This window comes from Hetaerina americana, unplaced genomic scaffold (genome assembly GCF_022747635.1).
Source record: "Hetaerina americana unplaced genomic scaffold, ioHetAmer1.1.p SCAF_5, whole genome shotgun sequence".
Lineage (NCBI taxonomy): Eukaryota > Metazoa > Arthropoda > Insecta > Odonata > Calopterygidae > Hetaerina > Hetaerina americana.
This window is the reverse complement of record NW_027287095.1, coordinates 64,265,287-64,389,681: the sequence shown is the minus strand read 5'-3', so window position 1 is coordinate 64,389,681 and position 124,395 is coordinate 64,265,287. Positions and strand designations below refer to the sequence as shown.

Genomic DNA, 124,395 nt, shown 5'->3' with positions numbered 1-124,395 from the left:
CCTGATAATCTACATCCACCTGATGAAAAGTCAAACATTCGAAAATAAATCCCGCACCTTCACGTCAAATGAATTTATAGACAGGAGATCAAACAAAGGATGAAAAATAGATTGTGGACGGATGGAAAACACGACTTGACCTGAACATGTCATATCTCCATATAGAAATAATTTGCGTAAAACGTTGCAAACGTTGACGTTGTCGTCACCGCTGCTCTAATTTACTAACCCTTTCTATGCGTCGAAAACGGGGGCGAATGTTTCTCAAAGGATTATTCGGCACATTGGAGGATTTAAAAAAAAACCTGATGGTCCTCTCGGGGTAGAATGGAGGGTGAAGGCTGAGGTTTGATGACGGGAAGGAAAAAGGGAGGCAGGGATTTGCCCGTCGAAAACAATCGAGTCTGACATCCCACCATTTTTTTCCAACCTCCGTATTGTTCTTCCCTTATGCCTCGGCGGAGGCGACTCGCTCTGCGCGACAGCATTACCCTCTCGCGGGGCGTCTTTTAATTGAATTCCCACGCTGACATATCCCAAAGGTGAAGGGTGCATTTTCCAGACCGCCAATGTCCACATTTTCACGAGGGGGATCATGGGGATTTGTGTCAATCTGCACGATACAATCCTCTCCCGGATTCGACGTTCACACCAAAATATTTGGGTCGGCGAATGAAAGAGAAACTCTTAATTTTATAGTACTCCTGCCAGTCGTAACTGTTTCTTACGGGATAATTTTTAATTCAAATGTTGCAATAGAATACTGCTTGTGTGTCAGGGGGTCAAATGTGATATGGTGGAATTAGTCCATAATGAAGAAGAGCAAACCTGCTATATTTAATACAAAAATTTCAGAGCATAAAAATCAATCGCCTTGACCGGGATTCGAACCCGGATCCCTCGATGCACGGCCGAGTGGTTTAGCCAGTTAAGCTACCGAAACGCCCTCTTAAACTCTGAAATTTTGGCCTGACTGTGGCGCGTCGCGCACGACAACGGATGCCTGTGATATTTTATGTACGGTATTTCGTCACAACATCTTGTTCCTTTAAAGGCCCCAAAATTTCAGAGTTTAGGAGGACGCCTCGATAGCTTAACTGGCTAAACCACTCGGCCCTGCATTGAGGGATACGGGTCCCAGTCCCGTCAAGGTGAATGATTTTTACACCCTGCCATTGTTGCATTGAAATGCATATTAGCGGATGACTCCATTAAAAGTTACTGCTGCGGCATCTCCCGCAGTTTTTTGGAATCTGCAATATTTAGCTTAATAACTTAATTACAAACAGTTTCAATGCTTCTGTCGCTTTCAAGTGAATCCTTAACATAATTTACAAGGAAATTATGTAAAAGTATCTAAAATAGTCGTTGTGAAATATAATTAAGCCGAAAATTTAAGCTTGTTTAATGCCATTTAGATTATACTTTGGAAAAAAATTTGAATCGGCAACTTATAAAGCATTCTATCTTCATTAGGTGACGGAGAATTCATCGAATTGAATGACTTGGGGTTAATTCGGTAAAATAATACATGGAAATGGCTACCATACTTTTATTTAGCACGCAGCAGGTCAGACGCAATGATCTCTACTAACAACTATTAGCGACAACATTCACAATTTATAGGCAAAAAATTCTTAAATACTAAGCGCTGATAAAAATAGGAAATATTGAAATAAAATATTTGACCTTGTAATTCCTTTTTGATGTCATTTCCATATGTTATATAAATTCCACAAAGTTACGCCGGAGGCAACAAAAATAGGGAAATATTAGGCAAAAATTGCAGCTATATCTTATTGCAAGCATTTTTTCTAGTTCGCCTTTTTACAATGCAAACTATCAAAAGCATAAAGATATCCCAAAAAAGTAAAAGTCGAATAAGCAACTCGAATAAATCATTAAAAATAAAAGAATTCTAAAACATTCGGTATCTTCGTTTCCTTGATGACGTTAGAGCTGTATTTCGGCTGACAAATCTTTTCATTGCTTTGGTTGCAGTATCTCCTGGTTGTACGTATCGAGGTAACAATAGTAAATATAAAATTCCAGACACACTTGATGGCGTGTTTCAGGAACGACATATTTCGTTTTCCACATCTAAAGGCCCCCGCAGCAAAATGAAATTGAAAATGCATGTAATACAATGCACTGTGCTGCAATACACATTTTACATTCAAGATTTTTCTCAACGTTTTCAGTGTTTCAAGTATTGCGGCACTTATATCACTTCAAACTGATAAGCACTTTAATTTTTTCGAACTTTAAACTATTTATGGTAATGCCGTCACGTGAGTAGTAGCCAGAGGTACTAGATGCCGAAATATAATGGCAAAATCACCTGCAACTGATTTTCTATCACGGAATAATAAATAATATGTACTTTTTTCTACATAAACAAGGAACACAACATCCAGAGGAGCGGTGGAAGTGTAGAAGAAACGTTACGGGCCAACCCTCCCTCTGACCTTCCAACCCCCCTGCCACTCACCTTAGCACGAGCATCGCCTCCGCTGCCGGCGCCGGAGTGGGCGGAGGCTGACCCGGCGTCTCCGCCGTGGGGGGGCGGACGAGAGCCGCAGCAGCCGCCGCCGCCGCCACCGGCGGTGTCCTCCCACATGACGCGGCCCACCGCTCCGCCCCCGTCGCCCCTGCCCGGCAGGCGGACCTGTAGGACGGGGACAGCGCCGGGAACGGAAGAAAGAGAAAAGAAGCAAGGTGGGGGGGGGGAGAGAGAGAGAAAAGGAAGGGTGGATGGGGGAGGGTAGGAGGAAGGAAAGAGAGAGGGGGAGGGAGGTGAAAGGAAGAAGGCGGACGGAGAGAGAGGAGGGGGTGTTGTTCGACGGAAGGGGAAGGTCAAGTGGAAAGAAAAGAGGTGCGAGGTCATGAAGGAAATGGACGGAAGTTGAAGGGATTTCATCAGTGGAGGATGGGGAGATATTTTTGAGGGCACGGAGGAACGGGACAAGAAGGGAGCGAGGAAGGCGATGCGTGGAAGCGTGTGCGACGGAATGAATTGATGGGAGAGAGAAATTTGGGAGGTGGTGAGCGATGGAAAACGCGGTTCAGGAGATAGGAGGAAAAATGATGGGACATGGAAAAATTATAGCAGAATCAAACGAAAGTGAAATGATGGCGGAATAGTGAGATGGAATTGAAAGAAATAGAGATTTGAGTGCAAGAGTGGGCGATAAAGCAGGATAAATTGGGAGAGGAACGGAAGAAATAAAACATACAATAACATTATTAAATCAAACGGACACAGTTTTTTTTTGGTTCACCGAGGGGAAATAAAAGCGGGACGGGGGAATGTGTCACGGGTCGGAAAGGAGGGCGTTCGAGAGGAGGAGGGACGTCGATTTAAGGTGAGGCGGGAAGCGGGTCGAGAAAGCAAAGTGAAAATGGACGAGCACCGGAGGGAATTGGGGACGTTAAGAGAGAAATGAATGAAAATGGGATGAAATATACAAAGGAGCGACGAGAGATGAAACGAGCGGCCAAAACAAATGCGAGAAGAATAGAATACAATAGAGGCGAGGATGGGAGAAAGAGCGAGCGCAGTGTGCAAGAAAAAACGCCGAAATCAGACGACCCAGAGAGAATTGGACGGAGAAACATAAAAACAAAAGACGAGGATGAGCGCAGGAAATAAATGAGTATCAAGAATTTTTGAGGGAAAATTAGAGTGGGGTTGTGGGAAGTAGAAGGAAATTTGAGGAAAAGAAAATGTGACGGCGGAGAAGCGTGTGCGGGAATACGGAAGAGTTGTTGAGGAAGGGTTTTGGTAGTCGAAAGTTGTTGTTTTCGGGGGACGGCGTCAGAGGGTGCGAAGAGAAAGAGTGATGGGGTTGTAGAGAAGGTTGGGAGGGTGGCAAGATATAGGCCACGCGGGGGGTGATGATGGGTGTGTGTGAAAGGAGGGGGGAGTTGAATGAATGTGAGTTTGCAGGGAAGGGGATATAGAACAGGACGGAAAGAGGGAGGGCAGGGAGAAGTTTAATTGGATGTGTGTGTGTGTGTGTTTGGAGAGGATCGAGTGGAGTTGCGAGTGGGTGTGGGAAGGGAAAAGGCGAGGTGAGGAAGAGGAAATTTGTGTGCGGAGAGGTTTTTACGGGAGGAGTTGGAGGGAGTGGGAAAATTCGGGAGTGGGTGAGGAGAGCGTGGTCGGAAGTCGTAGGGAGGTAGAGGATTTTGGGGAGAGGATTTTGGGGAGGAATGGTAGAGGAAGGGAGGGATGGGCATCAGGAAGTGTGGGAAGGGTGGGGGAAGGAGGTGCGGGTGGAAATATCACAAAAAACGGAGGCCCTTTTGAAGTAGCGTGGTTGGGTCGTACAGTTATCTGGGAATTTCTATACAGATATGTATGTATTCATTATGTAGGAGGGTGGATTAATATGTAAACATATATATTGTATACATATGTATATGTTTTTATAAACAATATAGTGCATATAATTATATATATATATATATATATATATATATATATATATATATATATATATATATATATATATATATATATATATATATAACCATCCTCCTTCTTTCCGACGAAAAAGACAGCCGCAAAAGACTGGCCGAGGCCGCCCCGGGCAGAATGAGACGGGCGAATTCAAGTGAGCGGAACGGAAAGGAGAGGGTGCTAGGTAGTGTGTGGGGACTTCTATAAGACAAAAAAATGAAGAGGCCTTCTATAAGACAAAAAAAATAACCTTCATAAAAATCAGATCCTTATTTTAAAGGATGGAGTGCAGGAAAAATAATTAATTTCAATCTTTGGGGCAAACGATATTTCGGCTTACGGAAAGTTTGGTAATTTGCCATGACAATGAATTGGGGGTTGGGCAAATATTAGAATAATTTTCGTGAGGTGAAGGACAAATAACTATTGGAGCTCCTGGGTTAAAGAAGATTTGAAAACTCTTGTTCTGGTAAATCATGCCCCAACTCACTTTCAAGCACCATTGCTCTCTGTTTTTCCACAGCTCCTATGTGGAGTTAATTAATCGTTAAGAAAGGTAAATTATTCAACATTCTATCTCCACTAATCTCACGACTATGCCAAAGGATTAAAATATTGATTGATTTTTGCGTTTATTAATTTCTTGGATTGGTTATCCGCATCCCTGTACTAGAATTTCGTGGTTATCTGTATTCAATCATACAGATTGGTGCATAGAATATTTATGTAAAGTCAGGACATCTTAAGGACAAGAACATTTAGAACTATAGACACGGTGAGTCTCTAAATTCATTTGCTGCTTGTCATCTTGTTCATGGAGTTCATGCATTATTCCTATGAATCTTGCATTAAAAACAATTAATATATTTTCATTCCGAAACACACATGATTCGTTGTTCGTTATATATACGCAGTAATATTTCATTAAGATAGCCAAATGAGAAACCACAGCCGAAATTCTAAATGCTTACATCTTAAATTCAACCTCCTATGTTGCACTCTTTCATGCTAAAAACTATTATGCTTTTACCAATTTCCAATTGGTAAATCAATCACATCTGTTCGAATTTATACACATAGGTTTTGGATAATATCCATTGGTATGGGTTGGAAGACGAATTAGATCTGCATATTGAATTTAAGAAAACCAAGTACAAAAAGAGTTAAATTCACAAAAGAGTACGGAATACCCTTGGAAAAAGGAACAAAGTTCAGGAATCGGCACTTTATAAGTGCCAAATGAACAGTCTAACGACGCTTGCAAACTCAATCATATTTTACTATATAGTTCCGTCATATTTTTAAGTGTAAGCACTGCCATGTTGAACATTGCCCGGAAAACCTGGAAATTCTGCTGTGAAATCATTTCAAGGCCACAATGTTATAAAAAAATATTGGAATCACTACGATGGGACTTTTGATATGATTTCTTAAGAATAATTATTCGGAGAAAATGATGCCTAAACTCTAAATCTGTGGATACATTTTTTTAACCAGGCGTTCGTAGTTTCCCAGGGGAACAAGCACAAGTGGTAAATTTAAACAGGGAGCTAGCGGGTTGTTTAGATTTTTAAATGTTTACTGCCATAGAATTTGCTATAATTGACTCCAAAATAAATAATATATATTCACGACGCAGTATTATGTACATTATAATCCTCATATTCACGCTTTGGGAGATGTTAATTGAAGGCCAGAATAGGCAGGCGACCTATCAAAGACTTCATAACACACAGACAACTGTCGAAAAGTTTACCGGCTAGCATGATTTTTAAGCTGCACTCAACGATTAGAATTAGCTCTATAAGACAAAGAAAGCTCTTTTAGTTAACTTAATTAAAGTAGGGTCAACTAAATTAGCTCCATAAGAAAACGTGTTTTTATTTAGCCTAATGTAATCCCGGAATCCTTCTCTGAAGAACAGGTATCTAGTAGCGGTCATCATGATTCATTAAAGTAATATAAAAATATAAATTAATTTTATATACATTGTTTTAATGGTACTTCGATGCATTGAGAATTCCAATAAAATCTAAAAAGAGGGTAAAACTCGAGCTCTAATAATCTTCCGTGAGGAGAGGCCGGAAAGAGTTATTTGTTAAAAAATAATCTTGTTATAGAAAGTGTATTTTAGGGACAATGCTGTCGACAAAAGATAAAAATCGACATGCCCTCTAATGATACCATTTCATTGAATCTGCGAGTGATCCTTTTGGGAGATGTTAATATTCATCAGTTAATCCTTCAGCTTAAAAAAGTTAGTTTCAATAAATTTAACCATCAAACTGACCTCTGAAGTCAAATGTGTCGTATGAAACGGACATCATTCCCGTAATTAAAGGACGTCTTTCCCGAGAGTTGACATCACAATCAAGACAACATGGAAGGGGACTATTCACGAAAACCTTTCTTTGTTTCATCAATTTAGTTCGATCGAAATAGTGTGTTCAAAAGAGAATGTTTCAGAAAAATTCGTGGAGATTGGTGCGAGATGAAGAAAAGAGAAAGAGACATATCGTTTTGAGAAACAATCAAGAGAGGAGGAAGACGTTGTTCTAGCCGTCGTCGGACACGTTAAGGCAACTCACCTTGCGTTTCCCGCCCATGGCCAACTTGGCGCCCTCTGTCGTGGTGTCCGGGCCCCTTCTCCCCATCGGAAGGCCACGGCTTCGGTTCCTCGACGTCACCGACCCTCCAGTGCATGGGGATCGCAGTACGGCCTTCACCGTACGCCGAAAGTTGTTGGTCATGAAGCAGTAGAGCACGGGGTTGATGGCGGAATTGGCATGGCCCAGGAGCAGGGTGAAGGGAAAGGCCTTCATGATCAGCTCCTCGGAGGGCGACGGGGCAGCGGGGGCCTCGCCTCCGTTCACCTCTGGCGGCGGGTGCGGCCTCAGGTCGAGCAGCAGCGAGAGGACGTTGTAAGGGAGCCAGCAGGCGGCAAACAACAGTGCCAGAAGCAGAAGAATGCGGGCCGCGCGACGCCTCTCTCTCGCTACCCTGTGTTCGTTCATTAGTTTTTTAGTTCGTGGGAGACAGAGAGAGAGAGAGACTTTAGCATGACGAGGGACGCCTGTTCGAGCTTCACCATATCACCTAATTATTCCTTGTGGCAAAGAGGAACTAGGATGGGAGTCACAAAGTCACAAATAGAGCAAGTAACACTAAGACCATGAGATAGGCACAGAACAGCCGATTTTATTGGCGACACAGGGAATTATCATGTTCCCACATTAAACATGCATATTGGACCACCAGGATGAGATAATAGAGATAGATACCGGTGCTTTTAGGTACTCGATTTTCTATCGTACGATACATAATCATTAAAAATATAGGGCACCGATTTATTTTTTATCATGGCTGTTTATAATATTAGAATTACTCTCTAAATTCAAAAAGAAAAATTTAAAACTTTACTCGAACACACCCACCATAGCAGGTTGGAGGTACGAATGTGTGTAGATGTACGCGTGTTTACGGGTGTGCAAACATGTATCCATATCAATTTATTTTTGAATATTTATTCATGAAAAGCTACTGTCCCGACACCCCCCCGCCACATGCCCTAGCGGGAGCTTGCGGGGCAATGTGTAGATCCAGTTGAATACGGAGCCGGGCTCATGGAAGCTAACCCTAAACGCCTACTGAAAAGAAGGCGAAGAAAAATCAATAACATGAAAGAGTATTCTTGATCAATGGAATAGAAGAAATGATGCCAGCAGGATTTCGTTCAAAAAACTGCAGTGCAGCTGGCAAAATTAAGCTCTCTTACGTACATGGGTGTTCCGCAGTTAACCATTACATGAAGTAACTTCTGCTATTTTACTTAAAATTGTGACCCCCAACGCTAATTTTATTAACTTGTTTCTCGTTAAAATGCTCACTTAATATGTATAATTTTATTCCTTCATTAGTACAAATATTGTTTGTAGATGCATATGTTCATTTGTGACTGCATAAATAAATAAAATTCAAATTTTCTGAAAATATTTTAATACTACATAATAGTGCTCGTACTTTTTCCTTGCGAGTAAACGCGACAATGTAATCGATGACATCAATTTATTAGATGATGGGAAACTTTTGCTTAAGCTCCGAACACAGAAGAGTGTCGATTTTCACGAAAATTTAGTTCCTGGTGAATATTCATGAAAACCGTGGCATGAACGTGAAAATATTACTTTGGGTGTGAATATAGATCTCGATTAGTTCTCCATATTGGGAAACCCGAGGCATCGCCGTTCTCATCTCTTCAAATGTAAATTTACGATTGAGCGAGAACACTCGTAGTTTGACCCCGCACAGAAACTTAATTACGGTTTGCGGCTGACTCAAGAGGCGTTCTAGAACTACTCAGTAAGCAAAGTAATGTTAAACATTAGAGGACTGAGTTGCGGCAGTTCACAACAGTCCTGAGAACTAATATACTGAGATTCTCCGCAATTTCAAACCTAACTACTCATAAGAGGACCAAAAGTACCATCGCAAAACAGCAAGGGAATCAAGTAAAAGGAGTATTGGTACTTTGCCGAGAGGGTATATTTTCATAGGCGAGAATGAAAGTTTGAAACCGGGAAATTAGAAGCTCATTCAAACGGAGACCCGCCGCACCTCTTCTCTGGGCCATGGACTATATTATTAATCCCTGCAATCGCCAAGTGCTCCCACATCAATTTCTATAGACGAAGGATTAGAGAACTGGGTTCTCGCATCCAGTTCGGCACTTAAGTGATCCCCAGGAAGGAATACACCTCCTTTCGGGGAGTCACGCTCGACAAAGGACTCCGATGGGCCCGCCATATCAGCAAAGCCTCAGGTAAAGCTCTGGGGGCAACTAGGGCACTACAACCCATCTTAAGACCCTCCGAACCGGTATCACTAAAAACTAAGAGGCTGCTCTACCTAAGTCGTTAAGACCGCTCCCCTGCTACGGGGCTCCGGCGTGGCTCCAAGCGACTCCATCCCACCTCAAAAAGATTCAAGTTACTGAAATGCAAATCCTCAGAAGGCTAGTCGGCGCCTTGGATGATCCGAAACAGCGACATAAGAAAATATCTAAAGATCCCTCCAATCCTCCAGTTTCTCAAAGAGCAGGCAGACAACATGACATCATCCCTTGCCCACGCGGGAATTCCTCTCCTTGAGTCCATCTGGGACTACGACCCTGAAGCCCACATTGCCCACTGGAGACCCAAAGCAGCAACAACTCAAGAGCATATACCTATTACAGGTAAGCACTCCGGACTCACTACCCCGAAACAGGAAACATAAAACGCCAGTGCTCATTAAAAATTAAATAAGAATAAAACACTACAAGACATGCTGTAGGCAGCTGGAAGCAGCTTCTTTCAGGAGCCGTAAAAACGCCTTGAAACATTGTTGGTCGGTCGGTCCCTGCAATCGCACGGTCACACGACCCAAGGAGCAGTTCAATTTCTTTATTTTTCGGCATGAGGAAAGAATACCAGCGCATTTCGCAGTGCCTCACACATTTTTTCGATGAGTAGGTCACTCGGGGGAAGGCACGACGTTCCCTTCTGCAAATCGATCCTCAAAAGGGTCCACGTCAGGTCCCAGTGAAGCTATCACAGAAATAATCTTAAAGGTCTGTAGAAATTTCCGAATTGACCTGTTTTTTCGTTGTTAGTGGTGCTGAGGCAACAAAGAGAGCGCCGTAATATTACCCCATGGAACTGTGGGAGCCGCTGGGGTGAAACAGTCGCCGCCCTCGACTCCAGAGGGAAATAAAGAGGAAATGAGAGAGTAAAGTGATTCCGTGTCTTGACGGCGGCGTAGGAGTGTTTACAAAATTTCAGGGCCCGGTCAGGGCGAGCAGAGGTGGAAGGACAAAGGTTGAAAAAGGGGAGGAGCCAGCGTCTTAATAATGTAGATCCTAAGATTGCAGAGCACAAGGAAATAGGACTGCAGGGTCATCTATATTTCGACACAATTAGAAAAAATTCCACCTGCACTCCGGCTCCGCAACCTCTATACGGCTGCACATTTGAAAAAGGAGGAATCAAGCGGTTTGAGGACGGTCCCATCTCGCAGTCGAATGGTTTACTCCGTGAGTGGGGTACATTAAAGTTGTCTTCTATCTCTTAGAAAAATAAAGAGGATTAAAGTATTAAACTATGTAATGGGAGCAGATTTTTTTCGTCAAAGTGGATTAAAAAACTAAAAACCTTTGTGACCAAATAACGAGGCTCGAGACTTCTTGATGAATATCACAATGTAATTCAATTTCAGATGGTCGATGCTGATGTGAAAAGAGTCGATGCCTTCCGTCAAAAATTGTTTATGAATGTCTCATGCTGCAAAATGACATCCGACAAAAGAATATGTCGAACCTTGAACATATACTTGTATGGTAAGAAGCACGATGCATTTCAAATGTTATGTGCAAAATCGAAAGTGTTTCATGAGCAAAAAGTTCGAATTCTTCTCTAAGAATTAATGATAGAAAACATTGGTCCAGTCCACAAAAAAAACTATTATCTGCACCGAACGGGAGTTTTGATTGGATAAGTCAGGTATTTCCAGAGTCGGTAAGGTATTTATGGATTGGCGATACAAAACTTTTACTTTAGATTTTAAAGTATCTCTCCCTCCCAAAACATTCAATATCGCAAAAACATGGCGGAAACCTTCAAGTTAAGTAAAGGATCTTCGTTAATTATTGATGGTGATCCAGGGTTCAAATCCCGGCGGTGTTGAATATTTTTCAATGGTATCTCGATCCCTACTTGAGGTGCTTTGTGGAGGGCACTTTGAGTGAGTGCGCCGTCCGTCGGATGGGACGTTAAGCTGCGGACCCCTTGGCGCCTTTCGTAAAGAGTAGGCTAATGCCGACTCCGGGTTTCTCTCCACCCTTCATCCTTTCCTGTCCATCCCTAATGGCGCAAATAACCTCAGCTGTCGGTTGCCTCCCCTAAATACTACTACTACTACTGGATGATGATGCCTGCTATTCAATATAATAAATCAACTAGATCAGTTTCACCGTGTTAGTCTTGAATTCCTGTTATTTCTCCACTTGGTAAAACTACTTTTAACAATTAAAATCTTTCATTGCACGATGTTGGTTTCAACATCTCATGTCATGTCACCTGAAGGATTTCTCATATTATGATCACCTGAAAGTGACCTATGAGATTGAAATCCGGATCGTACAATAAAAAATGTTCATGGAGGCACACTCTTGAGGTGTGGGTGTGGAGAAGAATGGAAAAGGTAAAACAGATGGAAAGGAAAAAAGTGAAGAACTACGTTGAGAAAAATGTTTTCTGGGAGAAATTCGGAGGAATTTGGGAGGCAGGTAAGTTGGATGTAGAGTATTTTAACTGGCGAAGGAATATTGAAGACTTTGATAGAGGGGAGAACTTAATGCGGGGGAAGTAGGATGAGGAAAAGGCATGCTATGCATATAAGGCATGTAGGCATGTTAAATTGAATGGAGGGAGTTGGATAGTATATAGAATTAAAGAGCAGTTTAATAGAGTTTCGGGTGTAAGTTAAAGCTTCGTCTTGTCATACGAAGCTAAAATGTAACGATCTTCTGTCTGTCAATTCAAAACCTACTTAAAACGCTAGATAACGAATAGAAATAATAATTATTTAATAGTAGATTTACAAAACGAAATAAAAAGCTTTTCTCTCAACTCCCCAAATCAAATCCCCTCCCGGCTCCCTTAGGAGTACAGCGTAACTCACCGTGAGGAGCACGAGGCGGACCCCTGCGTCCTGCCCGTCCCGTTCTGACCCGCGTGGAAGAAAGGCGGGTGTCTCCCGGAGGCGGCTGCGTTGGCCGCCGCACACAGGCTCCGCCCCATGAGGGCGTATGCCAGAATGACGACGGTGCCGGGTGCGGCGTAGACCAGCACGAAGCAGAAAACGCCGTAGAGTCTCCGCTCAGAGCCGGACGGCGGCCAGTCCTCGAGGCAGAAAGCAAAGTGGTGAGTGCGGGCAAGGGGTGGCAGCTCCCCCTCGCCACCCAGCACCACCCGGTCCGTCCGTCGCACCCACAGGAGGGGCACGAATATTGCCAGTGACACGCACCACAGCACCACGATAACCTGGGAGGAGGGTAAAAATATTAGTTCTACTCATCATTGACTCAAAATAGTAAAATAGTTTTATTTGTAGGTGGCAGGTTTGGTAGTCTAGTGGGTAGAGCGTTCGGATACTTATCCAAGGGGCTGCGGGTCAAGCCCAAGGTTCGCGCGCTTCTTCTTTGCACGCTTCGAGACAACCCCCACAGCCGAGTGATGTTATTGCCACTGATAATAGGGCAGGAAGGGAACTGGTTGCCTTCAATAGCCTGTTAATGTGTGAATTTCACGTAGCATGAGAGGGTGGGGAGCTTGTTAGTCCACCCTAACCTGTCGCGACCATCCTTCGGGTTGATTACTGTAGACACGTTGTTAATTAGGCGGTGGTCATGTCTATGCGATGCTCGTTAATGAATATTGCGGGGTGCCATGTAAGTTTGAATGGAAAATGTAACAATACAATGCCGGTGTGGTGCACTAAATGGACGTTATCATATTTACCTTAGGCCCTCTGATTAGACAACGCTTCTCTGGTGCGTCGATTTGTATATACTTTAGGTTCCACAGGTAAGACATTGATAGAGGGTACTACGTATAAAACTGATGACATGTACAAAACTTAAGGTCTGCTGTCATCACCTCCTTATATTTTATACTCATTTCGGGAAACATATGCATATAACAACAAATAGCTACTTAGCTATTACGACCATAGACACTTAAGTGATCGTACACATACTATTTAGGACGGGTAGTGTAGGGATAAAAAATAATAACCAACATGATATTTCGGGGTCTAAAGGTGGTCCCTTTGCCAACAGAAGACTGAGTCATGAGTATATCTACATGCATATGTGTGGATGTATACACATATTTCAATACCTCAATATCCAACGCGGCATTACATAGTATTCAATGGCTCGATGAAATGTGATATTGCACGTTCATCGCGGTCGATAAATTGTAAGGTGATGGACACCCCTATTGGCAAACTCATTGTGCGTGGCCAAGTGAGGGTCCTTCGGATATAACTAACCGCGTGGGGCCACGCACATTTTTCGTAGACCATGAATTTTCCACATTTCAACGCCTTTAAAATAAATTAAATACCTTTACGGACAAACGCTCGTTCATAATATTTCATAGCTGACATGCGACCGGGAAGTTACAATTTTCATTACAAATATGTTTGAACTCGTATATTACAGCCAAATTCAATTGTATTGTATTGTATGATACGAATATTTATAATAATTGAATGACAAGTCTCAATATCAACTCCCAGGGGACAACATTTTCAAAACGAAAATATTTCCTAAAATATATTTCTCATAAGACCTACCAAATAACAATTTTTATACGCTATATTTCTAAGGCATTCGAAGTCACAACTATAATTTAAAATACTGGTTAGGTATTTCAGAATTTCCATTCTATCAGAAAAATTAGTTAGTCAAATATTTTCATAAGTTCTATTTCATACCTATTAACATAGTGTTTTGTATTATAAGCTGCAACTGGAATGCCATGGATATTTGACAAGATTTGAATAGTTATGGTAATATGGGGTTCAATGTGGAGGGTGAGTGGTATTGAAATATTTGAATGCTCCTTCACTAGTCATACTACAAAACCTATTTGATAAAGGCTGTTACTCTCATGTACAAAAATATATTTTTCCAATCTAAGCAGCTGTCTGATTCTTATATTTGAAGATAGCAGGAATGTGAATTCACTTACGCAAATTTCAAGTAACATCCAATTTTTTTTATGCACATTGCATCATGATTGAGATTGGTGCACAGACAGAAACCCACATATATAAAGTTATAATGAAAGAGGACATTTAGAGTGCGTCTACTCAGGATGTTATCACTCAATACACAACATATGATGCTAGCTTTTTGCAATCAAATTCAGTTTTATTTCTGAATATGGAATCGTCTTTAGCTGCCTATATCCATGATTCTTGCCTTTATCAATTGATATTTCATGCTATTGAAGATCTAGTCTATGTCTTCAATAGCGTAAAGCCTAGGTTACTCGTATAAAAAGTTTCATTTAAGAATCCGAGTTCATTCAATTACACCAGGATTAATTGAGAAAAGTTGGCAGAATATTTGCGTAATTTCTAAGGATGGTACGGAAATGAATGAACATAAAACTTAATTCTTTTCAATTATACTCAAAACTCACTTGTGATTTTTTAATTAATGTTACAATGAAGAATTATTGAAACTAAATATATTCCATATTTCTTTTAGGTTCAGTTCTAACTCGCTCTGATTCGGTGGTAATATCGTACTTTGTATACCCAAGATTTCACCTTAACATGAATGGAAACTCTAATTATTAAACGTCGGCTGCACAAAATTGATTATTTTGGGGTCATAATCATTCATTTGCATGTAAGTCGGTATTCTATTCAGTTACCAACAGCTTTTAAGCTTCTCTGGGGCACACAACTAAGTTTTTATTTTCACCGAGCTGAGGCAGTTTGCCCCCTTACTCATTCAGATTCAAATTTCCTCTCCAAGCTCCACGTCAAGCAGACCTCGAAAAGTTTTGATTCAGTTTGATCCCTGACCCAAATCTCTATCCTTACCGTCATTTCGTCTCACCGCTGTGTTTCCATTAAAGCAGCCCTCTGTTCTCTTTCACGGGTGGAGGCGAAGATGGACGCAGGGAACGATTTCGGGTGAGATAGGTGGAGGGCAGAGCGAGGGTAGAGTGAGGGCAGGACTTCACATTCCAGAGTAAATTTGGAAAAGAATCGCTCAAAATTTCCTTGTCAAAGAGTTACCAATAGTAATATAAATAATTCCGCACCAAGCAGCATTCTCATTACTCACTGGTATATGTATATTAACCCATGCAAAAATCATCTGAGAACATTCCGTGGCAAAGCATATCCTATTTTCCCATTTCCCGTGATTGTGGATGGTCACTGGAACGACTCTCTTAAATTTTCATGTGAATTACAATTGGAAGATTTCCAGGAGCAACTAATGCTTTCGAACAATGTAAGAATTATAAAAAAACACATGGCTATTATGAATAAAGAAGGACGCAATGGAATTGCCTAAAAATATACAAATATTGTAATTGATTCATCATGATGTAATGCTTTGTAATAGGAATCTAAGAATATACGTAAACTAGTTACTAGAAGAGACTTTCAAAATCTAAAATTGCAAAATACACCTTTCACATTTGGAAATAAGCCCGTTTCATCTATCAAAGGAAACTAATGGTGCGCATCATGAAGCCAGATAATTTAGCGAAGACCACAATTGAAAAATTCAGGGCCGAGGACGAAGTAAGAGAAGCCGGTGATGGAAGGAGACCAAGAAGAGATGAATAGATTGAAATGGAATAAAATAGTTTTTAGAGCTCCTGCCAACAAATATCTCGATTAAAAACTTGTGAAAGTGATGGTACCGATAAACTAAGCCTGCTAAATATATAATATCCGAGTGAATGAAACATTCACTTCTGACATCGAAAGTAAAGTTGAAGAAACTTTGGTGTTAAAGAGTTTTTCGTGCGGAGTTCACCGGAAATCAAAAAGCTATAAAATTTAATAGTCTGGCAACCGCATTTCCACACAATCGTCGAACATTGAGATGAGATTTATTGTAATTTCATGCACGGCAGTGTAATAATTCACAAAATAATTCTACACTTCTTGTTTGCTACCGCGAACGGTACTTTTCTTTTACATTGAATTTTAGGGTAAACATTTGCAGATAACTCGACCCCGTTATTTTTCCCACGTGATTAATTTTTCACTTAAAAAAATGCGAGCTCCACCGAAAGCTCACAAACGACAGGACGCTACAAAATTCGTAAGGATATATAGATCTGGGATTCCCGCAATAAGCTAAAATTTTTTAAACTTAATGTTGACGAGAGTGATGAAATATGCTACTTTAATCTTCTTTAAATTCCTAATTTTCGAACAATTCTAGTCCATCCAACATTTTGGTTGATTCGCGGAATAAGCCCAAGCACAAGCCTGGATGGCTATATAAAATGAAAAATAAATACTCTTAAATAAAGAATGCAAGGTGGACATCAAGCTGTGTCCCTGAATGTAAAAAAGTAGGATGGGAAACGTTTTAGGGAAAATGAATCCAAGCTAGGCTTAAATGCTTACGGAAATTTTCGGCGTGTTTTATCGATTTGGAATGACACCAATGATCATGGCTGGGCGAGGATTATGGTTCGCATACACATAGTTGGGGATGATGATAAAGAAAAATGAAATAATTCGCTAGTATACGGAAATTGATTAAATAATTTTTTCTTACAGTGGGCTTAACTGAAAAGATGCAAAAATTAACATATTTTACCACAATCGCGTCTTCTTTGACCTTGGTCATTTCCCATTTAAAATTAATTCATCGCCTTCCTTTCGAGGACTTGGTGGTTCAATGGTAAGAGTTTTGGACTACTAACCGAAGGGCCTCACGGCACCCTCAGCTTCACCCAAACGGTGCGATTTGTTAGATACTAGATCTTCTTGGGAAACCACAGGCTGCACAGGGAAAGGATCTGCCCCACCCCTAACCTGAGACAAACATGCACCGTTAAGAAAAATCCGACTGTCAAAACCACGCTCCCCATGGACAGATGAAATAAAAGCCTTGATTCGCAGGCGTGACGCAGCGTATAACCTATTTAAAAAACAAAAACGAAAATATATTCAATATGTACAAAAAACTGCGTAACAAAACTAAGCAAGTCATCAGGAATTCCAAAGTCAGATATACTTTCCAAATATCTAAAGAGCCCTAGTCACAAATTTGGAAAAGCTTGAAGCACCTTGGGGTCGGTAAAACTAAAAATCAACACTCAAAACCTGCTGACATTTCTCCAGCTGATCTAAACCGCTTATTCACAACCCCACCGACGGAAATTGACCTTGATGCAACAAATGAAATCTTATACAATTTGTATAATTCTGGGCCAACTCCAGTATCTCCAGCAAGCTCATTCAAAATTTCTTTCGTTAGACAAATGCAAGTCCTGCATGCCCTAAAAAAATAAGTCCTATACAGATGGAGCTGGCAGAATTTCAATCATTCTAATACACAAATTACTTACCAATGTGCTTCCTGTTATGACTCATATCTTTAATTAGTCCACCTTAACTGGACCATATCTCTTGCTATGGAAAAGTGCCCTCGTCCGTCCAATCTCAAAAAATCCACACCTACTAACATTGCCGAATATAGGCCAATCACCATTTTGCCTTCTTCATCAAAAGCATTCAAGAGACTATGTATGAACAAATCTCAAAGTCTCTCAATGAAAATGACTTCTTGATCCTCTACAACCAGGCTTTCCGCCCTCTCACAGAACAGCTATCACTCTCTTAAAAATAACAGATGACATCCAACTATCCATGGCTCGGAAAGAGTTGACAATAATTACTCTCCTAGACTTACGAAAGCCTTCTTCTCTATTGAGAAAGATATTCTCTCAGCAAAATTTCAAATCCTGAATTTCTCTTCCTCGTCTTTGCAATGGATTCCTGCATACTTAAGTTACCGAATTCAAAGAGCTATCACACCTGATTCATCCTCTAGTTGGCTTAAAATGCACAGGGGTGTTCCATAAAGATCCATTCTTAGACCCTTGTTTTTTCCACGCATAGAAATGATATTAGTAGAGGTATTTCTAATTGCAATCATCATCTTTACGCCGATGATTTACAAATATATCACCATTCCCGCCTTCACGACCTACCTAGAATTATCAACGAAATTAATTCAGATCTTGCTGCTTTGTCACAATGGGGTATTAAAAATTTACTGATAAATAGACCCAATCAAAAGTCAGTCCATTATAATCGGATACCATAAAATACATTCTAAAATAAGTATGGATTAACTTCCAACACTGACATTGCAAGTATCTATCATACCATACTTAAGGATAGTAAATAATTTAGGCGCAACCATTGAGGAAACGTCAAACAAAGGCCTTTCAGGTGAACTGAAAACCTAGCCCCTGAGGACCCATAATTCCTGTGTGCGGTTCTTATGTGATCTTAGAAAATTACGATCATATCTCCGACTAATTTACAAGAATATCCTGGTTAAAGCTAGAAGGCCTTGGACATTTACATATTCTTTCAATTTTCTGCAGGATACTTTCAGACCACACACCTAAATATTTACACAAAAATTTCCTTCCCATCAGCTCAATCCACAACAGAAATACTAGGGGTAATAATAAACTTCTTGTCCCACACCATCACACGGAAATCTATCACAAGTCTTTTCCCGTTACAGCATGCCGTCTGTGGAACTCTCTCCCAGATGACATAAAAACCCTCCATCCACAACAAATTTAAGAGAGCACTTCACAAGGTCGTTTTCCTCATGTACAAAACCTAGCCAATACACCCTCCCTCATTTTACTCAGCCGCTATACAGATCACTGTTTCTACTTATCTCTTGTCATCTCAAGCACTAGAATTTTGCATAATCATTTTGAGTTAATGTTATGTTTCTCATTACTCCTAATACGTTCGTTTATTATCAAATTCCTCCTTGGGCTGATAGTAGACCTAGATTTTGGAAGCATTTGTGTTTGAAATTCTCGGTTAATTACGGCGAACGCTGAAAAAATACATAATTCGTGCCGAAGTATTACATTTATTACACACATTAAACACTTCAATTGAAATCAGAATTTTGACAGCACAGCGACTATGTTTTTTAACAGACCATTTTCCTGCTGGAATTACCTTTCTCAATGACCAATACCAAACGATAGTAATTTTTGAATCATAACAGTAATATATTATTGTAGAATTCATAGAGAATATTTATTCTGTGGAAACCAGCAAAAACTGTTTGTTAATAATTCAAGGCCGCGGGCAGGCTTTATGATCAGGCTGTTGGAACGCAGGCCAGTAAAAACGAGAACGATTAACCATTCCATCCTCTTTTTACCGTGGGGCGCAATAATAACTTTCCATCCCCTAAAAGTTAACTCTGATTCCAGTTTCACTGCCCTCAACAAGAAAAATACGAATGCCCGGTCTGCTGGTGAGCATTTTAACGTTCATTCTCTTAGATACCTATCGAATTTAGTAATTGCAACAACTCTAATGATTGTCAGCGTATACGCACTCCTAAATACTGCAATGTTTTATACCTTTAAAGCTTTTAAATTGAGTTGAACGAAAACACACAATATTATTATAATTTTATCGTCGTTGTATACCCACGACAATCAAAGTCCATCGCCCACGGCGTCTGTTAACAGGCACAACAAATTTAGTCCAGAGCTACCTGAAACGGAGGATAATAACGGACCAACCCGGAGGGGCATTGTCTCCCTCTCTCTCCGTTTGCGCCAGATGACCGTCGGACCATAATATTTTCCCAATTTTTCATCCCATTCATTTCCACTCGGAAATTAATTGGCTTCGGTGGACGCTTTTAGTCGGAGGTTTAGGAACTCTCGCCTCTCTTCACCGTGCCGTGTGCCCTGGGATTGTGGGGATGGAAAAAGTGTGGGAAATAAAAAAGTAAAGGAGAGAGAGAGAAGTTCACGCTTACAAAAGGTAGCGTATCGCACTCGCTTGCATCGATCGCTCGATTTCAAGCGCTCCATTGGAGTGGCTCAACGCATCTCCCTTAAGCGGTTCGAGACCACATTTTGAAGACGTGTCCAGTGTGGATCTCTTACCTCGAGCTATTAATTAGTTAACGCTCTGTCAGGAGCGTCAAAGAATATGATCCAGGGAGCAATATTCTTTTCTTTTGATCTAAGCGGTAAACATTAAGATCTCTTAAAAATAAAAAATAATTGATATCCTCAATGGTATAATTCTTTCTTAGAGCGGAAAATATGAGGCGAAAGTATATTCGCTTGTGAGTGAAATATCTTTTGAGCTTTGCGATAGACATTGGAGAGGTGAAAAAAACCATTAAAACAAGAATGATTTGTCTCAAGATATCGAGAGAGAAATATGAAAGACGAAAATTTCTTATTTTTTCTTCATGAGAAACTTGAAATCACATGTTTCGAGACCTTGTGATGCTTTCTTGAATGAATTGTGACGTGTAGAAATATTTTATACGTGCACATATTCCAAAAGGATGTGAAGTAATAGTGAATAATGTTTGTTAAGTACAAAACATAGAAAATATTCTTTTAACCTAAATACCATTTCAATTTTTAAAATTTCAAGCAACATTTTTCAAATCAATTCGATACGTGTTGAGGAATTTCCGTGAAATATTTTAGATCAAATTTCTCACTGAGTAAAGAATAATTATGAATAGGTCGGGCACCACTATTCAAAGGTCAGCTCTTCGACCAGATCAAACTCCGATGAGTTAATCATCAGTTGAGGTCAAATAATTGTACTCACAGGCAATCAGTAATGGAATACATGACTGAACTTTCAATAAAATATGATTGGCTTTAAATGAAATAATGACAGCTCAAATTTTGCATGTTGATATTAGGCAATTAGCAGGATGAGCTTAAGCCAAGCGTTTAGAGATACATTTTACATTACATATATTTTTGCCACAGAATATTCCGCTTGCAAAACTGGATCACTGCGAGAAAATATAAGTACTGCGGCCATTAACTACAATTGCGAACTCACTGATGCGTTTCCAGGAACTGCACCTACGCAAAAAAACCGTATTTTTCCCCATGGCAGTAGAATAACTAGGAATAAAATGGAAATAAAAATATTCAAAGTGGAGTCGTAGAGGAGTGAAAAGCTCACGAGTCGGAAAAATGTGTATGCCAGAAATAGGGTAAAAGTGAGCAGTCACTGGTGGCGAAAATGAATCACAACTTGATAAACAAAAAGTATGACACAGCGCACGGGCACATGTCCAAAGCGGCCCTGTCCGAACAAGATGGGTCTTATGCGAGGAACTCGGGTACTACATGCATGAATAAAAGGCGGGAGGGACAAAAATCTTTACGCTAGTGTCCCTTCGTATTTATACGCCACGAGCTTCTCACCTATAGGGTCCGGGTTCAAATCCCGGCGGTGTTGAATATTTTTGTGGTATCTCCATCCCTACTTGAGGTGCTTTGTGGAGGGCACTTGGAGTGAGTACGCCGTCTGTCGGATGGGACGTTAAGCTGTGGACCCCTTGGCGCCTTTCGTAAAGAGTAGGCTAATGCCGATGCCGGGTTTCTCTCCACCCTTCATCCTTTCCTGTCCATCCCTAATGTTGCAAATGACCTAAGCTGTTGGTCGCCTCCCTTAAATACTACTACTACACCACGAAGTGGATACGATCATAAACTTGCCAACGACACTGCTGACCTTCCGGATAGCAGCTGGAGAGCAAGGAGGAATTTCAAGAGACTACTTCGCACTGCGTATCGTTACTTGGAGAAATAAAATCAAAAAGCTTTACATAATAAAATCAAAAAGTACAAATGTGCGTATTTTTTGCGATAACTTCCGACTATTTCCTTTGCAATGGAATAATATGAATACAGTAGCAACCAAAAGAGATGCATTTTGCTGAAATTAGCAATCTATGGAAACAGCATAAAAAACCACACCCAACCGAACGATCTGAGAGGGTTTATCACCTGTTAGCTCTGTCCTGATTTAATAAATAATCTTATATTTCACAATGCGTGACCCTGTCGAAAGACTAAATTACCAAATCCAAATGGTGTACGACTGTCAATATTTTCAACTGTAACCGAAACGACGGAAAATATTTTAGCTCTACCTGTATACGATTCGTTGAGGTATGGAAAATTTAGGAAATGTTAAATTTCGAGAGTTTTAATGGATACAGGCGAAATTCTATGATTTGATGTCAGAGCCCTTTTTAGAAGATGTATCACTATTTGCAATAGCAGTATAAATTGGGGTTTTATTGCTTTTCGACGGATAAAGTTTATTTCATGATTGAAAATTGGATTATATATTAACAACATAAATTCCGAAAAAGGGCTTCATTACGGTGGGAATGTGTTCCCTCTTATTAATTTTTGATGTTGATTAATTTTATAACTTATTCTTTTTATTAATATAAATCAACTTTGAGACGAATATTTAGAGCGTTGAAATATCGTTTTCATGAAAAATGAATTATTTAAATTAAATTCAAAGATGAAAATTTTAATTGATTATTTGTTTTCTAATAGTTGCTAGTTAGGATTATTTCGGATTTAACAAGTATTGAATTTTCGCATCATTCGTTGTCAGAACACTATTATTTGTACAATAGACATCTAAAAATGAGTATTCATAAGGTTGGTCGGAAACACTTTAAATATCGCCGAAAGACTCAATAATAGTCAAAACCTTAAGTTTTGGGTAACATGGGAAAGAAAAATAAGATTTAATTCATCAATTTTTCATCAAAAATGACTTTCCCTAAACCGGAATATTTTTCAATTCGTTCTGGGGAATAGGGGACAATAACCCTAGATAAAATTCTTAGTATTTTATTTTCTGCAGCATATTCAGTCATCAAATAATACGGAATGTCAATCAATAATCAGATCTTGCCATTGATACTGATTTGCTTCCGTTTGAACAAGTACAGTCACCTAACAATCCTATTATCATGATTCTCGCTGCATGGCACATTCAAATGGAAGGGAAGGAAATACTCGTATACATGGCCCACATGACTGGTGCAAACGTTGGGTCGACAATACACCAGCAAAAAATGAAATATAATGAGACCCAGCTGCCAGGAGTATGATACAACATATTTAAATGGAAATGCAGGATTATTTGTTTAAGAAAATACACCCTCCATATACTGATTAATGGCCGATTTCCTCCCGTTTTATTTTACAAAACAATAGCTTCATCATGCGTTCGGAATGATATTTGCTCGTGATCATAGGGTGAGTACATTTCCTTCTTATATTAACTCTACTTTTAGCTATTATTAGACATCCGTCAGGATCTCCTGGCGGTTATTTTCCTATCTATCGCTATTGAACGAAATAGTTCAAAAATACAGTTTTGAAATTAATTACCTCGAAATTTGATTTATACAAAGTGTGTTAAAAAAATGAGACTGCTAGAATAAATACTTGATTTTCTTAGTCTCCCTTCAATCATGCTATTCACCTTAAAAATATAGCCCTTGGCTGCAAATACTATAATGTTCCCTACGTTTTTTTCGAGTTTTCGAATTCGAACGCTCTTTTAGGATAGCCTTTAAGTCTGCTGTGCACTTTTGTAGATGTCTTCAATAGTTAGTTTCAGGTCGGTGTCCTTTCAAGGTACAAAACGCTCTAAAACGGGAAATTCTAGCTTCACCATAATTTAACCTCTTTCACTTTATTTTTACTTAGCAATCATTTATTTTATGAAAAATAAGTGGATACGTTGGACCAGAGAAGCTACCTCACTCAATTGAAACGCGCTCCATGGCTCAACGCAACCCGAAATTCGGATTACAAGCAAGATAATGGTAAATATGTTTTTGTTTAGTGGTCTCTAAAAGGCATCCATTTAAGAGTAGAGCGAGTAGAGTTTTGTCGTAGAGTGAGAGCATAAATCTTAAAAATTTGAAATTTTTTGAATGTTAACGAAGGGGATAAAACTTAGAAAGATAATTATTGTGCATAGATATTACATATTACTTCAATAAAAAAGTAAGTAAATAGGCAAATAAACAAGTAAATAAATGAACAAATCTTTAAAAATAATAAAATGAATGGATGTACACTAATTGAAGATACTATTAATGGGATTGGGATAATTATAATTTGGATTCATATTTAAATATTATCCATGATTTCAATGCAATGGATCCTTTTCCGCAGATTCACAGACGAATAATTCAACGAGTTTTATGGCATCATCAGGCAAATTGTCAAGTGGTGCACAACAAGATAGGTATACAGAAGAGCTATAGGGAATAAATTAAGTCGCGACTGATATGCAACATAGCCGTCGTGATCACAAAACAATCCAAGGTCATAGGGCAAAGATGGCTAAAGGGTTTCGCTTAAGTTTGGGTTTGGAAGACAAAGTGCGCTCAAGATTGATGAGTGGTTAGCAGATATGGGGCTAGAGGGCCCTCAATTTCTAGATTCGGCACCGGGAATATGTTCTCATTAGATGGGTGGACGTTTTTTCTACGTTTGGACTCGAATCCCTTAAAAATTGCACCTGATGCTACCTTAAGCGATGAAGCGAGCCTTACCATTAATTTGGAATTTTGTCGTAAAAAAAGTTACATTCAGAATTATATGAATATTCAACGCTCCCAAGAAGTTGACATTGAAGCAGATTATTCCATCAACTTGTTATATGCATCGAAAAAGGAATATAAGTATTTTTTTAAATTCCGAAATATTTTCAAGGCAAGCTTAAATAGTCTTGGATTCTATATTGACAACGTGGACGTCGAATCTATTAAAAATTCATCCATAAAACAAGTAGTACAGCAACCATGCTTCATTAATGTGGCCTTCGTGATTCAGGCTGTAGTTCCTCGGCTTATTTCGTCTCAGCGGCCGAAAGTCCTCCAGATTCCTCATGAATATGAATTGCATACGGAATACGGTTATGTTCAGCCAATGCATTAGGCTGTGCGTAGTAAAATGGAATATATTCAGAGAAAGAGATGAACATAAGTAATGCATTCAGCTGTCGGTCGCCTCCCCTAAATACTACTACTACTACGAAATTAGGAACACCATGCAGAAGAAGATGAAACCGGCATAAAAAAGAATGGAGAGGCAGGAGGTAAGGATTGTATAGAGAAGATTCTAAGGAGGCTGAAGACAACAAGCAAAGAATAAGAAACTGACCTTATACTCAAAACTCATCTTTTGGAGGAAAAACGTAAGCAAATGGAAATACAAGGTATGATCAAAAAAAGATCGGACTGATTTTATTCTGTGCAAACCGTTCATCGGATCGAAACGAGACATAGTGCACCATCTAGTGACACATCTGACGACTAATACGAGAGGTGTTGCGTTAGTTTACGTCGAGTCGTTACGCAGCAGCAGCGGTACGTGTCTTAACCTGTTCGTCGCCGCGTGCAACGACATCATTGAAGGAGCTAGAGGAACAGCGTATGTGCGTGAAATTTTGTTTCAAACTTGGCAAAAGTGCTACAGAGACATTTGGAATGATCCAGCAAGCCTTTCTTAATGAAGCTATGAGTCGAAGCCAATGTTTTGAGTGGTATAGTCGTTTTAAATCGGGCAGAACCTCGACAGATGAATATTCCCGAACGCGGCAGCCTTCTACAACCTTGAAAGGTCGCCGAGTCGACTCTATTGCGGACATTAAAACTAATTGTACGGTGGACCTGAAGAGGATCCCTAAGGCGGCTTACCAGGCAGGTGACACACGTTTGCCAACGTTTCTTCCAAGGCAAAGCATGTGCTTTTTTTGATCACGCCTTGCATTCCGACAGAGTAAGTATTAAATATTCAGATTAACTACAGTTTCTAATTTTCTTCTCAATCATTGATCCATTTTATTACTATGTTCACTTTTTTAATGCAGTATTTCTATTGATATGAAAATAACATTTATATTGTATAAACTGTCATAGTTATTAATTACTCCACACGCTGCTTCACCAAGTACAATAAATGTATAATCAAACCTCAAGGAACAACCAAAATGCAGAAACAAAGAGGAGTTAAATTGCTTATTTAATAATTCAACGATCGATTTCCTCTTCTTCTCTATACAAGCAACGACCTGCAACGGAAAACTGTTGTTCTTTCTGAGCAAATATCTCCAAATTCTTCCTAATGTTTAATTCTTTCTATTTACATATCAAATAAAAAAGGATTGAGCATAATGACTACTAACTCGACATCATACTTCTCTTTTGATGTGAGGGAAGTTGAAAGAAACCAAATAATCAAAAATTTTATCCCTATTTTTTTATGAACTCAGGGAATAAGAGAATGCTATATTATTTGAGAATTTCTCCCTTTTAATCAGATTACAAAAGTGATTTCCAACGGAAGGTCGTTCCGAAGGATTAATTAGGAGCACCAACCTCCCTCCGTTGGACATTCCCTCTAAAGAAGTCCGGGTTTCTTCATCGGTCTCGTGACTAGAGGAGCCCATACCCATTTCGACAAGAGACTTTGAGCCGCCTTTGAAGGAAGTTAATGAGCTTTAGGAGGAGGGCAGGGTGTATTCACAGCGTCGGAGTATTTGCTGGGAGGGAGGTGGCCGATCCATCCGTCCCTTAGGGAGAGCGCGTGTCGGCGAGTGTCCATAGGGAACGCTCGCATGAGAGATTTTTGGCAGACGGAATGGGAGCACGCTTTGAAGCACAGTCTCCATGGAGCGGATCTTATTGAAATCTGACGACTGCTACAAAGGCGACGTGACTCACGTTAATTTGGAAAGTAAGCATCTCATTTTACAAATGTAGAATACAATATTTTCAACGTCACACGAAAATAAAAGGAATGATTATAAATCATATATTTTCACGTATCGGAAACAGTACATCATGAATAAAGTTCAATGAATCAGAAATACAAGAAAATCAGAAAAAAGAGACTAATGTTTTTCACGGATTTGTAAATTATTTTTCCTTCCTCCATTAAATTTCGCTACGAGCTCATTAGTATCAGTAATCTAACTATTTACGACAGTAATCGATATTTATACGACGATTCGGCGGCTGGGATAATTTAAATGTGCCAAAAGATAGAAAAATGCCTACCTCAACGACGCGGGTGTTGAGGAGTCACCACGCGCACACCTTAAGGGTAGTTCTCATCATAACCTAAATTATTACGCAAGAGTAACGAGCTAATATATTGCCAAAAAATCAATAACAGGGATCTCTCCTACCTTCGGAAAACTAAAAATCGGAGCGATAGAGAAATTTAGAAACCATTAGACAAACAGTAATGGTAAAATTCTGCTATCAGTGTGTGAGCATTTTCGCGTAAACGCACATGTTAATTTTATGACAAAATAAACGGTGGCGAGAAGATCTGTAAACGGTGGGTCTAAATTCTACTATATATTACTTTTGCTATACAACACAGTTCATTTTAAATCATTAATTTATCTTTCACAAATTATTGCAGCAACACCACATACGACAGTTGGCTTGATATAATCTATGCTAATATTGCTGATAGCTCTTCCATCAAAGCTCTCCACCGCAAAATGGGGATGAATGGGAAGATGAGAATGGCATAAGGCAAGAATAACCCTTTATTGTATAATATGGTTTGGAGGACAGAACTGTAATATTTTCCTTTCCGTTTGCAGTAAACACGACTTCATCCTTCACCCACGTGCACTTTCTCTCTCATCATGGACCACAAGTTACACGTAATCGAACGACATCAAATTAGAGGGAGGGTGGGAATAGAAGAGCATCGTTATTAGGAGGCTGAAGACGTGACGATCAATGAGTTCTATCCGTCAGTATGTCCTAAGGCATATATTCTTCTATCGCGGGTCCCCGATAGCTACGGGCTTATCCGCCTCCATTCACCGTCAATTTTGGCACCTTTCGTCTTGGCAAGAGATCAAACACCCTTTCCACCCTACGCTCGTCATTCTTCAATGAGTCCCGAAAAGACCAGAAACGTTTATTCTTTTAACCATTACTTCAACGCCAAGGACTCCTCCCTCGACTCGATCACCCATCGGGTGAAAGAAGGGATACTCGGAGGGACCTCCCTTTCCCACCCGTCACGGTAAGCGTCAATTCTGAGGTCGGATATCCCTCCCATGAAGCCTCGCTTCTATCATTCAAAGCCTTCTGCAATTCCATTGCTAATTGCTTTAAATTTTGAACAAACCTCACCAATTTGACTTTTTGATTAGCGTTCGACCCCAACCTCGTGTCGAGTTCCACTTCAGTAGTCGCGAATAAAAGTATCATGATCGACCGATCGATTTATGTGAGTTGCACCGCGGCACGCGACGGAAGATGGGGCTTGCATAGTTCTGCCGAATTAAATCACAGCGGAGCTCCACCGAGTGGAAATCAAATGGCGGGACTTGATCGAAGCATGCACAAAGAAAAAGAGCTGGGTGAGAGAAGGAAATATGATAAATAAAAAAAATGATAAATATGATAAATGAAAAAATAATATTAACGTTTTAATCGATATTGCATGAAGTCACTGAGTAACAATCAAAATCATCGCATATCGCATTAGTGTGTAAGATATATGACGGAATTACTTCATGACAACTGACTTGCAACTCAGGTACACTAAAAATGACAAGTGAATAATTTATAATTCTCTTTTATTGTTTTATTGAATGAATACGTAAACAATTTTAAAGAAGAATTATTGAAGGTAAATATATGAGAAAAATTATCAAATTCTGTTCCAAAATATCATGGTGATAAACGTACTTTCATTGCGTCGAATAGCAGCTCACTTCGCACATTTCTTTTGTATTAATTTACCTAGAAGTCGAGATAATATTTCTTCATATTTTTCCAATCCCTTGGATTGCCTTTTGTTATGAAAATGTTTTCTTTTTTGTTCTTATTTAATGACCCAGTGAAAGTCTGATTATTCGTTTTTATACTCCACTCCCAACGCTGCGTCAAGCTCTAATCTTTGTTAGGACGTAAACATAATGTGGACAGTTACAAATATTTAGAGAATGATCAATGGCCATTATGATTCCTAAAACCATCAGATACCTCATCCTTGACGTTATGGCGATGGATTTCAATGATTATATCGGGTTTAAATCTGTGATTATGTTTTGACTACAGTGGCGGACTTCATAGCTATCTTAGTTATCCACTGTTCATAAAGGCCCACAAAAGATGAAACTGATAAACGTCAAGTAAAAGATAATGAATTCCTGAGACCACCGTCATCACCTGTTAATTAGTATTAGTGTGTCCTAACGATGCTTAATATCGAGGATATTAAAATGTTGCTCACATGTACGCACCAAATCCCAATACTTGCAATAACCATGATGCCCTGAGCAAAGTTTTATCATTGCAACGATTAATATACTCCAACGGTCATAATGGTAACTTAAAGCTTCGGTGATGCATTTAAAAGGTTATATTTTAGTCTTAGACCCTCATATTTATTTAACGATTGCACTTCTCAAATCATCTACGCTGTCTAAATCGTGGCAATGTTTCCCAGGTACGATCATGCGAAGATGTTATTTATATTTACAGAGGGACATCCTCATATCATATAAATATAATTTAAATTTCGTAATTTGTATTACCGTTCATTCAAAGGATAACAAGTGTGGTCATTTAGCTTAAAGGTTGAGATATCATTGTTTATCGTGCTAGTCCTTAATTCTTAATCATTTCATCATGCTCTCAGGTCACTATTCTATGCGTGAGAATATTTAGTCCCATATACCATTCCTATTCTTGAAAAGAAAGCTACAGTCCCGGCACCGTATTTCTTTACCTACTTCTCTTCTATTTCATTGCAGCCATATACACATTGTTTTTTCTCTCTACCGTTATATTGCAAAACGCTATTCTATTCTTCGACCATTGGTATTCAACAGGCTGTTTTTGTTTCACGAGCTAGCATTTCAGAAGCTAGGGAAGACATTTTTTTACCTATACATCTGGTGTAAGTACCTTTCCTTAGTCGTGTCTAAAATACTATCAACTACAATCTATTATAAACGGTCATGATATCAATCATAGCAATTATAAAATATGCGGTATGTAATAAATTGGATTATTTTATGTCTCTTTATTTTTACTATAGGATGATCGATGATGTTCGATCTATAGGCTGTTTAGAATAGCAGCACCAAATAAATTTTTCTATGAGGAACGATATAAAATACCTTAATTCATAAAACTGATTTTTTATTTTAATTTTATAAGTTATAGAAATAGCGACTTTATTGAGTTTAAGGTTTACAGTTTTAAAATATTTTAAATTTATTTTAAACATTAAGCTGTCAATAAATAATACCTGATTATGGGTTGTTCCAAATACAGTTTTCATTGTCATGATTGCTCAGTTATGTTCTTTTTATTTTTAAAATCAACTAACTCGGTCCAAAAACTGAACTAAATACAAACCTGAGATCAAAAATTCTCTCCCTAAATATCTCTCTGCATAATTCAATTGCTCAAAGGTACGCAATTATTGCGCAGGATACGTGATCAAACTGCAATTATTCCCTGAGGATATCGAAAGTATAATAAACATAAACTAATCGCCCTTGTTAATTATCACGTAAGTGCTGAAAAATAAAATGAAAAAATTATAATGATTTCATCGGAGAGCTTGATTTTGAGTCGATACTTGAGTGTCCTTTTTCACACCTGATATTTGAAGGCCATTATTTTTGTGTTTTAAGTTTGACTGTTTCATGTTCGCATTAGTAATGGGTTATTTTTAGCTTCTCTTACATTTTCGTAATTGGCAAAATTCTAGTGCTGTACAATTTATTCTTAAAGTATTTATCATTAATAAAAGGATACTTTCAATTACTGACAAGTATTTTTCATTGCAAATTTTAATCGGATGAATTGATAGGTGAAAAGTTATTTTTGGGGAAGCTTATCTCCAGAATACACTAAGTATAAGGTTGCCAATTGGTACAAACGAATAACATTTTATGTTAGAGAAGGGGTAAAAAATCAAATAAAATTAAGGAATGAAACAAAAGAGAGTTACCACTCGAAAAGTCATATAAGGAGACGAGGAGATGAGGATAGGAACAGTTTATCGACAAATAACATTTAAGTTTAGACTTCCGGTGGTTTTTAGAAAACAATCTTTTAGTAAGTTAAATGTAAAAAAAATTCTTTTCACTGCCTTTTAATTATCTTTATACTGGGACTCAAACATCTAACCTCCAAAACTGAGAAATGTGAAAGCTTAAACTCAAATGTTCGTCAATGGTGTGATTCACCTTGAGCGTATTTTTTTATCCTCTTGATCTTTCTTCTATTTTAAATGTACATTTATGTCTCCACGATAGGTATACGGCCCCCTTGGCTCCCGGTTTTGATAAGATTACTTAGAAGGCAAACAGATGAAAAATCCATTAAAAAACCTTTCCATATTACACAGTAAGACAGATAATTGGATTTTTACCTTTTTTTATCACTAGATAATAACTTCCACGTCGCCCCGAAACACAGGACGCATTGGGAAACCAATCGACGTTTTTCAAAATAACTTCGATTATAAGTTATTTTCACCTCTGATGGCAATTTTGCTGGGTCACACTACGCTCTTTTTCGCTCACCCATATTTTTATTGTTTTTTTCATTTTCGAGATTATCCAAAAGTTCTGGAGCAAAACACGTCGAAGTCAATTTTAGCGTGTTTTTCGGTCACGGTTCTACGATTTTCATTGGCGCCTGCCAAACATGCTACGAAATCTCTCCACCCTCCCCTCATCTCTCCTCAACCCCTCTGCCCGTCCCTTCGGACAATCTCCCACTCATCACTCATCCCCTGCCGCCGAGGAATGGCGGGAGAGAGAGGGAGAAAGTTTTTGGATGTCCCTCCCTGTGCTCAAGCTAAGCGTTCGTTCTTTGTCCAAGGCAATCCCAGATTTATTGTCGCGTCGCGCCAATGACAAGCAATAATTTTATCCGAAAAACGAGCTCCGGGAATTCCATGAGGATGATTTCTGAACCTCTGGGAGCATTGTCCGAAGGTGGGGTTATCACCGGACGGCATGGGTCTCTTCCGCGGGATAGCAATATCTACGCCTGCATTGTACAAACATACCCGGAGACCTATTGAATGGGAAGTTGGTAGTGGTTTTCCATGGAAATCAGTGACCGAAGGGACAGAATATCAAATATCCATTAATAATCATACAGAAGAAATTGTGGAATGGCTCACTAAAATTACGAAATTCCAGCTTCAATATCGGAAGGAAGATGGGTGAAGGAGAGTCAAAACGTTGCTGTTAATTGAAAGATTGCTGAATTGAATCCATCTGTGCCGTCAAGTCAATGGGGATCTCCTCCCTTTCTGGATTGAATAACATATTTGTATAGCCACCGAAAATTAATTATTGCAGTAGATTCGGTTTCATCACAGGGGTTACATATCCAGATACTCCTATGTCAAGTATGTGATGAAACTGGCTTTTAGCTGTTTGTCGTACAAAAATATACTTTTTTATTATTTTCCTGAAATCATAAAAGATTTAATTTAATTAAAAAATGAGATTTCCCCAAGTTGAGTATCTAAAGCGTTAGTTTCCTCACTGCTGTTAAAAATCATTATTAAATTTAACGTTAGTGGGCATTGTACGATTCTCTGCGCAATAAATATTATTTTTATTAATCATCAAAATATGAAATTCTAATAAGTGGCATTATTGAAAGAGAGCGGTGCAATAAAACCCACAAATCAACGGAATTGGATTCATACCACTTCATATCATGGCAGGGAAAACGGTGATATTCCTAATAATCACTACACACATTGTAACTCTTTTTATCTATTCTGTTTCTAACATTTATATGATTTTGGACGAGAAACGGGCGAGAAATAAATCTCGTTTTGATTGAATCTTAGAGTTATTTTTTGTGCTATGTCACACTGATTTTGCTCACAAAATATAAATATAGAAGTAAGTTATAAATGAGTAAAAGATAATTGTAGAAGAAGTTAGTGAATAATTTGGGCCCGAGTGATATTTTAAGGAACTGAGAAAGGATGGAAAGGAGCCGGCCGTTGTTATTATCACTATCATTAGTATTCTGCCATTAAACGTAGTTTTGGGTGGACACAGATTCTAAAACGGCAGAGCGATACTTTTCTTTGCCTCTCGTAACGAAGCACAAACTGATGTTTGACCCTAAAATAAACCCCTCTTCAACTCTGATTATTTCCTTCCTCCCTTCATTCCGTCCAATATTCCTGTCTTGATCCTGCCCCTTCCTCATTTGCCTACCATTCTCTCCTCTACTATATTCTTCAACTTTCCATTGTCAATCTGAACGCTTTGTATCCATTTTTCCTGCTTCCTTTGGATTTCTCCCAACAACCCCATCTCTTTCACGACCATGCCTCATTTGTTTCATCATATCACTTCCTCATTTGTCTTCCTTTCCATTCATTTCTTATTTTCCGTACATTTTCACATTTCACCTCACATTTTATTCTACGCTAAATACCTTCCATACGCTACGCTAAATATTTCCAAGCCATGTAAAATCACTTTCCATACCGAAGTTTTCACTCATCTATTTCTAAGATCCTTACTCAACGCCCATGCCGATTTCAATATCCCACTGATGAAAGATTCTTTGCGGAGGGTTATTATTCTTCTTAAGCCCTAACTACTTTGATAATTTTTGTGCTAAAAACTGCCAAGATGGGTAAACAGTTCCACATTCTCTAGTTTTTGTCCTTCTATTTTAGCGTTTAATTGAGCCTACCTCTCTCTCGAATATCTCATAAACTTTGTTTCGTTTAAATTGAATTGAATTCCATAGCTATTCCACTAGCTTTCTAATGGACGAGCAATAAGTCATGATTGTGACCCTTTGGCTGACTGGCTAACTTTAGCGTTTTAATCTGTAAACCTGATTTTATGAATTATCTCCGTCCTATCAACAGTTCTTTGCATGCTTATTTTACCAATTTTTTGCGTCTCCGTTGAAAATGGTGAGAAAATGCACATCTCTATCTTACCCCCCTTTATTAAACTGCTCGTCTTTACTCTCCATCCTCCAATCGCACCTGAGAAGTCGGTGATATCCTCAGTTTACCATTAACTCTCGTATTCCTCCAATCCACTCCTGTCTTCCGTATATTTTCCATTAATTGAGCTTGATTTTTTCTATTAAATCCTTCTCGAAATGTACGAAACCAGTGATTGATAACGTAACTAGAAACTCCAAAGGCAATCAAACTCTAACCTTACGATGAGAATATTGTATTATCCCTTCTCTGCCAAATCAACTCCTATTTGAACATTTCGTTCTCTTTAAATAGACCATGTCTTAAACAATTTACCAATAGCTAGAAAATCACATCAAACATATTAATTTTAACAGAATTATTTTTTGAATTTTAAAAGTGAAAGTAAAACTTGAAGGATTTGCTCGGCCAATTTTATGAAATGGTTGATGGTGAACTGCGAAAAGAATTACTAGAGGAATTAACACTATCAGAACGTACTTTCACTAAGTACAATTTCAATATGTTTGACATAATTAATCACCGTTTAGTTTTTGATCATTGAAAAGATCTTAGTAGAATCCCTGGAAGAAGTTCCTTTACACTTTTGTGAACATATCTAACTTTTAAAATACCTAAATAAAATATTATGGAACGAAATACAAGTATAGTTGGAGATAGATAACTTCATTTGATGACTATGAATATGAACATTACAAACTTAAAAAAATAGCTTTGCCTAAAGTTCTGAAATGTAAGATCTAACTTAGTGCAATATAACATCTAACAAAGCTTATAAAATTTTGGAATTGTGAAATTTGGAATGACGTTGAAATAAAATTCTGAAAGATTAAATGAATATACTCGTACTTTGTAACTTCCACACAATTTTTTATTCGTACTACCGGTTTCAACGCAACGGCGTCATCATCAGGTACCTGATGATGACGCCGTTGCGTTGAAACCGGTAGTACGAATAAAAAATTGTGTGGAAGTTACAAAGTATATTCATTTAATCGAACATGAACCTCCACAAAGTTGAGCCCGAGACCAAAGAATTCAAAATTCTGAAACTCTAACAACTGAAATTCTGTACCACAGTGAGTTAAAGAAAATTTTGATTATAGACACCTGCAGATGTTACCCGCGCAGTTTGAACCAAAAGTGACATTCTGTAGTAAATTTAGTGTTCGTGTTGATAAAATAAAATAAATATTATGCACAGGAATCCGAAACCATTGATACTTAAGTAAAACAAAGGTATTGCATAAACCCTTATGGATAGTTTTATTCAACTAGAAAGGAACTTTACTTTCATGTGTAAATATTTATTTCACCAGATGATAATAATAGTACATTTATGCCATTATGGGTGATGGTGTCACGTTAAAAACACTTTTGAGGAAGGCAACGGGAAACCATCTCAATTATAATTCCCAATTTTTCATGATAATCAATTTATTTATTTGGTGTTTGTATCTATCCAAAATCAACCTTAACCGGTAGTTTAACTATAATATACCATTAATATAAGTCGCGAATGACTAAATATTGCTTGGTACGATATAAAACTCTCAACAAGTGAAATAATTAGGATTATGTCTTGTACTTTGAAATTTCAGGGGCAAATTTAATTCTTTCATTGCCAATTGAATACGTCCACAAAAAACTGAAATTTTCTTCTTGGCGGTCTCTAAACGGAGCGGGTTATTTCTATCGGTATTTTGTATTTTTTAAATGATTTTACACTGTGGTGACTCCAAATGTATCCAAGGGGCGTTTAAAATACTGGAATTCATGAAAATCGTGTTGAGTGGAGGTTTGCCGAAAACCATGAATAAAGTTCTTATCCTGCCTCGCGTCGAACGGTTGAAACGATCCAGGCGAAAAGGTTGGTCGAGATATAATCTTTTGGTAAACCGTTTTAATCAAAGATGGCAAACATGTACAGTCTATTAATGCTGGGTGGTAAATAAATTTACAATCCAGAATTTGCGCCGAGTGTCAAAATTTATCGTCGTCACACATACAGAGCCAAATATCGTTTTATGCTCCTGTACATTATTTTTTCGTGTATGTTCGTGTAATCTCTAGTATTTCAGAAGATTGGAATGAAATTTTCTGCTGAGATATGTTTGATTTCATAAAATAACACTAGCTTGAATTCGTGGTCAAACTAAAATCGATAGAAAAGTTATGATATAACGTATCATCTTCAGGATACCTATGGCTTATTTTTTCGGCAGAGCACGTCTCACAATTTCCTATCATGGGTTTACGTTTTGTAGGAATCGAGTCAGCGACCTCTAGGTTAAACGGTGGAGAAGTCAGCTGCCACTGTGACTGTTTGCGAAATACACTGTACGTTGGACGTGTGCCTTAACTCAAGACGTCACCCGCACATGGTGTTGCTGGTATCTATGATGAGGGAGTTTATAGTTCACTTGTGTTTTCTAACATTAGGGTCTGACGTTGATGTCTTACATCGATGCCAATTGCAAAAAAGATTTAAGATTGCTATAATGTTACATCAAAAGTAGTGACATTGAATATGTGCCGCTACAACATAACAATAACGTCTAGCTAGGAATATCTATACATTTCCTTCGTAACTAGGGAGCTTCTGCACTACAGCATATAAGCGTTAGAATGCAAATAAATTTATTATCACCTTCGAGCATTGCCACCCGCAACTCCAGATTTTTCTCAACTCATTTCGTCTAGGATATTTCCCAGAACTTAATTCTCCACTCTATTTTTTCATAAGTGCCTGCTTTTATTTCTTGATAAAACGTACACTTTGAGATTAAAGAATATCCCAATTGGTCGAGAATATTCCAACTCCCCTGGGTTTGTTAATGTAAAATACATGTCAAGGGCCGTAAGCGGATTATATTATTTGGCTTAGAAAGGTATTGCAGGAGAATTCATTGCAACGGGTATCTGCGTAGAATCCGTATCTGTCCCAGATACCTAAACCAACTCCGCTTGCTAAGATTATCTGAGAAGAGTCCACTCTGGTAACGCATCAAATCGAATCACATATGATGCAAAATAAAATGAATAAATCAATTTGACGCATATGATTATTAGTTTTAAAGGTATAATTCTTCAACAATAAAAGGAATTAATATTTTAGGAGTATTGATTTCTATAAACACTTATCATGGTATATCGCTCAAGGTGATAGAACAGAAATTTAACTCATTATGCATAAAGTTCTTACCGTGCGATGTCATTCTATGCCTATCGTAAGGGTATTAACATCAGCACATTCAATTAGAGTATTGTGAGATTCCTCCAAATGGCACGCTCAATTTTTATGTAGCATTAAAGTATATCAGAAGTAGTATTTTCCTTCAGGGAATTACATCCTTCTTACGTCAGGGACATGACGCCGATTCCAAAGTGGAAATAATAATCTTCCAAGCGCAATTATTATTCGCAAGATGAAAAAATAGCCAGACTTACTTCGCTGTGGTACCATTTTTTAAAAGTTTAAAAAAATTTTCTCCTCACGTAACTATTATAGTTATAAGTAATGATATTATTTATTTATAGAACACCGTGTTTAATTTGATCTTTAGCTGATTTAAATATAAATGTTTACATAATTTTGACTTAATTTTGTGACTGCTATACGGATGGAGGAGGGAGAGAAACCCTTTCAAGGTGATTGTGACTACAAATACGATCTAGATTTCACTCCAAGTATAAATACTGGCAAGTCGTCATTTTGCTCGAAGTAGTAAAGAAATAGAGAATTAAATTAAGGAATCTTAATTACTTCCGTAGAAAACAATTATTCCATCCTTGAGCGTATGTGGGCACAGGCTGTTATTCTTCTTCATTTAAATAAGAGCGAAACGGTCCATATTAATAAGAAAAACAATCATGAAATATGAACTGAATGGATGAATAAATTCCTTGTATGTAAATTAATTCCTGATGTTTTTGTATTCCTTCTATGCAAATATAATTCAGCGTAGATGAGAGAAAGACATGAAATAACTAAGCGGAATGATTAATTAATAAAAGAATTTCTGTATAGTTCCAATTATGGATAGAACTTAATTTTTGCCGATATAAAATGTCAAAAACAATACCGTTTAGATGCAACGAGTAAAATCATAACTTCCAGAACAAGGTGCTTCGTTTCCCTGAGGATATCGTATTGTTATTTGATCTGATTTCGTGGACGCCATCTGGATTTCGAGAGTTATTAGTTACCTACATCAGCATGCCAATTGTTTTCGTATTCACGAGTGCTTCTGGATGTTGTATTTAATGATATTCTTAGCTACGGACTGACTGGATATTGCGTAAAACATGGACAGTGAGGAACAGAGAGAGAACCAAACCGCATATTTTTTAAAATAAGTTCCAATTTAGTATGATGACGGTCTTTTCAAACAGATTTCATTCAAGTTTATTCAAAATCTACATTGCCCATGACAAAACGAACAAAATTTTAAATCATAATTTCAAAGACAAGCCAAATTAAATGTCCTGGTGATAATTGTGTTTTTAAATGCGAATGAAGAATGAGTAATTTTTTGCCACGCACACGTTTCATCAGCATGGTAACCTTTAATGGTGTCTCAAAAAGATAACCGATTAAGACGGAACGGTCATAAATGTTTTATTTCGCCCCGTTCACTCAAGCTAGAAAAACTTGAAAGAGTTTGTTTTTTCTTCTTCCCAAATAAATTTTTAGAAGGTGTTCCGCAGAGACAGCAAGAGACTCCTTCACGAGGACAATTTTAATCATTTATATTTTGCATGCTTTTATGCATCGTTATAACAAAATAATGTAAATAAATAATAAATAATAATTCATCTAACCAATGGAAGTATGAAATTATCTAGTGATTGATAGCAAAGCTACGTTCTCCATGTTTTAGCTATCCATTAAACTTAATCGCATGCTAATATTAGCAAGATACCCTACATTCAAAGAGAGGCTGAGTAACTATATGACCGATCGAAAAATGAAGGCAGTAAATTTGCCTACATTCGTTTGTATTATAAATACTAATATATTAATATGAAATTATGTTTTACAAGAAAATTAAATTTTGCTGGTTAAGTGAAAAACGGAAATGTTGATAACCATTTCATTTAATGGGCACCTACCAACGGTACGTTTTTGGACGGTGTGAGAGAATATCACCGTCTAAACATTGTGAAACCTTCCTTTTGCCAACCACATATTATTTCCTCCTTTATTTCTTCATAATCACTACCTGCCTTGTGCTGTCTGAAAAGCCTATCCTCTCCCTTCCTCTACCTTACTTACCCAACGTTCTCCCATCTATCACACCATTCAACATCCCGCTGCACATTTCAGTATTTCCCCCACTCACTTTGTTTGACATTTCCCGATTTATGCTAGTAACTTGTCTTATCTCCATCCGATTTATTTTACCCATTCCTATCCACGCTTAGAAATCAAAAGCCTACTTCATAACATAGAATTAAAAATTAATATCCATTGAACCAATAGAATAATTTCTCGTCATTTTATTGTTTCATACGTAACAGTTATGCAATGCAATATAACTCAATTAAACGTCAACAGGTTTTCTCATCACGCCAACAACTAAATCAAACAGAAGACTAGGTTATTCACTTCTGACCAAGAGTAAAAAACGTTTGGATAGGTAAATAGATACGTTATGAAGGCAGGAACTAAAACAATATATCTGAAAGATTTTTTTCATTTATTACGATGTTGTAAATTTAAATGCTTCTGTTGTAATTTAAAAACTCACTTTTTCGTTATGTTCTAATTAGCCTAAAGGCGTGCTTTAATTGTCCTCCACAACAGTATGTGTAAAGTTAATATTCCTTCTATTAGATTCAATCGCGTTCCGAAACGGATCAAAATTGATGTCATTGCTACATTAAATTTGTTCGACGGATAATGTAATGCACGTATAATAATTAAACTTTCGTGTTTCCTTCAGAACCATTGAATCGAGCACTCGTCCTGGAAGGAAAACTCAAGTTTCCCTGGGAAAATAAAAAGTACCCGTTATTTCGGTAGCCTAATTGGCATAGAGTTTACTGAGAGCATAGGGGTACTCCAAGGAAAGAGGGTTGGAATCCAATTCCACGCTTTAATTAATTCGATTATATCGGACCTTCTCAGGCACGTATTCCTACTCACCCAGCCCCTCCCTTATTTCCCCCTTCAATCGACCACGGCTCCATTTCACGCAATAGTGCCCATGACCCCTGCACCATTTCTCCCTTCGCCGCTTCACTCTTGTTTTGGGCTGTTTTACGTTAGATTTGAGAATAGTAGTTGTGAGAAATATATGTAATAATACTAAAGCGCCGACACGTAATATATTTTCACTAAAGGCCCCAGATATACACTACGAATTTTACTCGTAACAGAATCGATTTATATCGATTCAAAAATCAAATCGATGCGATAAAAAAACACTTATTTTTATTTAGAAAATTGTCCGCATGCAGTATTGTTGTCAATTGAGGGTGACAAATGTAAAAGAGCATAAAATAGGGGACGCAAACATACGAGTTGAAACAGAATGAAGAACATGGCTGATAAAACATCAGCAGCATGGACAGAGATGCAGAGAGTACTAGTCATTTTCAGATAGCTGAAATTGGTAAGTGAATTTGAGGATAGTTAAAAAGGATCAAAATTTGTGCTTGGCAGTGGAATTCATTCAAAAACACCGGTGGAGAGGATGGCGAAGAACGTCTACGAGTTTTAAAGCAAATGAAATGGAAATGAGTCCCCTCGGATGGAGACTATGTGCGCCTACTCCACCCAATATCGAAATCCATCGTGATCGATGGTGATATTCGTATTCTATTGAGGGAGGACGATTTATATAAAAAAGACTTTCCAAGTGTACCCCGATACCAATCAACTTTCGAGTATTTACACGGTTTTATAAAAGAGCGATTTCAATCCCCTTTTGGCACAATATGGTGGGTAAAAATATTGTTTTTGGAGAATTGTCGAATCATGGGTAAACAGTGCAAACAGACCCAGAATTTCAATTCCTCTGAGTTATTTAAAAAAAATTAGTCTTAATTTTCATTCAAAAATACCAGATCATCACCAGAAAATTAATTAATTTACATTTAAAATTATAATTGCAAATGTTGGTATATCGGTCATGGACAATACAAGTTGAAAATTGCCTTAAATAAAGTCTATTTTAAAAGAAAATCATCATTCAAAGTTGAAACATTTTCACAAACATGAGTAGTGGATCTCTTTCTATTCTTTCTAAGGTGTGTCACACAAAATACATTCCGTAATTAGAATCATCATAAAATACAACGTCCAGAATCTATCTCAAACATTAAAGTAATATACCGGGTCTTATGAAGAGGTCAAAATTGGATATTTCAATGTCCATATGGAATACATTTTCTTCCAAGACCTGAATTAAAGCTTTTTGAGAAATTGAAAATGTTAAACTTGCTAATCGAGAAAGGGAACGACGGAGGGTCGGAATGGTAAGGTGGCTAACTGGTCCGAATTCAAATCCTGGAGGTCGCAAGTGTTTTCAGTGATACTCTGATCCTTATTTGGGGTGCTACTTGGAGAAGCACCTCAATTGCAGTATGACTTCTGCCAGTTGGGACGTTAAATTGTGGATACCCCAGAGTCTGTCGTTAAGAGTTGGCTAATGCGGACGCCGGGTTTCCTTCCACTCTTCCTCCTCATTACTTGAATATCCTATCCCTACCGAATTACCCACCATTATTCAATGGCGCAAATTACCTTAGCTGTTGGTAACCTCTCCTCATAACTACAACTATTACTACCGTTCCATAGCCCGAATTTAGAACATTTTATTCAATTAATTTTTTACACCATATCTCAGTTGGGGATGGAGATGCGATTTTATACATTCTTTTCATATCACATTCAATGGATCGCAACATCGCACAGAGCTGATTTAAATCCGTTGTATACCATTCCTTCCAAAAACTGTCGGTTTTTCGGAATTCTCCAAAGAAAATTGCTCTCACGTTGACATCCATTCCATCATCCTGTCATCGCGCTGACTGTTTCGTTTTTCGAAAAAGAAAAATAATTTTATTTCACAATGACAGGCCTGACAATATTTCTGCTCCGTCATTTTTGGTTTTTCCTCGAAGTGTCACATCCTTGTGCATATGTATTTAAAATAATATCAGATCCAGAATGATTTTTCTTAAAACGATACATGCTATTTTTCCGTGAATATCATACAAAAAACCTATACAACATATCAGAAAAGGCAGTCAAGTGGAATATCCGGAAACAATGATAAATGTTGCTGTAAAATCGACAAACGAATAAAAATATGAATTGGGTGGTCGGGTTGGTGACCAATTGCAATGAAGACAGCTAAATAATGGTTTCCGCCGAAGGCCAAAACATTTTCGAGGTTTGGGTTATTTCCAATAGTATAAAAGTAAACTTATATAAATGAAATCTCTGTTATAACCTTTATTACATATTTTATATAGGCAAGTCTACAATGCCTTTCGATAATGAGAAAATTGAGTGACACTAGGTGATTCATCGTAACGCAATTTTTCCAAAAATTGAAAACTTGAATCAGTTTATTTCGGATGGGCTCTATATAGCAGCTGCACGCCCTTGATAAGGTGTATTTATCAGGAAACAAAATTTTACTTCCCTTGATAAAATTCGCCGGTGCAGATAGGACTTTGTGGCATCGGTGTGTACGTACACGGAACGGTACGGAACAACAGTTCATGAAAATTGGTACGTATTCCAAAGAAATTTATTTAATGAGAAATTCAACGAAGTTTATAATGAACTTAGGTGAAAAAAGTTTTATTTAATTTTCGCTGAGTTCCTCTTTGTGAAATTTTCAACGTAAGGCCTTTTGACTACTACTTATTTTCACTCTTTCATCCTTTGATTTTTTCAACTGTGCGTCTCATATGCTTATAGGTGGCACTGAATGCATCCCGCCTGACTATTGGGCATAGTAAATATTTTAGGGCAACGGGGGAGGGAGAAAGAAACTTGACACTCTCAAGGTTGCTCTCGAAAATATAGAAACACTTGAATAAATTTTTGCTTGAAAAGAGTCAAAGGACCCACATCTTAACGCCACTTACGAAAATGGATTACTCTTTTCCTTACAATAGAATAAAAATTAGGAATGGAAAGCACACCCTGAAAAATCAGTTCCTGCCTGGATTTGAACAAGAACTGTTAGCCTGGGAAGGTGAATTCCACAACGGAATGAAAGATAAAATGACCTAGACAACATTAACTGTACAGCATTCAATCACTCTCTTTGCCCAAAATGCGATTGTTGCAATCCAGCGAAGAAAATATCTTGTTCATAGAAAGCTGTTCTTTACTTTAGGTACACATTATGGAAAAATGTTCAAATGCTCTATCATCCTATTTATAGTATTTATTGGACAGGCCATGGTGTGTAATTATTTACAGCGGCTTCATAAATTTCTGAAACATTTGTATTTTCAGTCCTGGCTAAGGTTTGAGTGTTTGATGCTTGCACTTGGAGTACGTTGCACTAAGAGATGCATAAATAGATGTGGTCTTGCACAGCCATGTCCTAAGTATGATGTAATAATTTGGTCGCGTAGGGAGAAATCATTAGCCGATATTCCGTTACAAAATGCTTTCTCGATATTTTGTACCATGAAACAATATTGTGTACATAATGCCACTATTAAAAAAGAGGCCATTTTTTTATTTAACTGCTAAGTAAGTTGATGAACAGAAATTTGATTTGGTTTTGTAAAAATATTACCACCTGGAAGTAGAAATTATTCCTTTATAACAATTGAAGTTTTTAAAATATTTTATATTTAAATTTAGATGATTATATGACCTTGCTCTTCTAATTCACTACTGTCGCTAATAATCCACCATAGTGGGTATTGAACAACTCAATTCACATAGGCAGAAGTATATGATAGACATTAATATCAAATATTCAAATTTATAAACACATGTTCTAGAAATAAAATTGCCCATTTCATTAAAATCAACGTGCACACATAAAAAAATGAGTAGAGAGTTTATAAAATTCTACACTGGTTAATTGATTCTACAGCGTTGTCATGACTGAAGCAAACACTAAAAAAATTAAATTTAAAGTGTACTGGTGATTTTTATTGCAGTTTTTTTCTAAGAATTTCGCAAAAATAATATTTTCATGTATTTAAAATAAAAGTTCTCCATTTATTCTCTATTTCCACCCATTTTTTGACTTTTCATGCGATATTAATAATTAATGTGAAAAAAGGTCGACTGCCAAGGTCTCTTGAGCCATTTAGGACGAGGTTTAAAATTGGAATGAGAATGGGCGCCAAAAATTGGGTAATAAAAAACCTTGATTTGGAATTAGCATGCTGTAATTGAATGGTACTTGGAGGTCACACTTTTATTGGCTAAAAAGTAAGGTTAAATAAGAATATAAATGAAAAATGACAAACAAACGGTTCAAAAAACTAGTCTCACCCCGATCCTCAAAACTTTTCATCCATTTAAATCAACAAAGAATTTTCAATTCGGAAGTTCTGGCAGATAAAGGAGCAGATGAATATTAGTGGTTCAGATACGGAGGTCGCTGGCCGGGATTTGAATAAAATCCCCCGAACGAACTTTAAAACTTCTTAGGTATGTGTAAATTATTCCCTCAAGGAGGACTATGTGTAAATTATTCGCAGGGTTCTCTCTCTCTCCCTCAACTATCTCCCGCCAGGGTGAAGGGCAAGAGATTACATGCATTTATTCTACGAGGCTAAGAATCAATTCCACCCTACTTTATATTTGACCGCACTGATACGCGGTTCGGGGTAAAGGTAGCTTGATAAAAATTGCTTTCAATGAACGAAGCTTGTACTGGTAGATAAAGGTAGATGTTGATACATATTTACGATATACGTCGTCAGGTTAAAGATTACCTAAGGTTTCAGCAAGAAGCCTAAAGATAACTGTCGTTGGGATACTAATCAAGTCGAAGGAGTAGGTACGGAAATATTTAACCCATACGCAGAGCTTATGATAATGATCTTGTAATTGAAGAAATAAGCATTAAGATAATCTACAATTTCTTAAAAAGTCTTGTAAAAAGGGGAATACAATTTTCAGAATGGCCTTAAAGATTGGAATTCATTGATGCAATGCTATGAATTGTGATAAAAAATAAAATTCTATTTCTCATCGCCGACGCTACAAAATTGTGTATTAGCATCTTTAGGGCTTAACATGTGTTGAATAACTTGAAAGTCAATATTGTATTTGTTCGATGCTCTAGAGATCATTGCAACATTTCCGATTCCAACAGAATAGAGAAAATCATAAAATGATTACAGGGAAACAGGAAAATTTAGGATATTCACCGTATTATTGCTAACTTTTATTATATCGAGTATTTAAGTCTCACCATGACTCCGAAAGATACAATATTCGTGTAGTTGTTAGTCAATACCTGCTCAGTTATATTAGCATTATTAATAATTTTTATACTGAAATAATACCATTACATGACGACTTTTAAATGATTACGCATGGTGATTTCAGGGATAATTTAAAAAATCCAAGTCCATTGTAGCGGATTCCGGATATAGCTCGAAATTTGCTATTTCTAATATGGGTTCTAAAATACGTGAGTCGTTTTAGTTCTTCGGAAAAAAATAGAAAAACATTATTTTGGTAGATTTTTATATTATTCAATTAAATCTTCTTATAGCTCAATCCACTTTTCCTAGTGTTACCAATTTTTTAAGCCAACATTTATTTCCATAATTTCCACTATCAAAACTGCCCAAGTGGGCATCCGTGTATTTTCTCAATGGGAGCGATTTTTTTCCTCGCCAAATAAAGACATTTTTTAAAAATTTCTACGCTCTAAATAAATGTAGATGATTCCACGTGCATCCCGAAAAACCGAGTCCATCACCTTGTTGGACGATTTCACCGTCTTTGTATTCTTCGAAGCCGGATCGCCTTTAAACTACCAGTGTTTCGACTGTACCTTTGACTCTAGAGTGAAGTAGTGTATTCATGTTTTGTTCACATTTATGTATCGATGCAGAAAATAATCAGGATTGTGACAAAAAAGCACCAAACTAGCCTCCGAATCGAACACACGATTGCGTTTATTCTCCATTTAGAGCAAACGTGCCACCCAATTTGCCGTGATTTTTCCACGCCTAATTTTTCTTGATATATTTAAAACATTGAAACTTTGTGATATTCATTGGCCTCAACTATTTCGCGAACTATGGTTTGTCCATCACACGAAACCATATCGCGGATTTTGCCGATAATTTCGGAGGAAGTCACTTCCGTTGGACGTCTCGAACGACGTTCATCAGTTGTGGATGAGCGTTCACATTAAAACCCATTTACTCAATTGTAAACAGTGGCAAACACAGGAACAGGAAGGATTGTGCCATGACTTCATCCAACTCGCATTTAATCTCTTTCGGTGTCCTGGCCTTTTGAATAGAATGTTGGGCCACCCTACGAAACTTCTTTTTTCCATTACTTTAAATGAAAAAAATTGTTACTTCAATTGACTATGAAAATGAAAGTAAATCACATCATTACATAGCTGACACTTAGACAGCAGTCTAGTGAAAAATAAGACTTGCTAAAAGCAAACCTTTTCCGATAATATCAGCGCCATCTCTTTGATTTTCTAAAGAATTATTGAACGACCCACGTACTGCGCATTTGTCCCTGGTATTGATTTTGCCCGACCAAAATAATCTCAAAAATAAATATAAAGAAAGATACGCTCCACTTCGGCTGATTCAATGATTTCAAGCGTGCCCTTAATACGAAAAACAATTGGAAAGGGGGGAGAACCAAGTGCCCTCATATACGAGATTTCACGCGTCATAGGGCTCAAGCCGATAGCACCACTACCGCTTTTGATTTTGTAAAATATTATGGCCATCACAACAAATGACAACCAATACAGGATGTTTTTGCAAGGTTTGGCTATACATTGGGAGCGTGGTTCATTGGTTCCATGGATGAAACGTGTCCATAATTTCCACAGATACGTGTATATCCAGGAAATGCCTCCATCCAGAGTTATAACTGCTCACATGTTCACTGAAATTGCTCCAAATGATCGCCCACAAGTGACACAACGCGCTTCAGAGCTTGAACTGATAGACTACCGAACATATATCGTCTGCGGCGGAATGGTAGTTATTCCATAACGGTTCCTAATGCGCAGCAGATTCTGGGAGCAACTTCACAGGAAATATAGACTTGCACAATGGGCTTTTTTTTAAATGATTATGTAAATGTTCCACTCAGAGACGGAACACATTGATTTTGGTGAATTAAATGAATAGAGAAATTTGAAGAAGAACATTAATCCTAACGCGATGGTTTTAGCCATCCACTGGGGGGGGGGCATCGTTTTTCGGCGAGAAAGTTATGAGCATCCACCAATTCTCCCCAACCCATCCATCCCTCACCACCCTGTCGCCCTATAACCATAGGACGAAGGGGCTTTAAGGGGAAGTAGTTTTTTTGCTTCCATCCCGAGGGCTAAAGTACCGCGGGAATCTACCCGTTTTAGCGTCTTGTGGGGGAGGAAAATGCCGTGGTAAGGTCTATCACTCCTAGAACAGCCTAGAAGATAATTTCCTCCAAAGTGCTTCGGCGAGCGAAAAGCGCAGCGTACGAGAGCGTTTTCACTGTGAAAAATGACGCGGAAGGTGGCGTGCGAAGTGGTCGTTTTTTCGGTGATGAAATTACTATATCATCGGTATGTGCCCTCCCCTACCTCATTCTGCTTTACATTTCAAAAAACGGCTCCCGTTACGTGAGTTTATTCTCCCCTCCCATATTTTCACATCACAAAGTGTGAGGAAGTGGGACGGAGGAGACACGGAGCTGAAGCGGGTCCGGGGGAGGGCAATGATTTCGTGACTCGTGAGATTAAAGTGCAGGAAATGGGGCACCGTTGGAGAATGATTCGGCGAGTGTTTTATTTCATGGCGATGACATGCACTTTAAATGGAAAGTTCGCGGAAATAAGTGAAGGAATAATGAAATGAAAATGTTTGGACGTAGGCATTTTATTTTTCCACCTCATTAGAGCCCCTGCCGGCCAATATTTTCGGGTCGCTTATTGGATATCTTCCGAATCGATTGAAAGTAGATGAAAGAAAAATACGCGTGCGTTCCCAACGCGTACGTGATGTTCAAGGCACAAGTTTATTAGTGAGTAAGCAAGTTCCTACGATTCGTGAAATTCGAGCTAATTAAGCAAAACGTATGAATGTTCGTGGTCCTTTCCTGGCCTTTCTAATCGGTTTTCTCTCAGGGACACCACATGCCAGCTGAAAAATCTTTCTCCTGAAACTCGAAAAAAATAGAAAAATGCAACCAACCGTCATAGATGGACACGTAAGAGCAGTTTTCAGTCGAAGTGCATCTTTTTATTACGCTACCAGCCGTTCTTGAAAGGTTTTACGACATATTCATTCCGTTTGGACTACTGGAGAGACCGGATGTTTGAACTTTCGGTGGAAAATGGGACGGGGCCACTCAACGGCGGTTCACCCAAGTTATGGTTATTTGTGAAGCGCAGATCAGAATGGCGAATAAGCAATCACCTTTTGCAGTTTGTATTCTTGTTAATAAAGGAATATTCTCTGAAAACGACTCACTGCAACAATGGTTTTTTTACAGGAGGGTTACATTTTAATACAAAAAATGGTTAAAAACCTTAAAAAATACGTAAACAGTTAAAAAAGGTCGCCTGATTACGGCGTAATTACAAACCAGTAAAATAATTCATGCCGATCAACTGTTTCAGGTAGACCTAATATTAAATACAACTTTGGATGATTTGAACAATGAAATTTCAAAATGATAAAAAAAACCAACTGCGTTGCACGATTTACGTGATTTAAGTGTCCATTAATTTCAATTATTCGGAAATTTGTTAAGTCTTAATGGGACGTGAGAATAGAGACGGTGACTACATCATTTCACCCACCACAAAATATTCATCTTCTTAAAGGTACCTTCTTTTAGCGTCGAATTTGGAAAAATCGATGTGTGACATGAGTTCGGCGATGATCTTATATTTTTCCGTTTCATAGTGATTTCTTTTTTCCTCACTTTTACCTCGCACAGCCGTTAGTTTTCACTTTCCCTTTCCGCCCGAGCAGAGGCCACGATACATGGCGAGCTCAGATTACGCTTGATGTTCAAACCCTTAATCCGATTGCTATTTTGTCCTCCCCCCTCGCCACTTTGCTTCGAGTGAAGGAGGGTCTGTGGCTGAGGAAGGGAGAAACCCGGACAAATTGCAAGGAAAACATATTTCCATTCCAAAGCTCACCGGTAATCCTCGATCCTTTGCCGAGGCTTTCCCACGGGGGCGTGTATTGTTTTCAACTACAAAGAGGAATAGAAGTCCCAGGCTCATTCTAAAACCAATTCAATTCGGTTTTGATACCATGCCCGCCCACATCAGCGTTCTTCTTAATCCTACACCTCCAATCCAATTCCATTTAAATGGACAGTACGCAATAAGTCCATTACAAAACGTATATATTAACCTTAAGCTATTTTCTGCGACCGCGTGAATTTTTGAACGCCTATTTCACATCCGGCCGTCTGATTTGTGTTGAGAATTCCACTGAGGAAAAGTTATGGCAATTTATCATTTCAATACTTACTTTCTTGACGAATTAATCACTTTCTTAAGAAATGTGCATAGTTTTCAGAAGGTTTAACCGTTAATGACCTGAAACCTTACACGATAAAGAAAAAATGTCTACGATTTTTTCATGAATGTATATTGTGGTTATAGTTTTGTTATAGATGCACGACTGAAAACCAATTTTCTACCACTTTACATTATAACGGCCACATCTGCCTATTCACCTTTTCCTCATTGGGTTTATTACCCGTGTGTCGGATGATTTTTATTTTTAACTTCCCTGATATCCAGTGTGTCCTCAAAACAAAATCATAAAATAAACTTCTTTACGGTTCTTAAATGGGCACAAAGAGTCTGAAAAACAGAAATAACGACATAATGAAACGTTTTTTTAGCGTCGTCGACGTAGCCAAATTTAAGTGTCCTTTGCTATACCTTCCATAACGACCGACGAAAAGATTAATGAAGTATCCGCTTTTTTATGCATTCAATTGTTTCTGGCTCAAATTTGTCATTTTCCTTAATGAAGTATCCACTCGAAACACGAAAAAGATGGCAAGGAACTTCAAAGATAATGCTTAAAAATGGGATCGAAATCAAAGATCCAAATATAGGTTGTTGATTCGAAAATGTGACAACGATAGAACGAAAAAAAGGCTTTAAAAGTGTCTGGTAACGTTTATTTTAATAATGCACAAGCACATATATATTAGTGCTGTGAGGTGAAATGGAACATTTTCGCTATATGCGTTTCCACTACTACAGTTTTCTTACGCTACTAGAAGCAAAAGAGACCGATTAAACTTCATTGTGATTGTCTTAATACCTTTTATTGTGATTCCTCGGCCGGAAGGGTTACTCTTAATCTAATTTCAGGCGCATTCGAGGGCAACCGTGCCTTTGCAGTAATATCTGTACAGCAAGATTTGCGGGTAAGTTAAGAACTTATATCTTAGGTATTCCAGAGGCCTAGATGAATGGGAAACCTGTGCTGCCTCGCATGCTTATACGGAACGCTATGATTTCATTAATGATAGACGAGATAAATTGCTGGACTGAGTGATGCTGCGAAGTCAGGCGTAGGTTGGGACTGCAGCTGATGAAATACTTGAAACTTTTCCCCAAATATGAGTCATTACATTGCAGCTGAAAGCATTTTATCGCTGCATTTCTGCTGTGGCGATACTGTAAACTTCTGCTCACAGTCCTAAATCCCTAGATATTAATTTAATATCAAGGAATTTTCAGATGGGAAGCAGTATAGTAGGATTAGGTGAGTTACAATTCTATTAAAGGGAAAATATATTTGGCCTTTGTAAAAATCTAGCTAGTATAAAGGTCGGATTCAATAATCCAAACATTCACCTAACCGGGGATAGGAATTTTCGAAAGCTATAACGGAAATGCTATCAAACGTACCGTATCTCTCTAAACGGGTAAGCTCTTAGATACGGAGACAAAATAACTTCGAAAAAGAATGGGCGTTTCTGATACGAATATGAACATAAGAACGGATGAAGGGGAAACGCAACGTTAAAGTTATGAAACCCCTAATCATACCGAATTTATGGAGATCAAATCAATATGATTTTGAAAATTGTTCAACTTCTGGTTCGCTAAAATAGTTGCATTTGCAACAACAAAGTTGCAAAAGTTAAAAGCATTATAGTATTGCACTTTGTTTTTTACATAAAATAAAATAGTGTTTCATGCGCTTCAATATTGGTAATCCATCATAATTATGAGGAGTAATAACAATTAAGATCAAATAGGCAAATAAAATCAGAAAATTAAGAAGCACACGGAAGGGAATCCGAAGTACGATAAGAAATAGAAGAACCAGATGAATTACTTACATCCTAAGGCATAAAGGATTCATTTGAAACGTAATAGAAGGGACAAAAAAAGGGGAGGTGCAATTAGGAAGACGAAGGGGAAAATGCGCATACCAATCAAAGGGATTATGTGCGGAAGACTAGTCACAGTGTAAGAGAAATATCATTAGAAAAAGAAATAATTGAGGGTTATAGTGGATAGAAATTTGACCAATTGACCGTTGACGAATAATGAATCTCACTCAACGGCATAGTTTATTACAACATGAGTGTTTATTACAACATGAGTGTTTATTACAACATGAGTGTTGTAATAAACTGCATATGAATAAATAAATTCATATCAAATATAAAACGGACAAAGTTCTCAACTTCAGCTTAAGTAAATTAAATGAAATAGTTCCGCAACATCGTCTGACTATCGTACCTTTTCAGTAATTCATTAAAACGAGCATAATTTTACTATCATTATCAATATGCCTATTAAGTACCATATTACCGTACATGACTACGACTACGGTGCAAAATTTGAAAATATCGAATCAACTAGGCTCACATTTTTATCGATATTGAACCAATTTCATGAAGGTATGAGAAACCGCTACCAGAACGTAATGAGCTAGAAAATATTTAGTGGCCTTCAGGTGAGCTGCCTGATGTCGAATTTTCGTCTTCCACAGTTGAGCAGACCTGACCTAAATTTTCCCTTTGAATCTCTCGTGCCCACATTCGTCTTTGTAAACCAATCAAATACAACCCAGATGGCTCTTGGCTCTCCTTTATTTTTTTCCAAGTGGGTTTACTGCTAATTCTCTCACACAACTGATTTATAGAGATTTGCAAAGATTCAAATTTGCAGTTTTTAATTAGGCTTCAATAGCACTCGAATCCAAGATTACATTCTACTTTTAGCAGTACTTGGTCATAAACTATGCAAATCATACGATTTGTTTTGGATCCTTAAGGACAACCTTTGCGAAGGAAGGAAAAATTTTATTTTATTTCATTAAAAAAGTCGTTTCTCCGAAAAAGACCACCAGGGAAAAATTTTCTCTTCATTCGCGATCACGACAACATTGTCCACATTCCCAATGTGCACAACGGAATAACAAGAATCACATAACGTTGCAAAGTCAATAAAAATAATTTATCATACTTTGCAATGATTGTACGCAAAATCATTCTCCGGGTTGGATTCAAATAGAACTAAACTTTCGCAGTTCAATGAAATTAAGAGTAAGGAACTTTTTTTTTGGAGCAGGGGACGCGTCAAGAAAATATTTGAAACGTACAGGGTGTGTCCCAAAAGTAAATCAATTGAATTTTTCCCGCGCCCCTACTATTGATTTTAGTAGTATTAAATCACTTTGAGTTGTTGGGGAAACGCTAAGCTTTGCCGTAAAACCAGTTTTAGGGCTCTACAAGCTTTGAAAGCGGCAGGACGTCAGTTATTGTAAACCTCTGCGCGCCGACCGTGTCACGAAAGACCAACCGAGTGGGAATTTCAAGTAAACTTTTGCATCGTATTGATAATGTACATGATTATTTGTTCAACGTCATCCCTGGTGATGAAACCTGCGTTTATAAATACGACCTAGAAACAAAACGCCAAAGCTCTGAGTGGCATACCGGCCAGTCCCCCAAGCCCAAAAAGGCAAGGATGAGCTAATAAAAAGTGAAAATAATGCTCATTGTCTTTTTCAACAGTAAAGGAGTGGTCCATAAGGAATATGTTCCTCAAGGATTGACAGTTAACGCTCCCTACTACGTGGATGTGCTGAAAAGACTCCAAAAAAGGGCCATCAGGGCGAGAAAAGACCTCTCCGCTACCTGGCAACACCATCACGACAACGCGCCTTCCCACAATGCGCTACAAGTACGCGAGTTCCTGGCCAAACACCAGGTGACAACGCTGCCACATCTCTCTATAGCCCTGACGTCGCCCCAGCAGACTTCTTTTTGTTCCTTCGGATTAAGGCAGCCCTGATAGGAACCCGTTTTTCGTCCATAAAAGAGATCCAATCAGCCGTGACGAAGACCTTGCGCGAGGCCCCCGAAGACGTCTTCCAGGGCGCGTACCGGTCATGGCAGAGTCGCTGGAAAATATGTGGAGGCCCAAGGACAGTGCTTTGAAGAATTTTAAGTGTTTGTGCGAATCTGTCCATACAATACTTAAAAAAATGATTGCATTACTTTTTGAACGAACCCTGTATTTTGAATTTGGATTTAAATTCTAGCAATATACCTACATCTCACAATATCCTAAAAGCTGCCGCAAAATCATGTGACGTAGGGTGTTAGAGCATCAGCTATACATACGTACAGAAGTATTAGTCCCTGCGGGTATTTCAACGTATATTAGGTAATAAGAAAAACCCGTGAGCTAACGCATACAGACATAAACGTATGCACACAATATTAAATAATTGGTGTGTTTCACTGAATCATTAAATTTTAATTTCTAAGTTAATATATTCCCTCGTCTGGGTACGATTTTTTAAAATAATTGGTTTCGTACGAGTGAAGAAAGAGTACATGTATATGTATATGACGGTATACTTACCGATCTCTCTTATTTCTTGGTAGCCAATTCAACCAATATAGCATGTCATGCGAGTATGCAAATTCATAATGATTCACTCGGTGTCGCAAGTTAACTCAGCTGTCCTGTACTTTTACAAAAGCCTGTATTATCGGCTATCTTCAAGGATCAAGATGCTCTCAAATTCCTCCAAAACGAGTATACACCTGGCGCTTAATCTCCACTCAAAGAATATTTTGGTTTTAATTTTGAAAAATTTTCGATCGACTAAAATTCGACGAAAGGGATTCTATTTTCGTTACATTTGTTTTGCTTCCCAATCAACGATCCGCCCCTCGAGCCAAAATTGCGAGGTGCGGAATCCGAATTCGAAGCTTTTTCTCTCGAAACTCGGATTAGTAAGTTGTGAGGATAAAGCATAACGTTCCAGGACTAGACGACCCCGGGATACGGAACGAGAAGGGTGAAAAAGCGGAGTTAGAGAAGCTGAGAAGGAAGCGGGATGCACACTGTCGGAGTGTGTAGATTTGACAGAAAGGGAAAGGCAAAGCGAATGCTAGCGTTCTTCCGCATTAAGCTATGTGTGGCTCTGGCCTCAAGGTCACGTATCCCAGTCTCACACACATATTATACGCGCACATACGAGCGTAATAATTCTCGTAGTAGTTTTTATGGGAAGCGACCGACAGCTAAGGTCATTTGCGCCAAGAGGAATGGATGAGAAAGGAAGGGTGGAGAGAAACTCGGCATCGGTATTAGCCTACCTTGCCGAAAGGCGCCAAGGGGTCCGCAGTTTAACGTCCCATCCGACGGACGTAGTACTCACTCAAAGTGCTCTCCACAACGCACCTGAAGTAGGAATCGGGATACCACTGAAAAATATTTGTTGTCCCCAGGATGGGGCCCGGGCCCTCTCGATGGGAAGCCTGCACATTAGCTACCTCACCATCCTATTCCCAATAATATGTATATGTATATGTATATATATATATATATATATATATATATATGTGTATATGTATAAATATAAATATATGTATAATATATGTATTATATCTGCATAACGATTGTACGGAAAAACTCACACTAGCGGCACAATAATGGGACAGCACAATAGAAAACAAATAGAATAGCAACATTTAAAAGGACACTCACACGGTGAATTGTTCGAGCTTCCGGCCCTCTCAGAGGCCTTCTAGAGATGAGAGAGGAGAAATTAAAGCCGCACTTGGTATAAAAGGACGAAAACCCATTGAAAAAAATGTATGGAGTTTATTTGTCTGTAGTGTGACTGGATAGCGAGGCTTAGTCATGATTTTCTGAAATTATATATATAATAAATTGGACAGCAACAAACAATATAGAAACACATAAAAAAATCACTCACACGTTATTTCTTGATCATTTCGGCGGAATATCTGCTCCGTCTTCATCGGAAGATATGGACGTAATGACAGACGGTCAAGTAAGCCCGACGGTGTGTGAATCTCACCCACCGTCGGGCTTAGTACTGGGTGGATTCTATCATCACCTACCACACCGACCTTCGTGTTGATTACTGTGTTTATAGTTTAATTATATTCATAATTACATGCATGTATAATTATATATATATATATATATATATATATATATATATATATATATATATAATGGGACGGCACAATAGAGTCTCACATGAAGAAGGCCTCTGAGAGGGCCGAAAGCTCGAACAATTTACCGTGTGAGTATCCTTTTAAATGTTGCTATTCTATTTGTTCTATCGTGCCGCTCGTTTGAGTTTTTCCGTACAATCGTTATATATATATATATATATATATATATATATATATATATAAGACTCGTAAAAACTTTGATATGGAGCGTAGCTATGTACGGTGCGGAAACGTGGTCATTGAAGCAGGAGGATAGACGTAGATTGGAGGCTTTTGAAATGTGGGTGTGGAGAAGAATGGAGAAGGTGAAATGGACAGAGAAGAAAACAAATTAGGAAGTACTTGGTATGGTGGGCGAAGAGAGGGGTTTGTTGGGAGCAATCCTATGGAGGCAGGAAAAGTGGATGAAGGGGGTGTTGACCGGCAGTGGGATGTTGAAGACTGTGATAGAGGGTAGAATGTTAGGCAAAAGAGGAAAGGGAAGGAACAGGATAGGGATGTTGGACGGGATGAAGGGAGGAAGAAAGTACTCAGAGATGAAGAGGGACCTGATATAGAGTAGGATGATGGATTTTGTGTTTTCTTAGGAGTAATTAAATATTTGTTTGGTAGTTGTGTCCATCAAAAAACCCTACCTTAACCGGTAGATTACCTTAAAAAAATATATGTGTGTGTGTATGTAATTATATAACATTTAGACGGGATTAACGATCTTGTTTTTAAAAATGTTGATAGCATAATCACCTTATTCATGGGAAAAGCAACTAAGTCACTCTTCCTATGAACAAGGTATTTTTGCCCCCAAAATATTATTTAAGACTATGTTAAAGAATTCCATGAAAAGGGCATTATATTTATAAACACTATTATTTTTCCCTTTAATTCAGCTCGTTTTCGTGCAACTACAATGCTCGAATAAAAAGTATCGGTCAAAATATTTCCCTGACGTGTTTGTTCAGTGCTGAATTCAAACTGTAGGTTAATTGTGCGCATGATCGGAGATCGCTTATTGATAATAAGACAGCGCAAACAATTTTAATTAAAAATTTAGCGATGCGAAAGATCTGAGTTTAGCTCGTCCCAAAGGTCTTGACGGACGGCCAAGAACAGAGTAGTGTCTGCTTGCAAAGACCGTCAGCAACGCGCTGAAGAAGACCCCGAATTTTTGGACCGTATCGACTTGACACCTAATTCCTATTCCCAAAAGTGAAATCCTTCCTCAGAGGACACCACCATGTGCCCTAAGGACACCACTAAGTGCCATCAAAGAAGTTTGCACGGGTACCATTAAGGACTTACCGTAATCCTCCTACTTGGGAGCCTTCGAGTCGTGGAAAAGCCGTTGACAAAAGTGTCCCGACGCTCAATGTACCTGTATTTTGAGGAACTTTGCATAGTTGCGGAAATATATGAAATAAATCTATTTTTCCGAAAGTTTTTCGAATACAAATATCTAGGGCACATAGAGATCACAGTAGAGTTCAAGCTATCGTGTTTAACGTGCAATTTTGAAATTGTATCCGTTAACTATACGCAAAAACTTTGCTTGAATAAATGAGTTTCCCGGTGCGGCTTCGAATCTGGTTGCGATTGGATTGGAAAAGAGTTCACTTTCACTCCAATAATGGTGGGGTTGAAATTGGTTGCATGCTATATAAAATATGAGAAAAATACGAAAACATGCTCGCAATGAGCGGCCGCACTTTTGAAAATAAAGGGAAGGCATAACATATAGGAGCACACATAAAAGCTATGATGTTGAGAAAACCACAAAAGCGCTTCACTTTATCGAAATTGAGTGATGAGGAAAAGTTTTAACTTACATCATCTCTGCACTGGTTAAAACTTTATAAAACAAATGTATTGTTATTTTCATTGAAAAAAATATTAATATCTGACATCTCAATTGAGGGAGTGTTAGAATCATACTAAACCCATGAACTCTCCTTTAGCAGTCACGAAAATAACATGAAAATAATCCTAAAATAATATATTTTTCTAATGCACACAGTCATAGAGGATGAAGAGCCTAACACTTTTTTGTTTTTAATTAATTGGATCACAAGCGCATTCGCACCTGAGCTGCATGTGCTGCTATTTATCTTCGTGATAACGTTTGTAATATAAAGATGGCCTATACGAGTAGACAGGGGGATCGAGATGGTGCGGGGGCTAACGTACTGGCTTCCCACCCTGAGGGCGCGGGTTCAAATCCCGGCGGTGTTGAATATTTTTCAGAGGTATCTCGATCCCTACTTGAGGTGCTTTGTGGAGGGCACTTTGAGGGAGTACGCCGTCCGTCGGATGGGACGTTAAACTGCGGACCCCTTGGCGCCTTTCGTAAAGAGTAGGCTAATGCCGACGCCGGGTTTCTCTCCACCCTTCATCCTTTCCTGTCCATCCCCTATGGCGCAAATGACCTTAGCTGTCGGTCGCCTCCCCTCAAAACTACTACTACTACTACGAGTAGACAGGCTAAGCCTGACGGAACGTAAATAAATACGCAATAAAATTAAAGAGAAATAAAAAAATTGAATATATTTCCTCACATCTTACGCATATAAAATTTAAAAAATAACTTCTCCTACAACTTATGCATAGATTATACAATATTACAATTTAAAAAATAATGTTCTCACCAACTTGCATTCGTATTCGAAATGATCAATACTAAAATTTTGCTTGTTAGTAATCTGGAAGAACAAGTCTGCAAAATAGAATGAACCTCATCAATATGAATATACCAGAATATACACCTCCTCCCTTCTTTAACGCCGAATACTGGGTACGTAGGATTGTTACGCTGATAGATATAACCTTCATTTCATCACGTTTACGAAGACAGCATTAATGTCTTACTGTACTAGAGTAGCATAATATCGAGGAGTTTTTTTATACGTATTTATGTAGGAATATGAATAGCTACATCAGATTAATTGTAAGTATGACCGAAGGACCATGAAAATAAAGGTTGAATTTCAAGTAAAGTCGAAACATATTGCAACGTCAATTAAACTTATTCTTAAAAATCCTCTTATAAATTTCGTGTTTTGGTTCGTTCCCTTCTGAGGTTACGGAGCACACCACCCACTTTTACTCAAATATAACTGCAACATTATCGGAATCATCGCATTTCTATGTACCGTATGCCTTATCTTAATTAATTTTTCTTCATTTTCCATATTATTCAATAGTTTCCAAGTTTCTTCATACTATTTGACATGCGACCCAGCTGAAAAATTTGTGTTCGGAGGTTATCCATAAAAACGTCTCGATGTGTTTTTCCTAAAAAGTAATTTTAGATGGGGGCACATTACTTTACTATAGAACATGTTTTGCCTTATCGTCAGGAAATTCTAGCTAGCGCAATACCTTAGTCCTTTTTCTAATGTAAACAGTTCCCTTTTCCAGAAAAAGATTCATCATCGAGTATCGGGTAGATAGCTTTGTTTGATCAGTGATACTGAATCAGTGACCCTTGTGTACCTTTGATTTAATAACTCCTCCCTTCTGAGACCCAAGGATTACGGATCTGGATTACGGCTTGACCATGGGCGAAAATGTGGTCCTTTTGTCCAGTTTTACAAGGGATTCAAGAGCAATTGGTGACAAGCTTTATAATCCCGTGATCAAATTCTGATACCACTCGGACACCACAAATCGCTATTTTTGCTCAAGTTTAATTGTTTGTATTACATTAATTTTTTTACAAGGTATTTTGGTCAGCTCCTATTAGCTATTGAATATTCCCGTTCAAATGTTTCAAAATCGATTTCACTGGTTTCTGGTAACTTCTGGACATAATCATTTTGTATTTTTCAGTTATACTGATCAATACTTGATCGCTTCCCACTAAATGCTGTCATTTAACCACATTTAAGACAAAAATAACTTGCTAATGAAATATAATTTTTCGTTATTCCGTATCTAGTTATATGCTATATCTTTCTGCAGCTTGAGTGACTTTCTTTGATTTTTATTCGGTTATAAATTGTATTCTATTGATCAAAGAAGATTTCCTATGGGCTCAGTCTATACAATTGCACAACAGCACATTTAGTTGCCTATCCAAAACACAACCTGAAATCGGACTCTACACTACGTTCCCCTTCTATTCCGCATGCTTCTCTTTTCGGAAATAATGTCGAAAACATTTAAATTACACAGCTCCAATAAGATTTGTGTTTAGGCGTGGGATTTTACTGTTAGCGGATGTTTTAGGTATTCGAACAATAAGATTTACAAAGAAAGGAAAGAGCTCTAAAGTTTCCTCTTTCTTCGCTGAATGGGGAACGATGTGTATGACAATGAAACGGGGAAAAGTTTCGTCGTCTTTTGTTTTCACTCGTTTACTTTCATGGATTCATAAATTTATTCCTAGATAATTGATCGACGAATTTTCTTCCTCATTCTTCCCTTGCCCTTATCCATTACATTATTTTTCCCTTTACCAACCTCTTATTTCAATAAAAAGAGGAATTTTTTCTCAGAATACAAACGTTGGAGGACTCAAGATAAATATCATTTCTCATGCGGAAGGAACACTACCTAACCTCATGCGCGAAACCCCGGGCCGTTTTCTAGATCAAATAATGCCTTCCTCTTCTCTCCTGCTTTTCTTGAATTATCAAATCGTTTTGCCCCCGTGAAAATGCCTAAAAGTCGAATTTAAATGTTCCCACTTCATTGGACGGTCTAAGAACCTCTTGCCTTGAACTTCTTGTTTTTAATAATCTTTTGTTTCCCTTTATCTCTTTTAAGAGCATCTTGAAGGCGTGCCATTCATTTATTCGCATTTAAATCATTTCCATTATGTTGTCAAAAATAAATATGAACGATGGTATTTAGAGAATATACGAGAATTACTCAAAAAAGTTCGAATATTTTCCACGAAAAATCTCCACAGGTTCAATTATCCATAGGAGGATTCAGCGGCGAGGAATAATTGACACCGAGCGATGCTTGTGTTCTCTATTCCCCTCTCCTAAAAACTTTACCCATATGGATGTTTAGATCATATTATAGATATGAAAAAGTAATAATTGATGGTATTGCGGTAAGGTTCAAGGCAAGAGTTTTGGAAAAAATTGAAAGCCGAAATGGAAAAAAAAGATCCATCCTTGGACGGAATTTAAGAGGTGCAACTCACGAGACTTTTGAATGCCCAGTAAAAATACATGGCAAATGAGGATGCATTCATGGATCATAGAAAGTGTGCGAAATACACCTCTTTTACAAATTCGATCAACGGAAGACTTTCAATCAATGTAAGTCAAAGATCCGAGGCAGGTTTGCTCGAACCCAGGAAACTATCTCACATTTCTTGGTCTTCTACTTATCACAGAGGCATTTTATTTTGGTGGGTAGATTGCTGGACTACCGACCTGAGGGTATGGGTTCAATTCCGGATGAAAGTGTCTATGGGAAACTACAGCTTCGCTGAACTGTTTTTTTCAAGTGACAGATCTTCCTGAGAAACAACATGCGGCACATGCGAGAGAAACTGCCTCCCCCATACCCTATTGCGAAAACATTCACACGTCGTATAGGGCTTAGTAATAGGTGTGCTCTATCCTCTCCTATCAAATCAGACTAAGGGGTGAGAGATAGTGGAAAAAGTACTTTGAGCATGAAAAAATCCAAAGATGCTATCGTGAATCCCTATCCAGATCCACACATTGCTTACTGCTCTTCATTTCGTCAAAAATTCTTATTATTTATCCTTCACCCAACTCGTCCTCTCAATTTTCTTCCTCGTATGCTTGGTAAGCGAGGTAGAAACATGAGAAAGAAACATGCTTCAAAAGCTGGTAATTTTCTTACAATTTCGATTTGAATATCAACGTGTAAATTAAACAGTAAAATATTGGTGTACGTGTTGTTATGCATATTACATCAATTGCAAAGAGGCGAGGAAGATCACATTTTTTACCAGGACTTGGACCTATCTCAAACGTTGAAAAAACAATGTGATTTATGGACGTCTAGCGAAGCTCCAGCGACCGTGGGAAAGTGAGAGGCGGGGTCGGAGTCGGATAACGCCGCACCTCCCCGGACGACCTTGAAAAATCTCGCCACTTTTATATTATCATTGCATAAGGCTTAAGGGTACCGGTGATGATATAAGAGAATGGGAAACAATGCTTCGTTAGTTTGTGTTAACCAGTAATGTCAAAGCTTCCCAAAAACGGTTTTTATGCGCGTTTCGGTTAGACAGTTTCACCGTAAATGAGATGTTTACGCACGAAGCGTCATGATTAATATAATTTACGTTCTAAAAGGATGGACAAGGTGAAATGAATAGAAAGAAAAACAAGCAAACAAGAGCTTGGAATTTTTATGAGAGAGAGAGAGAGGGTTGCTGGAATAAACCCAAAGGAGGCAGGAAATGTAGGCGCAGAGCGCTTTGCTTGGCTACGGTACGTTTAAGACAGTGATAGAAGGGAGAGCGTTATGCAAGCAAGGAAGGAGTAGGAAAAGTACAGGCATATTATGAAGGAAGGAAGCGTGCGGAATTGAAGAAGGGTTTATTGTAGAGTCCGATGTCACGTTGCGTTTTGTCAGGAGAGGCAAATGATTGTAATATTCTTCAGACGGTGTCTATTTAAAATCTACCATAACCGGTAGAATACCAATAATAGTAAAAATAAGAAAAATAATGACCTTGCAGCTTCGCGTTACCCTTTAGGGCTGTCCCTACTGAGAGCTCTCATGAGACATGCAAGAAAGGACTTAACCGGTTCGATGCCTTCTAGGTTATTCAGTAACCTAAAATAGCATTCGAAATTTGTGGATTCCACGTCGGTAGTGAATAACAAAACCATTCCCAGTTTTTTCAATGGCATCTTCTAAAAATAATCAAATTACCTTGCAAAAGTTAAAAAAATGTAAATCTATCTAAATAAGCATCTATCTAAATACAGCTATCTATCTAAATACAGCTATCTATCATAATAGCTTTGAAAGGTTTTTTGAGGGAAGCTACCATAACTACAGGAGTGTAATAACAGAGAAAAATACAAATGAGGTTATAAAGTAAATGAAGAAATCATTCTCATAAAATGCCAAAAACATTGACTTTAGAACGAATAAATTATAATTATAAATGAAGGTCAAGGATTTTTAATCGCTCAATTACATCAATATTTCATGACAATAAAAGCGTAAAAAAAGAGTAACTGAATGGCTTAACACAAAAAATCTAGTCGAAAAGAAAATGAAACGTCATAAAAGGCCACAACAGACGAAGATAAAAAAGGTTTTCCATTAATTCCTGTGATACAAATTAGATCCCCTTCAATTATCCCAGAAGAGTAGTTGACAATTTAGGCTGGACTGCACAATACAAATAAGCCAAATAGAAATGCTTTGAATCGACTCGTAGTGAAATTAACTAAATAAAATGTTACAAAGATTTAGATCTTTAGATCCCAGTCAAGGCGAATGGTTTTTACACGCTGAAATTGTTGCATTTAGATCTTGTTTAAAATAATGTTTCTCATGAGTGAGCGCATTTCATTCTTCGCTCTGAGAAATGCATTTATACATTTTTAAGATAGCGTATGCATTTTACAATATACTAAAATTAATGAACCAAAGTATAAGAAAATACACAATAAAAATATAAAGAGTATTATTTGCAAATTTTCTTGTAAGTTCTATGAAAATAAATTTATCTATTAATATAGTGCAGCATACTGGTGGTATTATACTTTACCAGCCCTTTTTACATCCAAGCTTATACTTATTAACCTAAGCTGTCGACTTTCAATTCTAAATATCATCTGATTATTGTTCAAATTACCTTTTCCGTGTGAAGCATTGAAAAATACCCTACAATGCTTTTTCGAGATGTATCAATCCAAAACTAAAGAAATGTTCTGGCCGAAACAGGCTCTTAGGTGATACGAATCAGTCCATAAAACTCTCCTCTTTTTTGCTCAAATTTTACTTAATTTTGAATGGATATTATGTATGCCGTTGTCCTTATCTTGAAATTTTCGTTAATTATATGACATTTCCCTTCCCGTTTTAATTATTTTTTCCCTTTAACCAGCATTTCTCATACTAGTATTCCTCATTTTTGCCGAAGAGTTTTTAGATTTCTGAGTACTTGCGTGCATAGTTAAGCGAGTTGACAAATTTCATCCACCTTCCCAGAATTTCTTATGGTCTCAGTTAATTAATATTTTTTTATAAACTCTGCGTTCGTCGTTGTTCTTCCTTTTCACTACCCTTGAACACTTACCGACCTCTAGAGCGTCTCCACCTGGATTTGAAATTTAATCATGATTCTAATTTAGAGCTCTTAGTATTCATTCGAGTAACGAGTGTGAAGGAAGAGAGGAATGAAGCACGTCGTCGGCATTTGCCTGCCGAATGTTCCGTAGCTCAAATATATCCTACTCGATGGAACCCTAGAAGTGCAGTTCAGCACGAAAGCGTGCATGTGCGAAATATCCGGGCGCTCCCTTGATAACCAAGAACTCCCTTCCTTCCTTCACCCAAACAACTAACCGCATATTATCCGCCGGTCTTCGAGTAGTTAGTGACACATGCATCTCACTTAGAGTCGACCAAGGCCGTCAGTCAGCCTTTTCCCGTCAACCTCCCCAACCTCCATTTCGAAAGTTACCTCGAGTATTGATTGACTCAAGCCGATCGTCGGTGGGAAGGACAAAACGAGTGAGTAGAAAATGTGATTCATACGACGTTGGTTGCATTTTGTGGGATATGATTGGAAGAGATGGGAAATTATGGGAAAATTTTTAAATCACAATTCCGAGTTATTCTAATTGAAAACTTTTAGTATTTCCAGTGGACGACGAAGAGATGGCCCGTTAATTCACATACACATTTGCATTCATTATAAGCTTCAATACATCTATCCTCCCAAATATATCAAGTTAAATACAGAAATTGAAGGATTCGGTCAAATCCACCAATTATAGTATGATTTATCTAGGAATACATTTGTGTATGCATTTGGATGTATTTGTGCATTAGCTTGTACACATATATCTTTTCAAATGATTTATTATTTCTTCGTGTATCCATGGTTCCCTGCCAGCCGTCTTCACAATCCCTGGCGGCCACTTTCTGGGTCTTGTGTAAATGTAATCTTAAAATTAGCCTTGGATTTTTCTATGATTCGCTGGTAATGCCTTTGGATATAGCTGGACTATTATGGAGTATATTGGACTATTATGGAGTATATTGGACTATTATGGAGTATATGCTTTCAGTACGGATTCGAGGCGGGGAAGAGGAAGAAGTCTGGTGGGGCATTTTCTAAAAAAAATTGGATCCTCAATCCCATGGTCGACAAGCTCTTGGCAGATCCGCATGCGGATTTCATTTTGTTCAACCGAGAGTACCTGCGGTACCTACTTCACACATACATTTTTCTCATGCCCATTTTCGGCCACAAGTCGATGCTCAGCACTTTAATGGATGCCAAACTCATCAGAAACTATTCGAACATTTGATCTGCGGTCCCTTTTCAACGTAGCCTTCACTCTTGAAAGATTTTCGTCACTTTTTGAGGTCGAAGGGTGTTCTGAACGTCCGACGTCTTCAACGTCTTTTCTACCCTCCTAAAACAACTTGTGGCACTCAAAAACACCCGATTTACTCATGGCGTTATCACTATAAACTGCCTTGGGCATGTGATGAGTCTCTTTTCTAGTTTTACCAAGTTGAACGCAAAATATGATGGCGTAGCGCTGTTCCAATAGCCGTTTCATGATAGAGCGTAACGAGGTCACGTTATAGAGGTTTCGCAGAAGAACAATCTGCACTCCGCAAAGGCTTTCGGCTGGGAGCCAACTGCCACCGACCTCCAGCCTTTTCTGAGACTCCCTTCCCCAAAACCCAGCCAGAAAAACCGCCGCCTGTCCGTCCATCTATTTGGGAAAAAATAAGTACTACTATCTTTGGGAGAGGCCTTGTAAGACGGCAGTTGTACTCACTCTGTACCTGAAAAATTGTGTAGCACAATGAAACTTGATCAGTAAAAACGTTTTATCCAGGGTAAAAGTCCTATTATTTGGTCTTTGAGTTTTTTTCTATTCTGCATAAAATAAAGATAAAGGAAAAATACTTTATAGAAGTTTCTTACATAAGGAAGCCTAATTTATGTCATTTGCTTGTAGTAATTTATCATGCAATAGACGCAACTGGTAGTTGAATAAGCATGCGAAAATAGGAAACCATATATTGTGTTGAATAAGGGTTCTTAAAATATTTAACAATTGTTGAAACTGACAGAAATTCCACCGAAGGGAGCACTTAATTATTTGGATGAAATTAACATTTTAAAAGGATGAATAAATGAGAAAAAAGTTCCGATTCCGGCATCCGTTGCAAGATGGTCATCGGAATTAATTAAATTTGCATATGATTCCTTGACTTTGTGATTGAAACGTGCCATATATATTTGCCGGCTGATCTAACATACATTTACCGTAATGCTGTATAAAAGAGAAAGATTGAAAGCTGTGAGACAGAAAAGTATCATAGAGAAGAAACATGTAAGCATTAAGAAGCTACTCGTTAGGAGAACTGATTTGATACATGCGTGGAAATATGATAAGGAAATGCCTATCTATTACCATATTACAATGTAAAAGTTAATACAAAGATAATTTTCTTCCCTGAGGAATGACCCTTCCACTAAAATTCTTACATTTTGGTGTATATCAGTGGATGACTTTGACATGGTAACTATCTCAGAATTTTTTACAGTTCTTTGAAAGATGATCATTGATTATGGCAATGTAAATTTAGCAGCACTACGGATTCTGTAAGTTCTATTCATATATGTTCTTCGGAGTTTAGCATTCAAAGAGTATTTGAGTGATAACGGTATTCTACCCGAAGTATAAAAAATACAAGTATATCAGGTTAGGCGTTACATAGTATTAAAATTTATTGACTTACAAGCTTTTGAGCAGAAGTCATCAAAGCATTTTTCATCACTTTTCTCTTTCTTCGTTACTCCGGTTTCTTCTCGAATCACAATAGATGGGTGCTGAAAGAACTATGGAGGAAAATATTCCATGAATGGAATTAGAGAGACTATTTCCAAAAAAAACGAAATCAAATAGCGCAAAAGGCTTACCTATAGATATGAGTTTTAGTGGATCGATTAAGGGCGACCTTAAATTATATTAAGTATTAAAAAGTTCTCCATGCCGTTCCTGACGTCAGTTGTGTTGAAACCAGACGGAAAATGTTGCCTCATTTTCTTCTTACGGAACAAGTGCATGCCTGTTGATTTTTGAATAAGAAATAGTCGCTATAATAGAACGGAAATAGATTCACGACGGGGACTCAGGGCCCCCGGGGACGCAATTTCAAACCGTTGGGACAAAGGACTGAACGTGATCGTAAGCGGTGGACGGCCGGAAAACAAAACTGAAATGCCACCAATTTTTAGGAAACTTCGATATTAATTTCACAAAACCTCTACCGAGTCTCTTCTATTATCTTGAAAGCAATTTCCTCTCCTTTACAATTCACGGCAGGAAAAAGGCACTTTAAAGAAAAGTTTGAGAATCCCGCCATTAGTTTCATAAATAGCAACATCAAAGGTTATGCATCTATTGATAAAAATGAAAGATTTTTTGAGATGAATTTTATTGTAAAAACCATATGGAAGATTTTGATCCCTAATGCTTCAAATTAATATCGAAAATAACATTAAAAATGTGGTATCATTTAAAACAAAACCGCGGTTGAATTGTGAATATATGCATGTAAACACACACACACACACACACACATATATATATATACATATATATATATATATAATTTATAATATATATATTATATATAATATAAATATGTGTGTCTATATATATATATATATATATATATATATATAGACACACACATCATTTAATTAAATTCGCGAGAATATTGTCCAAGCATTCGTCAACTCATAAATAATTGACATTTTTATCGTCTGTTCCATGGAATATTATTATGTTTAAATGGAGCACGAAATACTTTGTAGCTTGCTTTATTAAGTATTTTTACCCAGACATAACATTGTTTTGTGTACAACCTCAAAAATGCTTCGCAATGGAAGAGCAAGTTTTTATTTGATTGTCACTCATACTATTTTTCTATTGAAGAATAATAATAAAAAGCAGTTGACTCATGTGATTAATGCTCAGGTGACGCAATGACTCGTCTCCATGCAATATTTTAAGGTGCGTATAGGACCACCCTACCAATCTAGCAATTATAGAACCATGCCATCCTAGAACATGAAAACGAGAAACCTCTTTTATTTTCGTTGCAGAAGGGCCATTGTTTAATTAGGCAAATTCTCTCCTCTTTCCCTGCCGTTCAAATTCATAGAAAACTTAAGAAAATAAGTTCCAATAAACTGAGGGAGGTGCAGCAACAGTAACGTTTAAGTGAGTCATCCGCTTAATGTGCATTTTAGTAAAAAATCATTCGCTGTTACCGGAATTCTCCTTGACCCGGATCTCTCGATGTCCGGTCGAATGCTTTAGCCAGTTAAGCTACCGAGGCGTCTTCTTAGCCTCTGAAATTTTGGGAAAGTATGATTGTGTAACAGTACAAGACTTCAGTCGCATAATGGAAGAAAAACATTGAAAAATTATGCCATCACGGAGACTGGAGCAGAGAATGTAAAGAATGGCCAGAGAATTGAGCTGAAAGTAATATTGTGAATGTTGGCCCTTTTAATTATTAGCGGTCGAAGAAATAAAAAAAATAAAATGTTGGGCACTGTCAAAGTGGTCATTATGCTTATACATTATACATATGCATATACTGTATTGTTTTTTAATTATTAGAAATGATTATAATTTATCTACTTCACCTTAAAGCTGAGTTTGCATTGTTTTAAAATGAAAGTTGAGTTCTAAATTGACTGTGGGTGGTTTTTGGGTATATAATGTATCACAAATAAGTTAGCCATAGAAGGTACTTGAATTTTCTTAGAGTATTGGCGCTGGGTCGGTTGCTGAGCATCTCAATAATGTTTTCAAATTGACACCATCGAGAGAGCTATGCAACTTATAGATCTAGTTGACTGACAGCTGTTGGTATACGTTATGACTTGGAGTATTAACCCTAAACAGTTCGCTTTTTCCCTTGCCAAAAGAATAATAAATCTGAATCTATCCTCCCTCGCAGCCCTTGGATGCAGCGAAAGCCTTAGAAATTTTGAAGAGGAAAAAGGTCATTTTTCCTCAGAAAAACGTATTCAAATGAAGCGGAATAAAGCACGTGACCCAAGAATGAGATAGCCTTTAATATGCAAGATGGTTGTACATGAAGCTCCATATTATTAAGGAATGTTACATTCTTTATTTTCTCTTTAATATAGGGAATTTATTGGAAATAGTAAGCTTAAACGTAATTATAATGTGAAATTAGTTACATTTGGTTACTTCTGAAAGTACTTGCATGCATGCCAACCTTCAAGAAACAAACCTGTCGATTATATAATAAACTAAACTGCCAACTTTCCCAAGAGATTAATTATCATTTTAAAGTATTTGAATTTGAGTTTAATATCAGAGAATAATAACATCGAGTCAATTTTCTCAACCAACCAATCAAGTGGACATATTTTAATGGGTTGCCAAAAGAATCAAAAATCACAATAACGCACTTTATATTTAAAAGGCAATTTAAATCTCTCGGATGATTCAGAGTAGAGAGGCCATTGATTACACAGAACACTGAATGATGGTTGTTGGATCATCTTTTAACGTGATCCACTCACCCAGGTGAAAAAAAATGCAGCTTCAGAAGAGAGAGGCATAACTGAGGAGGCAGAAGGAAATTTGTTGGGATCTAGGTAGAAAAAAATATTCCACGAAGACCTTACTTCAAAAGAGATCACTCTAGTTGATGCTGCATTTTCAATGTACCTTTGGATTTATTATGGTACACAGTAACTATCATTTTGTAGATTTATTTATTATACTAATCTTATGTGAAATTTAATATGTGGAGTTTGTACTGACACTTATTCTACGAAATGGGACTAATAATCTGGAGACATGATTTCGACAATATAGGAATTGGATTTAAAATTACTGAAAAATAGATGACTGTGGTTTTTGTAAATGTCTGATTATTTCTGGAAAAGTATCATGACAAAATTGAGCTGATTTCCTCTGTGGACGCACCAAGAATAGTACCCAATCAAACACATGGGCCTCCAAAGTGTTTGAATTTTTTTTGCCCACATTATATTCGACGTGGTATTCATTGCACATGCATGTCTGGTTAAGAGGGCCGCCGAGCAAAATCGAAGAAAGTAAAGGTTATTCCCTTTGTGCAAAGAGCGAGAAAAGGCTAAATCGTGGACTGGAAAAGAACGTGACAAGGGGAGATATGAAAGTACTTTTCCAAGAAGGGAATCGGAACGGTTTTCATGGAGATGAAGCGGGTAAAAGATGCAAGCAGGTGTCTCGAACATTTCGCGGATGTTATAGAAATGTGGAAAAAAACGGCGAGTGCAACGTGACGTGAAGGTGGATTTGGAAAAATCTTTGAAGGCGGCATGCCAAACCTTAAGACATATAGTATTGGAGAGCGAAGGTGAGCGCGCTATTGCCTTCCTGGAGCACGCAGGCGAGAACCGCATTTCTCTATGGGACGTGCGTCACCTTTGAAATTCATTCACATGACGCCTGGAGTCCCTTGGGTTCTCAGAACATGTAGTTCGAAATGGCTCACATGAGAGAGAATATATCAACTCATGCTCACCTTAATTTTAATCCTCCGCCATGGTAATGCATGTAAATAGGGCTGCCATCGTTTTGAATATACTTCTTTACTAAGTTAAAAACTTGCGCCAATCCATTTAGAATTTCATTTAAAGGAAGAAAAAAATCTTTCATTTGGTGAGATATTTATTTCTACAGCTCGAATGCATTAATAACTCCCACTAATGTTTATTTTCTTGCTTCCATACCTTGTGGAAAACTTGGCTGTGAATCGAAATTGAATATTTCCGATTTAAAATGATGTTTATTCACAACTTATCGTTTAAGGTTAATTTTTGATGAATATATATTTTATAGATAGATATTTAGATATATATATATATATATATATATATATATATATATATATATATATATATATATATATATATTAATATCTGTTATAATTTGAAAAATAAATATCCACGTATTGCAAATTTTAATATAATAATCTCTCAAATATTGCATATTCAAGATTCAACCATGAGAATGGGAAATAAGAAAAGTTAAAAATTTTGTCCTACAGATTCCCTCAATTAATTGATTGAGTATAAATTTCTCCTGATAATACATTTGCACTATATATTTTTATTTGCAGATGCTTTTGAATTACTTTTTCTTCATTTAAATTGAAATTAAACTGAAATTTTCGTGTTACGTAATGATTCATTTTATTCAAATCTGTCAAGAAATTGTTTAACAGGTCATTATTAATATTTTAAAATAATTTAACTCGTTATTCATGATTTTTAGACAACCAATTATTGCTATTAGCTAAATTATTAAATTAAACACTGAATAAATGAATTTGGCCTCAATACAAGTAATTATGACTAAAAATGCCATCATGAATTCTTAAGTGGCAAATATTGGTCCTCCTATGTTTTATCATTTTTGCCGAACTTTAAAAAAAACAGAGGAAACCATTATTCAGATGTTATCTATCATCAATAACTATAGCTTGTTATAATAGTTATAGTGCAAAAATATACTTTAAATATAACTATGTTTATAATGGCTCTCAATAAAATTTGATTATTAATAAAAAATAATTATGCTAAGTTTTTGATATTTTACGACAAACAAACACGCAAGAACTAACCCTGGAAATTTGTGTATATTTTTAACATTAGATGGTGTTATTAACATTAATTTCACGTTTTTCATCACTTGTCGTTTTGTTAGATAGTTTACGGTCGCAAAATACATCATAATTCCTCACCTTTATCCTGGTATTTCTTGGCGTGTGGTAGGATGCCAAGAAAATAGATTTGTTTATAATCGGATAGAATTGGACAGAATCAGTGAAGCACTAAGGATGAGTGTGAATTATGTGGTCAAAAAAGTGGTCTCACTCTTTCTTTTTCAGTTGTATCTTAGAAACGTAGCATGTCTCCTGTAAATACTTGTTTCGGAGAAACTCCTTAGCATCGGATGTTTCGTCGAGGCTTTTTTTTACGCGCTGAACCTCCAATTAGTAGCTTCTTACAACCAGCCGTCTCGAATGCTGCCTTTGATACTACCCACATTAATATTAGCAATAGTCTGAAGCCAAATTGTAACATTATTATATTATCACATTTTACTTATTCGCAAAGTATGTAAAGTAGCTAATTAATACTTTCCACTAAGCATATGGCGGGGTTTAACGAATGCACAGTTGTGCAACGATACTTAATTTATTCTACGATTAATGACATATATTGTATCATAAAATATAAACCAGTTATCTTTCAGACACTTCACGAATTAACTGCGTGGAAACGCCGAAGTGGTCAGATATTTATACTACATGAATCGCCAAGGAATTGAGTACTCGACCCTGAATCTTCATAACGCATTCGCGGTCTTTTACGTTATTCAGACAACGGGCAAAAAATATTCTTATCGCCGATCGTCAAATTTCGTGATGCGAACTCCAAAATAAAGCAAATCCTGGAGCTAATAAGAATCACGGGAGCTAAGCTAAGGGAGGTAAGCGTGATGCAAAGAAAAATCGCATATGTATAGTGTTAATCATTGGCTGAAAGAAAAGCTCATGATCGCGCCTCTGGTTTTTGGTACTCTTAAAACCGTCATCGCGTTATCAACCTAATTCTATATTCAAATGCGATAGCGTAACTTACCTTAGTAGAATACCTGTTTGAAATTAATTACAATGCATCGTTTAGTATCAATGTAATCAAAAATTCGCGAATTCAACCGGTAACAAAATTTTGAGGTAACATCTCTACCTTTATGATTGAGCATTGCAAAGTGTATTTTGATATATAAATTTAATATTCAATGAACCAGTAAAAATGAATAAAAACTCGCAATTTATTTTCCAGAAATTGTGGTACCATAAGATCTGGAATTGATACCTAAGAAAAGGAATTGCTGATAGAAAAAGCTTCGTCTTTGTGAAAATTTTCGGAAGAAGCTGTTATGACTTTGGACTTATAGGAGTGCAAAAGCACTGGTGAAAATGCACTCAATTTGCGCAGATGTAAAAGTTACGGATCAATGACGTAAGGGAAGAAGCAAGAATAAAAAAGAGGACGTGCCCTCTCGCCCATTATCCTCAGTGTCTACACCGAGAAATCAATATACGATGACAAAGGAAATGCGGCGGGAGGTCGTATCCATGGAGAAAAAATCCTCATCTTACGTTTCAACGGCAACATAACTGCTATGGTAGCAATAGAAGAGGACCTAGAGAAGACGCTTGTTAACCTGACAAAAAAGTAATGAAGCGGTACCAACTGAACACAAACAAAAGAAAACGAAGATTATGACGACATTTTCTTTTATTTTGATGTGAACTCCCATAAAAAGGAGGAAGAGCAGAATGTAACTCAGATATTAAACTGAGGAAACAAAAGATCTTTAATATTGCTTCATTATTGTTTTCTGAAGCAGAAAAAGCAATGATGGAAAGCAAGAATGTTAACAGAATATCTCAAGCTAAGAAGGAACTCTATCAGGAGAAAAGTCTTACTAACAGCCGGAAACACAAGCCTGGGATTGAAGAAGAACTTAATTAAAACGTAACAAAGAAGAAAGAAGTCTAATGAAAACTTAGAAAAAGAAGGAATAGCCTTAGGGACAGAAGGCGACGATCTGGTGATTAGCTGACGTATAATTGAGTCAAAACTTTCTCCAATGTCCAGCGGAAGATCGCCGATCGGCAAACAGAGCATATTTTGAGGCACGATGACCCGAAGAAAACAATCTTCGAGGGAAAGATGAACGGGGGAAATAGAGAATAAGATGTCGGGTCAGATACATGGAACAAGTAAAAGCAGAAGCAAAGGAACTAATGTAGGGGGAAAGAGGTCAGCTGAAAACTGAGTGGAACAGGGCCTATTTCATATTGGCACATTAACATTGCGATTTGTCCAATAGCCTCCGTTTGATTGTTAAACTAATCCTGTCGTCTTATTCAATAATTGGAAAGGTTTGAGAAGTATTGAAGATATTTTTCCTCTTTATCACACCTCAAATGAGGACATGAAATTGAAATGTATGATCGTTTTTCCCTATGATATCGTGTTGCTTTATCTGTTAAAATTCTAGAAAGTAACAAAATTTGAGGTAGCTCTCCCGTTTAATTAATGAAAAAGGTATGATTGTATCGAGAATTAGTTCGTAGCTTTAAAGCACCATATATGATGTGTTAGATGATTCAATCACAAGAGACGATGATATTCATAATTAAAAAAACATCTCCGACTAAGGAACATAATAATCGAGTGACTTCACCGGTTTGATTAGAACGTATTTCAAAAGAAATTGACTTGCCGATTTGGGAGTACGGAGGCGGAATCAAAAAAATAATATGATACTAACCATCATCATTAATAGTTATGTACTTTGTAATTTAATTTTAAATGCATGAAAATCTTCTGGATTCAGTTTTTAGTAGATACTATTATTTTTCCTCATTTTTTCATGCTACTTCATTTAAAAGAGGATTAATTTTAAGGATAAGGTTGCGCATTTGAATACGAAATATGTATATTTCCCAGGAACATGGAAGCCCGCCGACATTTTGAAATGCAATATCTGAAAAATTTTCAAAATGGATTGAAAAGTGCAAAAACTCTGGGGAATTTGATGTTTTTTTTAACAACAAGTAATAAATTCGAAAGATAAGAAATTCCATTCAAGGATGATAACTTGAGACTAAACTGCAACAATACAATTGAGATATACGAGATCGGACCATATAAATATATTCAGAGATTTAAATAATTTGTCTGTCTTTAATACTTGTAATTCAAAATTATTCCTTACTTTAATACTTATAATTATGTCGCAATGGAGTTAGCTCAAACAACTGAAAGGCAAATTTCCACAGGGCGAATGATTTTTACACTCTGAAATTGTTGCATTGAACTGAAAGGCAATTAAGCTTATCATATTTCAAACACGAAACTCATGACACTCCGAGAAAATATTTTCAGAAGAAACGTCCCCGGTTTTAATCACCTTTGTATGAACCGGCCAGTTGTTTCTTCAATTTACGCGCTGGTAGAATTTGATCACGAATTGAAAATTGATTTCCCCAATTAGGGAATGATCTTTTACAAAATGAAAAGTTATCGTTTCATTAAGAACTTTGAATTGATTACCAGAATTTTCTGTCCGCGCAATTCCTTGGGCCATTCCAGAAAGAAGCCAGGGTATCAAATAAATAAGCTTTTCAATGTTCCTGGTTGAAGGAAAATGACTATATATTGAGTTTTAATCTGTATGAATAAAATTAAAATGGTTGGATTTTTTAACTCTTAAGTTACTATTTAGCAGATTTGGCCCTTGTCATGCCCAAGAGAATGTTTGTCCACAAGCTTTTTCCGGTGATAAGTATTTCAATTGGCGATATACATCTCGAATTAAAAATACAGTTTTCGGCATCATTATTATTAGCAGCCATTAAACTTTTAGAAGCCTAATTCGATGTTTGAAGATTTGAGGAAATACTTAAACGTTGATATCAATATTTAGCTCAAATGTCGGTTAACAGCTACATGGAATCATTGGAATTGAAACTTTCTTTCATTGTTCAAAAACTAATTTAAAAAAGTTGCCGATTACGGTACAGCACTGTCATTAACTCAATCAGCAAATAATGTGACAATTTTATTTCTCTTTTGTTGGCTAATTAGAATTATTGATTTTCTTGCTGTGTATATAGCACAGATATAGTTAGTTCATCCGTTGTTGACCTCTTCTGACCTCTCTGCCCCTTGTAAACCTGTTTTTCATTTACAATCTTCATTGTTATATTAAAAAAAATATTACATCACACCTTCCTATTACCTTGAGCAAAGTTAAAATTATAGATTAAATATTATTAACCGGACCGAATTAAATATTATTAAAACAGAGTGCAATACCCACATTAATTTTCGGGGATTGATATGGAAATAACATTTAATTAGTACCTTTCGTGATAACTATAAAAAAATCGAAGACTTTCCTTATACCTCAGTCATTTTGTTGTCCCTGTCCCTACTGTGGCGAGATTCCGAACGTCCTTCTGACCTTTGGACATGACGTCAAACATCGACAACCAGCCCCCTTTAGGGCAGTAAAATCACATCGCCTTTGGCCCTACTATTATCCAATCGTCTGGGCCGACTTGACACCAAACAGGGTGAACTTGACATCAACTTTACCCACCGTACCACTCCATACAAGATTTGGCTGAGATATCCGCGATACCAATGGCAGACGCCAGTCCAATTTCACTCACCATTAGAGTCGACTTCCGGTTGAACACCTTCCGGAAGGCCATGGGATGCCGGATGGCAAGGTAGCGGTCGATGCTCATCGCCGTGATGGTGAACACGCTCGCTCCCACGGACACACCTGCGGGTGGAGGAGGTGAAAGAGGGAGAGATAAGTGAGGGTAGCAATTTGATGCTTGAAAGTAGGCCCAAGCGAGAGAGAGCTGTGTCCCTCTCGATACTCCCCTGAGACAGCCCAACGCCAGTGCCAGGCTGTATCAACGCTATCAACGAAGGCGGATTGTGCAGTAGGCGGATCAAGGCAGTACGTAAAAGTAAAAGCGTGCCTCTGGCTTCTCACATTGTGAGAAAATGTAAAACTATTGAAGTAATGTCATGGCCACTGAAGGGAGTGGAGGATAGAGGAGGAGAGTCGAGAGAGAAAGGTGAAGGGATGATATTTGGCGCTTGTTGTATGGAACCTCCTGAACTCGCGAGGACATAGTTATTTGGAAATATGGAGAAAGATTTTATCTTTTACGGCAGCTCACACCGCTCGACCAATACCAATTCACAGTTTGACTCCGTATTTCTTAATTCGACGCGCGTATTTTAACGCTAAGAGAGCAAAAGTAATACAACTGGCATTGAAAAAATTCAAGCATAGCGAATAATTCTGCAAAAGCTGTGATAGGTTTAGCATCGTATGTAGAATATACTCTGTTGTAAAGCTATGAATGGTAATTCTTTCACTTTTTGGCCTGTCCTTAGTCATAACTTTTCGTCATTTGAAATAGGAGGAGGCAATGTGATAAAACCATGCACATTCTTAATGTATAATTCTTGATTCGCAGTAAGGATATCTAAGGCAAATGCATCATTATAATAATTAATCTAAAACTGATTGAATAGATCTTCTGTTCATAACGAATTAGGAAGATGGTTGAATCGCCGTGGGAAGTTGTTTCACTCGCGACTAGATCTTTTGGTCATTTTCATTCCGATTGAATTAGTTCACTGCTCCATATTCTATACTCAATACGTATATATCCAAGGCTGATTAAAAAGAAAGATACTGAACACAAAAAAAATCATGATTCTAATTATTTTCAAAAATACGGCAAAGATGCAATTAATTCATTATTTTAAACAACTATTTATGGGTTATGAAAAAGGATAGAATATGAAATAGAATATTATGTTGTTTTAAAAAAGATAGTACTATTAAAAAAAACTTTCTACGTTTTTTCATACCGACTGGTTTCACTCATAACTTAACTCTCATGATTTTTTACTCCAATGATAAATATGAAACATGAAATGAAGATATCAAACATGTTTCTGCCTAAAAGCCTACCTCATTGTCCGAATTCATCCTTTTCATCATGCAAGCAAGAGCAGGCAGCTTTTGAGAAAAATTTCATATTCTTCTTTTCCATATGTAGTTATTTATTTTCAAAATAACTTTTACCCTTATTGAATAGCCATTAACAGAAAGTGAGTTTTGACTTCTTCAAGAAATCGTTGTAAAAATTTGTATCTTTAATGAGATTTGATTCCACAAATAAGGCTTTTCTATTAAGATAAAGCCATGGAAATTTATCATTAATTACTTAATGAAAACTTTTATAAGTATTGAGAAAAACTGGATATTTAGACCATAGATTTTCAAAATGTCAAGCGAACGGGATAATTTTCAAAAGAAGATGCCAAGCCTTAGTCCCATTTTAGGAGAAGCGAGGAAATTAAGGTTGGAGTATCCTCTAGAAATACGTACTTATCTTTGCAAGAATATTTAAAAATACATCAGGTTCGTTGAAAAAGAGGACCTAATGGTCTCGCTTTCACGAGAAAAACTGAAAATTTTCCTTCTTTTTGGATTGGAACCCGTGTTAGGATAGATTGAGACAATGAAGTATCGAATAAAAATTGGGAAAGTAATCGAAGCTAATTAGCGCATGATGTCGTTCCATATCGCTGCCCATTGAAAATCATTCGGCTCTTTTTGTCTTGCAACATCAATTTCCCAATAATTTTTCCGTCTTTAAGTATGATATGGTCTATTTGCGATGTTTCCTAGGTCGCATTTGTATCCAACTTTGTTAAGATAACCTGAAACACTGTCCTTATTAAAACTCGACAAGATTTAACGGCATGTAAAATCACGACCAGGGTGATAAGATGGACCCAAATTTTGTTTTTTGGACGTGGAAATAAAATGAATGAAGATTAAGAGGCTTCTGCCAAGTGGGTTGTGTAGAAAATAATTATAAAATAAATTGGACGGAGAGTTAGATTTAGGATTGGCAGACTTGTTTCAAATAGGGCTCAATAATAGTAGATACATTACCTGTATATGGGTAAAATCCGAAGAAGGCAGACAAATATGGATGAAGAAATTTTGTGAAGTGGTATTGAAGGCCCTGAAAGATGGCAGAATTTTATTCGTAGATAAGCAGGGATCGAGAAGGAAGAAATTAGACTGTTTTTAATGTTTAAAGAAAAATAGGAAGTACGAACTGAAGAAGGAAATATTTAAGGGCAAGCCTAAAGAAGTCCACGAGATATTGAACACTTGTTGGGACCGTCTCGGGACTTAGAATTACTCCAGGGAGTAGATATATAAAGATGAGTGTAAAATAATGTGAAAAGTATAGTGACCTACCAATACAAAACAAATTGCTGGGTATGAAAATGGAAGGGAGAGAGTTTCCTTAAGACCTCCGAGAGAGGGAACAAAAGTTGATGCAGTGCATACCGAATGGCAACGGAATGTTGGAGCCTAAGATTTATAAGGGAGAACGTTGACGAAGCAAGGTGATTGAAGAAAAGAATAAGCACGTTGGAAGGGGCGAATTATTATTTTTGGTAGTCTGCCGTATGGGATGGGTTCTGGATGGACACCGGCTGATCATCGCTACACTTCCCAATTCCATTCCAAAGGATTCAACCTAAAACCCCATATATAAACCCAGTTCTACAGTCATGAATACTTTATATCTCTCTTCATTCCGCATTATATTCTACGTCTACGTGTAGGCTTATTCTTGTTACCTCATTGCTTATGCTTATTTGCTCTTGCAATATGCTTGTATGCTTATTCTTGCTTATGCTTGTATGTACTCCCATGGACTCCACTGACGTAATTGAAGGGTTGTGCGAGAGATGGGAAGAGGAAATATAGATATTTTAGGTTTATGCGACGTGAGGTGGAAGGGTAGTGGGGATTACTGGAGTGATAGTTATAGAATAATATACAGCGGCGGGGACGAGAGCCAACGAGGGATTGCCATAATATTAAATAAAAAGGTAGGAAGGAGCGTAGTCAACATAGAACAAGTAACGGTCAGAAAATTACATGTAGAGATAAAAGCAGAACCAACGAACTTGGTCATTTTTCAGGTATACATGCCGCCGAGCAACCATAAAGAGGAGGAAGTCCATAGGATATACGATCAGTTAAGAGGACATAATCGCGTGTTTTCCTGCAGGAAAACATTTGATAGTGATGGGGGATTGGAATGCGACGGTAGGCGAATGAGGAGATGGTGATGAGGTGGGGGACTATGGTTAAGGCGCGAGGAATGACTGCGGGGAGAAAGCAATTTTGTTCTGCAGGAGACAGGGGTAATTCATCACCAACACTTGGTTCAGACACCACAAAAGGCGCAGGTATACATGGAAAATGCCAGGTGACTCGGAAAGGTATCAGCTAGATTATATCCTGGTTAGACACAGGTTGAGGAACAGTGTGATACATTCGCACAGCTTCCCGGGAGCGGATGCCGACTCTGACCACAATTTAGTTGTTATGAAGTGTAGAATCCGTTTCTAAAAGATAAGACAGGGGCGGCGGTTTAGGAAATGGTATGTAGAAGCATTATCTGGATTGACAAGGAAGGAGTATCAGCAGGCTGTAGAAAAAGTCATGGAGGATGGTAAAGAGCTAAGTACTATCGAAGAAAAATGGGAATGTATCAAGAAAGGGATATCGAAAGCCGCAAAAGAAACTATGGGAACCGTTAATGGGAAAAGGAACACGAAACCATGGGTCACGGGCGATATGATTACCAAGACAGATAAGAGAATAAAAGGGAAGAATGTTAACGCAGAGTTAGGCAAAAGGAAGTACAATGAGTTAAATAATAAATTTAGACGGGTAACAAATAAGCAAAATAAGCATGGTGGAAGACGCAGTGCAAGAATATGGAAAGTTTGCAAGGAAAGGTGGAATTGGTGCGCTATACAGCAAGGTTAAATCACTATTGGGAAGTAAGAAGGAAATATCTGTGCTAACAGTTAGGGATAAAGATCCAAGAGAGATGGAAGGAATATTTAGAAGAAATGTATGGTAAAGAACTTAGCACAATAGGATTAGACATAGAAAAGGGACATCACGTAGAGGAAGAAAGCTTAGGTCCAGGTATACTCGACGATGAGATACTAAGGGCATTAAGAATCTCCCTTATATCAAATAAGGCCGCGGGAGTAGACCACATTCCTGCGGAACTACTAAATGATTTAGGAAAATGTGTGAGGAAGAGGCTATATGGACTGATTCGTAGTATCTATGAGGAAGAAGTATGGCCGAAAGGCTTTGTGAGATTAGTGTTAGTTCCTATTTCGAAAAAGGTAAGGCTATATAATGTGAGGACTACAGAACAATACGTTTGATATCCCACGCAGCTAAATTGTTCTCAGGATCATAAACAAAAGGATAGAGAGCCGGGCAAATGATTAGTTGGGGGGGATCAGTTTGAGTTTAGTAAGGGGAGAGGTACGCGTGATGCCACTGCAGTAATGAGATCACTAATCGAGAGGAGTATAGAATACAATCAGGACGTATTTTCCTGTTTTGTAGATTTCGAAAAAGCGTTTGATAGAGTAAATTGGGAAAAACTAATGAGTATATTGCAGAAAATAGGAATAGATTGGATGGACAGGAGGCTAATCCACATCCTGTGCAAGTCTCAAACTGCTCAGGTACGAGTGGGGAATGGAGAGTCCGGATGGGCAATGTTAGGAAGAGGTGTAAGGCAGGGTTGCCCATTATCACCGGTAGTGTTCAACATATATGTATGTGGAGGGAATGATTAAAGAGCCAAGGGAAGAACTGGAGGTAGTAATGAAAGTCGGAGGAGAATTCGTAAAATCAGTTTTAGATCAGACGATCAAGCTTTAGTTTGTCAGTCATCCAATGGGTTTCAAGCATTACTGAGTGAATTGGAAATTCAGTGCGATAGATATGGGATGAGAATCAATATTAATAAAGCAAAGGTTATCCCATTTTCTAGATAGAAAAAGGTAAAGCTTAACATTAAAACAGGACGGAAAAAACTATAGCAGGTAGAATAGTGTATGTATCTCGGAAGTGTATTGGACCAACATGATCAAAGTAGTAGGGACATAAGGGGAAGTAATGCGCTAGGTAAATAGACTATCACAAGGAGGGAGTTGATGATAGGGACGTTGAGTAAGGAGTTTAAGAAAAGACTCGTTAAAACTTTAACATGGAGCGTACTTATGTGCAACGTGGAAACGTGGTAATTGAACCAGGAGGATAGACGTACATTGGAGGCTTTTGAGATGTGGGCGTGGAAAAGAATGGAGAAGGTGAAATACTCCGAAAGGAAAGCAAATGAGGAAGTACTATGTATGGAGGTCAAGGAGAGGGGTTTTTCGGAAGAAATCCTTAGGAGGCAAGAAAAATGAATGGAGGGCGTATTGATCAGCAGTTGGATGTTGATGACTGTAATAGAGGGGAGAATTTTAGGCAAATATGGAAAGGGCAGGAACAAGATAGGGATGTTGGACGGGATGAAAGGAAGAAGGAAGTACACAGAGATGAAGAGGGACTTGATGTAGAGTAGGTTGCTGAATTGTGTTTTATTAGAAGTCTCAAAATATTAATTTGGTAGCGGTAACCATCTAAATCTGCCCTAATTGGTAGATTACTTAATAATATATATATATATATATATATATATATATATATATATATATATATATATATATATATATATCTGCTAAATCTGCCCTAATTGGTAGATTACTTAATTATATATATATACATATATGTGTAATAGTTCGACTGTTTGGAGATATATGGCACAGGTTTTTCATATAATAAAACGAGCGATCGATTTTTGCCTTCCAAACCAGAAACTTTCCTTAAAATAAAGTATGTGAATACTTCATTTTTTTAATTCCCTCGGATTGACGCCGGAAATTGCGCCGCCATATATGTGCGTTAGAATAAAAATAAGACAAAAGTGGGCTTCGTTCATCCTGTCCCGTGTTTTAAATCGAAAACCTCTTTGGCCACCGGTGATACGGTACTACAAATGGCTTTCCGCTGTGTCGTTCGCAGCGAAATTGTTTTCGCGGACCCGACAATGCAAACGATGGCCCCGAAGGGAGGCAATTTCACGGGAACAAAGGAGCACCGGGGGCCGAAAGGGGTTTTCGGATACGTCCATTCACGACCCGAGGAGATTTATGCCTCCGCGTTAAGATCGTTAGTGAACCCGCCCTCGGTTGGCCTGTGCGCTGGGTGGAGTTTTATGGTTGACTCGGGAATTCTCCCGACTGCCTCGCGGGCCTCGACGCGACCGGTCAGTGTTTCCTACTTGGCGTGGAGCGTGGCCGTACCGAACGAAAAACATTTCCCTTGGACTCCCTCGAAGGCATCACGCCGCAGATATCTATTCCAGAAAACCGTGACGGACCAGTGGAACCCGAGGGTTGGGTGAGACGCCTTTTCGTGTTCGGACGCATGCCGAGAGGTTGAAATATCTGCTTCCTGGTAACAGTGTCGATGGGAAAGGCAGGGTGGGGGATGAATGGTTATGGAGAAATGTGGGATCGGTGGGATCTCACGTCATCGATATCGGAAATGCCATTATGCTTTCCACACGATTAGAAAATGAATATACTGGTGAGGCTAGCTTCCATGATACAAGACCCATAACACGAAATTGTGGTGAAATAAAGATCTAAAATTCTTGTTACGCACACGAGAGTGAAATTGAAAAAAAATACTATAGATTTTTCGTAAACCATAATGAGAAGTGGTAGTGCTTACTTCCGTCCAAATATATATCATTCTTTTAGTGCTATTATATTCCAAATAAGAAATGTTAGGCTAGTGGGTAAATAGCTCGGCGGGATGAACTTCTCGCATCAAAAAGAATATTATCCTCACCTATAAACCATCCTTCATTTAGATCTTCTACTTTAGTGTTCTCTTGGGAAAAATAATAAGGGAGAGATAAGTGGAACGGCTAAAAAGATGCTTAACTAACTTTACTATCATTTTACTCAATGTCATCACATATGGAAATGTTATCGGCCATTATACCAAGAAAGAATGGACACTTTTCATAGAAGCCTCTTTGGTTTAGTTTGGCCGAAAAACTAATGGATGAACGCATTAAAAGATTGTTAAGGAGGTGGCATCGCGAATTCAAGTATAATATATAATTTCTAGCAAATTTCCTATATATGTAGCCCTAATGCATTCTAATAAATGAGTATGATAAAACAGGGCCTTAACGAGTTAGTTTTCACAGAACTTGATTTGAAAATTCTGAATCGTATACATGCTCTTCCTTATATGGAAAAATGGAAGATAACCAACAGAGATATTATGGATTAATGGTGCAGATATGCATGTCATTCTTACGTAAAACTGATTTAATGCCCGAAATTATATATGTACTAGTTGTAGTATTTACATTACCTGATAACCTTCTTTTGATATTAATTAATTAATAGGATAAAAGAGCCAAAATACTATTGCTTAAAAAATGGTGCCTCATGGAGAGTTTGACATACTATATGCTGTGGAGGAAGTTTAAATATTAATAAGACCCTAAGATTGCTTAAAAACTATATTAAATTCAAATATGTTTACTTTATACACATGAATGGGTGTAAAGCATTGTTGTCACTCGTTGATACATGAACTAAGGTAGCTCATTAACTCGTAGTAGCAGTTTTAGGGGAGGTGACCGACAGCTAAAGTCATTTGCGCTATTAGCGTTGGTTGGGAAAGAAAGGGTGGAGAGAGACCCGGTGTCTGTATTAGCCTACTTTTGTCGAAAGGAGCCAACAGGTACGCAGTTTAACGTCCCATCCGACGGACGTCGTACTCACTCAAAGTGCTCTCCACAAATCACCTCAATTAGGGGTCGGGATGCAGCTGAAAAAAATCTGCTGCCTCCGAAATTCGAACCCGGAACCTCACGGGAGAAAGCCATACCTTAGCTATCGCACCATCCCTTTTCCCCCACATGAACTTATTAAGTAACGATCCAACTTTCTCATGACTAAGAATATTTAAATAGAGATCCTAAAGCAGAACAGCGTCCATTAAACAATTAAAGAATATGAGAGAGGCTAAATTAGCATGCAGGGTCTGGTAAGTGTGGAAAGGAAAAGTAAAAATTATTACATTCGCTGAAATAACTTTAAGATGAGGCTATTTTTGGATTTGGTAACCCTGAAAGGGAGCGGCGTGATATACCGAATTTAGGGAAAGACTGGGGATTTTCATTACGGGAAGAATAAGTTGAAAGGGATTTAATGTGGAGTGTGTGGGAGGGAGAAATAATCCTTTACTTCAGTTACTCATAAAAAACCAAATATTATACTCGCCTCCCCAAGAGAATATAAGTTGTCGGGTGATGGATGCCAAATTGGATGAGCTAAAACCGATCTAAGTGTGCCTTCATTGAACGGCGGGAAGATATGCAGGCGTTTCCTTCAATAAATTGTCACCTTTTCCACGTAACCTCAAGGAAATTAAGAATGTCTTCTCAAGAGCAATCAATTCGATTTAATAACCAGAGCGGCAGTTGACGAAGGGAATGTTGAATATTTCCAAGGTTCACCGCATTTTAAGAACGAACACTACTAGGGGGAATCCTTTTATAATATAGATAGATAATAAACTAACTAATCACTTCAAACTTTTCATCGATTTGCTCAGGTTTTGATGCTAACATGAACATTAGATGGGGTTGGAAGAAGTCACCCGCTGATGTTTAGCATCGAAACCATTGACGTATCATAATACAAAAAAATTAATGTACCATTATTATAAATCTCTTCTCAATCTCCATTTTCATCGAACTTTCGAAAAAGGAGTCAAGGTGGCTTTATCTGGTTTTCTTATGATATATTTATGCATATTATATCTAATTATGACATTCTCCATGCGAAAACTTTTATTTCAATGTTTCCGTTCGATCTGTTTCTTTGTTTTGAAGGACTATTCGCAAAACTTGTTCCTTTGCTGTAAACAAATAAGTCTTCAGTCATTAATACATAAGCCTTCATATTCCACTCAGGCTGGATCATTCACAGTGAAATAGAAACTTTTATTTCTTAAAGGTTTGCTACGAGTTCATAAAATTTAAAAACTGTCTAATCTGGGACCTAAGAATGTCATGGACTCCAAGATTTAGGTTTTGAATTACTCAAGACACGAAAATGTCAAGACCTTGAGGTGTCTAAAGAAGCTAAATATGTGCATTCATCAAGGAAACATTCTAAATCGCCAATTATTTCAGTACATTCCTACAGGTAGTAGTAATAGAACTCCTCCGGGTCCATCGCAAAGTATTATTATCGTTTTAATGGTTAAATTTTTAAATAATTTGCAATAACCACAAACACTTTTATACTCATTTCAAAACGGGTTCCAGTATGCTGGCAAAATACTACTCGGTTGGCAAGCACTGTGAAGCTTGAATATTTTTAATGGGAACACTATAGCTTTGGTATGGACATACTAACCTTCTCTACATTTCTAAGCCACATCTAAAAACACTACGTGATACCTTGCACTCCTGTTACCCATTCTTCAATTCGTCATACTTCTTGCCTCCATTAATATCCTCACGAACATTATTTTCCACCCCATCCTCACCTATCCAACATATTCTACTCAATTAAATATCTGTAACATTACCCATTGCCAATAAAAATGCTCTACATCCGATTTCTAGACTTAAAATTTTTCCCAAAGACTTCCTTTCCTCCCCTACCATGCCTAATACTCCTTCATTTGTTTCATCCGGGACATTGATAAAAATTTCAACTTTTATCTTATTTTTCCCGTCTTGAAATATTGAAAGTTGATATCTTCGTTATTTTATTCCACGAGCACCACAGGTGTCCGTGCGCCCAGAGATTCCAATAAGGCAACCTTGATTTATCACCGTACGATTTCTCAGGAGATGGTACATTTCAGGATACGCAATTCGCATGCCCTACGTATAACACGAACATTCTACTTTATAATTAATAAATAGAAGTGTTTCTCAGTGGACGGGCGGGATGATAACGTAAGTTTCAAAGAAAAAACGAAATAAATAAATTTAATTGCTTTATAATCGGAAATTTTCCCCATCTGCCTTCGTATGAAAATTGCAGGGTTCAATTAACCACGAGAAATGTCACCTTTGGGTACTGTGATTGGAAGTAGATCATAATAACTGAGGTATATAATAACTGAACAATGAGGTTACTAATAACAGAATAATACCAATAAAATAATTTTACCATTTTTGAATCAAACTTTCTTAGGATTCGTTAACAATTTCTCCGGAAGAACCTATAGGACATACGTCATTATATGTATTACAATCAATTTGATACTTTTTTCCCCTTAAACGGAAATTGCCGAAGCAGAAATGTGCATGGTACCTTTTCTATTTCAGACATCGTTCAAAGCCGTATTTCTATCGCCTAGCTACACTAAAAAGCTTACCACAAATTACGTTTTCCGAAATGCTGGCATATCTTGTATTCTTGCTAAACTGCTTTACTCTCAAAGAGATTTCGGATGTTTACCTCTAGACCCGACCGCGCATCTCAAAAGGAGAAAGAGCAACCAAAAGTTACGAATGGCCAATAAATTTGCATTTCTTTGTGGGTTGTCATGATGGGGTTGGTGCAAGCAGAACATTAACGGGCTGAGAAGGTTTATGTTTGATGCATAGAGACTCATTTGTGAAGCCCTTCCAAATATTTGAAAATAGACTAATAAATATTTAGAGCGATCTAGCAAAACACTCCGCTTGAAAATATATGAACAGTCTAATTTATAGCACATGAAAGAGCATTATTTCTTGTATTAATATTTTAACATACCGTTGCTCTAATACGAGCAAATATTCTATGAATGAATGTCATTAGCATGCATAAAAATCTCGTCTCGAAAACGGCTCTACGAATTTGCATACACCATAATACCTTTCTATTGAGTCCATCATTATATTCTATATGTTAAGAAAAGACTCGTTAAAACTTTAATATGGAGCTTAGTTATGTGCAGCGCGGAAACGTGGTCATTGAAGCAGGATGATAGACGTAGACTGGAGGCTTTTTTGGGTGTGGAGAAGGATGGAGAAGGTGAAATGGACAGAGAAGAAAACAAATGAGGAAGTACTTGGTATGGTGGGCGAAGAGAGGGGTATGTTGGGAGAAATCCTATGGAGGCAGGAAAAGTGGATGAAGGGGGTATTGACCGGCAGTGGGATGTTGAAGACTGTAATAGAGGGGAGAATGTTAGGCAAACGAAAAAAGGGAAGGAACAGGATAGGGATGTTGGACGGGATGAAGGGAGGAAGAAAGTACTCAGAGATGAAGAGGGACCTGATACAGACTAGGAGACTGGATTTTGTGTTTTGTTAGAAGTCTCAAAATATTTATTTGGTAGATGTGTTCATCCAAATTCTACCCTATCCAGTAGGTTTTATGCTTGCTCTATGTTAACTGCGCTTCTTCCTACCTCTTTATTCAATATTATGGCAGGCTATATGAGGTAATATAGGTTTCCCTGCAGGAAGTCACGCGATTATGTCCTCTTAACTGTTCGTATATCCTATGGACTTCTTCCTCTTTATGGTTGCTCGGCGGCATGTATACCTGAACAATGACCAAGTTCGTTGGTTCTGATTTTATCTCTACGAGTAATATGTAATCCATTGCTCGTTCTATGTTGACTACACTTCTTCCTATCTCTTTATTCAATATCATGGCAACCCCTCGTTGGCTCACGTCGCATAGACCTAAAATATCTATATTTCCTCTTCCCATCTCTCACTTAATATTAATTTTCCTCTCCTTAACATTGTCCTAACAATCCAAGTTTCTATTCTAACTAATTTGGTCTTCTTCTTCTGCGTCGTCTGTCCTGCTTCTGTCGGTTTTCTTTTTCAAGGGTTTCGTGAGATGACGAGCGAGGAAGCCTTACCTCTCCCGCTGCCGGGCACGACACACGGCCGATTGGGCCGAGTGCCGTAGTTACCAGGACTCATATTCTCTATATTTTCCATCATTATTTCTTTGGGAATAATAGTTGAGGTGGTTTCCCGTTGTCTTCCTCAATAGTGACTTTAACGTGACACCATCACTCAATGGCCGCCTCCTAGGGTCAGACGCCTTTGCAGACGCATAACTGAGGAACCGACGCTTGGGAACTCTAACTGAAGGGAAATATTTTTACAATTTACAGAAAGAGTAGTTATGTTCGATTTTGATGCGAGTAAGTAAATGAAGAGAGGACCCTGTTCTGTTACGTCTTAAGAAGTTAAGCAATGTTTAAAAATAATAATTTATAGGGGATCGAAATGTTGCGGAGAGGGCCCGAGTTCAAATCCAGGGCGGTGTTGCATATATTTCAGTGGTATCCCTACTTGAGGTGCTTTGTGAAGGGCACTTTGAGTGAGTGTGTTGTCCGTCGGATGGGACGTTAAACTGCGGACCCCTTGGCGCCTTTCGTAAAGAGTAGGCTAATGCCGACGCCTGGTTTTCTTTCCACCCTTCATCCTCAACTGTCCATCCCTAATGGCGCAAATGACGTCAGCTGTCGGTCGCCTACTAATAATTGATAGAGGTGTATGGATGTGCTGATAATTTTTTAATGCAGGGGTTTTAATGAAATGAGGTTAATTTACCGTCTTTTGGTGCGAAAAAATGATGTTTTGCTCGGTCTTAACATTTGGAAAATAAAGGAGAATGTTAAAAACTTAATGGGGTAAATGTTTTGTATAAAAAGAAGTCTTGCATTTTGAATTAAATAATAGTGGAAACCCATCTTTCGGGGCACTGATATTGAAAATAGAGCAAAAGATGAATAAATGGAAAAATAAAAAGATGGAACGATGCCGATAACATAAATGTTTCTGTGCAAATATTTTGTCCTCAAAAATTTTAATGAAATATATAAACACAGTAATCAACCCGAAGGTCGGTTTAGTAGGTGATGTTAGAGTTCACCCAGTTCTAAGCCCTATACGGCATGCGGTATTCACACATCAGGGTAGGGGGGCCAGTTCCTTTCCCTGTGACGGTTGTGGCTTCCCAGGTAGATCTGTTACCCAAAAAAATCACGTAGCTGGGGTGGATCTGCAGGTGCCTAGAGAGGCTTGCCCGGAAATCGAATCCGGGCTCTCCAGGTCAACGCTCTTTCCCTTGACTACTGCGACCCACAAATAAATATATATTAACATTTAATTATGTTTAAGTGTTCTTACTCCGATGCAGACAAAATAACAATGGTAATTATTCTTTGCCTCGAGGATGGAATCTCAATGCTTCTATATTTTCCTTATTATTGTTGATTTAAAATATTTTAACTTATAATAACGCTCCCCAGAAATAATACAACAAATATTTGCACGGACTGTTATTTTAACAGTCACCTCCCATTTAACGAACAAACATCCACGTTCTGGCAGAGAGAAAAACGTCGCTCATCGAGAGAAAATATTACCAAGATAATCTAAGATACCCTAGAACGTATTATTGACATTGCATACTAAATTTTACCTATGAAAATGAGTGAACTCAAGCACATAAAATGTTTAAAAAAATACAATTCATACATGTATCTTTGATTCAGTTTGTTTCAGAAAGAGGGGAAAAAATGGTAAATGGTCAAAATTGTAGAAATAATGAAAGTTGCCGCTTTATTTTTCACTTTCCGCTAAAATATCTTCAAGTGGAATATGAAATTGAAGTTTACGCAATAAACATACATGTTATCTGTGACTATTTAGAGATAAAACTAATATAGAGAGTTAATTAAAAAAATAAACAGAAATAACATTTTTATTTCTCGGAAACTGTAAATGATATAAACACACTCTGCACATGTTAGTCCTTAGGCTTCCGCCTTGATATTAAGTAAAATTGACCTCCATTTTTCGGGTATTTAGCTCGTAAATTGATTTCGTGGACAAAGGTTACGCTGGTGTTCCGTCGAGCGTCTTCAGGTCAAAAGTGTTGGATTGAATTTTGGACTGCGTTTACGTAAGGTGCGGGATATGCCTAGATATTAAAGTTCACTCAGAGTTTGCTCGAAAAAAAGAAAGTCCCCTGAATTTCGATTACAGAAAACGCCAAAAGCAGCTTACTCGCCTGAGTGTCTCTTTCACACTCGACTACGGCAGGCTTTTTATCCCTTCATACTCTAGTAGCATGGAAATTGACCTTACCAGAGAGACAAAGAAGTGGATTCATAGTCATTAAGAAAAATTGTCGTCTTATGTCCTATATTTCTCCAGCGCTGAATACCTTTTCATGACCACTAGAATTTAATTCCCGTTGCAAACACAACATGTACGTTAACATATACAGACGATGTTAAGGGCTTAATTGATCCTTGAGGAATTTCAAGTGTAGAGTTTTCTATGATTTTGTGGACAGTACGAACGCACTTTGGTTAAGAACAACGTTTCTATCTAACGTGCAAGGACGACCAGTTCTATTCCACCTGCATATGTAACAATTTTTTTATGAATGTTCTCTACCACTCGTAAGTTCGTCAATGGCGAGGCAGCTCTGCGCTCAACGGCGAATTCACTTTAAACCATACAATTCACAAACTGCAGCATACAAAACGAATTCCCCTCCGACTTCGGCATTTTACTATAAACAATATAGGAGCCGATGTGTGGATTTGAATGAATATTATCGGCGGTATTTTAAAATGTTAAACCTTCTTCCATTCAATGATAGGCAGAATATGTTACTAGATTTTTCAGTTTCTTTGAAATATTCATTTTAAAATCTGCTCTTTCTATTTGAATAACTTTGTATTCAGATTTGATTAGCAGATGGAGGTCGACACAAAATTTCCAGCCAGTGGTCAGTGAGATTGTAGAGAAAATTTCTGAAAGGATTTGGCATAGCATTTGATTAAATTGATGACATTGAAAGTTTGTTGCGTTAAAAGTTTTTATTGATTGAATGAAGTATTAGAAATACATTACACTCAGAACAAGGCATTAAAGTAATTTAAAGAGTGTGATATGGATATTTTTATACATTTATGCATGAAAATCTGGGGAAAAATATGAATAACCTAATTAATACTATCGATATATGTGATATGCATCATTTGGTTCACGCAAATATGCACATTATATGTATGAATTAATAATTATGACTTAAATCTTTTGAACTGTTATTATGGTGATTTGAGACAAAAAGATTGTTAAAATTATAAATTACATTGAGATTGAATAATTTGAATTGCCGATTTTAATAAATTCAAGAAAAAAGTTTGGTAATCAATAAGTTATAAAAATAGTGCAACTTTTCAAAGATTTTTATTTACGTCAAAAAATTAATTCGAATTAATTTAAATTTGGAAAAATAAAATTGACTTTCAAAAATAGAAACAATACATGCCTATTGATTCAACTAAAAGGTTCATTCATGTAAATAATGCGACAATAATCCAAAGTTTCATTTTTGGGTGTTAAATATATCAATTCGGGACTTAGTTGACTTTACTAATTGGTGTGTCAATCTTTTATCCTTTTTGTAAAAAATATTATTATTAATAAAAGAATCACGTCAATATTCTAAGGAACCATCGGTGCAAGAGACTAACTGAATAATTTATTGCATTTGCTTATGACACATTCAGCAATTATCATATGTCATCGAAGAAAAAGTCAGACACGTTTAATAATTGAATTGAGAAATCATATCAAATTGAGAAAATATAAAAAATATACCCTCATTTATAATGCTCATTCAAAAGACGAACGACTTTAAGGGTTAGAAAGAGGATATGAATGTACACCAGAAACGGTCACTCTGCCAAAATGGAAACGAAATTCGTACAACAATTCATAAAAAAACTCTTCTATTCGTTTGGCACACAGCCGAATCCGGATTGATAATACAATCCTTACCGTATCCGAACCACTTTCTGAATCCGATTGCTATTTAATTTCCTACTTTCTCCGGATTCAAATTCGGTTATTTCGATATAACTGTGCTACCCCAGAAAAGAAATTGGGTGGAAAAAGTAATCGAAAAATATTTTTAGCATTGAATTTCATTGGAACATTTTGGCAGGAGCGCTTGGTTTTCCGTTAGCTACTTACAGAGAAGCAATCTCATATTTTATCTGTCTCGAATCATTTCAATGTTTTAAGTTGGATGTAAAAACTTAAAATAGAGACCTAGTCAACTGTGTAGGATTATAAGATGATTTGGAATTGAATCAACGAAAACATTTTTACGGAAACGTTTGGTAGCTACTATAGGAACAGTATTGGTGACAAACTTGCTATTTGGGGAAATTTTTAACGATATGAAAATATCCTACTCCGAGAGAGTGATCGCTAAGCTAAATATAATATTTCTTTCAATTACTAAAATGGTGAATTTAACAAAAGTAAACGAAGAATTTCTTACTCGCGTCAAGTGTACATAAGAAAGGTTTAAGGCATCAAAGTAGTTGAAAGGCAAAAGTTGACAAATACCTGTAATTTCTTATATTTAAAGCTGAGTAAAAACATTTACGACTGGGAAGTCTTCGCAAAAAATTGCTGGTCAGCTTTTGCTCATTAGTGCGTACGGGCCTAGTTCACAGAAGCTGAATGTATCTGAGAGTTGTGTTAAAAAGATGTGTCCCATTTCAATATTAATGAGCACAGTTTTCTTAAACATGGATCGGACAAGACTGTCCTTTCCAACCGCGTAGACTTTCCAATCCTCAAAAATAGTTTTTGAAAATATGCTATCTATCAAACTGATAGGTTGCCATGATTATGACATTTCAATTAGGTACAAAATTTGTAATTGATTTAAATGGAATAAATAATCTTGGAAAGAATCACACATTGGGAAGAGGAAACAGTTTATTACTTTATTATTACTAATCATATCACTTGGGCTTCTTTGATGTGAACATTTATTGAAATGAGATACATATAATATGAAACGTTTTTTTACAGAAATATTCTTCTTTGAGATAAGCACTCCTTTTCAAATCCCATTGGATATGCCGAAAGGATGGAAATGTCTACGAAAACATAATGGTGGAAACCTTTTCATGCATGTAAATTTTTCGGAGAAAAAATCTTCCAATCCCTTCACGCTCTGTTCATTATACGTTCATTATTAAGTAGACACACTTTGTATACGTTTCGGTAGCGCTTTGGAGGTTTTCTTTGGCCCCAAGATTTCGCGCGAAGGAAGGGGAGAGAAAAGGGTTGGCAGGAGGGGAGGATGGACCGGTAGTGATCGGAAGGCTTATCGTACACGTCCCGGACTAATGGCGTTGGGACATTGGTCGGACATACTCGGAAGTTCGCTTACCTTGTAGATAGTAAGTGAGTTTACACATCGCTTCCCCGTACAGCCAAAGGCGGTGAACTGACTGTCCAACGGCCATAGGCATGCAGATGAAGGTCACTAGCAGGTCAGCCACGGAAAGGTTCACCAGGAAGTAGTTGGTCACGCTGTTGCCCAAAACGACGACCATAGAAGGAAGAAAAAGAGGAGCCGTTTAGATCTTGATCAAATACTGAAGACACATATGAACACCTGAATGCTTTTTTGACGATAATTTACTTGCTAATTATTATTGTCTATACGAGTCACCTTAAAGTAAACGACATACATTTGCAGCTTATTACAGTCTAGGTTCAAATTTTTGTTCTTCATAAGAGTTTTTTCTAGGCATTTCATTCTCTAGTGGCGGAAATTGCGGTTGTCGATCGAAATGGCCTCTGACCTTTCGGCGTTTTTATTTAAGATTTGCGCAATTAATGATAACTCGCGTAATGAATGATGCTAATCGCTATCATCAATCATCCCAATTAGCGATAACATCAAGTTTGATGATACTAGTTGCACTAGTTTGTCAGCCAGCAAAGAGGTTGCAAATATTGCTGATGAAAGCCAGTGCGATAGATATGCAAATAGAATCAATGTAAAATTAAGAAAATTGAGGTGGTTTTCGACACGGAGGAAGTCTAAGTTCAGCGTAAAATAGGAGAGTAGAAACTAGAGAAGGAGCACAGTTTTTTATATGAAGTAGGGGCATCAAACGAAAAAGTGTGTAAGACAAAGATGTTTTCACAAAGATGATGGAATCAATAAGATTGGCGTTGAGAAAGGGTATTCATAACTTACTCGAAAAACTTTGAAATGGAGCGTGGTTTTGGGCGGTAAAGCCACATGATCTTTGAAGTAGCATATAGGCTGTAGATTGGAAGCTTTTGAGATGCAGGTTTGGAGAAAGACAGAAAAGATGAAATGGACAGAAAGGAAAACAAACGAAGAATGGCCAGTCATGGTGGGGGAAGATAGAGTATTGTTTTAACATATCCATATAGACAGGCAAGCAAGTTGGGTGGAGAGCATCATAATTGCGGATGGAATATCGAAAAATATGAAAAACGGAAGAACGTAAGGCAAGTGAGGCGGGGGGAGGAAAAGATTGAATAGAATAAAAGGAAGAAGGAAGCATGCAGAATGGAAGAACGTGCGAGGTATCAAGTTGTCTTCTTAAAAAAAATGTAGCGATCTTAAACGGTTGAATGCCAATAATGATTAATTATCAATACTTTGATGCACAAAAGTGAACAAAGAATTTCTTGTATTCTAACATTCTTGCTTTGTCTAAGACCGAAATTGTCTAGGTTGTCATTACACAGCTTTGAATATAACTATGCTTAGAACGTAAATAAGTAAAAAAATATATACAATCACTTGGGACTTAAAAGTATGTATGCCTGAATTTTATGTATTGTATTCAATCATGCAAAACTTTTACACTAATTAAAACTGACTTGATGAAAATAAATATAAATAAGGTTTGAATTATTTTTATTAAATGAATAACGACGATGAAGATAGTGCTAAGTACTCATAAGAAGTTGTGCAAAATATTACTTTGGGTCAGAGGAAAAATTTAGCATGTAAATAAATCAGTACATTATTCCGGCAGCCTCTCAACACTCATCACGTGAAAGAGCCTCGCAAGAGAGGCCCCCAGCGCATCTTTTAAGGATTTTAAGATAAGACCTTTGTGATCGTAATATTCCATAATAGGATAAATATCTTTCGAAATATCTTCATGCTGGAAAACTGAACATACTGATGTAATGTTATTGAGATAAAACTCAACAAGGCAATTATATTCGTATTTAAAAAATAATAATTTTGATTCAGATTATCGAAAAAATTATCATTATTAGCCGAATAATAGTTTGGTTGACGTTAAATCTTCAGTAATTTTATTTTCAGCGTCTTACTTCGTAAAACAATCTTTTCGTCGGTCAAATAAATCATCAAGATTAAACTGTTGATCATAACGAATCCTAGTATAAATTTTTGTCAATATAAATGTAGGAGTATACCTCATCTCATTCATTTAAATGACCCCAGTAATGTGTGAAAGGGTTGAATTTTGATAATATTCTTTCAATGAGCATAGTCGGAATTATGCGCCTTATATTTGATGAAAAATTTCCTTCCACATGTCATTGGTACGGAGGACTGCTGGGGTAGGTTTTACCAGTGACAAGAAAATATTGAATGACTTACTCAAATCTTTTTTCGTGATATTGAAACTGTAGCCTGAAGGTTTTAATAGTATTATACGACTCCTCTGGATATTTCGCAAAATGTGTTTTCTACTGACCTATCATCAAAATTTAAAAAATATTAGCCCTTTGGGATTGTCTTGTTCGGTTTTTCTCGTGGAAACCATGGTGCTTCAAATTAATTCAATCATATAGTCTGCGCGTCTCATAGGACAAATGACCTCCTAAGATGGCCTTCATTAATACTAAAAACCCTATTCTACTGTTTTTTTGTAGGTACATGTATTGTTGATTTGTGTATCCCTGAGAATTAATCACCCATAAAAACAGACTAAAGTGAATAGAGAGAAACGGAATATTCATGTTCATGGCTAGAACCGTGATTAGAAACAACATTAGATTCATATTTACGATTTTAACGATCACTACGTTTTCACTTTATGACGATGATTCATTTTGAATAATTGAGAGTAAGAAGGTTGTGAAATGCCCTCTTTCCCTAGCGCCCAATATCGTTCCCATGGCTTTCATTTCTACCACACGGGCAGATAACATGGAAATGCTTTTCACGGCGACGCTGTGGAGCTAAAACCCGTGTGGATCCGTCCCTGGAGGAGCCATAGGATGCATGGACGGGGCGCGGAAAATTTCATACCAGCCACGTCTGGGCACAGCTGACGCGATTGAGATAAAACGAGAGATCTCAGAAATTAAGCTCATCATTCTAGAAGTAGAGGGAGATAAACTCTGGCGTGCGGAGAAAGTAGAGCACGATAATCAGTATAAGCTACAGGAGCGGCGATGCCACAAGCTTGCATGTTTGTCATGCAAGCTTGAGCTATCCAGGAAACATAATTAACACAGATCTGCGATGCTTTAAGCAACCAAGTGCCCCAATTATTAGGCGAAGAGATGGCGTTAGGGAGTTTCACCCACCTAAGGAGACATAGACAACACAAGAGGAAAGGATAGTAGTTAAACAAACATACAACATCATAAAGAATAAGAACAGTGCGTTTCGTGGCACGCATAGCCAGAAGAAGAGACGAGCCACATTGGCCTAATACACATTCAAACACGAAATTTCGCCAAACGGTGAACAAATACTCATTCACATAGAAATAGATAAAAGCATCGCAGACCTCAGTGTAAATTACATTTCCTGGATAGCTCAAGTGGTAAAGAGCATCCCCCCGGCAAGTGGAAAGATCCGGAGTTAAAGTCCTGGTCTAGAAAATATTTTTACACTTTTGATTTCCCTGATTCCGGCTTCCCCACCTCTACCGTGTTCGTCCTTTATATGTATTCCTATCCCTCTCCTTATATCTATTTCTATGTGAATGAGTGTTTGTTCGCCGTTTGGTTGGGTTTCGTATTTGAATGTGTGTGAGTGTACATGTATATATTATTATTATCAGGTAATCTACCGGTTAAGGTAGGTTTTTGGATGGACACAGCTAGCAAATAAACATTTTGGGACTCCTAACAAAACACAAAATCCAGTATCCTACTCTAAATCAGGTCCCTCTTCATCTCTGAGTACTTTCTTCCTCCCTTCATCCCGTCCAACATCCCTATCCTGATCTTTCCCTTTCCTCGTTTCCTAACATTCTCCCCTCTATTACAGTCTTCAACATCCCACGGCCGGTCAATACCCCCTTCATCCACTTTTCCTGCCTCCATAGGATTTCTCCCAACAAACCCCTCTCTTCGCCCACCATACCAAGTACTTCCTCATTTGTTTTCTTCTCTGTCCATTTCACCTTCTCCATTCTTCTTCACACCCACATTTCAAAAGCCTCCAGTCAACGTCTATCCTCCTGTTTCAATGACCACGTTTCCGCGCCGTACATAGCTACGCTCCATATTAAAGTTTTTACGAGTCTTTTCTTAACATCCTTACCCAACGTCCCCATCATCAACTCCTTCCTCTTCGTAAAAACCTCTTTGCCTAGCGCAATTCTTCTCCTTACGTCCCTAATACTTTGACCGTGTTGGTCCAAAACACTACCGAGATACGTAAACTCTTCTACCTGCTCTAGTTTTTGCCCTCCTATTTTAATGTTTAACTTAGTCTTTTTCTTTATAGAGAATCGCATAACCTTTGTTTTATTAATATTGATATATATATAATATACAAATGTGTGTGTGTGTAGTACCTATTCCACGAAAAACCAATTATTTAGTTAGAGAATTAAGATATTTTCTTTTTGTCCGGGAAAATTTATATCTTTTTTGAATTGTTGAAAAGGCTGCAAATAATGTAACACTGCTCCACCTATAACGGAATTTCCTCCTTTATTTGAGAATTAAGTTTTTTCGAAAATAAAAATAAGTGGAAGGGAGAATTTCATAAATTAACGAAATGAGATGTTTTTGTCTTTTCGTAATCCCAAAGGTAACGGCGTGAACGGTGTATAGTATATGCAAATATGCGATTGCTGAGGAAACGGTTAATTTTTTAGCGAATGTTTTTTTTTCATATTTCATTATTTATAAAAATCTCTTTTTCTGAAAAAGTTTTGCAGCGCATTCATGTATTTATATATATAAATATACTGGCAAACCCGGCGAACTTCTTACCGCCTAACAACCAATGAATAGTTTAATTACACCATTTATAAATCAAGAACGGCTGTACCGATTTTAATCATATTTGAGTTGTTATAATAATTTAAGGAAAGAATTCAATAAAACTACAAAATAAGCATTATAATGGCTTGTCAGAAAGACGTTTTCTTTGTTAAATCTATGCATATTTACATACGGTTTATTCTCTCGAGTCAAGCATCTTCTGATATAAAACATTTTTTGTTTATTATCAGGCGCAAGAACAAATGAAGCGGATGGTTTACCAACACGTGGACATGCCACAGATAATTGACCATGAGAAAATTATGGGTTTACTAGATTCAGACCACAAACACTCAACGATTGGCCTTATGATTTGTTAATCGTCATCGAAAATGCAACACGAATGGGAAATTGAATCAATTTAAACTCAAAGGGCATATCGGTTGGGATTATGGGAATCCTCTGACTTAGAACCTCCTCATATTTGAATTTTCCTTTGAGTATAGAATCACATTGATCATCAATTTTTTTAATCAACAATCGCGTTTCATTGCATAATTCTGTTTGGTTTAGGTTCCGAAGCATCATGCCCACCGAGCTAAACTTCACATGTAAATTGTACGGTTGTAAGCCATCCCAGGAGTTTAAAAAGTCAGATGGATAGTTTGTGACTTCGTCTTCGTTTGTTACAAAGTAAATAAATATGAATGAATGCAGAGTACCAACGATTTCATTCTGAATAACGAAATTTAAGTACTCCACATATTTGTACTTAGCCGCCAAAATAGCTCGCTCACTAAATCATTTGTGATTTTTGTAGATATCAATAATCTTCGGGAACACTTTGTTGAGCTCATCATTCGATGAAACAAATTTCCGAAGAAATGAAATCAATCCGCTCGATTCGTCGGCAGGAACACGGCCATTACCGATAGTCAAAAATTGCTTGAAGAAATCTTCAGCAGATGGATCGTTCAGCAATGCAACTCTCATGCTTGTTGTCAGTTGAAGTTTCTTCACATAGCGCCACAGATTTTGATTTGATGCAAGCGCTTATTTAATCGGCAGCAATCGATCTTGGAATGACTGGCAGTGTTTGGCGAAATTTTGAATGAGCCGTACGAATCCTTCCAACAATTTGGCCGCTATGCCAGAACAAGCAACTGCTACCACAATGTCCGATCTCGCGCGAACAGTGTTGAAAAGCATTGATATGAGGAATGTCTTCTCAGTTCCACCAGGGGCATCCAGGAAAAATAAGCCACTATATCCATCATCAATTGCCATAATTAATGGTTCATATACTTCCTTCTGTTGATTGTTCAGCAGAGGTTCATTCGATTGAACTGATTAATGTCGATTGTATTCACGTTCAGATTCCGATTCTTGATTAAACGCGTCGTTCATTCCACGATTTGGCGCTGGCATTCCTAACTTCACTAATAAACTGCGGCACATGAAGTAACACCGGTCCTCAATCAACAGCAAAGCCTGGTTATGCATCTTCTCATTTACCTCGAGATTTCTTGAACTTACACGAATTTGATGTAAAATGTCTTCTGTTATCCTTGTATTTGTTCCACAGGTCACGTGGATTGGATGGGAAGAGTGTCGAAAGGATGATAGCAAATAATGTGCTTATCTGACTTGTAGATGCAGAAATAGTTGTTTCAGCATTTTCGTGTCCCAATAATGATCGTTTTCAAGCAAATTGAGCTCTTGACATGCAGCACGAAATGTTGAGCACACCATGAATAGTTCGCAGTGATTCGAACGATGTTGGCGCTCGAACATTCACCAGTAACAGCATCCATCATTCTTCGGATGAACTGTATAAATACGGCCAAGAGAATCAGTAGGACGCACAGCCGGTATGAAACAGTCCGCAATGGCCAAATTTTTAGACGGCACAACAGAACACAAATAAAATGGATAACACCTTAAAGGACCCTCACATTGTAGATTGTTTGATCTTTCGGCCTTCTCCGAGGCTTCTACTAGTCATACTTGAAGAAGGCCTCGGAGAAGGCCAAAAGCTCGAGCAATCTACAATGTGTCCTTTAATGTGTTATCTATTTTACTTGTGTTCTATTGTGTCGTCCAAATGTTATATATATATATATATATATTTATATATATATATTTATATATATATATATATAAATAAATTTATTTATACATGAATATCCTTCATCTACCTTAAGATAAATACTATGAAGGTATTTCGAAAGTAAAATACCAAAAGTTAATTGGCTTTAAACTAATTCACATCGTCTGCGATTTGATTTAACATTTAAGATTTTCCATTTCATCAAAAGAGAAGTTGGTACGGAATTCCGGGGAATTGAAAAATACAAGAACATGAGTATCCTTAACTTATTTTTTATACACAACACTGATACTTTTCCACCTCTGGAATATCAAGAATCCCACCGATTATATTGGGGACAAGATAGTAATCCCCTTGGTGTGAAATCAGATAAGACTTCTGAAGTGCCTTTACTTGAATTATACATTTTAAAAATCAAGCTTTGGAACAAAAAATATATTTTGCATGCGCAATATTTATTCCCATATTGAATAATAGTTCATTCTATTTAGCCAATCTTGCAAATTCACCTCTTTCAACAAACACTAGTTAATTGTAATGCATACATGAAAAGCTTATGGTTTGAAAACTTTGGTCTCATAAAAATTCCTATTCAGAGGACACGAGTTTTGGTATTCATATTAAACATGAAAAATAAGATAAAAATAATGCGATGCAATTAACAGTGGGAAAATGTTTCATTAAAGCTGAAGGAAATATAGAATCATTTTAGTACATTTTATTTTCACATTTTTCAGAGCAAAATATGTGACCTCATTTAGATTGATGTGATAATTGTACCATCAATCAATTTAATTTAATCAATTAATATTCAATGGTTCCGACGTAATGCGGTGGAAGGAATAAATATTACCAAATAAATTAAATTATTATTTTTTTAATTATTCAATTTCCACTCAATCGTGACGCTCTTTCCGGGCAGTTTATCCAACAGGTATGACGATAAATAAATTTTTATCCCAGTGGTTGAAAAAGTGCCAATTATACTTATTCTCCAATTAAAACGAAGTCACGAATAATTGGCGTGACTTGGGTTTAAAAATGAATGAACGACAGTAAAAATGTGACAACTTGATCCACGGATGGCAGTCATAGTTTTCTGGCAAGTCATGACATCACCCAGTTAACGGTTTCCGCCAGTAAGGTCCGGGGTCGTCCCAAAGTTAACGCTTGGGCTCATGAATTCCATTTGCGCTTTCATTTTTTTAATTTACCCCAGCCGTTTGAACCCACCAAAAATATGAAGGAAGGAAAGGGGCATCCTTTTTAAAGGAGCTGTGGCAACATAAATGAGGAAAGTTTTACGGTCTTTTGTCTTTTTCCCGTTGACTTTTCATGCGACTGTCCATGAAAAATTTTGCAGTGAAAGTTATTTTAATGCTATGAAAACAGTGAGTTCAGCGGTAGAGAGATATTTTCACCTTAAATATTGATTTTAGCCCTAAATATTCCTGGAGGGCAATATATGGAACTGGAGCTCAGGCCTATTCAGGGACTATTTCCGAAGTTTTCCATATTTCAGGTTTTTCTTTCTTTTTGGGAATTTTATGCTTGAGGCTATTCGGCACAATTAAGTTTGCACCTGATTTTTTTCAAGTAAACCCTTTTAAAAATAACTATTCGTCGCGCTTATGTTTTTCCTGCTATCGATTAGGACATTGAAAATCAGAAAAGAAGGAAGTCCTTATTTAAAAAAATCCAATTTTTGTTAAATTTTCAACCAGATGAAATTTTACTTCCTACTTTTAACTGGAGATGGTTATTCTATTAGTCATTGAACGACAAAATTATAATTGCTAAAATGGAAAATAAAACTGTCTATTAGTTGAAGCCATGATGAAGGAATTTCTACACTTAGGGAAACGATCACGAATGCCCATTCCTTCCTCTAAATAGCATTCTCTTCTCCAAAGCTCTATTTAATGGAAATTCATAACTTGATCACAAAGCGTTGGAATTTATGCTTTATATTCTGGTATTTAATATCTTAAGGAGATCTTTTCCTCCTCACATATTTCTTGAAACCTGCTCAACGCTAAATATTAATAGTTTATAACGCTGCACGTAAACATCAGACTTAAGCTATTAAACGCCTTATAACTATTCCGTAGGAGTTGTTTTTATGGGAGGCCATTAGGAATGGATCGGAAAGGAAGGGTGGAGAGAAACCCAGCGTCGGCATTAGCCTACTCTTGTCAAAAGTGCCAAGGGGTCCGCAGTTTAACGTCCCATCTGACGGACATCATACTTACTCAAATTTTTAAATATTCCGTTATTTTGTGTGCTTAAAGAAGAGACAAGAAGAAAAAATTGTAAAAAAACAATTAAAAAATCTCAGATTAAACCATTTATTTTTAGAAGTTACGTTTCGATTAGTCATAGCCCAAACACATTCCCAGACCTACGAGTATTTATTTCTAATCTTGATTCTATATTTATTAAAAAAACCCTCACAAGTGTCTCATAAATCATGTGAATAATGCAGGAACACTATAATTAGTGACCAAGGGTGCCCCGCCGACCAAAGACGGTGTTTGGCTAAGAAGACGGCTTTTGGAGACGGATAAAGTGGGTAAGGAGTCGTTGATTAGCATGAAGAACGGGAAAAAATAATAGTGTTTGAGCAGGAAATTTACTTTTTTTCATTTCTTTTGCAAAAAATATAGCAGAAGGTGGCAGAGTTTTAACGAGGCCGCACGAGATGCCAACATGAGCATCGCATTGGTCAACAATATGAGGTGATGACACCAGAAACGGTGAAAAAATCCCAAAAAGTGATACTGGATGATCATTGACTGAAGGTGCGTGAGCTAGCAGACAGTAGGAATTTAAAAAAGTGCTGTGCAATACGTATTTACTGAAAATTTGCACAAGAGAAAGCTGTGACAAGACAGGTGCCACGTTGGCTCACACTCGTGCAAAACCAGTGTGGTGAAGATGTTTCAATTGAGTGTTTAGCAAAATTTCACAGCAACAAAGCAGAATTTTTGCACTGTTTCATAACCATGGATGAAACATAGGTACATTACTTCACACCCGATACAAAAGAACAATCAAAACAATGGATTCAAAAGGGAGAACCGCCTCCAAACAAGGCGAAGACTGTTTCATCTGCAGGCAAGGCCATGGCTTCGGTTTTCTGGGTTGTGTGTGGGATAATTTTCACTGACTATCTTGAAAAAGGAAAAACTATCAACGGCGAGTATAATGCGAACTTGTTGCAACGTTTGAGCTAAGAAATCAGGCAAAATTGGCCGTATTTGGCTAAGAAGAAAGTGTTGTTTCATCAAGACAATGCACCAGCTCACAAATCCGTTATTTCAATGGCCCAAATTCATGAATTTAAGTTTGAATTGCTACCTCATGCACCCTATTCACCAGATTTGGCTCCCTCGGATTATATTTTGTTCTCAAATTTGAAAAAAATGGCTCGTTGGTCAAAGATTTTGCAACAATGAAGAAGTGATGTCGGTAGTAAATAGCTATTTTGAGGAACACGACACTTCTTATTATAAAAAGGGTATCGATCTTATTGAACATCGCTGGGAAAATTCTATGGAGCTGAAAGGAGATTATGTTGAAAAGTAAATGCATTTTTTCCTAACTCTTTGTGTTTTATTTGTTGGCTCGAGAACTTCTGGGACCACCCTCTTGGTAACCAGTATTGACTTGGTGTTCTTACTAAATTCAACAAAAATTAGCCGTCATAGATCCTATACCAAATTCTATTCAATTAAGCGCTTCACTGATTTAGAATGTACAGCTAAACGAATTTTAATGCACCCGAGTAACGGTCATTAGGACCGGGTAATTACAATCTCCGGATAAGAGGAAATTTAAGATATATTAGCAATTTTTAAAACATTAAAAACCATTTTCTACGCATACAAATCCACATAAGTCTATTAGATTCATTCAATTCGCCTAATTATTTCATTTTATTTTTCAAAAAGTTATTGATGCTTGAGTTGCAATATTTTATAAAATTTAACATTAAATTACTGATAATAACTTGTTAAATTTAAGTTTACAAACATTACCTTATATTTACGGACACAATATGAAAAGATCAAATTATTAATAAATAAATCTATTCAATACCGGGCATGCAAGGAAATACGAGGGTCATCCGGAAAGTAGTACCCGTTCGTGAAATAAAGACACAAAAGTAAATATTAACAAACATAAAAAATTTTATTTGAAAGAGGATACTTTAAACTACTTCTCAACATAATCTCCAAGCAAATTAAGGCATTTGTCATAACGTGTGACAAGTTTCTGTATTCCTGCTGCATAGTCCTTCGCCGCCAGCTCATTGAGATACGCGAGGGACCCATCTTGCACAAATTTTTGCATAATGCAGATGGTGTTTAACAATTTCATGAACAATTGTTCGAGAAACATTGGGAAAATGCTCACAGATGTCATCAATTGTGACGCGCCGATCGTTCCTCACGAATTCGTCAACTGAGCTCACCAGTTGGTCTGTAATGACAGACGGTCTCCCCGAACGCTCATCGTCGTGTGTGTTCCCCCTCCCCATGTTGAAGTTGCGACACCACCGCCGAACAGACGACTCGTCCATTACATTGTCTCCATACACCTCCTTTAATTGGCGATGAATATCACATGGGCGAACGTTTCTTGCATTGAGGAATTTAATCACTGCCCTCACTTCACAACTGGCGGCGTTCTCAATTTTTTTAAACATTGTAAACAATCACAGAAACAACACAGGCAATGCTAGCGTCACGCAACTTGGCTCAGAGAAGGCAGACAAGCCACTGAAGCTATCTGACCTCGTCCAGCGGCTACTCGCGTCGTCAGCACTTCATGCGGCACGAACGGGTACTACTTTCCGGATGACCCTCGTAATTTGTGCTTAAATTCACTTATTTCACAGTTCGTTTTCACATCGTATAAAATTTTATTTTACATTTACGATTTCTTTTAACTGTGTATAAGAATTTAAATTAATATAAGTTTAGTATAAATAGTATCATTGATTTCTTTAAACGTAAATTAAATAGAAATACATTTGTAATCTAAAAAAACAAATCTTACGTACCCTCAACTTGCCAAAACAAAAACAGAATTTGGGCTTAAAGGTTTATCCATAATTAATATGTAAAATCGCAATTCAGTATTTTTTGTCCCATATCAATAATATTTAAAATAAAAATGTCACAAACATAAGTAAAATCCTCAATTGATGCCCTAATCCGATTTCCATCCTCTCACCAAAAAACTTCTTTAAATGCTTTTAGTGGTGTACGCTGATGCCCGTAAATTCGCCTCCAATTCATTTTTCCGATGCACATTATACCAATCATAGACTAAATACTCAGTGCTCATCTAAAAAACTATTGAAACACAGGTAGTGAGCGTTTCTGGTGTATCTTTCAAAGATGAAGTTGGAATACCCTCTAAATCTGATATCTATACATTTATGATTTAATACCTTGGTATACATTTAAGGAGTAACCCGGCCTTAGTTTACATTAAAAAAATCTTTAATTACTAACACCCCCCTCAACACACTCTCGCGGCGGCTTGCGGTGTATTATGTAGATATAGATGCATAATCCTGAGGATTTCCAGCTTTACATTCACTCTACGGATGATAGGTAATCATTCCAAAGCACTTATTTTTTTGTATAATACTTCAAAGACAAGGCATGACCTGACCATATCTGCCGGAAGATCTGATTTTGTTCAGCATGAAAAATATTTAGAGGCTTGTTGTGCTGAAATTTATCCAAATGTGATGACTCATGATTTCAAAATTTTCACTGATTAAATTTTTCCTTTAAACATCAGATAATAGTAACAGGGCTGAATTGGCATGCATTTCGAGACATTTAATGATCTTAAGAAAGAAGCAATTGTTTCTTTCCTGAAAATCTCACTTGGGAAAGTCGCTTGGGGAACCCAAGTACAATATCCGCCGCGCAAATCCAATTTATGTCAACCCACTAGCATTTAACTTCGATCTTTCGGCTCAACGGGCATTCCAGCATTCATAATTTTGTACCACCCCAGGATTAAATATGAAAATCCTGTCGAGAAAAGTGCACCGTATGAGACTCTTTTCAACTCAGTCCACGTCCTGCCCGATTTTCTGATTTTCCTCCCGTTATACGCCTCCCCTTGCGCCTCCGGTCCTCTCCCACTCCTGGAAATGTCCCGCTCGAGAGGTCGGGCAGTGGGAGGGAGGGCCTTTTGTACGTGACAGGTCTCTTATCTCGGCCAACTGCCGGCCACCAATCCATCACCTCCCTGCCACGTAGATCGCTGCTCGTCAACAGAGCAAAGGCCCAACGCCTCTCCCGGCACCCTTCTCCACAATCTTTTTCTCTTTCCATCCTCCTCTTATCCCTCTGGCAATCGCGACCTTGCAATCCGGACGGCTCCTTCGTCCATTCCGACCTGGTCGATTTAAGCGTCCTTTACGTGATCAACATACTTTCTTCACTTTCGGATCGTTCTTCGATTCAACTATTTTTCATTCTACGTGCGCACGACTACGAATGCCTGTGACATTGTATGTACGGTATTTCGTCACAACATCTTGTTCCTTTAAAGCCCCCAAATTTCAGTGATAAGGAGGACGCCTCGGATAGCTAAACTGCCTAAAGCACTTAACCGGACAAAGAGGGATCCTAGTTCGAATCCCGGTCAAGGCGAATGATTTTTACACTCTGAAATTGTCGTATTTGAAACATGTGCTTTATAAATTGCGTACTTTCTAATGCAGCGATATTTTTTAAAGAACTACCGCCATCTCTAGATCAGACTGGGCACTTATTATATTTTATGATCGCAAAAAGGAAATGAGGGGATATCTGTTGAAACGGGAGTAGTGACATTTTTTCACGGATGAGTGGCTTTTTGTCTTTACCAAACCGGGAGGTCGTGGAGGGGGACTACGCCAAAAACGAGACCCCCATCTTCTCCGCGCCATTGCGCTCTTGAGGAAATCGCTCACGATACGGATCCTCACTCACAGCATTAGAATTTGATATTAATGTTTTCGTGACCTGCACTTGGTTATGTGGAGCTCGGCAGAACGAGACCGAAAAACGAAACAAAAAATAGATTAAATCGAGTTTCTCTGGTTTTTAGGTCAGAGGGAACGATTCTGCTTATGATGCTACATCTGTGTGCTTGAATGAATCTACAATGAATCTTCAATTTACTTAGTTTACATCAATGTATTTCTGTTTTTATTTTGTGACTAATACGTATACCAAAAGGGTTGGCTAGCCTTGATACTGAATTTAAAAACAAGAAAAAAAAGGAGACTCACAAAGACTCAACTTTAGATGGAGGAGAAGTGGCCGCTGTGGCCTCGGATGTTTTTATTCTACTCGTGCGTTTTTTCCTTGGTAAACCGTATTTTCCCTCTTCTTTTGCATTAGGAGGTAACATTTTGCGAATTAATACTTTGTGGCCATGTAAGGTGCAGGAAAAATTATTTCGTTAATGTTTTTTTGGGAAACCTGCCAAAAGCGAACTCTGTGCTAGATGAAAATCTCTCCAAACAGAATAGTTTGACAAAGACATTTTTTATATTAAGTTGAGTGTCTTGAGCGTTTAACCATTTAATTACATTCACGTGACAAGATCCACATTCTTTTCAATGACTACTCTTTTTCAATGAATACTAATTGTTAGAAGAAACATGATTATTTGCAGCCTGCTCATCTTTATTTCTCTACGAAACCATTTCAGTGACGTAAACAGTTTTATTTCATGGTACCATGTATCTCATCATCAATTTAAAGGTGAAAATATTTATTCATCATTTTAATAATAAATATTGGTGCCTATATGCAACATTCTTGGGAGGTGCCTGCAAGATGGCATTTGTAGCTAAAGGCACATTGATTCATGCAGAGATAAGCTTACACTTGAGAAAGTTATGAAATGCAAATGCATATGATCTAGCGGTCTATCAGCTGGCCGAAATCCATCATGATTTCCCGTCTCTACTCACTTAAAATCGAGTGCCACTCAGTAAGTCGGGAAACTTTATTTGGTCTTAAATTTGGTAGACTTTCCATTTGAAATATTATTATTCACCATTTATCCGTTCTAGACGAACTAACAGGTTTTCTTTCTGGGCAATATTAATGATAGAAAAAGTGCATTCACTAATCACAGTGAGCTGCATATTTAGGCTGCAAGTGACGTTCTATTCGTCTACTATCAGTCCTCTGCCAAAAACTTTAAACAACTCATTAAAAATAATCTCGTATACAAAAACTAATCCCCCGACCCATCGCAGGTGTGTATCCCAGGAAGGGCGCTGGCATGGGCAGAATACAAAAAATGGGATAGGGACTCAGATGCGATGTTTTCCCATTTATCGGGAGATTTCGGAGGGACCGCAAATTTGGGGAAATTGAAAGGGGCGTCTGCCTAGCCCCTTTCCTCTCCACTCACGCGGGGGTTGATGACTTACGAGAGAGAAAGATGCCGGCGGGAGATTACGCCTCTGCGGGGGGAGAATGTGTCGGGGTGGGGGGATGGGAGCGGTGTGAAGGGCGGGATGACACCCGCGGTCGCCTCGACGTGGACGTCGGGGAGAAGCAGGCGAGGTCGCAGCAAGCGGGAAGGGAACGAAGGTTTCGCCGGGAGTTGGATAAACAACACATGGCTTGATGGATGAGTTTGGGAGGAGGATCAGAAATGGAGGGTGGAGATTTTGGGAGCTTTCGTGGGCCAGGGGAACGGAGAGAAAGAGGAGGGGCGAAGTGGGAGGATGGGGAGGCGGAAAGGAGAGTAATCGATCGATTCATCGGAAGTTAAATCGCCTACCTCCAACCTACCCCGGATGAATGATATTACATAGTATTTGAGGATGGGTTAAATGGAGATTTTGGGGTGAAAATTCGTCGCGATACGAAGATACGCAATCCCGTCCACATTTTCGCAAATTGCGCCCACGCGGTTACGCGGACGACCTGTTATTCAGTTTATGGGGGGCACGTTTAAAACGCAAAAAATAAAATTCACGCTGCAAAAGGGTTCATCTGGATGGAATCGTAGAGTTAAAATGCGATTCGGGTATGGCTAAATTGAATTATTTTACTCGCAAGGCGACGTGAATGAAATGAATAATGAACTGATGGTAGTCCGTTTTGCTTTGAAAAAAAATGCTATCGACAAAATCTGTTTTTCAGAAATGTACCATTTTCAGTGTCAATTTACCATCGGTAAAACCGTGAGTGTTTTTTAAATTACGAGCCTAAAAAACTGAAAGGTTTTATGAAGCTTTTCACAGACGTCAAATGCATTTAAGTCAAAGATGTTATATTATCTCCACTGCATTTAGGTTACATGCATCGCGAATTCCTCCAGTATTTTATGGGTACATTTTTGTGAATCATCAAAAAATTTCTATTTAATTATAACGATTAAAAATGGTGAAAAGTACCACTGAGACCAATAAAAGTACTAGGTTAAAAATCTAATAAATTTCTTTATTCCATTTCCCATGCACTAAAGCCCCATTATGTATGAAAAAAACGGAACACTTTCTCGATGCTGTGACGGGTGCGATTTTATTTGGGAAAATCAGCAATGAAAATATATATTTTCACGAAGATATACGCTATAAAATACCAGACAAGGAAAGAATTTCAGAAAATTTCTAGCTTTAGCTAACAGAACATTTTACAATACACATCCCCTTTGTATTTTCAACGAAGGAATGTCTACCATTGGTGTCTGAATAATTTTTATTTAATCCTCGGTCGCAACCATCAATCCATGAGTTTTTCAGCTGATTAAAAGCACAGTACTTACTATAGATGCGAATAACCGTATGTACCAATTTTCTAATTGTGTTTACTCCCCACAGATTATTCCTACACCAAATTGACCTACTTATCCTCGCAAAATACTCCATAGGGATAGATATATAGGATATAAGCTTAAATATATCCCATTTCATTTAATGAGGTTTTTTACTTATTGTTCAAATATAAGAATTGTCATCTGTATCTTATTCAAAAAGAATAAACTAATCAAACAAATTTCAAACTATAAAAAATTATTATATTAAACTCTTGATTTAACTTAGGAACGTACTTCATTTTAATGCCAACCCCTTGATCTCTGATGTTTTATTCCCCAGTTTTTCAAAACTTATGCATTACTCACTTGAATTATAGGTTATTTTTAAAAGTTATCCTAAAATTTACCTTTCATAGAGTTTCGAAACTATTCCAGAGAAGTGGTGTTAACAGAATATTCTAGCTTGTAGGATGTCTTTACTTATGGCCTAATGAGCACTAACTTTACCTCAAGAAGGAGATCGTTAAACTGGAGACGAGGTATTCTAGGTTGCCGCGATAAATCTCCATGGTGGTTATGGATATCACTTCAGGTAAACACACATACGGTTAGAGCCTCTGCTGAACAAAGAAAAAGAACATTAACCGCTGTACTCGGTGTCATCACGGCAGTTCAAAGGTTCTTAAAGGAGATAGGATAACTTATAACGTTTATTACGCTCCATGAATCCAATTAAAAAAACAATTTTACGCTTTGTAAAAGTAGATCAATACAGGACTGAGATATCCAGGGCGTTATGCTAAAGGAGACATATTTTATTTCTTGTTGTAGAGAGAATTCTAATTTATCATGGGGGACACCGGAACCCTTGCATCATCTGCACCATGCGCTCGCAATTTAGGGTTATTTGTGGGAAATAAAGGGAGAAGAAAACGGAAAACACTTCAAGAATTAGTGTTAGTCTTAACATATGATTCCCAAGATTGGGCTCTTGTCCTGTACATGAGCTGTTCAATTACATAATCACACCACCGGAATAACCCTGTTAGCCTTTGGATTTTGTATCAGGGAATCTAGTTCACTGACCATCATTTTACATGTTATTCTCATGTTTTATGGGTGGTTATTACCCCAAGATATCTTTATTTTTATCCTATTTTCCAACGGCATTGAAAGTATCTAGGTGAAATAAATAACCATGAAGCTTCAACCGTTTTCGGATGGATGAAAAGCATATTGATCGGCTGTGAGATGTTGAAGACTGTGAGATAGAAGAGAGAATGTTAGGAAAAAAGGAGCAAAAATAGGACAGGGATGTTTGACGGAATGAAGGGAGGAAGGATGAAGTATACGGTGATGAAGAGGGGCTTGTTGTAAAGTAGGATGTTGGGTTGTGTTTTTTTTGGATGGACAAGATATTTATTTGGTATTGGTATCCATAAAACATTACTTAACCGGTAGACTATTTTAAATTAAAAATTCATTTTGGTGCAGCCATTCGTAGTAGTAGCAGTATTTAGGGGAGACGACCGACAGCTGAGGTCATTTGCGCCATAGGGGGTGGAGTGGAAAGGATGAAGGGTAGAGAGAAACCTCACTCAAAGTGCCCTCCACAAAGCACCTCAAGTAGGGATCGAGATACCTCTGAAAAATATTCAACAACACCGGGAGTTAAACCCGGGCCCTTTGGGTGCAAAGCCAGTACGTTAGCCCCCGGACCATCTCGATCCCCTGCAGCCATTCATTGGCCTAAGAAATTAAATTTCTGATTCTCAAAATTCTGTTCTATATCATGGATGCATACTGCTATTAACTAGTAAAATGTTATGGGTTCCGTTCGTCAATTTTCCTCTAAGTGTTCTTCTTACCAGGCAACAAATTCTCTGATAAGTATTAATTTTCTGAATATAATCATCGTAGTTTGGAAGAACTTATCCGCAACCTAACATAGATTGCTCCGGTGAATGTGATAAATGGAAATCTTTTCAGATTAGGTGCATTTAAACATTGAACTCTCCTCGCTTTTTAATAATCTTCGACTGCGTGAAAAAATAGTCTATAAAAGATATTTCGTTTCGAAGTCCAGCTTTTTCTTCAAGTAAAAGTATGTAGGAGATTGATTGTAGCCTTTTGTTTACTATATTCCTTTAATTGATTGCTACTAGCAGCAAGATCTTCAGCGATAGCGGCTCCAGGTAGGCCTTTCTGCGCACGCCGCCCCGACCCTTCTGCTCGCCGCGCCGCAATTCTTCCGTATATATATATATATATATATATATATACATATATATATATATTATATATATATATATATATATATATATATATATATATATATATATATATATATATAACACTTTTTGAAAGACTCACGGACGTGAATAATAATGTATAACACTTAGCACTAGTGGACACAGACAAAAACACAGAAACACACAAAAAAAGAGACTCACTATTTTTCGAATTTTCGGTGGTCGTTGCCACCTTTATCAAGGAGGAGAGGGACAGAACTGACAGTCAGTTCTGTCCCTCTCCTCCTTGATAAAGGTGGCAACGACCACCGAAAATTCGAAAAATAGTGAGTCTCTTTTTTTGTGTGTTTCTGTGTTTTTGTCTGTGTCCACTAGTGCTAAGTGTTATACATTATATATATATATATATATATATATATATATATATATATATATATATATATATATATATAGGATTTTCTCCTACGAGTCATTTTTATCTGAACTGCTCTTAAGTTTTTTCTAATGCTTTGTCCAAGCATTCTTTGATACAATATTTGTTCAGATCATGTCCTTTTCTGTATTACCAAGTTTTCTCATTCGATCGTAAGATTGTACGCACTTCCTTGTCTCATATACATGTCATTTTCTATTCTTTTATCATGTATATTTTCCACCTTGATGTATATAGTTTATTAAGCCCTATATTAGAAACCTATTATATTTAAAATGGGCTTGTATGGGATATATGAGATAAAATAACAGATCAACTGTAATATAGTATAGTACGTCACTTTATTCATGTACATTTCCAAACAAAATTTCTCAATGTTACCAGTCTGAACAATATAATTGGCCATTCTATTTCCTTCTCAATGATTCCCAAACACTTCCTAAATTATGAACGTATCATTTTCTGCCCATGATAGCTTCACTATAAAAATTGGATTTCCCGTATCTATTGTAAGCTAAGAAACTAGCCAGTTTGTCACCACATTGCCGAAATGTTTTTCTCCATTACGCAGGACACACGCCTGTGCTAAAGCTCACAATTCATGCGCGATAGTTTTGGCCATTTCATCTCTCATTCATGAATTTTAAAGAATTTGAGTTAGGAATTGAATAATTAATAAAAACATTTAATTCCAAACAAAAGGATTTCACACATCGGGATGAGGCGGAGTTGCAAAGCACGCCGCTAAAATCTCTTCACTATAATCTCCAGGGATTAATAATTTTATTTCTATACACTCGAGGTGATTTTTTTAAAACCCAATCAATTGTATCCCTACACTTTCTCTTAAACTAATATCTCAATTTCCGCCTTTCTTATTACGTATACATATTTCATTCAACCCTTCTCCCCCAGGGGGGTTGATATGCGATGATTGGGAAACAGCAGGGAATAAATGTTTCGGTCCCGTTTCTCCTTTTCCCAATATATTTTTCCACAAAAATACCCAGAAAGTATTTATTGCTATATTCTTTTGGTTTCTCAACTTTTCTTCCTAAGCCATTTCTTTTTTTCGCTTGAAATATTGGCTAATACTCAATTTTCCGTCTACCTCCAACCTTTGCGGGAGAGGAAAAACCATTTCCTTATAGGTTTGGAGAATTGAAGAACCGACCGTGTATTATTCAGAGTAGAGACGCTAGACACCCTAGACTTTCATGCACAAAGAATAAATATTTCGCCAAAGGTCATCACACCATTTGCTATATTTTTGTGCATGTATGGCTGATGACCTAACACCCTACGCCACACTTCCTTGCAGCGACTTGAGGGGTATTACGTTGATATAAATGTACATTCTTAAGATACTCAAACCTCTTTTTTAACGTTCCTTTTTTACGAAAGCATTTACTGAAAGTGTGATTTACATTTCCGAATATTTATGTGATTATTACTTGAAGACTGAAGGCAGATCTATTGCCCGACGACAGTGATCCGAGGTGAAATTGTACCTCGAATGGAATTTGCACCACAACTCAGTACATTTCTCTGGTTTGACCAATGACGGTCCAATACCTAAGCATGGCAAAAGAAGAAAAAATCATATAAAAAGCGGAAAGCGAACGAACAAACCAAAACAATTAATCGCAAATTGAAGTTAACTCTAGCGCTCCATGCAGTAGCCTTTCTATGCTAACTGTATAACTTATTTCGACACAAAATGATGTATTGGTTAGAGAGATATTTTGGTCTATGGCGTTGCCTAGTGAGAGAATGAGTCATGTAGTCTGAATGTAGACTAACTGATATGATTTTTCTTTGTTACCTGGGTAAATGTGGTCAATCCTTGGCATTATATATATATATAAACGAAATATTAGACCGGGATCCCGGTCTAGGAAATATTTTTGCATTCGTGATCTGCTTGATTCCGCCTTCCCCACCTCTCCTGGGTTCGTCCTTTATGTGTGTTCCTATCCCTTTTCCTTATATCTGTTTCTATATAAATGAGTACATATGTATATACATACATATATATATATACATATATATATGTATATATATATATATATATGTATGTATATATATGTATGTATATATGTATGTATATATGTATGCATGCATATATATATGTATGTATATATATATATATATATATATATATATATACATTCAAACACGAAATCCCGCCAAACGGCGAATAAATACTCATATATACAGAAACAGATATAAGGAAAAGGGATAGGAACACATATAAAGGACGAACACAATAGAGGTGGGGAAGGCGGAATCGAACGGATCACAAGAGTAAAAATATCTCCTCAACCGGGACTCGAACACCGGATCTTTCCACTTGCCGGGCGGATGCTCTTAACCACTTGAGCTATGGTTCAATTTAGTTTTATTCGGTCTAGTATGTTACACTGCTAGTGTTTACATTGTACACATTGTCAGCTTACAGATTATGGTTACAGAGTATTTTTTTTTCCTACTATGGTTACACACTTACATAGACATAAATTCATATACATTGCATTAAACAATTGTGACCATGAACAATACTGTTGAAGGAAATAATAAAGGCAGGGTTCACAAAATATAGAAGGAAATATTTGGATTAGCAACGGAACATTAGATTTGGTTGGGATTATTGATAGCTTTGAAGCACAGTTATTCAGAAAAACAACTTTTTAACCACGGACGAAGTGTGTCCGGTACCGGGGGCAGCCACATCCGTTCCACCAATGCTTGCATGCCTTTAGCGGAGTGTTTATTCGCGGTTCTCATCTGTGTGAATTCCACGATTAGGGTGGTCATTATGAAGGATTTAAAGCTCGGAAAGAGCCGAAAGTTCAAGGTGATCAGATTCATGTCGGTAATGGCACCACCACCGAACACGTCCCAGGTTTTATAGATCTTTTTTAGAGCTTCCCATTCTCTGATTTTATCGTTGCATCCAAGGATGAGATGCGCGACATTGTCTATTCGACCGCATGACGGACAAAGGGGCGAATCGGCTAGCCGAAGGTGGTGCCTCACTTCCCTCGTCATGACTGTGTTCGCGATTAGGTTAAACATTCCACTACGTGCCTCATCGTTCGCCCTGCTGGTCGCCCAGTTTTTCCAAGAAATCGTTCTTTTCGATATATTTTGTTGCTGCTCGGTAAGCGCTCTGACATACAGGGTCTTCACTCGAATTGCTTCTCCATCTCGCAGGAGAGAAGCGACTTTTTTCGTTTCATCAAATGCCCTCCGGTGGCATACGTCGCGCGCGAGTTCCTGCCACGCGTCCTTGAGGAGTGCCTTGCGCCACGCGTCCTCACCGCCGAGGATGCGCAGACTAAGCTTCGCATAGACAACCTTCGCCTTTAGAGCTGTATCGGTTAAATTGAGACCACCCTGCTCAAACGGGCCATAGAGCTGGTTTCGGGACACTTTCTTTACGTAGCCATTCCAGATCATTTGGTTGGACACTCTAATAAAGTATGCGTTGTATTTAGTGGGTAAGGGCCATAGATGGGCCACATACCATATCCTTGGGAAGACAATCTGGTTGAGGAGGCGGACGCGGGTCACGATCGGGAGGGAAGGGAGTGAAAGCTTTCCAACACTCCATTTTACATGATGGTCAATAATTCCCCAGTTTCGCTCAATCGTGGGAGCCAACTCCCTCTCCCACCAGAACCCCAAGATTTTGAGCGAGGGCGCTTCTGACCAACCGATAGAGTTCGAGGGCCGGTCGCCCTTCAGCAGCAAAAACCCGGATTTCCGGTTATTGAGGAAGATACCACCCTGCTCGTATGACGTTAATATGTCGTGGGCTAGGGCCATGTGGGACGGGTCGTCTACGAAGAGCGTTATGTCGTCAGCGTATGCGACGCCCAGGCAGACGGCGCCGTGACGACGTACCCCGATTCCACTGCTCTGTAGTCGTCTGAGTATGGGGTCTAAGGCAAGGGCGAACAGCAGCATTGACAGTGGGCAGCCCTGCCGAACGGAGTTACTGACGGGGATGGGCGGCGATGTGGCATTGTTTATCCTAATTATAGAGTATGTTCCGTTATACATCGTTGATACGGCACGAATGAAGTACTCGGGGAAGGCCATCTTCTTGAGCACGGTGAGAATCCATTCGATCCGGACCAGGTCAAATGCTTTCTCAAGATCGATAGCCACCAGTGATAAAAAACGATCGCCATACAAGGGGGCGGAAAAAATGATGTCGCGAATTAAAAGTGCTGCATCGAAAATATTTCGCGTTTTCGACACGGCGTACTGGGATGGAGAGAGGACGATGTCGGCAGCAGCCGTCATTCTACATCGTAGGACGTGCGCCAATATTTTATAGTCTGCGTTTAAAAGGGCGATTGGCCTGCAGTCGTTGAACGACTTTGGCCGCGTCTTCTTTGGTATAAGCGTTATCACGGCGGTCCTCTGACTTGCAGTCAGAGAGCCGCTAGCTAAAATACAGTTAAAAAGGTGGGTTAAAATAGGTTTTAAAACATCCCAGTACGCTAAATAAAATTCAAAGGGTAGGCCGTCCAAGCCGGGTGCTTTGCCCTTCGGGAACATGGAGGAGACGCAGTCCAGTTCGTCTGAACTTATGTCTCGACAAAAATCGTCTTTTTTATCTGTGGGAAGCGTAGGGAGAGGGGGGAGAGGGGGTGCGTCTCCCTCCTTCCATGGAGGATACCTGTTAAAGGTGTTTTGAAAGTGCCGGCCCGCTTCCTTAAGGAGGTTGGTGTCACCGGCGGCAGATTCTCTGACAGGGATTCTGTCTATATCGGAGCCAGAGTTGGATTTCATCCAGCGCCGAAGCTCAGATAGCGTTAGGGGGCCCCCTTTATCCGTGTCCAGTTCTTTTTGCCACTGTTGGGGAGCGTATTTTTGGAGCTCGTGGCCAAGGATAATTTTTTTTAGGGACGACACTTGGGCGTGGAAACCCTCCGGCGCCACATCCTTACGCAGGAGCTCTTCCAGCGCTCGGCGGTAGAAGGAGATGGTGTAGTTCTTTTCCCTACGCCACTCGAAAGTTTGCCTTTTGATGTGGGTGACAATGCGGGGTTTGAAAACCTCGTCCCACCATAGAGCGAGGTTTGCACCGGGGCGGAGTGCCGCGATCAGTGCACACACCCGGGTGCGGATAGAATCACGACGAGTCGCGTCCTCCAACACGCGGAGGTCCATGCGCCACACGGAGCCGCAGCGGTGGACGTGCGCGCCCGGGGTTGTGTCCGGGCACGTAACTCTCATGATCACTGCGCAGTGATCAGAGAAGGACACCGGGAGGGTGTCCACTGTCTGGACATCATTCTTTAGGGATGTCGAGACGAAGAGGTAGTCAATCCGCGTCCGAGAGTTAGGCCCTGATCGCGTGAAGGGGGCGGGACCGGCGCAATAAGAACGCACTGCGTCAATCGCTCCGATGGAGTCGAGCATCAGTGAGAGCGCCCGGCTTGGATAGTATGTCACGTTATCCCTGTTCGAGGCACTATCCTCTCGGCGGTAGATAGTGTTAAAATCTCCGCCCAATATGGCCTTCCCCGAGAAGGAATACAGGTAGGGGAGGAGAAGTTCATTGAAATATGTTTCGCGCTCTGCCCTCGCGCGCTCACCGGAGGGAGCGTAAAGGTTTGTGATATGGATACCATTCACGATAACGGACGTTATTCGGCCCGAGGGGTGGCGGCGAACATGAGAGAACGGAATGCCATTTCGGACTAGGGTGGTGGTGCCAGAATGACATTCGGCGAAATTGCCGATAGCCTGAAAGATGTTCGCATCCCAGACTATGTCCTCCTTTACCTCTTGAAGGAGGATTACATCAGCCCTAAGGTCGCGGAAAAAACGTTGGAGGACTGCAATTTTTAAAGCGCTATAAACGCCAGCAATATTAAGCGAAATAATATTCATTGGTGGAATGAGAGGACAGCTATGGGCACCGGACATCACTTACCAGAGTCCTGGTCATGGCTTACATCGCTTCGGTCGCGGCTCGAACCCGGGCGACGAGTGCTTCGCCGCTTCCCGGGACGCTTCGTCCGACGGGTCGACGATCGAGGTCTCGAGTTGTCACCGCATACCTCCCTTCCGACCTCGTCCGAAGAGGAAGACCCAGCCGTGGTCTCTACGAAGAGCTGGTTACTCGGCGGCATTCCACGGGGGGCCCTGTTCGAGCGAGCAGAGCTGTGGGCCGTCCCAGCCCAGGAGGTGGCCTCAGGGGGGGGCGGGGTGGCGGACTGGTGGTCTTCTGCCGAAGGGGCCCCATCGGGAGAAATTAGAGGAGATCGGTCGAATTGGTCCGCCTCTAGAGGAGCCCTGGGAAGATCGTCGACACCTTGGCTGTCCTCAAAGGAGAATGAGGATGGAATGTCTGGGATTGTTGACGTCGACAAGGTTTTGCTCGTACATGTGTCAACTTCCGCGGCCGGTGATACTTTCTTGATTTTCCGTGACACCGTAATCGAGGGGCCCGCCGTTGAGGAAGGGGGACAGTCGTAATCGGATACATCCTCCCCCGCTGTCACCCGTGATTCTCGGGGAGTTGGAAGCCCGTGAAGCAAGGATTGCGGGAAGAACGCATCGTTGGCGTGGCCAGAGAAAGGAAGGACGCAGGATGATCTGTCCTCTTTTGACGGGGTCACGGAGATAGGGGCTGGTGGTCGTGAGTGTGTATCCGAGCTGGTAGGGACCGCAGCTTGATCAATGCTCGAAATCAGCAGTGCAATGTCGTCCGTCCTCTTCTTCTTCGGATCCCTTTCTTCCGTTGACGACTTTCGTTCCCTCTGAAATTTCCCTCCGAGTGGAGGGGGATGCGGGGGTTCGGCGGGAACAGCTGGGGGCGCACCCTCGATAAGTATCAGGGACCGCGCCCTCTCCTCCACAGCCATCTCGGGCTCATCTATCTCTTCGGCGGTGTTCGGATTGGAGGCCAAAAACATTGCCTCCGCATAGCTCTTCCCTCCCTGGTTCCGAGGGCAGGTCTTGCGCTCGTGGCCTTCTTGGTTGCAACGGGCGCAGGTGCGGCGCTGACCCTCGTAGATGATGATGGCCCGGTTGCCGCCGATGTGGAGGTACGAGGGGATATTTCTTTCGACCGTCATCCGCACCACTCTCGTACCTGTTAACACGCGTGCCAATTTGTCGCCCTCCCACCTGTTCTCCCACGAGCGATGGATTTTTCCAAAACGTTGAAGCTCGCCTGTTATATCTTCCAATGGGGTCTCCACGGGGAGACATAGAACCCTGACATTACAAGGGCTACCGGAGGTCTCGTCAATGGTGATCGTCGTCCTCGGATCAATTTTGGATGGAAACGGTAGTTTTCGTGGGATATTATCCAGAATCCTCTTCATAGTAGCTTCAGTTGCCAACTTCAGGAATACCAAATGGCGGTTATATCCAAATTGGATCGCCACAATCTCTTCGGGTGTGAGGCCCAGCGACTCTAGTGTAAAGAGGTGGACCTCCAACGGAGTAGGGGGCTTCGCCTTTTCATCAACTTGCAAGGCGAGCGTGTTTACGCGACGTACGACCATTTTGAAAGAAATCAAATGGAGCACGCCAGCGCCAAGAAAAGAAGAAGAGCGCACTGAAAGCACTCCAAGAAGGAAAGAAAGAAAAAAAACACTCACGAACGCTCCCTACCCGCCACACGCACCCGGCGGTAGCAAATAAAAAGGAGCCTAAGCTCTACACCAGGAGTCAAGGTCAGTCTTGATCCAGTAAACAAAACAAAAGTACGGCCTTCGCGGCGGAAGAAGTCGAGAGTCAAACTGCACGCTTCTTGATGAACTAAGCGGTCAACCGCCGCTCGAAACAAAACACGATCGGAACCTCGATTTCCGAGAGACTCCGGCAGTGCCGCTCTCCAAACCCCGGCGGCCGAAGCCTCGGACGCCGGCGAATTTTAGACACTCGGTGAACACAGGCACGTCCTGCTATCGAGGCAGCTATCGAGGATATGTAATTTACCCTGAGATCCGTGGGTCTTATATGTCGCCAAGCGCCCCGATTCTTTCAGCCAAGAGATGGCGTTAGGGGGCAGTTTCACCCACCAAAGGAGAAATAGACAATACACAAGGAAAGGAAAGGACAGTGGGTTAGAATTCATACAACATCATACAGGAAAGGAACAGTGCGTTTCGTGGCACGCATAGCCAGAAGAAAGAGATGAGCCACATTGGCCAAATACACATTCAAACACGAAATCCCGCCAAACGGCGAATAAATACTCATATATACAGAAACAGATATAAGGAAAAGGGATAGGAACACATATAAAGGACGAACACAATAGAGGTGGGGAAGGCGGAATCGAACGGATCACAAGAGTAAAAATATCTCCTCAACCGGGACTCGAACACCGGATCTTTCCACTTGCCGGGCGGATGCTCTTAACCACTTGAGCTATCGAGGATATGTAATTTACCCTGAGATCCGTGGGTCTTATATGTCGCCAAGCGCCCCGATTCTTTCAGCCAAGAGATGGCGTTAGGGGGCAGTTTCACCCACCAAAGGAGAAATAGACAATACACAAGGAAAGGAAAGGACAGTGGGTTAGAATTCATACAACATCATACAGGAAAGGAACAGTGCGTTTCGTGGCACGCATAGCCAGCACACACATGCGTGCCACGTGCCACATGCGTGCCACGAAACGCACTGTTCCTTTCCTGTATGATGTTGTATGAATTCTAACCCACTGTCCTTTCCTTTCCTTGTGTATTGTCTATTTCTCCTTTGGTGGGTGAAACTGCCCCCTAACGCCATCTCTTGGCTGAAAGAATCGGGGCGCTTGGCGACATATAAGACCCACGGATCTCAGGGTAAATTACATATCCTCGATAGCTCAAGTGGTTAAGAGCATCCGCCCGGCAAGTGGAAAGATCCGGTGTTCGAGTCCCGGTTGAGGAGATATTTTTACTCTTGTGATCCGTTCGATTCCGCCTTCCCCACCTCTATTGTGTTCGTCCTTTATATGTGTTCCTATCCCTTTTCCTTATATCTGTTTCTGTATATATGAGTATATATATATATATATATATATATATATATATATATATATATATATATATATATAACTTTTACGAAGAAAAATCAACTGGAAGCAGCAAGAAATCATTTTAAAGAGCATATAGTATGCTGATAACCCCCATAGAATTTTATAGAACCTTAAAACCTTAAACGACTCGTATTGCTTTCTTTTGAGTCATAGAATCGTTTACTTCCAATGTGCATAACATGTAGAATATCCCCGCTTATTATTATTGAAATGATATTGCGATAAACATATCTTTGTTAATCATTTGTAATCATAATATTAAAAAAAATAATCGCAAATGTACAATAATCTCCGCAACTAACGTTGCGCGCCACATTGGCCGTAATTTATAATCTCGAGCTTTCTTCGTCACACACAATTGAACAGAGACCCCCTTTCGACCCATCGCCAATTGATTTTAATGAACCCAGCGTGACCGCAAGAGGGTTGCGAAGTGGGGCGTTGAGAGAATGGAAGCTGCGTATCAAGAGCTATTGGCGCCCAATTACTCACACCTTCCGCCGCATTTCAAAGGGTCAACATCGGCACCGCAGAGTCCCCCATCGCTTCTCCCCCACAACTCCGAGATCTTTGCGCTTACCCCGCCCAGACGAGAAACTAGATGGAAGGAAAGACAGTTTACATCCAGGAACGCAAAGTTTTATTCTCATAGCCGATCGATTTAAAAGATTTAAATTTCAATGTAACTCAATTTAATACCCATAACTTGTCATAACTACATAAGTTCAACTCTATAATCAACAAAGTTATGTAATGGCAACGCTGCAACTAAGTGAAAAATCTTCGAGAATTGATAGATGATTAATAAATAAATAAAGTGCTTGTAATAAATTTATTAAACCCTCGCAGATAGCGATAGTAATAAGGTGGGCAGCTTAAAAGGTCGATCCCAGCGATTTGGTTGAAATAAGAGTGTACACTGATAGTGAAACTATCAGATCGCTCTATTGAACTTAGCCGTGGTCGATTCATCTGTCTGTAGTTATATATTCTAAGTATAGGTTTTCACACGTGAGGTTAAGGCTCAAATCTAGCTAAGCCTTTGCGGGTGTGAGTTATATTTAGTTAGGGGAGAAGGACATATACTTTCCCTGTGCTAGCATTCAGTTTCTTATCAAGTAGGCAAACCGTTTCCGACGTACCTTCGTGAAAATGCTTCGTATTATTTAAAAATTCAAAAACTTTGTTGGAAAATTCCTTTGAAGTTGAAGTAATCAGAAAAGATAGCGTTTCGGTTTTCATGTGGCACAAAAACCTGGGCTCTTCTGTCGGGATAAACCCGGAGTCCTCCAGTCAGTAGCTGAACGCGATCCCATTCCAAGAACAAGTGGATTTGTGTAGAAAAGATTACCTTAAAAACTAAAGTGCACCTTCGAAATTGACGCCTATACGCGTGAGAAATAATCTCAGCTTACATATAAATGGAAATGAAACGGACACGTCATCATGATTTAATTCCAATCGGTATCACATAAATCTCACGTGATGTTCCTACAATGCAGCTACCACTCAATTTGAAAAAAATTCATAATACCCTGGGTCCGCAGAAAACTTTTATGAGACAAAGTAAATGATGCATATGTTAAAATACTGAGGTAGTCTAAAAAAATAATATTAGATGAATTAGGGGTAACTGATTATCGCTGAGTTAAGGAGGAAATACACGGTAATAAAATCAGTGTAGACATTTTATGCCAGTGGATTCAACTTAATATTTTCGAAATATTTACGAGCGATATCAAAATCACACCGAGTGAAGCTTATGATAATCTATATGCGTAGCTTATGAAAAATATTATGACGTACTCGGCACGTTATTCGAATACGTGACCTCCTGCGGGCGCGATATCAACCGAATTTAACGGCAAGACGACTAAACGGAAGGATAAATGAGGTAAAATTGTATACAATTTTATAAAATAGAAAAAATTTAACTTA

General features: G+C 38.3%; 1 protein-coding gene across 1 annotated transcript; it reads right to left on the bottom strand.

Annotated features, from left to right (window-relative positions):
- Window positions 1–6,260: 6,260 nt before the first annotated feature.
- Window positions 6,261–94,152, bottom strand: LOC139694087 (orexin receptor type 2-like). The gene is made up of 6 exons (XM_071592512.1): window positions 93,987–94,152; window positions 76,379–76,494; window positions 12,182–12,543; window positions 7,339–7,465; window positions 7,054–7,296; window positions 6,261–6,266 (listed from the first exon to the last, which is right to left on the bottom strand). The coding sequence occupies exons 1-6, from the start codon at window positions 94,150–94,152 to the stop codon at window positions 6,261–6,263; spliced, it is 1,020 nt and encodes a 339-aa protein (XP_071448613.1).
- Between the last annotated feature and the right edge of the window lie 30,243 nt (window positions 94,153–124,395).

Coding starts and splice junctions, on each gene's coding strand:
- LOC139694087 (XM_071592512.1), bottom strand. CDS start 94,152: ATGGTCGTCGTTTTGGGCAACAGCGTGACCAACTACTTCCTGGTGAAC. Junction 76,495..93,986: donor ACTCACTTACTATCTACAAG/GTAAGCGAACTT, acceptor CTCCACCCGCAG/GTGTGTCCGTGGGAGCGAGC. Junction 7,297..7,338: donor GGCCGCACCCGCCGCCAGAG/GTGAACGGAGGC, acceptor TCGCCCTCCGAG/GAGCTGATCATGAAGGCCTT.